Raw genomic sequence first — 144,179 nt, 5'->3', positions numbered from 1 at the left:
CCAGCCTGCACCTGCTGTTATAGACTGCTCTTCCATCTGCATCTGGACTTCAGTTCACAGGCTCTCATACCACTCCGCACTCCCGTGCTTCCTGTTTACCTTACCAGGGGCCGCGAGTCGGACGCGTAAGGGAGCCTACCCACTGCCCAAGCGGACTCACCGGTTTGGTAAGTAGGAGTCTGATAACATCACAGTGTCCACTGGTCAGGCCCAATTTAAGGACCTGAACTTCTGCTTCAGTCAAAACATGGGAGGATAGATTGATAATAAAAAATTCTTGGTTACTTGATGCAAAATCTGAAGTATTTTTAAATGATTCTACATTGGGACTGTCTCTTGTTCCTTCCCTAAAAAAACCTTACCCACCTTTTGGAGAGGGTCATCTCCTTGCATCGCTACATAGATGATGTTTTAATTTTTTTGGTCTGGCTCAGAATCAGAACTGATCGATTTTCTGAGATTGATCTCCAATAACAATTTCAATCTCAGATTTACCATGGAGTTTAGTCAGACCAGGATCAATTTTCTTCATTTGATGATCTCGATTGATGTCAACGGTAAGCTGGATTCCTCACTTTATAGAAAGCCCTCTACAGACAATACTATTCTCCATGCCAGTAGCTCGCCCCCAGACTCATTACTAAAGAGCATCCCTTACAGCCAATATTTGCGACTTAAACGCAGCTGCAGCAAGGATCTGGATTTTCAGTTAGCCGCAAAAGATCTATATGAAATATTGCTCGCTCGAGGCTACAGTCATGCCTGCCTCAAGAGGGCTTACAATCGTGTCAATGCTCAAAAGAGAGATTCTTTGATTTTTTCCTCTAAGCCCCCCAAAAAAGTGGATACAGTAAGAATGATCACCCGTTATTCTAACCAACATAATGAGATTAGGAGAATCTTAAATAGATTCTGGCCTCTTGTCAGCTGACCCAGTGGCCAGGAAATATATAAAAGAATTTCCAGAGATAACCTTTAGACGAGTTCCTTCTTTGAAGGACCGTCTAGTCCACAGCCACTTTAGCGAAGTCTCTTCCCATAATAATCCAACAAATATAGGTACCTCTCCATGTGGACACTGTGATGTCTGCAATTTCGTGGATAATAAATCCCAATTTCTACTTCCCAATGGGAAATGGCACTCTACCAAATTCAAAGTTACTTGCCAAACACCAGGCGTCATCTATCTAGCTAAATGTCTCTGTGGCGGTTTCTATATTGGTAAAACAAAGCGACAATTTCTCAAACGTATAAGGGACCATATGAAACCTATTTTTAAAAAGAAAATGGATACCGCCATAGGCAGACATGTTGGCACTCATCATGACTTCAATCCTCACACCATCAAATTTCTGGCATTAGAGCATATCCCGCTGGACGAAAGAGGGGGCAGCGTTGATCGAACGCTGCTCCAGCTTGAAGCCCGCTGAATATATGACCTTAGAGCAACTACCTTCCCAGGTTTCAATGAAAGTTTGAGCTTCAGGCCCTTTCTGTGAATCCTGTATAGGGACTTTCCCATCCTTCCATCTTCCCTCTGTCTGCCCCCCCCCCCCCTCTTCCTTTTACTTTTCCCCCTTTTTTATTGTTCTTGCTCTAGTTTTTGTTTTTTTTCCCCCTTTTTTTTATTCCTTTATGTGTACACATAACGTTTACATTATTCAATATCTCTTTATTGCTATATCCATATACCTTTTGTCTCTTTCAAAAGTTTGTGTCTTTTTATGTATACAATAGAATAGAAATGTTTATAAGCGCAGTGTCCGTTCGACATACTGTTGGGATTGGTCTGTGAGTGGTCCTTAACTGATCCCATCATCTGCCCCTTCAGTTTTCTCTCCTCTCTAGGTGTGTCTCAGCTCCTCCCCCTCACGCTCCCTGATCCGGTCCATTGCAGTCACACGGACGCTCGGGGCACATCCTTTGGTATGTGCCCTATTCACGCCGCGCCACCAGGTGGACTGGGGTGCGATCTTGGCTGCGCCTACGGCGTCCCTCCACCATCTCTACAGCCTGGGTGTTTACTGTGGCCTGTGTGGGCGTTGCTCATGCAGCCCCAGGCTGCATATCGGCCGCAGATCTCTTGCGGCAGCAATGCACCCTGGGGCTTGTAGTAGATTGGATCCCCGGCTCCCTGGGCATGCGCTCAGGCGTCCTCACTGTGTTGGTGACGTCACACGCCAACACGATGGGTGATAGTTAAAAGCTGGCATATCTGTCAGTATCAGCTGCCAGAGCCGGAGGATGGAACTCAACGCGTGCAGTGTCCGTGACTGGTAAGCCTTACCACACACTGCTCTCTTTGATTTGATTCTATTTACTATTCCCAGCCAATTTTTCTATTACCCCTTGACACATTGGTTTCATTGCCTGCTTTCATTTATTTATTTTTTTCCGTTTTATCCCTGTATTAATTTGATGAGACTAAGTCCTTGGTATTATCTACTTTATTAGATAATTCTCTCTTACTTATTTTGTATTCAGGCCATATTCACTAAAGAGCTTCATTTTTTAGCTTTGCATTATCTGGTTAATTAACTCCCTTATACCTATACTTATTATCTATTCCCTATCCTCATACATATATACACATTTCTTGTATTTACTAGCTACCAGAATAATTCCCTGCAATTACCATCAGCAGGTGTTCTTGAAGTGCCCTTCACACCATTATGCTCTGTTAACTAAACAACCTAAAGTAAGTATTAACTAACTTTCTGGGCTACTGTTTTTCCCTGACTGATTTAGTATTCAACTTTTTCAGCTTCCCCTTACTAAATAGCTATACACATTAATTCCACACATAGGTGTAATCCCTCATATACATATGTGTATTTTGCCTCATTTACAGTTTTACCTTTCTGTCCCCTGTCACTGCACCGATATGGCCAAGTCAGGTTTTCAGTGTTAGTGGATGGCTGTGCGGAGACTGACCTAGGCTGGGGTCACTCTGGGGTAAGCACCTTTTGTGCTATGTCCAGTGGACACTGTGCTTGTCTATGTATAACTTTGTTTCTTTTGTTCATTGAAAATATAATTACCGTATATTTCTATGTTTGTCGCTCATATTGTTGTTTTCCATTTTTAGAACTGTAATAGTGTTGGATGATATTAATCTTCGACCTGCATATCCCTTGAGAAAGCAATTCAGCGAAACATGTCGGGCTAGATGACTTAGTTGTTAGGCTTTTTAATGTTTGGATATGTTCATTGCTGAGGGTTGTTCATCAACTCATGGGTAGCTGGCCCATACATAAAATGGCGTGTATGGCTTCAGACATTCAGTCGCCCTGTAGGACGTCCGTATGATAGGGTGGGGTCAGGACGCTGACACCAACACGCTGTCCAGGATTGTACTCGCAGCTCACATACGAACCTCTGCGGCTGGAGACAATTTGGATACATTACTATGCCAAAAATCCATAGTGTCGGACATTTGAAAAATGTGAGTGTAACTTTTAATGTTTTAAATCTTTTTTTAAATGGTATCAAACTATTGGAGCTTCCTTCTTCCTTCCCTTATACATATGGATATCATGGCATGATTTACTGGGGAGGAACTGGTGCACTTGCTAACAAATACCTCTGATTTAAGCATCCTTCCCAAAGGAAGTCAAGAGAGTGACGAAACCGCTAGGAGGAGCTTGATCAGCTGACGAGAGTTACCAGGAAGTGCAGGAGAGCTGACAGGGGGACAGGGGGAACGCCGTGAAAACTGGGGGTTGCAGAGCCACATCACAGGTGACTCTATCACCCCTCAGCACTATAGCACTTTAAAAGGCATTTTTATTTATTTTAAATGTAAGTTGTATGTATGTGGAGTTTTATATGCAATTAAAAAAATTTGTAAACAGTATCACGCTATTGCATGCCTCTGTCCTTTTCCACATGTGATGTATGAGGAGATTTTCTGAAACACCCCAGGGAAAAATAGAGACCTCTGAGCTGGGTTATCATCGGAAGGAGCAGGTGTCCTGTGTTCCGTATTAGTGTTCCACAAACCCGCATAGGATAAAGGAAGCAAAGGAGGATCTCTGCAGGCTACTGCTATCTAATACAGGCTTATTATTTTAGCCCTTAAGGTGAGGGAACACCTGATGGGGGTTGTGTGTGCACAACGCATGAAGTCACCTATTATCACATGATTGATGTTACTATGGACTTTGCTGTTTGGTTTAAATACTTCATCAAGGATTAATTGATATTCACGGAGCACGAGCACTTTATTTTTTATATGGACTATTGTCGTTTATTTTTATATTATCCTCATTGAGGACTGAGTGCACTATCACGAGCACTTTTGATTTATATATTCCTTTTAATGCATAGGTGTTATGTGTATAGATATCTTTGCTATATATAGTTTATTGGATATATATTTACATTATTAGCGCTGCACAGATAGATAATAAATATATATCGGTCATTAAGGGGCCAAATCTTCCGCGGCTTAAGTGGTTCAAGTCTTAAAATCAGCAGAATGTTCTTTCCTCCCGGGGATGGGAGGAGTAGTATGAATGTACTCAGACCCTGCTGTGTGTGAGCTGCACTGTGCAGGACCTGCAGTGACTTTCTGGTTGATCTGATCCTCTGCAGCACACCTCCCAACATTTTGAGATGGGAATGAGGGACACCTACTAGCAAATGTATGCAGGCATAGGAGATACACCCCCTGCCACCCCCCCCCCCCCCCCAAGGAGAATTAACAAAAAAAATAAAAGTTAAATAAATCCACAAGGGCTTTTTTTTATAACTATTATTCCTTTATATTGGCTTTTGAAGTGCACAAATGCAGCAATTTAGAAATTGCATGATAGGTTTAGCACTGGGAAACAGTTTTTGAAAGACAAAAGGTGAATTTTATATACATATATATATATATATATATATATAAAAATGAGGGACAAATGAGGAGGAAAGAGGGACAGAGGGACCAGGGGCGGATCCAGAGCCTAGTCTCGGGAGGGGCACTGCCATAAAATTTTGTGAGCAGTTTGTCGGGGCAATGGCTGGTGTTGGCGCTTCAATCATCACAGAACCATGGTTGATGTGTTGTCAGGATGATTGAAGCGCATTATTTATATTATTACATTGTAATGTAAAATGAAATCGTTCAACTCACCATAATGCAGAATCATTGGGAGCCCTGAGCGTGTCACTTGCCACTGTTGGCTGCTACCAGATGTGGATTGTCACTTGCCAATGTCGCCTGCCACAACATGCGGATTGTCACTTGCCAATGTCACCTGCCACAAGATGCGGATTGTCACTTGCCAGTGGATGTGTCCCAAAGTGAGGGCGGGCAGTGAGAGATAATGTAACTCATTACCTCATGTAACTCATCAGAATATGCATGCAAAAACATGTTGCATTGTGGCCATCTTGGTACACCCTCACTTGTCAGCAGTAAGACTAGAGTTAGAAGTCGGCAAGCAGACATCTTTATACACCCACCAGAGTTTGGTTTTTCACAGTTATTTTTAACAGTAAACTCAGCTTATTTAGTGAAATATAAGTTGAGTTTACTGTTAAAAATTACTGTGATAAGCAAAACTCTGGTGGGTGTATAAAGATGTCCGCTTGCCGACTTACAAACACTAGGCTTACTGTGGACGAGTGCGGGAGTACCAAGATGGCCGCGACGCCCCTTCAGTCACATATTCAGAAGGGGAGCGGCTTCAACACCTGCCTGCTCGCTGCCTCGCTCAGCCTCAGTCACACGCCAGCCGCCCGCCCCGGGCCGGCGGCATGATTACTCGCTCACCCGCCAGCTCACCTGCCGGCTGCTCGTATGTTCTCGGGGGGTGCAATTACCCCATTGCCCCCCCTGGATCCACCCCTGAGAGGGACATTGGTCCAAATAAGGGACAATCTCTCGAAATCAGGGACAGTTGGGAGCTATGCTCTGCATCAGTGACTGTATAACAGCTGCTATTGAGTGCCGGTCTAGATTTGGGTCATTCCAATCCTGATAACCGTTTTTTATTATTTTCAGGTAAAAGAAGAGTATAAGAAAAGGACTGGGACGAATCCCCAGAAATTTCTGGCAGTCCTCATCCGTACTCAGGTTGTTAATGGCATAAATTACCTTTTCAAGGTAAGGCTTTGGGTTTTGAGCAATATTGTCAGCTTGGCACTGTGAAAGAAGGGGGAAGTGTAACAAGAAGGGGGTAGTATGACGGGGAGCAGTGTGACAGGATGGGGGCAGTATGACAGGGGTCTTAGTGTGACGGGGAAGCAGTATGATGGGGGGGTATTGTGACAGGAAGGGGGCAGTGTGATGGGGAAGTATACCAGGGAATGTGACAGGATGGGGCAGTGTGAGAGGAATTGACCACTAAAAAGGAGGGGGCAGTGTGATGGGGGGCAGTGCGACAAGAAGGGGCAGTGTGATGGGGGGCAGTGTGACAGTATGATGGGGGGGGCAGTGTGACAAGAAGGGGCAGTATGATGGGGCAGTGTGGGGCAGCTAACAGCTGATTGTAAAAAAAAAAAAAAAAAAGTCGACGATTAAAAAGTATGAGAAAAAAAAAAAAAAAAAAGGGTGAGGACCCCCCCAGTCTATACCAGGCCCTTCGGGTCTGGTGTGGATTTTAAGGGGAACCTCACGCTGAAATAAAATAAAAAAATATGACGTGGGGCCCCCTTAAAAATCTATACCAGACCCTTATCCGAGCATGCAACCCTACAGGCCCAGAAAGGGGGGATGAGCAAATGCCCCCCCAAACCGTACCAGGCCACATGCCTGTTTGGGGGGATTGATGGGAACAAGGGCCTCATCTCCACAACCTTGGCCTGGTGGTTGTGTGGGTCTGCAGGCAGGGCGCTTATTGGAATCTGGTAGCCCCCAGATCCCACCCCCCTGCTATGTGAATAAGTATGGGGTACCCACACCTATTTACCCAAAAAAGTGTCAAAAATTAAGAAAAAACTGAGACCGTTTTTGACAAATCCTTTATTAAAAAAAAAAAAGTGTCCCTCGATGTAAATCCATCAATCACCACGCCCACCGGACCAGAAAAATAAAAAAAGCTCAGTTCCCGAAAACTGCTGGCTGCCGAATGCCTCCTTCGCCGTTTAGGTATAGATAAGAGCGGGGCCATCTGGTGATGTCATCTGGTGGCTCTGCCCCCTTGTGATGTCACAGACCAGTGCATGCTGGGTTGGTGACATCACAAGGGGGCAGACATCGTGATTGATGATGGTTTTACATCAGGGGACACTTTTTTTTAATAAAGGATTTGTCAAAAACTGTTTCTGGGTTTTTCTTACTTTTTTGGTAAATGGGTCGGAGTACTATGTATCCCCTACTCATTCACATGGGGGTGGGGGCAGGATCTTGGGGCTCCCTTGTGAAATAGTTTGTCTGGTATGGATTTTGGGGGGGGGGGGCACTCCATTTTTTTTATTTGGCATGGGGTTCCCCTTTAAATCCATACCAGACCCGAATAGATTTTTTTTTTTTTTTTTTTATACAATCAGCTGTCAGCGGGGAAGCCCACTGATAGCTGATGAGTCATCAGTAGTTAAGGACATGGCGGCCGGCTTTCTGGCTCACTGCTTAGCAACCCAACTTTTTGTCAAAGAACAACCTGGGGATCAGGGGCAAGTCCCAGTCCACTCCTTAGCAACCAGCTCAATGTGGTAAATTAACACATTAAATATTATTTGCGATTATTTAACTCTTAGTGAATTAACCCCAATGTCCTGTATTTCCACTAGTGATGAGAGTTGTAGTAAAAGTAGAAATAATAGTAGCACTGCGCCTGAATAGCCACTGCAGGTCCGTTACTTTGACACTCTCCAGTAGGGTTTTTTTCAACCCTGTTGGGGGGCTTTGGTGAGATATCAGGGGGTCCCCTTTGAGACATGAAATGGGGCTAAGGACTAAGGACACAGATTCCTCAGTCCCTTTCTCAGCAGCCTCAGCTGCACTGAAGATGAATAGACAGGAGACAGCGACTCCTCTCCATTCATAAACTGAGACAGTGTAAACACAGTTTACAATGCTCAGTGACAGTTATGAATGAACAGCAGGGGCGGACTGACCAGTCGGTCCATTCGGACATGGACTGAGGGCCCGGCCGCTAAAGGGGGCCCGCCAGTGCCATCTGCTGGACCCTTTAGGACTGGTGATCACTTTCCAGTTAATTTATGCATAAAAAAAACGAGAGATTTAAAAACCATACCCCCGCTACTAAGAGGGGTTGTAATGACATTTTCCTGGGCCCCATCATGTCTACAGAGGGGCCCAGGAGGTGAGTGCAGCAGTCGGACTATTTCTCCTTTTTCGGGCGCATGTAGAAAAAGCCGCACCGCACATTGCTCTGCTAGTTAATTAGTTCCGGCTGCCGCTGCCTTCCCTGGCGGAGTGATACGACGAGGCTCCGCCTCCCGTTTTCAGGTGCCGACTGCCAAGACTGAGGTGAGGCGACAGGCGGCTCAGTGGATGAGAGAGAGCAAGAACCTGGGGGACAGCGTGGCTGCACCTACACTGCAGAGTGAGTGGAGAACAGAGGATAGAATCCTCACTGTCTCACTTGGGCTTACACACAGCATAGCAGCAGATCATGATTATCAGCATTATGATACTCGGGCAGGCAGCACAGTCAGCATGTGTTCTGTCACGGATCTGTCACAGTGTGTCATATTGTTGTTTGGTGCTGACTTTGTTATGCCTGTACTGGGTTAAAGTTTGTAATATACAGTACAGGCATAAATTAACAAAGTCAGCACCCAAAAGCCATGCGACACTGTGACAGATCCATGACAGAGCACATGCTGACTGTGCTGCCTGCGCAATTTTCATAATGCTGTTAATCATAAGCATTGTGATGTTACTTTACACTTGCTTTTGGGGGGGGCAGTAAACATGTGCCCCCCAACCACCCTCCTTAACCACTTCCTGTCCAGCAACATACTGGTACATTGCTTGATTGGAAGGGTGATATCATGTTCATTGCTGCAGCAATGATCAAGATATCATTTTTTTAGCCCCAACAAGTCTGCACAAAGTAAAAGTAATCCTAGTTGCTAAGAAACCCCTGGATTACTTTTACAGGCAGTGGAAGGGGGTTCCACCACCGTCCCGCCATCACCTTTTTACTGGGCTCTCCCGTGCCATCAGGGGTCCCATTAAGGATGTGAGCAGCAACATCCAGTTCCTGGGACACAGTATGCGTGCATATGTAAACATGGACAAATCTAAAGGGGTTGGATCAGGGGAGGAGCCTAGGATGGGGTCAAGGGCGAGGTTAAAAGGGGCCCTGTCAGGTAAGCTGTATGGGGCCCCATGATTTCTAACAGTGGCCCTGTGCTTACCGCTGTCACCCGATGTCCCGCCTCCTTTGATAGATGTCTCACTGGTCCAATGCCAGGAAATGTAATGTCTAACAAAGGAAGCGGGACATCCGATGACAGCGGTCACCAGGTTTCACAGCGGGAGTTACCCACTCTGTGTGATCCGGCGGCTATCTCCCATGCACTGATCAGGCTGCATGGAGGGGGCACTCTGGTGAGGCTGCATGGAGGGGGCACTCTGGTGAGGCTGCATGGAGGGGGCACTCTGGTGAGGCTGCATGGAGGGGGCACTCTGGTGAGGCTGCATGGAGGGGGCACTCTGGTGAGGCTGCATGGAGGGGGCACTCTGGTGAGGCTGCATGGAGGGGGCACTCTGGTGAGGCTGCATGGAGGGGGCACTCTGGTAAGGCTGCATGGAGGGGGCACTCTAGGTGAGGCTGCATGGAGGGGGCACTCTGGTGTGGCTGCATGGAGGGGGCACTCTGGTGTGGCTGCATGGAGGGGGCACTCTAGGTGAGGCTGCATGGAGGGGGCACTCTAGGTGAGGCTGCATGGAGGGGGCACTCTGGTGTGACTGCATGGAGGGGGCACTCTGGTGAGGCTGCAAGGAGGGGGCACTCTGGTGAGGCTGCAAGGAGGGGGCACTCTGGTGAGGCTGCAAGGAGGTGGCACTCTGGTGAGGCTGCAAGGAGGGGGCACTCTGGTGAGGCTGCAAGGAGGGGGCACTCTGGTGAGGCTGCATGGAGGGGGCACTCTGGTGAGGCTGCATGGAGGGGGCACTCTGGTGAGGCTGCATGGAGGGGGCACTCTGGTGAGGCTGCATGGAGGGGGCACTCTGGTGAGGCTGCATGGAGGGGGCACTCTGGTGAGGCTGCATGGAGGGGGCACTCTGGTGAGGCTGCATGGAGGGGGCACTCTGGTGAGGCTGCATGGAGGGGGCACTCTGGTGAGGCTGCATGGAGGGGGCACTCTGGTGAGGCTGCATGGAGGGGGCACTCTGGTGAGGCTGCATGGAGGGGGCACTCTGGTAAGGCTGCATGGAGGGGGCACTCTGGTGAGGCTGCATTGAGGGACACACTGGTAAAGCTGTATTGAGGGGCACTGTTGAGGCTGCATTGAGGGGCACTGTTGAGGCTGCATTGAGGGGCACTGGTGAGGCTGCATTGAGGGGCACTGGTGAGGCTGCATTAAGGGGCACTGGTGAGGCTGCATTCATGGGCACTGATCAGGCTGCATTCATGGGCACTGGTGAAGCTGCATTCATGGGCACTGCTGAGTCTGCGCTGATTGGCACTGCTGAGGCTGCATTGAGAGGCACTGGAGAGGCTGCATTGATGGGTACTGATGAGGGCTTTTTCTAACATAGACTCTCAAAATGGGCACAGAGAGGACCCGCACACGCAGGCAGCGTCATTATGTGTTGCGCCACATGTCTCCGTGCACAGGGCCTGCTGCAAACCCTCTAGATTTACCGTCCCGGATAGGGAAAAGATCACCACTTCCCTCCAAGCACCTCCCTCACCTCAGAAAACAGTGCCCAAAATGGTGGAAGAGGAGAGGACACACCAGCCAGGGTGCCAGCCAGCCACCCACAGCAGCGCCAGGGTGCATGCCACCCAACCACCCACGGTGACCCACCCACAGCAAGGCCAGGGTGCCAGCCACCCACTCACGGTGACCCACCCAAACCAGGGAGCCAGACAACCACAGAGGACGTGGGAACCAGCTAGCCACAGAGGATGCGGGAATCAGCCACAGCTACAGTACCCATAGTTAAGGTAAGAGGAATGGCACAGTGCCAATTTTATTTCTACTTTGTGAGAGGTTGAGGCAGGGGTGAGAGTCATAGCAAAAAGAGGGGGTCCTGTGAGGACCAGAGTGAATGAAGGTGTTCACTGTACACTCTGGTAGAAAGAGGCCCCCTCCAGGTCCTATTATACTCCTTTGTAGTCTCTAATAGGTCCTGGAGGGGGGTCTCTCTCTCTAACAGAGACTCTCTAATGGACACTGTTAGTGAGAGACCCCCCTCCAGGTCCCATTAAAAAAAATGGCAGAAGTTGTACTTTGTGCAAAATGTAGGGGCGAGTTTAGGGGTGGGCCATGGGAGGGGTTAGGGGTGGGTCATGGGTGGGGCCTGACAGGGGGCCCTTGCTTTATTTGGTCCGGGGACCCTGAGTGTTGTCAGTCCGCCCCTGATGAACAGTCAGTGATCACTGACTCTGTCCATTCAAAAAATTAAATGTTTACCGGCTCCTTCCTCCACTCTCCATCCTGAAAGATCTGCGACATGGGGGGAATCGGAGAAGGACAGAGGGGAGGAGCATGGAGGGGGACCAGAGGAGGAGCATGGGGGGACCTGAGGAGGAGAACAGAGGGGGACTGGAGCAGCACAGGGAGGACACAGAGGAGGACCAGAGCAAAGAGGGAAACTGGAGCAGCACGGAGTAGGAGCACAGAGGGGGACCGAGGGCTACACAGAGGGGGACCAGAGCAGCTTGGAGGAGGACACAGGGGACAGTCGGAAGTGATTGGTATGGCGGTGGGGGGGGGAGTTACAATCACCGATCTCTCTATATAGATTTCAATAAAGCAGCTGACAGCTGCAGGGGGTGGGGAGAGGAGAAGCGGCTGTCAGCTGCTTTATTGAAATCTATACAGGGAGGGGAGATTGGTGATTGTAGCTCCCCCCCACCGCCCTGATGCAAATATTCAGTATCGGGCACCAAGACCAATATTAGTATCGGTATCGGTGCAACCCTGCTCTCCAGTAGGGATGAGCTTCAAGTTCGAGTCGAACTCATGTTCAACTCGAACATTGGCTGTTCGCAAGTTCACTGAACAGCGAACAATTTGGGGTCTTCGCGGCAAATTTGAATGCCGCGGAACACCCTTTTAAAAGTCTATTGGAGAAATCAAAAGTGCTAATTTTAAAGGCTTATATGCAAGTTATTGTCATAAAAAGTGTTTGGGGACCTGGGTCCTGCCCCAGGGGACATGGATCAATGCAAAAAAAAGTTTTAAAAACGGCAGTTTTTTCAGGAGCAGTGATTTTAATAATGCTTAAAGTCAAACAATAAAAGTGTAATATCCCTTTAAATTTCGTAGCTGGGGGGTGTCTATAATATGCCTGTAAAGGGGCGCGTGTTTCCCGTGTTTAGAACAGTCTGACAGCAAAATGACATTTCGAAGGAAAAAACGGCATGGGAATTCCCCACAGGGGAACCCCAGCCAAAATTTAAAAAAAAAATGACGTGGGGTTCCCCCTAAATTCCATACCAGACCCTTCAGGTCTGGTATGCATTTTAAGGGGAACCCCACGCCAAAAAAAAAAAAACGGCGTGGGGTCCCCCAAAAATCCATACCAGACCCTTATCCGAGCACGCAACCTAGCAGGCTGCAGGAAAAGAGGGGGGGACTAGAGTGCGGCCCCCCCTCCTGAACCGTACCAGGCCACATGCCCTCAACATTGGGAGTGTGCTTTGGGGTAGCCCCCCAAAACACCTTGTCCCCATGTTGATGAAGCCCCCTTTAACAAGGGCACCTCCAGATCCCGCCCCCCCCTGTGTGAAATGGTAAGGGGGTACTTACCCCTACCATTTCACTAAAAAACTGTCAAAAATGTTAAAAATGACAAGAGACAGTTTTTGACAATTCCTTTATTTAAATTCTTCTTCTTTCTTCTATAATCTTCTTCTGGTTCTTCCTCCGGCGTTCTCGTCCAGCATCTCCTCCGTGGCGTCTTCTATCTTCTTCTCCTCGGGCCGCTCTGCACCCATGGCATGGGGGGAGGCTCCCACTCTTCTCTTCATCTTCTTCTTCATCTTCTTCTCTTCTTCCTTCTTCTCTTCTTCTCTTCTGCATTTTCTTCTCCGGGCCGCTCCGCATCCATGCTGGCATGGAGGGAGGCTCCCGCCGTGTGACGGCGTCTCCTCGTCTGACGATTCTTAAATAATAGGGGGCGGGGCCACCCAGTGACCCCGCCCCCCTCTGACGCACGGTACATGACGGGACTTCCCTGTGGCATTCCCTGTGACGTCACAGGGAAGTCCCGTCAAGTCACCGTGCGTCAGAGGGGGCGGGGTCACCGGGTGGCCCCGCCCCCCGTTATTTAAGAACTGTCAGACGAGGAGACGCCGTCACACAGCGGGAGCCTCCCTCCATGCCAGCATGGGTGCGGAGCGGCCCGGAGAAGAAAATGAAGAAGAGAAGAAGAAGATGAAGAAGATGAAGAGAAGAGCGGGAGCCTCCCCCCATGCCATGGGTGCGGAGCGGCCCGAGGAGAAGAAGATAGAAGACGCTGTGGAGGAGATGCTGGACGAGAACACCGGAGGAAGAACCAGAAGAAGAAGATGAAGGAAGATAGAAGAAAGAAGAAGCATTTAAATAAAGGAATTGTCAAAAACTGTCTTGTAATTTTTAACATTTTTGACAGTTTTTTAGTGAAATGGTAGGGGTAAGTACCCCTTTACCATTTCACACAGGGGGGGCAGGATCTGGGGGTCCCCTTGTTAAAGGGGGCTTCCAGATTCCGATAAGCCCCCCGCCCGCAGACCCCCACAACCACCGGCCAGGGTTGTGGGGATGAGGCCCTTGTCCCCATCAACATGGGGACAAGGTGTTTTGGGGGGCTACCCCAAAGCACCCTCCCAATGTTGAGGGCATGTGGCCTGGTACGGTTCAGGAGGGGGGCCGCACTCTCGTCCCCCCCTCTTTTCCTGCGGCCTGCCAGGTTGCGTGCTCGGATAAGGGTCTGGTATGGATTTTTGGGGGGACCCCACGCCGGTTTTTTTTTTGTTTTTTTTTGGCGCGGGGTTCCCCTTAAAACCCATACCAGACCTGAAGGGTCTGTTATGGAATATAGGGGGAAACCCCACGTCATTTTTTTTAATTTTGGCCGGGGTTCCCCTTATTATCCATACCAGACCTGAAGAGCCTAGTATGGAATTTAGGGGGACTCCCACGTCATTTTTTTTAAATTTTGGTGGGGAATTCCCATGCCGTTTTTATCAATGAACTTCTATGTGTATTGTCGGCAATGCAATAGCCGCAAGTAGTTTTAAATGGGTTTTTTCCTTCTAAATGTCATTTTGCTGTCAGACTGTTCTAAACACGGGAAACATGCGCCCCTTTACAGGCATACTATAGACACCCCCCCAGCTACGAAATTTAAAGGGATATTACACTTTTATTGTTTGACTTTAAGCATTATTAAAATCACTGCTCCTGAAAAAACGGCCGTTTTTAAAACTTTTTTTTGCATTGATCCATGTCCCCTGGGGCAGGAACCAGGTCCCCAAACACTTTTTATGACAATAACTTGCATATAAGCCTTTAAAATTAGCACTTTTGATTATTCATGTTCGTGTCCCATAGACTTTAACGGTGTTCGCGTGTTCGAACAAACTTTTTTCCTGTTTGCATGTTCTGGTGCGAACCGAACAGGGGGGTGTTCGGCTCATCCCTACTCTCCAGTATCCATCTGTTGAGCTGTGGATAAAACATCTGCTATGCACGCACACTTGACTGGCCCTTCTGTCAGGAGGGAATAATTCTCTTCAGGGGCCAACACACCCTCTACTACTGGATGTTTTGCACTCCCTCCATTTAGCACAGCAGCTGTCATGTCCATCCCATTGTTACACAAGGACACCTTATCCAGTATTGTGAGTTGCTTCTTGCACAAGCCACCCAGCCCATTGACCTCCAATGGCAGGCACTCTGCAACACCACATTGGCTGCCCAGGGAAACACCAATGGAGTTTGGGACTCAGCAGCTGGTACACTACACAAATTGGCACTGCACACCCTAATCACCCTGTGCAGTGCCAATTTCCCATTCTTCCTGGCTCACCCTGTCTACCCCCTGCAGTGCTGCCAGCTTCCCTCCTCCTCTTCGTCTCTCCCCAGCTGAGGATGTGTAAGGATTAAGAGTAGGGGGAAGGGACCGGTAAATATTTCATTAACGGACCCCTCGCTTTTCTGAATGAACACAGTGAGTGATCTGTACCAGTTGCTCCTGTCTTCATTCTTAACTGAAGCATAGTAAACTGTGAATGAACATAAAGCCGCTCAGCACAGAGCATTTCATTCACGGTCCATGAAGCTGAGGCTGCAGAGAAAGGGACTGGGAAGCTCCTTCCTCAGTTCCTTTCTCTGTCTCAAAAGTGAGAAATCAGGGGTCTGTCTAGATCTTTGATATTTCACCAAAGTCCCCCAACAGGGCTCCTAAAAAGTTGTAAAAAAATAATATTGTAAATTATTGAAAAAATAAAAATTATTGACACCAATCTCTGCTCTAATGACACCATCCACTGCTCTGCTGATACAGGTATGTGTGTTTGTGCTCTGGGTTGCACACCATAATGCAATTGTCTGTGCACGCCAATGTTTGTCATCGTTTTCCACAACACCCTGTGCCAACAGATTTTCAACCATGGCAGGCTGCAACACTCCACTTTTTTCAGCTTGCTCTGGTGGCACTTCAGACACATCTATCTTTGTACCTTCAGCTTTGGCAGGCAGAATTAACCCCTTTTCAACAGGTTTACACATAGGGGTTGATTTACTAAAGGCAACTCCAAGTGCACTTGGAAGTGCAGTCACTGTAGATCTGAGGGGGATATGCAAGGAAAATAAAAAACGGCATTTTTGCTTGCACATGATTGGATGATAAAATCAGCAGATCTTCCCCTAATTTCAGATCTTCCCCTCAGATCTACAGCGACAGCACTTACAAGTGCACTTGCAGTACACTTGTAGTGCAAAGTGGATTTGCCTTTAGTGAATCAACCCCATAGTGTCATTGGTCTCCACCCGCACACCCTCACTGTATGGTGCAAGCCCACTCAGTTCCTCCAGAGTAGTATTGGTTGTTCTGGACAACCTGCGGCTCAAACACACACTATGTAACACCTCACCACTTCAACATTTACCAACAGTTATAATTTTATCAATATTATCAACATTCCCGGGTTCCTTAGGTTCCTGACACCCAAACTATGATTTACTGTTCCACACCCCACCATCTATTTAATGTTATGGTCCCCTCTCCTCATTCCACCATCCAACACTGTGGTCCCCTGCTCCTCACTCCACCATTCAACACTGTGGTCCCTTGCTCCTCATTCCATCATCCAACACTGTGGTTCCCTACTCCTCACCTACCTATCCAACACTGTGGTCCTTTGCTCCTCACTCCACCATCCAACACTGTGGTCCTTTGCTCCTCACTCCACCATCCAACACTGTGGTCCTTTGCTCCTCACTCCACCATCCAACACTGTGGTCCTTTGCTCCTCACTCCACCATCCAACACTGTGGTCCCTTGCTCCACACTCCACCATCCAACACTGTTGTCTCTTGCTCCTCACTCCACCACACAACACTGTGGTCCATTTCTTTTCATTCCACCATCCAACACTGTGGTCCATTGCTCTTCATTCCACCATCCAACACTGTGGTCCATTGCTCTTCATTCCACCATCCAACACTGTGGTCCCTTGCTCCTCATTTACCTATCCAACACTGCGGTCCCCTTTATACCCCCATCCAATGCTGTGGTTTCTTGCTATGTACCCCTGTTCATCATCCCCATCCTATGCTGATGGCCATCACCCCACACCCCCACACACTGCTATCTCCAACTCCTTACCCCCTAATCTTATACTTCTACCCCCCCCCCCATTCTCCCCATCCCACAGCACTTCCTTCACTCCCACCTCTCCCCCATTTTCTCTGCCACCCACCACACCCACATCACAACATCTAGACCCAACCCCCCCCGCCGCCTCCACCTCCCCTTCATATAGCTCTGATATTCCACCATGATTTACAGATGACACTATGGTCTCATGCACACTGGGTGTAAAAAAAAAAAGCTGCTTATACAGGCAACTCCTTGTTAGCCTATGTGTCCATGCACTTTTGGGCATTTTCCAGGTATGTTTGAAGAGGAGCGTTTACAGGCTAAAAAATATAATCATAAGAGGAGATTTCTGGTGGAAAAACCACTTGATGTGCAGCATTTAGGTGCATTCAGCGTTTTCAAGTGTAAACTGATTTTAGTGATAAATGAGCAGAGGAGAATGTTTTGGAAAAAAAACAAACGCGCATAAACTTGTGTGCAATATAAGCCATTATAAGTGTTTGCTTTTTTCTGCCAGAGGTTCTGACATATTTTTAGGCGCCTAGTGTGCATGGACCCTCATGGGGGAGTACAACTGGGGGAATCCGTAGTGGAGAAGGATCTGGGGGTTTTGGTAGATCATAAGCTCACTAATAACATGCAATGCCAAGCTGTGGTTTCCAAGGAGAAAAAGAGAGAGAAAGAGAGAGATCATTTTGCCCCCCCCTGTACAAATCATTAGTAAGACCTCATCTGAAATATGCAGTTCAGTTTTGGGCACCAGTTCTCAAAAAGGTATCAGGGAACTGGAGAAAGTGCAGAGAAGGGCAACCAAACTGATAAGAGGCATGGAGGAGCTCAGCTATGAGGAAAGATTAGAGGAACTGAATTTATTCTCTCCTGAGAAGAGGAGATTAAGGGGGGATATGATCAACATGTACAAATGAATAAGTGGTCCATATAGTGAACTTGGTGTTGAGTTATTCACTTTGAGGTCATCACTGAGGACAAGGGGGCACTCTTTACTTCTGGAGGAAAAGAGATTTTATCTCCAAATACAAAAAGGTTTCTTCACATAAGAGCTGTGAAAATGTGGAATAGACTCCCTCCGTCGGTGGTTCTGGCAGCTCAGTAGATTGCTTTAAGAAAGGCCTGGATACTTTCCTAAATGTACATAATTTAACTGGGTACTGACATTTATAGGTAAAGTTGATCCAGGGAAAATCCGATTGCCTCTCTGGGATCAGGAAGGAATTTTTTTTCCCCTGCTGTAGCAAATTGGATCATGCTCTGCTGGGGGTTTTCGCCTTCCTCTAGATCAACTGTGGGTATCGGATTGAGTTATGGGATGGTATGTTCTTATTTTTTATTTATTTTTATGATTGAACTAGATGAACTTGTGTCTTTTTTTTTTTTTTTCACCCTGATTATGTATGTAACCCCCCCCTCCCCCCTGTGCAATCCCCCTAATGTAACCCTCCCCTCCCTACATTTACAGAGCTCAGATTAGCGTGGCTCTGTCCACACAAATGTTTCTCCATCTAGGCTCTATCCGCTCTGAGGAGTGTAATTGTGATAGGCACCTCTCCCCGCCTGCCTGTCACAATAGATGAGCAATGTCCCGGAGGACATGCTGCGGGCGCCGGGCACTGGGCTATGGGACTCCAGAGCTGTCTGCCTCTGCCTCACCATTCTTTCTCCTCCTCCCTCCCCAAACATCGCGGGGAGCTAAGGAGACACAACAGAGTTACCGGAGTGCGCAGGGGGAAGGGGAAAAGGAGGGAGCCGTGACACCTCTCTCAATCCAGGGCCGGGTGTCACCCGGGTGCGGCCCGCACCCCCCTAGCGACGCTCCTGTGGGGTGTGGACTTAGCCCCTGAGCTATGATTGATCATGGTTCTCACTGCATATCACACTGTGATTGGCCAAAGCATACAGGTCAGGTGCATGCTTTGGCCAATCGGCAGCCATCAATGCACTGCGATCTTGCAGTGCATCATTGGGTGCTCGCTGGTGGGCAAACTTCCCACGAGAGCCCCATTAGTTTGTTTAACGAACAAACGAACACCTGATGTTTCCAGTGCACTTCGTCTCGAAGATCGGGCCCATCCCTACTCACCAGACAAGCGTGTGTTCTAAAATCTTTGGGTCCATCCTTGCTCCTCAGGAGCTTGTAATCTAAAGTGGCCCTCAGTATCTCAGCTGTTATTCCTGATAGAACACCTAACAATATGATTACTAGAATATCAGTGAAAATATACGATTAAATGTGGAATTGTTTTCTGAACTTTCTTGATCTTTTCAGGTTGACACCGGAGAGGACACGTATAGCCATCTGCTTGTCTTCGTACCTCTGCTTTGTAGACATGAGGAACCGTACTTGGTGGATTTCCAACTGAATAAGACAAAGGATGATAAGCTGGAGGTTTTCCCATGAGGGAGATAAGAATGATAACAGAGAATGAAGATGAAGAATCCTCATAGGACAAATATTCCCCAATTCACTTTTTAGTTAGTTTTCACAAAATTCTTAACGAAATTATATGCCATGGAGAATAAAGTATACAGCACATCTCCACAATACATGTATTCCATATGTTTATCTCTATAACCTCTTCCCACTGGTATAATCCACATATGTGACCACACAGGAGACGGGTCCTAACACTCGTTGTATAAATGTGTCAGTGGGCTCCAAAGTTCTACGCAGAGAGCGTCTCTCAGCGGCAACCAAAATGTCACCAACAGCAGCCAGCAACAAGGGTTTAAAGCGATATTAAACCCAAAGCCAAAAATATAATATTTTCCAGCTTACCAATCATTAGATATAAAATAGAAGGTGTAGCACTTAAAAAGATGAAATAACAGTAATGTTCATCTATAATAAAAAAAAAAAAAAAAAAAAAAGACGATCGAACTAAAGATCTTCATCAAGAGCCAGTCAATCATTAGATGTGGTGGCTGAATTTGTTTTCTTTTTCTTAGGCTTTTTTCATCTGGTGATCTGGCCACTAACACACCTCCTGTATTAGTGAGACATAACTCTGGATGAATGAGCACAGGAGGCACAGCAGCCTTGTCAGTCTGGGTGGAGGGGAGTGTTACTCTAACAAAATGAAGCCAAACTCCAGCTCACACGGCAGTTACACAAACAGTTGCAACATTTTTTTTTTCTTTCGGGATAAAGGTTTTACATGAATAAATAAAAGCTGATCATTGTAAGCACCCCTGCCAGTGGTAAATGGTTTATCTCCACATTCAAACTGATACATTTACAAGACAACTTGTTCTGTTGAAATACAACAGACGTACTGGCCAGATCACCAGATGAAAGAAAAAAGCCTAAAAAAGGAAAGGAATGCAGCCATCACATCTAATAACTGGTAAGCTGCAATATAATGTTTGCTTTTCGGTTTAATATCGCTCTAAAGGACATGAAAGTAGACAAAAATCTGATCTGCCAGAAATGCGGTTGGCTGACAATGTGAGGCGATTTTGTGTACTGAGGTCTCCTGACTTTAAACCTGAACACTACATTGATAATTGTCCTATTTGTAAAATCCCGTTCAATGTTCTATCTTCATCATTGTAATAAAAACTCTGAGAAATACAATAAAATATAAAAAAAAAGGTTTGTGTTTCCTACAACTGCCAATGCATGTAAAGCCGCACTGTGCATCAATGTCTCTCTAAAAGTGCAAATCCTAACCCTAAATAGTCTGATATTTATCCTGGTCCCCCCCCCCTTACAAAACTGAAAAAATGTTCCCCCTTTTTAGAAATATTTGTTACCTTTTTAGAGCTGTGGGGCAGATCTTCTGCTTTTCTTACCTAGACCCCCCTCCCCCCACTACCGCCTGGGAAGTCCACATCCAGGAGGTCATGTTTTGCTGAGGGACACATACACTCCAGATCCCACAGATGTGCCTAGGTGGGACCCATCGTACATCCACAGCTGATAAGGCAGTAGAACTGGCCCTTCTGTACCAGGCCCCAGCAGTTCAACAGGGGGGCCCACTGTACTAGGGTCAATTTTAGACAGGATGCGATTAACCTACCACATACAATAATTAATGTTGACAGTATGGCCCCCTACCTTGGTGGGTTTACTGGTACCACATCCGTTTATAGTACATTAGAATATAGAAAAAAATAAAACATGGCTAAGTAGGACTTTACCGTTACCACACCATAGGTAAGTTAAATAACTGGTGTTTTTATTATTACAACATACAAAAACTAATTCAAATCCCACAGAAAGAATAAATTGCACATTTGACATGGACATCATCCTCACACGTTACTAACTCCAATTAGAAAGTTACATAGTGATATCACTCCATGGTAGTAAATTAACAGTATATCATCTTGACCATTTCTTCGACGTGTTTCACAGAACAAGGCCTGCTTCTTCAGGACAAAGTTTTCTAAATGTCTGAAAGCATGGAAATAACATTAACGTGCTTTAAACACAATTGCACAATGTACATATAGATATTCCATTTATTGTATAATACTACCTGTTATGGTAGTATTAAGCTCCATGGAGGAATGGACTTCAGCACCCACTGCATCCCATCATTAGACAATACCATACAGTCATCCAGCTTTCTAAAAAGTAAAATAGTCAAGATGGCACCCCTGGGTACATCTGTGCCCACATAAAAAAAGATAACATAGTAAAACAATAGTATTTTTGATAGTAGTATCATAGTAATAGTAGTATCCAATAGGAATGAGCTTCGAGTTTGAGTCAAACATAAGTTTGACTCGAACATCGGGCGTTCACCAAACAGCAAATTTTATGGGGCGTTCATGGCAAACTTGAGCACTTCGAAATGCCCCATAATGCACTGTGGGACCGCAGTGCATTGCTGTATGATGATTGGCCAAAGCATACACTCGACCTGCATGATTTGGCCAATCACAGTGCGCTCCTCTGTGAGAGCCATAATTGGCCAAAATGGCTCAGGGGGACTAAGTCCACCCCCCACTCTATATAAGGCTGCTTACACAGTGCCGTATAGTGTGTTATAGTGGACGTAGATAGAGAGATTGACTAGATTAGGCAGGCAGGTTAGTTAGTGGCAGTGTATTTGAGAGATTATATCTATACATATATATATATATATATATATATATATATATATATTCTGCATTCAGCGTAGCATATATATATATATATATATATATACATATACACAGCGTAAACTCTATATTCATTTAGTACAGGCAGTGTATTTGAGATATATATATATTAGTCAGACTAGTATGTACCATGTTCTGCCAACACCTAAGGCCCAATTTTTCAGCACAGTATATAGTGCAGTCTGTATAGTATATATACTGCAGTTCAGAGTATATAGTGTAGTCAGTGTAGTACATATAATACAGTGCAGGGTATATAGTGCAGTGTACAATATATAATATAGTGTATTGAAGTGGTTAAGGGGAGCCCTATGACAGAAGTAACAAAAAAAAAACAGCATGGGTCCCCCCCCCCCCCCCATACCATGCCCTTTGTCAGGGATCAGCGGCTAAGGAGACCAGACACCTAGCTACATGAGGAAACTGAGACCAAACAATGTATTTATCATTAAAGTGATATTTATTTACAGTGAAGCACAGCAAACCATAAACACAGAAAACGCAGCAAACAAATCACACAGTAAACATGAACATAAACAAACCCCAAAAGACAAAATAACAAATGAACCTAACTACTATCTATATACAAAACTATCTAAGGGACAAGGGTACAGGGAATACAAGGTTGTAAGGAAGGGAGATCTCAACAGGGCACTCGAAAAGAAGCAAAGCAGAGGGAGGCAGGAACAAGGCAGAGGAGTACAGGCTGGATCAGGCTAGGCATCAGGAACAGGCAGCAAGGAAGGGACCAGAATCGTGATGCACCGGGGGAAGAGAGGTGAAACCTTAAGTAGCCCCCGGCTGCTGAACACTAATTTGCCTGATTACCCCAGCCTACTGGCTCCTGGGAGACACCTGCTGGTGGACACTGGAGATGCAGCAAAAAGCCCAGAACAGGATAGTGCCACCAGCAGGTGAACTTACAGATTCCCCCCTTAAGGAGTGACCTCTGGGTGCTCCATAGGGCCCCACCACCAGGGTCTGCAAGCCGACTGAGCACTCTGTCCATGTCTGAAGGCCTGATGAGAACCCTGCCCTCGGGGTCCCAAAACTGGCTGGGCTCTCTGCTGGTCAGATCCCTAAAGAGGCGCAACGCTAAAGGCTTATTCTCAAAAGCAGCCTGTGTCCCAATGCTGGGACATCAAAGGACACACGACCGCCCAATGCCAGAGTCCCTGGTCCGTGCAAGTTCCCTGACGCCAGGGCATTCCTTTACGACTGTACCCTCTCTCCCTCTGTTGCTAGAGGCCGCTCTGCACTTTTTCCTGTCCCTCGAGTCTACCCAGAGCATAGGTTACCCCACTCAGGTCCCCAGATGCACCAGGGATCACAGAGATGTCAGGAAAAAGTTCAAATGGAACACTATCCTTTCCCATTGGACCTCTACTACCGCGGCTGTAACAGCAGATGTGGCTCTCAAGTTCAAAGTGGAGATCTGGACCTCCTGGCCTCAGCATAACAGGATCCACTGGCTGCAAAAAGAACTCAGGATGAGCAAAAGTAGGGATCTTAACCTACCCAGACAACCCCTTTAGGCCACATAACACTGGAATTTTAGAAGCCTCAGACACATCATTAGGTGGGAGTTTAACCCGGGCAACAGAGTGCAGCTTGAGAGATAACCTGAAATATTAGCTCAGAACAGACCTAAACCAAAGGTTGTACTTCACTAAGTGAAAATCTCCCCTCAACAGCAAAAGCATGTGCAGTCAGAATGCTTCCCAACAGATCCTCCTCAGTGAGCTCCTGCCAAAGTGAACGACACAAGAAAATGTATGTAGGCATTGGACACGCCCCCTGCCACACCCCCTTAAAGGAGAATTAACAAAAAAAAGTAAATTAAATCCACAAGGGCTTTTTTTTTACCACTACTATTCCTTTATATTGGCTTTTAATGCCGCGTACACACGACCGGACTTTACGACATACTTTGCCCGGCGGACTTTTCAACGGACTTTACGACGGACTTTCCAAATGAACGAACTTGCCTACACACGATCAACAAGTCCGACGGATTCGTACATGATGACGTACGACCGGACTAAAACAAGGAAGTTCATAGCCAGTAGCCAATAGCTGCCCTAGCATCGGTTTTTGTCCGTCAGACTAGCATACAGACGAGCGGACTTTTCGACCGGACTCGAGTCCGTCGGATAGATTTGAAACATGTTTCAAATCTAAGTCTGTCAAACCTTTGATAAAACAAAGTCCGCTGGAGCTCACACACGATCGAATTGTCCGATGAAATCCGGTACGCCGGACCAAGTATGCCGTAAAGTCCGATCGTGTGTACGCGGTATTACATTTACAATTTAGAATTTGGATAAAAGGTTTATCACTGGGAAACACTTTTTGAAAGATAAAAAGTGCATTTTATATACAACTATATAGATCAGACCAAAATGAGGGACAAATGAGGGGGAAAGAGTGACAGAGGAACATTGCTCCAAATCAGGGACAGTCCCTCGAAATCAGGGACAGTTGGGAGCTATGTGGGTAGCCGGCACCAGTTCTGCAGACCGGGCAGCAGGCACTGGATCGATGGGCACAGGATCAGCAGGCAACATGGATAGTGGCAGAGTTTTAAGAGCAGGAGAAACGTTTTGTTTCTTTTTATTCTTGGGTACTGGAGTCCTGCACATAGTTGCCTTGTGCTGACCAGAGTGTACTGCCGATGGGAAGAATAGAGGGAAGAGTAGCAGAAATACAGGGAGAGGCCTAAGATGTTGCTATGGATAACGGCACTGCAGGGGGAGTTTGATGGATTGCATAATGAGAAAGTGTGCTTATTGTGTCGGGTAGGGATGAGCCGAACACCCCCCTGTTCGGTTCGCACCAGAACATGCAAACAGGAAAAAAGTTTGTTCTAACATGCGAACACCATTAAAGTCTATGAGACACGAACATGAATAATCAAAAGTGCTAATTTTAAAGGCTAATATGCAAGTTATTGTCATAAAAAGTGTTTGGGGACCTGGGTCCTGCCCCAGGGGACATGGATCAATGCAAAAAATTTTTTTAAAAACGGCCGTTTTTTCAGGAGCAGTGATTTTAATAATGCTTAAAGTCAAACAATAAAAGTGTAATATCCCCTTAAATTTCGTAGCTGGGGGATGTCTATAGTATGCCTGTAAAGGGGCGCATGTTTCCTGTGTTTAGAACAGTCTGACAGCAAAATGACATTTTGAAGGAAAAAAGCCATTTAAAACTACCCGCGGCTATTGCATTGCCGACAATACACATAGAAGTTCATTGATAAAAACGGCATGGGAATTCCCCAAAGGGGAACCCCGAACCAAAATTAAAAAAAAAAAGTGACGTGGGGTTCCCCCTAAATTCCATACCAGACCCTTCAGGTCTGGTATGGATTTTAAGGGGAACCCCGCGCCAAAAAAAAAAAAAAAAAAACGGCGTGGGGTCCCCCCAAAAATCCATACCAGACCCTTATCCGAGCACGCAACCTGGCAGGCCGCAGGAAAAGAGGGGGGGACGAGAGTGCGGCCCCCCCCTCCTGAACTGTACCAGGCCACATGCCCTCAACATTGGGAGGGTGCTTTGGGGTAGCCCCCCATAACACCTTGTCCCCATGTTGATGAGGACAAGGGCCTCATCCCCACAACCCTGGCCGGTGGTTGTGGGGGTCTGCGGGCGGGGGGCTTATCGGAATCTGGAAGCCCCCTTTAACAAGGGGACCCCCAGATCCCGGCCCCCCCCTGTGTGAAATGGTAAGGGGGTACAAAAGTACCCCTACCATTTCACTAAAAAACTGTCAAAAATGTTAAAAATGACAAGAGACAGTTTTTGACAATTCCTTTATTTAAATACTTCTTCTTTCTTCTATCTTCCTTCATCTTCTGGTTCTTCTGGTTCTTCTGGCTCTTCTGGTTCTTCCTCCGGCGTTCTCGTCCAGCATCTCCTCCGCGGCGTCTTCTATCTTCTTCTCCTCGGGCCGCTCCGCACCCATGGCATGGGGGGAGGCTCCCGCTCTTCTCTTCATCTTCTTCATCTTCTTCTCTTCTTCTTTTCTTCTCTTCTTCTCTTCTTCTCTTCTTCATTTTCTTCTCCGGGCCGCTCCGCACCATGCTGGCATGGAGGGAGGCTCCCGCTGTGTGACGGTGTCTTGTCGAATACAGTCCCCTATCCAGAAGTGTCCGCCCTGTACTGCGCAGGCGCAGTACGGAGGACAAACGAGACGCCGAAAGTCTCCGAAGTTCAACAGCTGATCGTCAGCTGTACACGGCGCCTGCGCATTTATTCTTACCCTATGTCCAGGATCATTCCCTACTATCCAAGTGGACATAGAGTTAGAATAAATAGTTGCCGAGCGCAGCGAGGCCGTGCCCGAAGCGTGGCGAGCGAAGCGAGCCCGCGAGGGGCCCTCTTACACAGCCATCGCTAACAGGTGCCCGAGCGCCGTGTACAGCTGATGGTCAGCTGATCAACTTCGGACATTTTCGGCATCTCCTGCTGCTCCGTACTGCGCAGGCGCTGCGCCTGCGCAGGACGGGACGGACACTATCTGATAGGAGGACACTATATGTCAGAACAATGGTGCTCCTTGTCTGACAGTTCTTAAATAACGGGGGGCGGGGCCACCCGGTGACCCCGCCCCCCTCTGACGCACAGGACATGATGGGACTTCCCTGTGGCATTCCCCGTGACGTCACAGGGAAGTCCCGTCAAGTCACCGTGCGTCAGAGGGGGGCGGGGTCACCGTGTGGCCCCGCCCCCCGTTATTTAAGAACTGTCAGACGAGGAGCTCCGTCACACAGCGGGAGCCTCCCTCCATGCCAGCATGGTGCGGAGCGGCCCGGAGAAGAAAATGAAGAAGAGAAGAAGAGAAGAAGAGAAGAAAAGAAGAAAAGAAGAAGAGAAGAAGATGAAGAAGATGAAGAGAAGAGCGGGAGCCTCCCCCCATGCCATGGGTGCTGAGCGGCCCGAGGAGAAGAAGATAGAAGACGCCGCGGAGGAGATGCTGGACGAGAACGCCGGAGGAAGAACCAGAAGAGCCAGAAGAACCAGAAGATGAAGGAAGATAGAAGAAAGAAGAAGTATTTAAATAAAGGAATTGTCAAAAACTGTCTCTTGTCATTTTTAACATTTTTGACAGTTTTTTAGTGAAATAGTAGTTACCATTTCACACAGGGGGGGGGGGCCGGGATCTGGGGGTCCCCTTGTTAAAGGGGGCTTCCAGATTCCGATAAGCCCCCCGCCCACAGACCCCCACAACCACCGGCCAGGGTTGTGGGGATGAGGCCCTTGTCCTCATCAACATGGGGACAAGGTGTTTTGGGGGGCTACCCCAAAGCACCCTCCCAATGTTGAGGGCATGTGGCCTGGTACGGTTCAGGAGGGGGGGGGGGGCGCACTCTCGTCCCCCCCTCTTTTCCTGCGGCCTGCCAGGTTGCGTGCTCGGATAAGGGTCTGGTATGGATTTTTGGGGGGACCCCACGCAGTTTTTTTTTTTTTTTTTTTTGGCGCGGGGTTCCCCTTAAAATCCATATCAGACCTGAAGGGCCTGGTATGGAATTTAGGGGGACTCCCACGTCATTTTTTTTTTTTAATTTTGGTTCGGGGTTCCCCTTTGGGGAATTCCCATGCCGTTTTTATCAATGAACTTCTATGTGTATTGTCGGCAATGCAATAGCCGCGGGTAGTTTTAAATGAGTTTTTTCCTTCAAAATGTAATTTTGCTGTCAGACTGTTCTAAACACAGGAAACATGCGCCCCTTTACAGGCATACTATAGACGACCCCCAGGTACGAAATTTAAAGGGATATTACACTTTTATTGTTTGACTTTAAGCATTATTAAAATCACTGCTCCTGAAAAAACGGCCGTTTTTAAAACTTTTTTTTGCATTGATCCATGTCCCCTGGGGCAGGACCCGGGTCCCCAAACACTTTTTATGACAATAACTTGCATATTAGCCTTTAAAATTAGCACTTTTGATTTCTCCCATAGACTTTTAAAGGGTGTTCCGCGGCATTCGAATTTGCCGCGAACACCCCAAATTGTTCGCTGTTCAGCGAACTTGCGAACAGCCAATGTTCGAGTCAAACATGAGTTCGACACGAACTCGAAGCTCATCCCTAGTGTCAGGGTACTGATCTACAGTAGGTAACAAACACTCAGTAGCAGCTGTGGTTGCTAAGGGTAACAGAGAAACAGATTCTTGATCTTTAGCTGCAGATCTGATTTTATGTTACTCATCTTGCACTGGGGACATGATCTCTGACCAAGCTTGTAGCAGAAGGTGAACTAAAGTCAGTTTGTTTCTCCCTTGCTCACATTGCTCAATTAAACTGCACAGCATACAATACAATACAACGCCACCTGTTGTGAATAGGCTGAATACTGCTGGAAAAAAGAATCTGCACAATGTTTCAGCAACCATCCCAAAAATCCAGCCCGGTACATAGTAAATGGGGGAGTGAAAACATCAACCTGAGAGATAACCTGAAATATTAGCTCAGAACAGACCTGAACCAAAGGTTGTACTTCACTAAGTGAAAATCTCGCCTCAACAGCTAAAGCATGTGCAGTCAGAATGCTTCCCAACAGATTCTCCTCAGTGAGCTCCGGCGAAAGTGAACGACACAAATCCTTAAGCCTCGTACACATGGTACGAAAATCAGAAGGGGATTGTCGTTTGTCTGAAATTCTTACCATTAGTACGCTCCTTTAGACAATTGTTTTCCAATTTTCGGTCAACAAATGTTGGGTGACAGGCTATAAAATTTTTGTCTGATGTGAACTCAACGTCTGATTTTCAGATGGTCAGTACAGAAATCTGTCACACAAAAGTCAAAAGTACAAACACGCATGATCGGAATCAAGGAACGACTGGGAAGAGTTTGGTCTTGTAAACTTTAGTTCGTAATCTATAACATTTGCAGGGGCGTAACTACCACCATAGCGACCCATGTGGGCGCTATGGGGCCCACAGCCGAGTGGGGCCCAGTGAGGATAAGAGCACCGCTGGCACAGTCTTCCAGCCAGGGGAAGAGAGAGGAAATAAAGAGGTGAGCTGTCCGTATCAGCAGAGAGCTGAATTGCCAGATGTAAGAGCTTTCATTAGAACTTCCAGTGTTCCCGGGGCTCACGTCACATAGCTCCACCTTTTGGCCCGGTGCCTTTGATAGACAGAATGCCAATGCAATGCGGGACATGTGACTTCATCAAAGGCGTTGGGCCATTAGGTGGGGCTATGTGACGATGAGCCCCGGGAAGACAGGAAATTCAAATGAAAGCTATTACAGCGGGCAATCCCGATCTCTGCTGATCTGGGTGGCTTGCCTCTTCCTCTGCATAGGTGAGGCTGTATGGGGCACAGGCAGACCAGGCTGTATTGGGCACAGGTCACGCTGTATGGGGCACAGGTCACGCTGTATGGGGCACAGGTCACGCTGTATTGGGCACACGTCACGCTGCATTGGGCACAGGTCACGCTGTATGTGGCACAGGCCACGCTGTATGTAGCACAGGTCACGCTGCATTGACACTAGGGCAGCTGGGGGGGGGGGGCTATTTGCAATACAACATTTTGCTATGGGGCCCTGCTATTTCTAGTTACGCCCCTGAACATCCGTGATGTGGCAATTGATGAAATGTCAAAATTCTCATCTTCTTTAATGGGATAATAATGAAGCTGCTTTGCATGTAGTTATGCCTAAACGTATTTTAAAAGGCATTTATTTTGTACGATCTGAAAATCGCGAATCAACGATCACCATACTTCTACTAACTCCAAATTAGCAGAAGGGGCCCAAAGGGTGGCTCTTGAGAAATTAACTTCCTCTTTATACTCTCATACAACGTCACTACGTTCGTGTTTGTCATAAGACAATTTGCGTACCATTAGTATGCTAGACAAAGTCCTGCACACGCCATTTTGACAAAAATCAGACGCTCGGTCGTCCAAAATCAGATCGTGTGTACGAGGCTTAAGCATCTTGACAAAGGAAAAGCAAAAATCCAAAGCAACTGGCTCCCAGTTACCAAGTGTAGCTGATCTGGTCGTTGGTGGGCATCACGATTATGTCAGGGATCAGAGGCTTGGGAGACTAGACATGTGCATTCGTTTTCGTCCGAATGCATTTTCGTCCGAATTTCGGGTATTTTTGTTATCGTTACACAAACGATAACGAACGTGCAGCATCCGAAAAACGAAAGATCCAACATAAACAAATGCTTTATTTTCGTTTTCGCTATGACAACAGTTCGATATAGATAGGAGATTCCACATGATGCTGACAATAGCGATCTGTGTCCATCGAACCTGTGGTCGAATGTGCCTAACCTTAGCTCTAATAATCTATCCAAGATTATTCTACATAGAGAGAAAAGATTCTATATAGAGAGAAAAGATTTGACTTGAAGATTTAACAAAGCAGTCACCGCGAGCGGACATTTATGGTCAAATGCTCTGCCCATAGGCTATAGAAGAATTCTAATGTTGGTTGACTAGTAATAATAATTAATAAATATAATTATTACTAGTGTCATACAACATTAGAATTCTACTACAGCTTGTACAGTAGGCAGAACATCGACCGGAAATGTAGAATTGCGACGTCGTACAGTTTAGCTGCTCCATCGAATCTTCTTAGAACATTCGACAGACACCATAAGCCTTCAATGACAGATTCAACCTTAATTATTTCGGATTTTCGGACGAATGCATTTTTTAACGAAACAAAATAAATAAAAACGAATTTCGGGAGTAACTAAATAAATGTATTTTTCGGACGAAAATGAGATTACGAAACAAAATATTTCAGTTCGCACATGTCTAAAGGAGACCAGACACGTAGCTACACGAGGAAACTGAGACCAAACAATGTATTTATCATTAAAGTGATATTTATTTACAGTGAATCACAGCAAACCATAAACACAGAAAATGCAGCAGACAAAGCACACAGCAAGCATGAACATAAACAAACCCCAAAAGACAAAATAACAAATGAACCTAACTACTATCTATATACAAAAAAAATCTAAGGGACAAGGGTACAGGGAATGCAAGGTTGCAAGGCAGGGAGTTCTTAACAGAGTACTCGAAAAGAAGCAAGGCAGAGAGAGGCAAGAACAAGGCAGAGGGTTACAGGCTGGATCAGGCTAGGCATCAGGAACAGGCAGTAAGGAAGGGACCAGAATCGTGACGCGCCGGGAAAGGGAGGGGAAGCCTTAAGTAGCCCCCCGGCAACTGAACACTAATTTGCCTGATTACCCCAGCCTGCTGGCTCCTGGGAGACACCTGCTGGTGGACACTGGACCTGCAGCAAACAGCCCAGAACAGGATAGTGCCACCAGGAGGTGAACTTAATCCTAACACCCTTTGGGTCTGGTATGGATTTTGGGGGGCCCCCACACCATTTAAAAAAAAAAATTGGCATGGAGTTCCCCTTAATATCCATACCAGACTCAAAGGGCCTGGTATGGACAGGGGGGGACCCACACTGTTTTTTTCAATTATTTTTTATGTATATTGCCAGGATCTGGCAATACATTACAGCCGTGAGCAATTTTGAATTACATTTTTTCCTTTAGAAATGCCTTTTTGCTGCAGGACTGTTTTAAACTTGGGGAAAATGCGCTACTTTACAGGCAGACTAAGGGGACCCCCAGGCACGATATTTAACCACTTCAATACCAGCGTATAGTCATATAATGTCCACAGATGGGATCTCCCATCCTGGGTGGACGTCATATGACGTCCTGGGATTCCCGGCCACCTAGGATGTCCGCCAGGCACCCGGGATTGCCAGTTAACCGGGGCGGACCGTGGATCTGTGTGTGTAAACACACAGATCCACAGCCTGTCAGCTCTGAGGAGAGCGATCTGTGTTCCCAGAACGGAGGAACACTGATCGGTCTCCTCCCCTTGTACGTCTCCTCCATCTACAGTTAGAAGCATTCCCTAGGAAACATATTAACCCCTCCCCGCCCCATAGTGGTTAACCCCTTCACTGCCTGTCACATTTACACAGTAATCAATGCAATTTTATAGCATTGATCGCTGTATAAATGTGAATGGTCCCAAAAATGTGTCAAAAGTGTCCGATGTGTCCGCCATAATGTCGCAGCCAGGAAAAAAAATCGCGATCGCCGCTAAAAAAATAAATAAATATATATTTTTTTAAAACGCCATAAATCTATCCCGTATTTTGTAGACGCTATAACTTTTGAGCAAACCAATCAATATACGCTTATTGCGATTTTTTTACCAAAAATATGTAGAAGAATACGTATCGGGCCAAAACTGAGGAAAAAATTAGTTTTTTTTAAAAAAAATTGGGATATTTATTATAGCAAAAAGTAAAATATATTGTGTTTTTTTCAAAATTGTCGCTCTTCTTTTGTTTATAGCGCAAAAAATAAAAACCGCAGAGGCGATCAAATACCACCAAAAGAAAGCTCTATTTGTGGGGAAAAAAGGACATCAATTTTTTTTGGGTACAACGTTGCACTACCGCGCAATTGTCGTTTAAAGTGAAAACTAAAAATTGGCCTGGGAAGGAAGGGGGTGAAATTGCCCTGTATTGAACTAGAAGAAGAATATTTAATTTTTATTGTTTCACTTTAAAGTGGAGTTCCACCCAAATTTGAGAGGTGGTCTTAAACTAAAGACCACCTCTCCACCACTCATTTTTGGATATTTAAAAAAAAAATTTCTTTCTCTAGTACCTTTTTTGGAAGTACTAAGAGTACTTCCGATCCAGCCGGCCACGGCCCAGGACGTCACATCCTCTTCTGTGTCTTCTGAGATCTGTGTGTGTCCCAGCAGACGAGCAGGCCATTCACAAAGCGCCGCGATACTCGCGCTTGCGCAGTCGGAAACTGGCAGTGAAGCCACAAGGCTCCACTGCCAGTTTCCCTTAGTTGGAATGGCGGTGCCTGCACCCAATCCGATGGACGGATCGGCCTTGGGTGGTCCACATCGCGGGCTCCCTGGACAGGTATGTGTCCTTATTAAAAGTCAGCAGCTACAGTGTTTTTAGCTGCTGACTTAAAAAAAAAATTGTGTCTGGAACACCGCTTTAAGCATTCTTAAAATCACTTCTGAAAAAACGTCCGTACGTGTTTTTATGACCAGTATTTTTATACGTACGTCCGTACGTATTTTTATGACAATACCATGCATATAAGCCTTTAAAAAATTGGTGTCCCATAGACTTTAACGGTGTTCGCACAAATTGTTTGTCTGTTCGCAAGATCTGGTGCGAACCGAACCGGGGGGTGTTTGGCTCATCCCTAGTATCCAACTATTTGCAATCTATAAAGGCAGAAATGGAAAACCACAAAAAGGACAGAGTGTATTAAGTTGGTATAGACCTGTTAAAAGCATGCAAGTATATAACAAGCCCCCCCTTATACCATCCACACCCCTACTCTCCATAATATGTGCATACATCAAAGGAGGGAGCTTATTAATCAAAAGGCATAAATATAGCATACTGCAAGTCAAAACTATTGCGCTGTCATATTGCCATAACCAAATATAAATGTATAAGCAAAGTGCTTGTTATGTAAACACAATTAAATGAACAAACACCACTTATTATGTGAGTACAATAAATAAATGAAATAAACAAACAAACACAAGTGCATCAATAAATAATCCATAAGTATACAGTAGAACCTCGGATTGCGAGTAACGCGGTTAATGAGCATTTTGCAATACGAGCTATTATTTTTTTTAAATCCAGACTCGGTTTGCGAGTGTTGTCTCGCAAAATGAGCAGGATTCAAGCCTCTGCGGTGTGCAGTACTGCATTTGGCCAGAGGTGTGGGGGCGCCAGTGACACTCGGAGTCTTTCGGAGCCACTCGAAAATACTCGAAAATACTCGGAAATACTCAGTTCCTGAATGTTTCCAAACCTTTCCGAGTGCATCCGAGCGGTCTCCGAGTATTTCCGAGTCTCTCCGGTTCCCTCCCACTTCTGGCCAAATGCGGTATTGCATGCAATAGAAGTCAATGTGGAACTAATTATCTTCGTTTCCATTGACTTCTATGGGGAAACTTGCTTTGATATGCGAGTGCTTTGGATTACAAGCATTCTCCTGTAACAGATTATGCTTGTAATCCAAGGCTCCACTGTATAGGCAAACAGTGTCCACAAATGTGTAAATAAAAAAGTGTGCTGCCCCTTTAAGTTAAAATCAATTTGAAAACCAATATATAGGATTAAAGCGTTACACATCAGTGCACATGATTATAAAATATATGCATGTAGAAATTCAATGAAAACTTAATACATTCATGTCTTTATATAAATCACTGATTAATAAAATAAGTGCGTGAGAGAATCACATATTCAGAAGTTCCTAACCAATTGATTCATAATTCAACATAAAGAGTCCATGTGCCTTCAGAGTGCTCTGTACTCCAAAAATATAGAGGTTCTCCAGTGCAAAGATGGTGCTCCTCAGAAAATCAAAGCCTCTTACCAGACAGGGGTGATCTCCGATTATAGAGATCATATGGCTTTATCTCTCCAGGATGACCGACAGTCTCACCATCAAGCATCCAGGAAGCTCAGTGTCCCCTGTCTATAAGATACAACAGTGGCATCTCCACAACAAGGATACACGCCTTGATCTTTACTTCACCCAAGATTCTACAGCAACCATATACATTAGGCACAAAAACAGAGAAGCCACATAGCGTATTAATGCAAATAAGATTCTTTCAATAAAAAATATATTGCGCTTACGTGTAAAGAGAAAAGACATGTGGTATACAAAAGCACGGCCGTGGGACGTTACATTCTGGCTCCGCCCAAGGCGTTTCTCCATAACAGTCCTCTTTGGGATTGGAGGCTAGCGTGGGACGTCAGAGTACATGTTTTAAAGGCGAGATGACACAGGAGGAGCTAAAGAATGCATGTGAACCTGCTGGGGGGGCTATGAATTAAAAAATAAAAACTATAAAAATTATCTTTAAAAACATATCAGGAATCTGGCCAATATTATTCCTTATAAAAAGGAAAAGGAAGATAACTTAAATAAAACAAAAAAAACTTAAATTTTAATAATTATGTAAATGACCTGACGGCCAGTGATTGGAAACCAAAGATTCCTGAAAAAAAAGCAACATCACAATGGTTCGATAGATATTCAGCAAAAGTTATTAAAAATTAAAATAACATATATATCAAAAGCAAAAGAAAAAAATTATATTCTTTAAAACATACCAGTAGCATAAGACAATAAAAAAAAATACCATGTTTCACGGCAAAAAAATTTGTCTCTTTAAATTGCTACCCCTCCGAAGTGGAGTATGTTTTTCAATCCCTATAACCTGCAAAGAGGAGGGGTCTTTAGGAAAAGTGTTGTGAAAGACTATGGCGCCTCAATAACCCTTCCTAATATTATTCAAGTGTTCTCCAATACAGGCATTGAGTGAACAAGTGGTCCTCCCCACGTACTGGAGACAACAGGAACACCGGAGTAGATACACCACCCCCCTTAGTGCAACACGGTATGAAATCCTGGATAAGGAAATCTCTTAGATGTAACATTGGAAATAAAAGAAGAGGTGCGGATAGTTTGAGAATTCCTACACAAATTGCATTTTTTACATGGATAAAATCCATGAATCCAAGTGAGATAGGAGTCAATGATGTGGACACTCCCTATTATTCTTTTCTTTTCTATTCTATTCTAATCTTTTCTACTCAAATTCATTCTATTTAAAATTTGAATTTCTGAAGATGGTTAGGTTATATTCTATTTTATTCTATTCTTTTCTATTCTATTTTATTCTATTCTATTGTTTTTCTACTCTATTGTTTTCTATTATATTATTTTCTATTATATTCTTTTCTATTATTTTGCATTCTATTCTGCACTGTGACAGATGTTGATGGGACAATGGTACACTGTGGCAGATGTTGATGAGGCACTGGTGGTACCCTGTGACAGATGTTGAAGGAACAATGGTACACTGTGGCAGATGTTGATGGTGTACTGGTACACTGTAAAAGGTGTAGACGGGGCACTGGTGGTACACTGTGACAGATGTACATGGGGCACTGGTACACTGTGACAGATGTTGATGGGGCACTGGTGCACTGTATTAGATGTGCATGGGGCATAACTGTTATATTCTTTCTATTTCATACTATTGCTTTTCTGATCTATTATTTTCTGTTCTATTCTTTTATACTATTTTATATCTATTTTTTTTATGCTATTCTAATCTTTTCTATTCAAATGTATTCTATTCGAAGTTAGAATTTTGGAAGATAGTTATAATATAACCATCTTAAGAAATTCAAATTTTAAATAGAATGAATTTTAATTTGAATAGAAAAGATTAGAATAGCAGAGAATAGAAAATAAAAGAATAGAAAATAAGAGAATAGAAAGTAATAGAATAGAAAAGAATAGAATAGAAAAACAATAGAACAGAATAGCATACAATGGAAAAAATATAAAACCATCTTCCGAAATTCAAATTTTGAATAGAATAAATGAGAATTTGATTAGATACGATTAGAATAGAATAGAAAAGAATAGAATAGAATAGAATAGAATAGAAAATAGGAGAATAGAATAGAAAATAAATAAAATAGAATATAATGGTTATATTCTATCTATTTTATTCTATTATATATTAATTGTTTTTCAATTATTTTCTATTCTATTATCTTATTTTCTATTATATTCTTTTTTATTATTTTCCATTCTAATCATTTCTATTCAAATTCATTATATTTCTGAAAATGGTTATATTCTTTATATTTTATTCTATTCTGTTGTATTTCTATTTTGGATTCCATTGTTTTGGATTCTATTCTAATTTATTATATTTAAATTTGAAATTAGAAGACGGTCATATTCTATTTTATTTTATTCTATTCTAATAAATTATATTTTACTCTTTACTAATCTTTTTTTAAAATCACTTTGTTTTTATTATTTCTTTTCCATACAAACAACGACAAAAACAACAAATAACATACAACGCCGGCGCGTATCAAGAAGGGGGAGAAAATAAAAATGAAAAAATAAAAAAAGACCCCCCTTAGCGCCCGTACTCCTTCCACTCCCCCCCATTCTCCCCTCCAATTATACATCCAAAATGTCAGACCATCTTCTCCATATCTTTTCAAAATTCCCTGGGCATCCTCTATGTAGAAAAATATATTTTTCCTTAACTAGGGTTTCCCTTATTTGGATCTTCCATTCTGCCACTGTAGGTGGAAATGATGATGTCCACTTTTGTGCTATAAGCTTACAAGCTTGAAATAGGCTTCTGGTTATTGATATCCTGTGTTCCCCCTGGGATTCCCCTTTCATCCAGGATACCCAAAAGGCACTAATCTTTAATTTTTATTCGATTGCTTTATTATTTTATATTCAATTTTATTGTATTCTTTTTTAGAAAATCGATTTCTAATTTGTTTGAATTTGAATTTTGATTTAAATTTGTTTTCAAATTCGATTCAAATTTGTTTTCGAATCTAAATTCTAATCGGACTTCGTCCAAATTCTGGTTCGTTATTTTGGATTACTTTAAATTCATTACTATTGTAATTCAGTAATTTGGAAACATTAGAATTATCGAATAATGAAAAATATGTCTGAATTTCGATTCGGAACGAAACAGACTGCACATGTCTACCTTAAAATGATACTAAACACACACTGTTTAATTTAAATTGTCCCTTCTATTTCTCTATGTGGATGATCCTGCTGTACATTTATTATTTTAATAAAAAAATTGAATAAAAACATTGAAGTACCTTTTTCCTATGTGATGTACAGCTGTCACATGACCCAGCTCTCTCCCAGCCTGTCTGCAGGGAAACATAAGGAGGAGGAGGAGCTTCTAGTTTTTGGAATACAGTTTTGGAATACTGAGTAAAAATAAATAAATACAGTAACATCAATAAACTGTTTTACATTGTCATACAAATATATATTTGAATTCAAAATAATTTTTGGCAGTAACATGGTGAGGGTGCATTTCTGCCAGATACAGGCTGTGTCACACCCCTCCAGCCTGTGTCTTAGAATAACAGCGAGGTGAAGCCTCCATCAATCCACATGTAATCTCCTGCCCCATTGACTTGGACAGGAGGGGGAGATAACGCTAAAAAAAGTGCCCGTAAAGCGCCTGAAACAAACCTCATCTGCAACTCCAGTGTGAAAGCCAGAGTGCTTTCACAGTGGGGCGCTGCACTGGCAGGATGTCAAAAAACGTCCTGCAAGCAGCTTCTTTGAGGAGCTTTAGAAGTGGTGTATACACTGCTCCTAAAACGCCCCTGCCCATTGAAATCAATGGGCAGCACTGCTGAAGCGCCTGCAAAGCATCTCGGCAGCGGCACTTTGCGGGCGCTTTTAACCCTTTTTTCGGCCGCTAGTGAGGTTTAAAAGCTCCCCGCTAGCGACTGAAAAAAACTACGATAAAGTGCTGCTAAAACTAGCAGCGCTTTACCGCCGATGCCCGGGCACCGGCAGTGTGAAAGGACTCTGAGGGATAGGGATGAGCCCGATGTTTGAGTTGTAACGTAAGTTCAACTTGAACATCGGGTGCTCACCCGTTCGTCAAACAGCAAACATTATGGGGCTTTCGCAGCAAATTCAAGCCTACGGAATGCCCCATAATGCACTGCGAGGGGGCATCCCCAAAATCCATACCAGACCCTTATCCGAGCAAGCAGCCTTGGCAGGCCAGGAAAGGGGCGGTGAGCTAATGGCCCCCCTCCTGAACCATACAAGGCCGCTTGCCCTCAACATGGGGAGGGTGCTCTGGGGTCCCTCCAAACATGGGGACAAGGGCCTCATCCCCACAACCCTGGCAGGTGGTTGTGGGGGTCTGCAGCAGGGGGCTTATCGGAATCTGGAACCCCTTTAAAAAGGGGGCCCCCAGATCCCAGCCCCCCCTATGTGAATGGGTATCAGGTACATTGTACCCCTACCTATTCACCTAAAAAAGTGTCAAAAATAAAAAAAACAGTACACAGGTTTTAGACAAAGTAGTTTATTAAAGCAGCTCCAGAGTCTCTTCCAATTTCTTCTCCTCTCAGGCTGCATGAAAAAAAGTACATTACACATTTCAATGTATGTCCAACAAGGACCAGCAACGTACTGGTATGTTGTTGGACTTTGAGTGGTTATACCAGAATGATGCCTGCAGGTTTAGGTATCATCTTGATATCATTCTTTTCAGCCAGTGGTCGGCTTTCATGTAAAAGCAATCCTAGTGGCTAATTAGCCTCTAGACTGCTTTTACAACCAGTGGGAGGGAACACCCCCCTCCCACCATCTTCCATGGTTTTCTCGGGCTCTCCTGTCCCAACAGGAAACCTGAGAATGCACCCGGTGGTTCCGCCAGCTGACCATAGAGCTGATCAGAGACCAGAATGGCTCCAATCATCCCAATGGCCTAATAAACAGGAAGCTATGAGCATTTCATGACTTAGGTTTCGCTGAATATAAACAGCGCCATTGGGAAATTGGCAAAGCATTTTATTACATCGATCTTGGTATGGGGTTTGAGGGCAGAGGAGAGATCTAGGCTCTAATAGACCCAAATTTTTTTTCAAAAAAGAGTACCTGTCACCTATGCTATCATAGGGGATATGTACATTCCCTGAGATAACAATAAAATGATAAAAATAAAAAAATGAAAGGAACAGTTTAAAAATATATTAAAAAAGCAAAATAAATAATAATAAAAAAAAGCACCCCTCAAAGGCACAAGCGTCGGTCTGGTGTCATATGTAAACAGCAATTGCAGCATGCATTGGAGGTATCACCACAAAGGTCAGATCGAGGGCAGTAATTTTAGTAGTAGACCTCCTCTGTAAATTTAAAATGGTAACCTGTAAACTCTTCCAAAGGCTTTTAAAAATGTATGTAGTTTGTCGCCGCTTCACATTTGTGAGCAATTTTAAAGGATGTCGTGTTTGGTATCCATGTACTCGGCATAAGATCATCTTTTTTATTTCATCAAACATTTGGGCAATATAGTGTGTTTTAGTGCATTAAAATTAAAAAAAGTGTGTTTTTTCCAAAATTAATGTGTTTAAAAAATTGCTGCGCAAATACTGTGTTAAAAAAAATGCAACACCCACCATTTTAATCTGTAGGGCCTTTGCTTTATAAAAATATATATTGTTTGGGGGTTAAAAGTAATTTTCTTGCAAAAAAAATTATATTTTTTCATTTAAACAAAAAGTGTCAGAAAAGACTTTGTCTTCAAGTGGTTAGAAGAGTGGGTGATGTGTGACATAAGCTTCTAAATATTGTGCATAAAATGCCAAGACAGTTCAAAACTCCCCCAAATGACCCCTTTTTGGAAAGTAGGCACCCCAAGCTATTTGCTGATAAGCATGTTGAGTCCATAGAATATTTTATATTTTGCCACAGGTTGCGGGAAAATGTATTTATTTATTTATTTTTTGCACAAAGTTGTCACTAAATTATATATTGTTCAAACATGGCATGGTTATATGTGGAATTACACTCCAAAAATACATTCTGCTGCTTCTCCTGAGTACGGGGATACCTAATTTGTGAGATTTTTTGGAAGCCTAGCCGCGTACAGGACCCCCAAAACCAATCACCGCCTTCAGGATTTCTAAGGGTGTAAATTTTTTATTTCACTCCTCACTACCTACCACAGTTTTGAAGGCCATAAAATGCCAAGATAGCACAACCCCCCTCAAATGACCCCATTTTGGAAAGTAGACACCCCAATCTATTTGATGAGAGACATGTTGAGTCCATGGAATATTTTATATTTTGCCACAAGTTTCAGGAAAATTACAATTTTTTTTTTTTTTACACAAAGTTGTCACTAAATTATATATTGTTCAAACATGCCATGGTTATATGTGGAATTACACAACAAAATACATTCTGCTGCTTCTCCTGAGTACGGGAATACCACATGTGTGGGACTTTTTGGCAGTCTAACAGCATACGGGGCCCCAAAAACCAAGCACCGCCTTCAGGCTTTCTAAGGGCGTACATTTTAGCACCTCAAGAAATGAGGCCGTCATAAACTAAAAGCTGCATAAATTCCAGAAAATGTACCCTAGTTTGTAGACGTTATAACTTTTGTGCAAACCAATAAATATACGCTTATTGACATTTTTCTTAACAAAGACATGTGGCTGAATACATTTTGGCCTAAATGTATGACTAAAATTGATTTATTAAAAAAAAAAATGATAACAAAAAGTAGAAAATATCATTTTTTTAAAAAAAAATCTGTCTCTTTCCGTTTATATCGCAAAAATAAAAATCGCAAAGGCAATCAAATACCATCAAAAGAAAGCTCTATTTGTGGGAAAAAAAGGACACAAATTTTGTTTGGGTAGAACATTGCATGATAGCGCAATTACCAGTTAAAGCAGCGCAGTGCCAAATTGTAAAAAGTGCTCTGGTCATTGAGCAGCCAAATCTTCCGGGGCTGAAGTGGATAGGGGAACATGGTGGACCCTGATGTAAAGGGGAATTAAGGGGATAATAGGTGAATGTACATGTGTTGCAGAGATACCTATGCTGAATAGGTTTTTTTCTATATTTTGTCCAGACATGCACTTGTACCCCAACATTTGCCCACCTAAGTTCACCCATTATGTTCCACTGCAGCTCTCCTATAAACAGTAAAGTATTGCTGAAATGATGTATACTTGCTGTTAACATAACTAATTCTATGTTCACTTGTATTATACACTCAGATACAGTAAGTGATAACCAGAAATTCATACTGAGAAATTGCATATGCTTATTTAATAACACAATATCTAATTCGTGAATGTTTCCCCACAGTCACAAGATTTTCAGCACTCGCTGACTCAGCAGCGCTCCCCAGTGGAAGTGAAGCTGTGTCGGAGAGGAGACACAGAGGACAGATCACTCCGCAGTGACAGGGCTGCAGCCGGGACTAGAGGAGCAGTATTGGCAAATGTGGTGGACTGCTCCTTCCATGGCTGGCCCTGCCCAACTCTCTCAGTGTCTTTTGGCGGATGTTCCTTCTTATTGGCAGAAAACGTCTGTTACAGACATTAAAGGACAGTTGTAAAAAACACAGATTTTTACAAACTGTCCATAAATTTACTGGTGGTTGGCAACACCCGGTGGAGGTAATCAACTTCATGGGAAATGATGAAGTCTGTTTGCACAGTATGAGATGTGTGGATGATTGTAGTTATATGGAAGAAGTTTTATTGACTCATAATTGGTTTATGGTGTCTTTATTGGTAGAGTTCCAGGAAGATTTAATATATGGTGTCTTTGGACTGCACTGTGGATCATTTATAAAGAAAGTTGTTTATTTTAGTCCCTATACTTGATTATTTTTCTGAAATATTCACATATAACACTTTCTTTGTTTATGTATTGATTATTATATATGTAGCACTACCCCAGTGGAAGCTACTGGTCAGGATGGGTCCTCTGTTCCGACATAAACTTAAAAAAAGCAAACACTGGGCATAAGATGACATTTTACACCAGATCAACATAAACAGTAACAAGGTCACAGAAGAGAAGCAATGGACAGTAATGAGCTTAATTAACTGTATTCAGAAGACTATACTGCCAAGGCACTGGTGACTATGCTAGGAACAGGCGTGCGTACAGGGTTTGCTAGGTGTGCCTGTGCACACCCTAATCACCCTGTGCGGTGCCAATTCCCTCTGATTCTTGGCGTCCCTTGTCTCCCCCCTGCAGTGCTGCCAGATACCCCCCTCTCTTCTCAAATTGGCTGCTGCTGGGGATGTTTCAGGATGGAGAGAGGGGGAACGGGCTGATAAATAAAATATTTATTTTTTGAAATAACACAGTGAGTGATCTCTACCGATCGCTCCTGTGTTCATTCTTAACTGAAGCATAGTAAACTGTGTTTACTATGCTTCAGTTTGTGAATGAACAGGAAGCCACTCAGCACAGAGCACTTCCCATTCATTCGCTGTCCAGTGCAGCTGAGGTTGCAGAGAAAGGGACTGGGGAATCTCTGTTCTCATACCTTTCCCTGCCCCAAAAGCCAGGAGTCTGTTTAGACCCTTGACATTTCACCCACACCCACCAACGGGGCTCCTAAAAAACTGTGAACAAAGAATAAAAAAATGATATTGTAAAAAAATATTTAAAAAATAAAATGGCAAAAAATAATACAAAAATAATAAAGATCTACACACATGTGTTTGTGCTCTGGGGTGCACACCCTAATGCAATAACCTGCACACACCTATGATGCTAGGGCTAGACTCACTGGGTGGATGTACCTGTTATATGAGTAATGAGTAAGGACCAGTGGCGGCTGGTGCTCAAATTTTTTTTGGGGGGGGCACAAACAAACTGAAAAATTCTGAAAAATGACATCAATTGCAGCAACTGTGCCCATAAAATGCAGCCACTGTGCCCATAAAATGCAGCCACTGTGCCCATCAATTGCAGCCACTGTGCCCATAAAATGCAGCCACTGTACCCATAAAATGCAGCCACTGTGCCTATAAAATGCAACCACTGTGCCCCTTAACATGAAGCCACTGTGCCCCATAAAATTAAGCCACTGTGCCATCAAATGAAGCCACTGTGCCATCAAATGCAGCCACTGTGCCCCATAAAATGAAGCCACTGTGCCATCAAATGCAGTCACTGTGCCATCAATTGCAGCCACTGTGCCCATAAAATGCAGCCACTGTGCCCATAAAATGAAGCCACTGTGCCCAAAATATGAAGCCACTGTGCCATCAAATGCAGCCACTGTGCCCATCAAATGCATCCATTGTACCCCATAAATGCAGCTACTGTGCCCATCAAATACAGTGCCTGTGTGCCCATCATATGTAGCCTGTGGGCCCATCATATGCAGCCTGTGTGCCCATCATATGCAGCCTGTGTGCCCATCATATGTAGCCTGTGTGCCCATCAGATATACAACATATAGTGCCTGTGCCCATCATATGTAGCCTCTGTTACCCCCCACTCGCTGTCTGAATGGCACACACTCACCCCATCCTGGTGGCGGGTAACGGAGGCTAGGTCGGCGACATACAGCAGTTGATGGCGGCAAGCTCCTGTGTCTTCCGTGGCTCTCTGTCCTCTCCCATTCCGTTCCTCAGCTCTCTTCTGTTAGGTGTCCAATCAGGATGCTTGTACCTTCAGCCAATCAGGTGATGGGTTTTAGATCTGCGCCTCCTGATTGGCTAAGAGGTGGCTCAGTGTTAGCAAAGCAAATATTCATTTGCTAACCCAGCTGAGTGAACTGCGAGAGCAATGCTTTGCGCTCGCAGTTCACCTTTTTTGAAGCCTATTAGAGCCTATGGCTCTAATCAGGTGCATCAAAAACACCCCCTGCCGCTATAATTCAAGCGCCCGGCACCCAAAAAGGATCCTGTTGCCTGAATAGGGGGTGTCTACACCGGCCATGGATAGATTCATGCAATAGGTTTTTTTTATTTTGCTATATAATAAAAAAAATGCAAAAAATAAAAAAAAACAAAAACACATTTTCTTAGTTTCTGTTATAAACAATCTATCTTCATAAATTTAGACCAAAATATATTCTGCTACATTTCTTTGGTAAAAATAACCCAAATCAGTGTATATTATTTAGTCTGTGTGAAAGTTATAAAGTCTACAAACTATGGGATATACTTGAAAATTGATCAGTCCTGATGTACTGACGGCTGTTGGACAGAGAGCTCCACCTACCTGCTCTATAAACTTCAGATACCATATTTCTTTGATCTTAAATTTATTAGAACGACCCAGGTGAAATTTTTAAGCTCCCTGAGGGGTGATGGCGAGAGATGGAGAAACAGCCTTACTGCCTTGCTGAAGATACTTAAAATGGTGGCTGACTCACTTCCGCCAAAGAAATCTCCCAGAATGCACTAGTTCCTAACAACTTAATTAATACATTTTAACAGGGCCAATCCTGGGCAGGTGCGTGGGTGCAGCGCACCCGGGTGCCACAGATATGCCCAGAGTGCTGCCCTCCCTCCTCCTCTCCTTGTCTGTGTCCAGAGGCGGCTCTCTCTGTCGGCAAATGACAGGAGCGAATCGGAGGAGGAGAGACTGTGCCGCCACTGTGTTTCCTGCCCAAGCCCATCTCTCCTCCTGTCAGAGGAGGAGAGTGAAGCAGTCGGAGATTGGAGCGGCTGTCTCTGTGTGGAGAGAGACCAGCCGCTCAGTGACGTGGAAGGGCCGAACATGTGTTCCAGTTCTCCTCCTCCTCTCTGTGCCTCTCTCCCGCCTGCTGCCCAAGCCTGTCACAATCTGCTCTCTACCTGGGCGGTGCGGCTGCACACTGTCCTCTCCTCTCCAGCTGCCACCTGGGTGTTTTTATGTACCAGAGCCACCCGAGCTGGTGCGGTAAGGAGCGAGGCTTGCTGATGAGGTTGGGTTTTGCTGGGGGGTGGTTTGTCCTGAGGAGGGTCTGTACTAATGGAGGGGGGGTGGTTTGTCCTGGGGGGTCTATACTGATGGAGGGGGGTCTGTACTGAGGGGGGTCTGTACTGAGGGAGGAGGGTCTATACTTAGTGGAGGGGGCTCTGTACTGAGGGGCGACTATAGTTGGTGGAGGAGAGGGTGACTCCATGTTTTACCGCGCTGGGTGACACCAATCCTAGTGATGCCACTGCAGCCGCGGGCTTTTCTCCCCCCTCCCCTCCTCGTGCACACTGCTGTACTAGTGAGTGGCGCTTGCCAGCACAGCCGCCCACTATGTTTATTCCCCCACCTTCATATTGGCCAGGGATGAAATAGAATAAAAAAAGGAGCAGAGAAGAGGATTGTGGGACATGTAGTCCCAAGGACTGGTAGCCCCACTGTAACACGGAAACTGCAGCTCACACAGCATGCCCAGCTGAATGGGAGTCTCCTGTACTATGTCTGCAGTCTCTGACCGTCTCTTGTATCATGTCTGCATTTTCTGATCGTCTCTTGTATCATTTCTGCAGTCTCTGATCGTCTCTTGTATCATTTCTGCAGTCTCTGACCATCTCTTGTATCATGTCTGCAGTCTCTGACCATCTCTTGTATCATGTCTGCAGTCTCTGACCATCTCTTGTATCATGTCTGCAGTCTCTGACCATCTCCTGTACTATGCCTGCAGTCTCTGACCATCTTCTGTATCATGTGTGCCATCTCTGACCATCTTCTGTATCATGTGTGCCATCTCTGACCAGCTCCTGTACTATGTCTGCAGTCTCTGACCATCTCTTGTACCATGTCTGCAGTCTCTGACCATCTCTTGTATCATGTCTGCAGTCTCTGACCGTCTCCTGTACTATGTCTGCAGTCTCTGACCATCTTCTGTATTATGTCTGCCATCTCTGACCATCTTCTGTATCATGTCTGCAGTCTCTGACCATCTCCTGTACTGTGTCTGGGGGCTCTTTCTAACAGACTCTCTAACAGAAGCCCTCTCTGTGTGCATCAGAGAGATTCCCCTACAGATCTCATTAGTGTACACTCTTCCTGTATTTTCTTTATTGTTAAAAGATCATGGGAGGATCCTAGGGTAACGAAGACTTCTTAGGGGAGCATCTCTGTGTTTGAGTTGTTGCCATAGAAACATTTGGGGAGGAGTTGGCAAGATGACCACGCCCATTTGAGGCACCAAAAATATTTCTGCACTCAGGCGTCTGTGACCCTAGGATCGGCCCTGCATTCTAAGAAATTACAATAGAAATTACAATATGTAACTGTCAGGGCTGGGCTCAGCTTCTCCTTCTCAAAGCTGGGCGCTCAGCTGTTGGCTAATTGTCAGCTCTTTTCTCTCCACAGTGACTCACCTGTTGATGATATCCTGCTCATCAGTCCTGCCTACTTAAGCCGTCCCGCCCAGATGATCTCTGCCTTCGCCTTGGTCACATCTCTATGGACGCTCTCCCGTGTTCCTGTTAAAGACTTGCTTGGCTGACATTCCTTCTGGCTCCAGATTCTGCTTGCTGTTCTACTACGCTCATCTCTGGCTCCCTGACGTTTTGGCTTGTCTGACTATCTCTTCCGGTATTTGAATAGGGATGGGCGAACGGTTTGGCCCGAGCATAAGTTTAGGCCGAACGTTAGTTGTTCGGATGTTCTGCGAACACCAAACAATATGCAGTGTTCGGGGCAAATTCGAAAGCCGCCAGAACACCGTTAAAGTCTATGGGACACTAACATGAAAAATCGAAAGTGCTCATTTTAAAGGCTTTTATGCAAGTTATTATCATACAAAGTGTTTGGGGACCCAGGTCCTGCCACAGGGGACATGTATCAATGCAAAACATTTTTTTTAAAACGGACGTTTTTTCGGGAGCAGTGATTTTTTTAATGCTTAAAGTGAAACAATAAAAATGAAATAATCATTTAAATATCATGCCTGGGGGTGTCTATAGTACGCCTGTAAAGTGCCACATTTTCCCATATTTAGAACAGTACAGCAGCAAAATGACATTTCTAAAAGAAAAATTGTCATTTAAAATTAATCGTGGCTGTAATGAATTGTCGGGTATCGGCAATATAGATAAAACTCATTGAAAAAAGTGACATGGGGTCCCCCCAGTCCATTACTAGGCCCTTTGGGTCTGGTATAAATATTAAGGGGAACCCCAAACCAAAAATTAAAAAAAATTGCGTGGGGGTCCCTCCAAAATCCATACCAGGCCCTTCAGGTCTGGTATGAATATTAAGGGAAACCCTGTGCCAAATTTTTAAAAAAATGGCGTAGGGGTCCCCCCCAAAATCCATATCAGACAAAGGGTCTGGTATGGATTTTAAGGGGAACCCTGCGTCAAAATAAAAAAATGGGGTAGGGGTCCCCCCAAAATCCATACCAGACCCTTATTCAAGCACGCAACCTGGCAGGCCACAGGAAAAGAGGGGGGACGAGAGAGCACCCCCCTCCTGAACTGTACCAGGCCACAACATAGGGAGGGTGCTTTGGGGTCTGATCGACCCAGATAAGGGTCTGGTATGGATTTTGGGGGGGACCTCTACACCATCTTTTTTTAAAATTTGGCGCAGGGTTTCCCTAAATTTTCATACCAGACCTGAAGGGCCTGGTAGGGATTTTGGGGGGACCCCCACGCAATTTTTTAAAAAATTTTAGGTTCGAGATTCCCCTTTATATTCATGCCAGACCCAAAGGGCCTGGTAATGGGCTGGGGGGACCCCATGCTGTTTTTTTCAATGAGTTTTAAACCCCTTTCACACTGAGCCACCCCGGGCATCAGCGGTAAATTTTTAGCTCCGCTTTATCGTCATTTTAGCAGCGCTATTCGGCTGCTAGCGGGGCGGTTTTACACTGAAGTGAATGGAGCCGCTGTTTCAGGGTGCTTTGCAGGCGCTATTTTTAACGCTATAGCGCCTGCAAAGCGCCTCAGTGTGAAAGGGACTTATCTATATTGCCGAGACCCGACAATTCATTACAGCCGTGATCAGTTTTAAATGACCATTTACCTTTAGAAATTTAATATTGCTGTGGTACTGTTCTAAACACCGTAAAATTGCGCCACTTTACAGGCATAGTATAGACACCCCTCAGGCATGATATTTAAAGGAATATTTAATTTTTATTGCTTCACTTTAAGCATTAAAAAAAATCACTGCTCACAAAGACATCAGTTTAAAAAAAAAAATTGCATTGATCCATGTCCCCTGGGGCAGGACCCGGGTCCCCAAACACTTATTATGACAATAACTTGCATATAAGCCTTTATAATGAGCACTTTAGATTTTTCATGTTCGTGTCTAGGGATGAGCTTCGTGTTCGAGTCGAACCCATGTTCGACTCGAACATCGGCTGTTCGATCGTTCGCCGAATTGCGAACGTTATGGGCCGTTCGCGCTAAATTCGTGTGGCGCGTCACGGCCCATAATTCACTGCGGCATCGCAGTGCATTGCTGGCTGATGATTGGCCAAGCATGCACTATGACCCGCATGCTTGGCCAATCACAGCGCTGTCAGTAGAGAGAGCTGTAATTGGCCAAAGCCAGGGTGGCTTTGGCCAATTATGGCTCAGGGGATTTAGTACACACCCCACACTATATAAGGCCGCCTGCACGGCGGCCCTGTGTAGTGTGTGTTCCGGTGTGCTGAGAGATAGAGAGAGAGAGAGACAGTGTCATTTGATTTGAGTTAGATAGATTAGGCAGAACAGTCAGTCAGTTAGCTGCACTTACAGTGTATTGTGTATATATATGCATCCCAGGTGTTGCATATATATATATACACTGTATTCAGTTTAGCTAGATCCGTTCCTGTTATCTTCTATCTAGACTATTTACATTTAATGCAGTGCGTCCTGCTCACAGTGTTCAGCTAGATCCGTTCCTGCTATTTACATTTAGTGCAGTGCGTCCTGCTCACAGTGTTCAGCTAGATCCGTTCCTGTTATCTTCTAGACTATTTACATTTAGTGCAGTGCGTCCTGCTCACAGTGTTCAGCTAGATCCGTTCCTGCAATTTACATTTAGTGCAGTGCGTCCTGCTCACAGTGTTCAGCTAGATCCGTTCCTGCTATTTACATTTAGTGCAGTGCGTCCTGCTCACAGTGTTCAGCTAGATCCGTTCCTGCTATTTACATTTAGTGCAGTGCGTCCTGCTCACAGTGTTCAGCTAGATCCGTTCCTGCTATTTACATTTAGTGCAGTGCGTCCTGCTCACAGTGTTCAGCTAGATCCGTTCCTGTTATCTTCTAGACTATTTACATTTAGTGCAGTGCGTCCTGCTCACAGTGTTCAGCTAGATCCGTTCCTGCAATTTACATTTAGTGCAGTGCGTCCTGCTCACAGTGTTCAGCTAGATCCGTTCCTGCTATTTACATTTAGTGCAGTGCGTCCTGCTCACAGTGTTCAGCTAGATCCGTTCCTGCTATTTACATTTAGTGCAGTGCGTCCTGCTCACAGTGTTCAGCTAGATCCGTTCCTGCTATTTACATTTAGTGCAGTGCGTCCTGCTCACAGTGTTCAGCTAGATCCGTTCCTGCTATTTACATTTAGTGCAGTGCGTCCTGCGCACAGTGTTCAGCTAGAGCCGTTCCTGCTATTTACATTTAGTGCAGTGCGTCCTGCTCACAGTGTTCAGCTAGATCCGTTCCTGTTATCTTCTAGACTATTTACATTTAGTGCAGTGCGTCCTGCTCACAGTGTTCAGCTAGATCCGTTCCTGTTATCTTCTAGACTATTTACATTTAGTGCAGTGCGTCCTGCTCACAGTGTTCAGCTAGATCCGTTCCTGCTATTTACATTTAGTGCAGTGCGTCCTGCTCACAGTGTTCAGCTAGATCCGTTCCTGTTAAATTCCTACTGACCGGCAGGCTTGTCTGGTTACAGTATATAAAGCTACCTGAAGAAAATTACAGGTGTTCTATTTGATCCTATTAGTACCACGGTCAGGCAGCTAGACTATTTACATTTAGTACAGTGCGTCCTGCTCACAGTGTTCAGCTAGATCCGTTCCTGTTATCTTCCTACTGACAGGCAGGCTTGTCTGGTTACAGTATATAAAGCTACCTGAAGAAAATTACAGGTGTTCTATTTGATCCTATTAGTACCACGGTCAGGCAGCTAGACTATTTACATTTAGTACAGTGCGTCCTGCTCACAGTGTACAGCTAGATCCGTTCCTGTTATCTTCCTACTGACAGGCAGGCTTGTCTGGTTACAGTATATAAAGCTACCTGAAGAAAATTACAGGTGTTCTATTTGATCCTATTAGTACCACGGTCAGGCAGCTAGACTATTTACATTTAGTACAGTGCGTCCTGCTCACAGTGTACAGCTAGATCCGTTCCTGTTATCTTCCTACTGACAGGCAGGCTTGTCTGGTTACAGTATATAAAGCTACCTGAAGAAAATTACAGGTGTTCTATTTGATCCTATTAGTACCACGGTCAGGCAGCTAGACTATTTACATTTAGTACAGTGCGTCCTGCTCACAGTGTACAGCTAGATCCGTTCCTGTTATCTTCCTACTGACAGGCAGGCTTGTCTGGTTACAGTATATAAAGCTACCTGAAGAAAATTACAGGTGTTCTATTTGATCCTATTAGTACCACGGTCAGGCAGCTAGACTATTTACATTTAGTACAGTGCGTCCTGCTCACAGTGTTCAGCTAGATCCGTTCCTGTTATCTTCCTACTGACAGGCAGGCTTGTCTGGTTACAGTATATAAAGCTACTTGAAGAAAATTACAGGTGTTCTATCCCAGCTTAGTGCAGCTACAGGCCATTAGTATGTCTGGAAGGCCAAGAAGGAGAGGCAGACAGTCACAAGCCAATAAGAGAGGGCAAGCAGGCTCTGTGTCTAGTGCTGGTCGTGGAGACGGTGCATCCTCATCAGCACGTGGCCATGGGACACGCTTGGCCTTTTTTTCGGCAGCTGGCCATGTTGAGCCGCAACATGCGGAAGACTTGGTCGAGTGGATGACCAAGCCGTCCTCATCCTCCTCATCCTCTCTCACCCATGCCCAGGGTGCTTTGTCTGGCAAAGCAGCGGCCTCTTCCCTCAGCTCAATGTCATCAGTGACTCCTTCCCTAGCTCCACCATGTCCTCATGAGGATTCCCTCGAACTGTTTGACCACAGTGTTGGGTACATGCTCCAGGAGGATGCCCAGCGTTTGGAAGGCTCTGATGACGATACTGAGCTCGATGAAGGCAGTAACATGAGCGCGGACAGAGGGGGTGCCCAAGAAGGACAGCAATCTGGCAGTCATGCTCCCCCTGCTGCAGCATACTGCCAGGTTTGCTCCAGTGATGAGGAGGGAGGGGATGATGAGGTCACTGACTCAACGTGGGTGCCTGATAGGAGAGAGGAGGAGGAGGAGGAGGAGGAGGAGGAGGCGGCAGCACATCACCAACGAGGCAGGATGCCCTCCAGGGGCCAGCCTAAGGGCAGCACATTGACTGCATCACACCCCAAAGCTCCACATGTGCAGGGCGCTGCAGTCTCTGCGCGTTATTCAAAAAGTTCTTTGGTGTGGGCCTTTTTTGAGACGAGTGCATCAGATCGCACCGCTGCTATTTGCAACATATGTCTCAAGCGTATCTCGCGTGGCCAAAATATCTCCCGCTTGGGTACCACATGCTTGACCAGACATATGTTGACCTGCCATGCAGTTCGTTGGCAAGCGTATCTAAAAGACCCACACCAAAGAACAAAGAGGATCTCTCCTTGCTCCTCATCAGCTGAGATTTCCAACCCCACTAGACCTTCAGTCCTCTCTGAGACCTGCAGTGAGAGGAATGAAGGTGTAGAATTAGGTGTGTCACAACCAAGTACTTGTGGGCAATCTGCTTTTGGTACACCGACGTCAGATTGTACCAGGCAAATTTCCCTGCCCCAGCTGCTGCACCGCCGAAAGAAGTTTGCTCCCAGCCATCCACATGCCCAGCGGTTGAATGCTAGCTTGGCAAAATTGCTAGCACTTCAACTGCTGCCTTTTCAGTTGGTAGACTCTGCCCCCTTCCGTGAGTTTGTGGAATGTGCGGTTCCTCAGTGGCAGGTACCCAAACGCCACTTTTTCTCACGGAAGGCGATTCCGGCTCTCTACCGGCATGTGGAAGGCAATGTCCATGCCTCGCTGGACAGGGCGGTCAGCGGTAAGGTGCATATTACCGCTGACTCATGGTCCAGCAGGCATGGACAGGGACGTTACCTAAGTTTCACGGCGCATTGGGTGACTCTGCTGGCAGCTGGGAAGGATGCAGGACAAGGTGCAGTAGTGTTGGAGGTTGTTCCGCCACCACGCCTCCAAAATGCTGATTGTGACACACCTCTCTCCTCCACCCCCTCCTCTTCTTCTTCCTCCATGGCCTCTTCCTCGGAACCAGCGGTGCTCCGTAGGCGTTCAAGGGGCTACGCAAGTACACAGGCCAAAAGATGCCATGCGGTGCTTGAGCTGGTGTGCTTGGGGGACAGGAGCCACACTGGGGCAGAGGTTCTGTCAGCTCTGCAGGGGCAGGTTCAGAGGTGGTTGACGCCACGCCAACTTAAGGCAGGAATGGTGGTTTGCGACAATGGCACCAACCTCCTCTCTGCCCTCCGACAGGGACAAATGACCCATGTGCCCTGTTTGGCTCACGTCCTTAACTTGGTGGTGCAGCGGTTCTTGGGCAGGTACCCAGGCTTACAGGATGTCCTGAGGCAGGCCAGGAAAGTCTGTGTGCATTTCCGCCGGTCATATAATGCCAGTGCTCGGCTGACGGACCTCCAAAAGGAGTTTAACCTGCCCAAGAACCGCCTAATCTGTGACATGCCCACCAGGTGGAACTCAACGTTGGCCATGCTGCAGCGGCTGCACACGCAGCAGAGGGCCATCAATGAGTACCTGTGCGACTATGGCACCAGGACAGGGTCAGGGGAGCTTGGTTTTTTTTCCCCACGCCAGTGGGCCATGATCAGGGATGCATGCACTGTCCTGTCACCATTCGAGGAGGCCACGAGGATGGTGAGCAGTGACAGTGCATGCATCAGTGACACTGTCCCCCTTGTCCACCTGTTGGAGCACACGCTGCGTGGAATAATGGACAGGGCACTTGAGGCAGAACAGAGGCAGGAAGAGGAGGACTTCCTTAGCTCTCAAGGCCCCCTTTATCCAGACAGTGTTCCTGCGTGCCCGCCGATCACACAGGAAGAGGAGGAGGAGGAAGAGGAGGAGGAGGAAGATTGTGTCAGTATGGAGGTGGAGCCTGGCACTCAGCATCAGCAGCAGTCTTTAAGGGATCAGTCCCAAGAAACACATGGACTTGTACGTGGCTGGGAGGAGGTGGCTGCGGACCATGTCGTTCTTAGTGACCCAGAGGACTCCGGACCGAATGCCTCAGCAAACCTACGCTGCATGGCCTCCCTGATCCTGCAAAGCCTGCGTAAGGATCCTCGTATTCGTGGTATCAAGGAGAAGGACCAATACTGGCTGGCAACCCTCCTTGATCCACGTTACAAGGGTAAGGTTGCGGACCTTATCTTGCCATCGCAGAGGGAGCAGAGGATGAAACATCTTCGGGAGGCCTTGCAGAAAGGTCTGTGCAACGCGTTCCCAGAGACTGGGAGGTTACAAACTCCTGTTTCTGGACAACGTGTTGCTGAGGCTTCGGTCAGTCAAAGAAGGAGCGGTGGAGAAGGTGGCCGTCTGACCGATGCGTTCAGACAATTTTTTGGTCCGCAGCCCCAAGGTATGATCGGTTCCAGCAACCATCGCCAGCGTCTGTTTTACATGGTGCAGGAATACCTAGGGGCAAGATCAGACTTGGACACCTTTCCCACCGAAAATCCTCTGGGTTACTGGGTCTTGAGGATGGATCACTGGCCAGAGCTTGCACAGTATGCAATTGAGCTACTGGCCTGTCCTGCATCCAGCGTTCTTTCGGAACGCACATTCAGTGCTGCTGGAGGCGTGGTAACCGATCACAGGGTGCGTCTGTCCACCGACTCGGTCGATCGGCTGACCTTCATAAAAATGAATGAGTCTTGGATCACCACCAGCTACCAAGCACCTGATGCTGATGTAACCGAATAATTTTTTTTGAAATCTCAGATCCCTTCAAAGACTGCCTATGCTGATGCTGAGTGACTATCCCTGAGTAATTATCCTCTTCCTCCTCAATCATCACGCTGATAGCTTGTAAGAACATTTTTGGTTCTGGGCGCCACCACCAGTGCCTAAGGCACAATTTTTCAGCCCCTGTTTAACAGGGGCGTGTAATTACAATTTTTGATGTAATACTTTGCAGCAGGGCTCGTTCCTGCATTCCAACTAGAGTGTCTGTGAGGGGTTGCAGTGTTGTGGCACCAGCACCAGTGCCTAGGGCCCAATTTTTCTGCCCCTGTCTAACAGGGGCGTGTAATTACAATTTTTGATGCAATACTTTGCAGCAGGGCTCGTTCCTGCGTTCCAACTAGAGTGTCTGTGAGGGGTTGCAGTGTTGTGGCACCAGCACCAGTGCCTAAGGCCCAATTTTTCTGCCCCTGTCTAACAGGGGCGTGTAATTACAATTTTTGAAGCAATAATTTGCAGCAGGGCTCGTTCCTGCGTTCCAACTAGAGTGTCTGTGAGGGGTTGCAGTGTTGTGGCACCAGCACCAGTGCCTAAGGCCTAATTTTTCAGCTCCTGTTCAACAGGGGCATGTAATTACAATTCTTGATCTAATATTTCACAGCAGGGCCCTGTGAGGGCTTACAGTGTTGTGGCCACAGCAACACCTAAGGCCCAAATTTCTGCTGAGTATATAGGGCAGGACCCTACTTTCAAACATCTAACTTACAAACGACTCCTACTTGTAAACGGAAGGAGACAACAGGAAGTGAAATGAAATCTACCCCTAGGAAGGGAAATTCTCTCCTGTAAGAGTTAATATGGGAAAACAAGTTCTCCTTTCCACTGATGCTTTCCAATCCTTGTTCCACAAAAAAACCCAAATTTTCAAAAAACATTTTTCATTGGGACAAAAAAGTGAGGTGAAATCTTCTGAAGAGGAGGAAAGACAGCAAAACAAATGTCACAGGGGTGATAACCCTTCCCTATGTTTTCCAAAAAGCTTAGAAAAGATTTTTTGGCTGGAGCTAAACACGTTAAAAATGTTCAAAATTACAAACAGATTCTACTTAACAACAAACCTACAGTCCCTGTCTTGTTTGCACCGCCTGTATACTGCTGTTCAGAGTATATAGGGCCTGGTGGCCCCACACCTTTCCTTATTTTAATTTGGGTGCGGGGTTCCCCTTAATATCCATACAAGACCCAAAGGGACTGGTAATGGACTGGGGGGTACCCATGCCGTTTGTCTCACTGATTTTCATCCATATTGCCATGACCCGACATGACATTAAACCCGCAAGCAGTTTTAAATGAGATTTTTTCCTTTAAAAATGACATTTGGTGCAGGGACTGTTCTAAACATGGGAAACACGCGTCACTTTACAGGCATACTATAGACACCCCCCAGGTACGATATTTAAAGGAATATTTCACTTTTTTTTTTTTACTTTAAGCATCATTAAAATCACTGCTCCCGAAAAAACGGCCGTTTTTAAAAGTTTTTTTTGCATTGATACATGTCCCCTGGGGTAGGACCCGGGTCCCCAAACCCTTTTTAGGACAATACCATGCAAATTAGCCTTTAAAATGAGCACTTTTGATTTCGAACGTTCGAGTCCCATAGACGTCAATGGGGTTCTAACGTTCGTGCGAACTTTCGGTCCGTTCGCGGGTTCTGGTGCGAACCGAACCGGGGGGTGTTCGGCTCATCCCTATTCGTGTCCCATAGACTTTAACGGTGTTTGTGTGTTCTGCCAAATTTTTTGCCTGTTTGGATGTTCTGGTGCGATCCGAACTGGGGGGTGTTCAGCTCATCCTTATTCCTGAACTCTGGCTATGTGTTGACTATGTTTACTCTGTTTACCTTTTTATTATTATTATTATTAAACAAGTGAGATTTAACTGTACTTCTGTCTCAGTCTGATTCATGGTTTCTGACAGTAGGCGAAGGCCATGAATTCAGAAGATGCAGTCAATCCACTTGTTGGTAATATTTTTTCCAGATTGGATGAGTCGCACGGCTCACCTGGAATCTCCCACTGTGGCTGCTCCATTACAACCTATGTTGCAGGCCATCCCTGCTGCTGCTCCAGTCTCTGTGCAAGCACCCACCTCGAGTATTACCTCTATAAGAGGTATGTCTGGTTCCGCTCCGCTTACCCAGCGATTTGGGGGCGATCCAGTCCAATGCAGAGGGTTTCTCAACCAGGTTGAGATAAACTTTGAGATGCTGCCCCAGGCGTTTCCCACAGACAGAAGCAAAGTAGGTTTTGTGATATCTTGCTTTCTGAGAGAGCCTTAGCCTGGGCAAACCCTCTATGGGAGACGCAAAAACGGAAAATTGTATACTCACCTTTCAGTAATTTTCCTTTCCTGTCGCATCTCATGGCAGCATACACCTATGGGTTGTGGCTCCGCCTCCGCAACCGTAGCTATTAAACTCTAAGAGGGCACCCGCTCCGGTATTCTCCGTATATATATATACCTCACCTCAGATGGGTGGGCATCTGTATGCTGCCATGAGATGCGACAGGAAAATTACGGAAAGGTGAGTATACAATTTTCCGTTTTCCTGTCGCATCATGGCAGCATACACCTATGGGGAATAACTCGCAAACTGGGTGGGTATGAGCAGAAGATAAGTTTATTTAGAATGAATTGAGGAGTTAAACTGTATAATTGCTCTCCCGAATTCAACCGTGGACAATGTAGCGGAGTCCACTTTATAATGGGAAATAAAGGTGTTCTTTGAAGACCAAGTGGCTGCTTTGCAGATGGTTTCGGAAGATACCCTGCAGTAGGCCACCCAGGACGTCGCCATTGCCCTTGTGGAGTGTGCCCTTAAGCCCTCAGGTACTTGTTTGTTGTTAGATGCGTAAGCTCTTCACCAACCATGCTGCGATGGTGCGAGAGGCTGCTGCTTCTCCTCTTCTAAAGCCATGTGGAATGACTAGGAGATTCTCTGTCTTTCTCAGGTTATTGGTTGCTGAGACGTAGGCTTGGATATGGGTCTTTACATCGAGTGGGTGTGGATCACCCTGTTCTGTGAAGAGGGTGAGGAGGCATAACTCCTGATTAAAGTGGAAGGAAGACGACACCTTCGGGATGAAGCGATCCAATGGTTTTAAGACGACCTTGTCTGGGTAGAAAGTTAGGTATGGTTCCTTTGCCAGCAAGGCCTGCATTTCCGAGACCCTTTTAGCCGATGTAATTGCTATCAGGAAGGTGACTTTGAGAGTTAGGTCCCACAGAGAGATGCCTTCCAACGGAAAAAATGGCTCATGGGATAAGGCCCCCAGCACTACTGAAAGGTCCCATGTCGGGAAGGAAGGTTTTATGGGTGGTCTCAACTTTAGGCAAGCTTTTTGGAATTGGATGACAAGGGGTTCCTGTGCCCACTTCACTCCTGTCATAGCAGACAGGGCTGACACATGTACCTTCAGGGTACTAGACCTAAGTCCTTTATCTAATCCTAGCTCGAGAAACTCAAGGATCTGAGCAACTGATGGAGATGACGAGTTCCAGGATTCCTGTTGTGCGACTGAGAGAAAACTCTCCCAGATCTTTCTATAGGTATTGTTGGTTGTGCATTTTCTGGCTTGAAGGAGAGTGTCTACCACTTTCTGGGAGCAGCCTTGGATTAAGAACCTAGCCCTTTCAATCTCCAGGCTGTTAGATGCAGCCTCTCGGAAATGGGTGAAGGAGCTGTCCCTGCGACAGTATATCCGCTGTCATTGGGAACGGCAATGGCTTTGCTGTGTTCAGTTGAAGGAGCGTCATGAAACATGGTCGTCTCGGACAAAATGGGAGGACTGCTATCACTGTGGACTTTGACCTCTTGAGTCTGAGTAGGAATCTTGGAATGAGGGGCGTCGGTGGAAAGATGTACCCCAGACGGAAGTTCCAGTTGTGCTGTAGACAGTCTGTGCCATCCTCCGATGGGAAAGGAATTCTCGCTAGATACCTCTGGCATTTTGTGTTGGTCGGTGTCGCTGCCAGGTCTATATCCGGTATCCCCCAAGTTTTGGTTATGAGGGCAAAAGCTTGGTGGCTTAAAGCCCACTCGTTGTTGGATACAAAAGTCCGACTTACAGAGTCGGCCAGTTGGTTTTGAACTCCTGGGACGTACATTGCCGCTAGCCCCGACAAGTTCAGCTGTGCCCACTCGAGAACTGGGCAGACTTTCTGCATCATGGAGCGACTCCTGGTGCCTCCTTGCCTGTTGATATAGGCAACTTCCAATTTTACCAGGACTTCTTTCCCCCTGAAGAGGGGGCTGAAGGCTAGCAGAGCTTGGAATGCTGTTTTCATCTCCAAGATATTTGAGACCACGTTCTGTGTCTTGAATGTCCAAAGGCCTTGGACTGCGTGGTGACAGTAATGTGCCCCCCAGCCTTTCAGGCTGGCGTCCGAAGTGATTACCTCTTGGAGAAGGGGGACTATATGCCTGCATCTCTTCAGATTGTTCAATCTGGTCCACCACCAGAGTGATTGTTTCACTTCTTTCTGGATTGTGATTGGCTGAGACAACGACACCCCGTTCCACTGTATTAAAAGTGATGTTTGCAGGGGCCTTGTGTTCCATTGAGCCCATTGTACCATCGGAATGGTTTCTGAGAATGATCAAAATACTACTCTCTGGCTGGCAGTGTGGTAGATGAGAGTAGCTTCTTTGCCTTCTGAATTAGACTGGGAATTTTTTGTGTTGTGTTGAGGTGGGTATCTAGTTTCGCCCCCAGGAATATCATTCTCTGGGTGGGCTGTAAGTTGCTTTTCCCCAGTTTATAATCCAGCCGAAGTTTTGTAGGGTGGTGGTCAGAATGGATCGATGCAGTAGAAGGGAATCCCGATTGTCTGCTAGCAGGAGGATGTTATCCAGGTAATGATGGACTCTTAAGACTTGTTCCCTCAGTAAGGCTATTACTAGCAGTAAGACTTTGGTGAACGTTCTTGGAGCGGTGGAGATCCCGAATGGGAGACTTCGAAATTGGAAATGGTGATGACCTACCGCAAAGCGGAGAAACTTTTGAAATTAAATGTGAATGGGAATGTGCAGATAAGCGTCCTGTAAATAGACGGAAAGCATCCAATCCCCGATATTCATGGCCTGAAGAATTGACTGCAGGCTTTCCATTTTGAATGTCTCGACTAAGATTGAGCGATTGAGATTCTTTAAGTCCAGAACGGGACGCAGGTCCCCTGTTTTTTTCTTCACCAAGAATAACGGGGAGTAAAAGCCTGTTCCCCTTTGGGATAGTGGAACTTCCACTATGGCTCCTTTCTGGAACAAATCTTGGACGTATTTTGTTAGTAGTGTCCTTTTCTCTCGAGATGCCGGTAGTCTGGTTATACAGAATTTATCTCTTGGCGACCGTGTCTTGAATCTCCATTTGTGCCTGAACTGGGCAGTATCCGCCGTCCATGGGTCCTTTATTGTTTCCGCCCAAACCTGCTTGTATCTCATGAGCCTGGCCCCTACTATAGCTGGTTGGGCGGACACACCTTCAAAAAGACTTTTGATCCCCAAGGTAAGGGTCTTAGATTTTTGGAGCTTGAGAAATGATGACTGGGAGTTCTTCCAGTTCCTCCTATACTCTTTTCCAGGCCTGTAAGATTTTGCCTCCCTGTATTATTCTGGGAGATTCCTTCTAGAGGCAGGGGGTCTCTGTTGTCTGGGCCTTCTGTCTGAAGGGATAAGTCCCAATTTTCCGCCAGTGACTTTAGAAATGGCCGAGTCCAGCTTTTCTCCAAAAAGATTTGTGCCATCGAAAGGTATTTTACACAAGTTGGACTTTGAGGAGGGATCTGCCGACCAGGGTTTTAGCCAAAGCAACCTTCTGGCCATCACTGAACTTAACATTGCTCTTGAAGTGGTTTTAATTATATCCACGGAGGCTTCTGCGACAAAGTCGCCTGCAAGACTAAGCTCTTGGAGGGCTGAAATTACTTTTTCCTGTTCCAGCCCTTCTGTCACTAGTTTTTCGGCGTTAGTGGACCAGCTTGAGATAGCCCTACTGACAGCTGCCAGTGCTATTGCTGGCCTGCAAGTGCCACCTGCCGACAGGTAGGCTCTTTTAAGATCCAGGTCGATCTTTCTATCCAGAACATCTTTAAATGTGACTGCGTTCTCTATTGAAAGTGTTACATGCCTAGCGAGGTGCATCAGAGAGGAGTCGACCACTGGCGAAAATATTAGTGGGTTGACGTTAGGCTCTTTAAGCGGATAGAGCTTTGCTAATCTGTTACTGAGGCTGGTCTTTTTCTTGGGCTTCTGCCACTCATCCTTGATTAGATCTTCAAGTTCGTCAATGAACGGGAAGGTCTCCGGGTCTTTTTTAAGGTTTGGAAAGTTTTTCCTCAATTTTTGAGGAGTTTCTTTTTCCTCCACCCAATCGATTGCTTCCTTCACTGATTTCACAAATGGATCGATTTGTGAAAAATCAAAGCCGATGGATGTCTCTAGATCATCATTGTCAGAAAGAGCATCCGACTTCTTTGATGATGATGGAGTAGCGGATGAAGTGCCTTGTATAGGTCTGTTGACCTCGGGCCCTGCGATTTGAGGGGATGACTCTCTATTTGACTCCCTTGTATCTGTTTCTCTGTCTCTAGTTGCCTCGTTGAAGCATGTGCGACAGGCTGCCTTGTCTGACAGTGCTGTGGCGCTGCAAATCCAGCAGGAGTTCCCGGATGGACGGGAAGGCTGGGTGGCAGGAGATTTCCTGCATGTAGGGGATTTCTTGTGATGGGAGTGACTATGCAGTGATTTTGATTGGCTTCTCCTGCGACTCGATCTGCTTCTCTTGTGGCTTGAGTGGCTTCTCCTGCCGTGATCTGAGCGGCTTTGCCGGTGGCTTGAGCAGCTCCTTCTTGAAGGCTCCCCTCATCTTGAATGTAACGATCTGGAAGACCTGGTAGAGCTGTTCAGTTTAAACAGCATTAGTAAAGGTTCTCTTTTTCCTTTTTTCTTCATACTTACCAACCATCCCCTCTTACCTAATAGGCTGGCGATGGTCTACCGGGGCAGCGGCCTCCATGAAAGGTGAATGAACCAGACCTATAACATATAGGTAAATCAGCATGCATGAAGTATATACAACCCCTGGCAAAAAATATGGAATCACCAGTCCCTGAGGATGTTCCTTCAGTTGTTTATTGTTGTAAAAAAAAAGGAGATCACAGACATGGCCAAAAACTAAAGGCATTTCAAATGGCAACTTTCTGGCTTTAAGAAACACTAAAAAAAATCAAGAAAAATAATTGTGGTGGCCAGTAACAGTTAGATTTATAGAACAAGCACAGGGAATAAATTATGGAATCACTCAACTCTGAGGAAAAAATTATGGAATCATGAAAAACAAACAAACAAAATAACACTCCAACACATCACTAGTACTTTGTGGCACCACCTCTGGCTTTTATAACTGCTTGCAGTCTCTGAGGCATTGACTTAATGAGTGATAAACAGAACTCTTCATCAATCTGGCTCCTTCTCTGATTGCTGTTGCCAAATCATCTTTGCAGGTTGGAGCCTTGTCATGGACCATTTTCTTTAACTTCCACCACAGATTTTCAATTGGATTGAGATCCGGACTGTTTGCAGGCCATGACATTGACCTTAAGTGCCTTTCTTCAAGGAATTTTTTCACAGTTTTTGCTCTATGGCAAGATGCATTATCATCTTGATAAATGATTTCATCATCCCCAAACATCCTTTCAATAGATTGGATAAGAAAAGTGTACAAAATTTCAGTGTAAACCTGTGCATTTATTGAAGATTTAATGACAGCCATGTCCCCAGTGCCTTTACCTGACATGCAGCCCCATATCATAATTGACTGTGGAAATTTGTTTTCTTCAGACAGTCGTCTGCATAAATCTCATTGGAACTGCACCAAACAAAAGTTCCAGCATCATCACCTTGCCCAATGCAGATTCGAGATTCATCACTGAATATGACTTTCATCCAATCATCCACAGTCCACGATTGCCTTTCCTTAGCCCATTGTAACCTTGTTTTTTTGTGTTTAGGTGTTAGAGATGGCTTTCTTTTAGCTTTTCTGTATGTAAATCCCACTTCCTTTAGGCGGTTTCTTACAGTTCGGTCACAGATGTTGACTTCAGTTTCCTCCCATTTGTTCCTCATTTGTTTTGTTGTACATTTTCTGTTTTCAAGGCATATTGCTTTAAGTTTTCTGTCTTGACGCTTTGATGTCTTCCTTGGTCTACCAGTATGCTTGCCTTTAACCACCTTCCCATGTTGTTTGTATTTGGTCCATGTTTTAGACACAGCCGACTGTGAACAACCAACATCTTGTGCAACACTGCGTGATGATTTACCCTCTTTACCTACATACTAACAAGCAGATTTAATCTGATGCAGGTGTTAGTGTTTGTAATGAAAATTTACAGGGTGATTCCATAATTTTTTCCTCAGAATTGAGTGATTCCATAATTTATTCCCTGTGGTTGTTCTATAAATCTAACTGTTACTGGCCACCACAATTATTTTTCTTGATTTCTTTTAGTGTTTCATAAAGCCAGAAAGTTGCCATTTGAAATGCCTTTAGTTTTTGGCCATGTCTGTGATCTGCTTTTTTTCTACAACAATAAACAACTGAAGGAACATCCTCAGGGACTGGTGATTCCATAATTTTTGCCAGGGGTTGTAGCAGGCATAGTGAGCGTGAGAGAGAGAAGCCATAGAGCTTACCTGGTAAGTGGAGAGAGGGAGAGAGAGACAGGGCAGTGCAGGTGGATGTACAGCAAAAAAATCTGGTCATTTCCTCCTTTGCAGAGCTCAGGGGAGAAATAAATCCAGAAAACAGTATTTTTAAACTTGCCGTCGTCGCGGCAGTGATGACGTCACGCTCGCGCATGCGCAGAAGTGCTCCGAAGTATCCGGTGCCATCTTGGAAGCTGGAAGAGAGAATTAATGGACAAGATACCACTGTCTGCACATGCGCAAAAGAGCTGAGACGCTTGGCGCTATACAGACAGAGCGGAGAGGAACTACAGCGCTCAGAGACGCTGATGGAGGCAGAAAAAAAGGGAAAGTTTTCCCCCGAGTGCTCAGAAACAGAAGCTGGAGGCCGCTGCAGGCAGTAAACCTATTTAAGGTTTGTAATGCATTAACAACATACCCCTGAGACCATCAGAGTGGGGTTCTTTCCGTTTAGCTCATTTAGAGGCTGTACAGGTAAGGACTTCCACCCAGGAGAGGCTAGAACCTGGCTGGGGTGAGAGCGGTAAGGAATGCATGTTCGGTCCTTGACAGGTGAGGAAAAAAAGGAGAATACTGGGGCGGGTGCCCTCTCAGAGTTTAATAGCTACGCGGTCCTACCCATAGGTGTATGCTGCTATGATGTGACAGGAAAACCTGTTGTATTGAGTTACCCAGAGTTTGTGGCTTCTTTTAAAAGGGTTTTTGACATTCCTGCATGCTCCGCTTCTGCTGCCAAGTGCCTCATGTCCATTAAACAGAGTACAAGAACTGTTGCCCACTGAGCTTGAGAGGTTGATCACGTTTGACATCCTCATTGAATCCAGACTCAGAGAAAGACTCCCTTTTAAGGAGCGCTTGTGGAAGCTTCCTTTACAATTGTCTCCGAACTCTGCAGTGAAGAAGAAAAGTGGTGAACTGAGACCTTGTATTGATTATAGGGGTCTCAATTATTTCATGATTAAGAATGCCTATCCGATTCCGTTGATTACAGAGTTATTTTACCGCCTCAAGGGGGCAACGGTTTTCACGAAGCTTGCTTTGAGAGAGGCATACAATCTCGTGAGGATTAAGGAGGGAGACGAGTGGAAAACTGCATTATAATGGCCTGTTCTGGTACCTCGTTATGCCTTTTGGCCTTTGTAATGCCCCGGCAGTTTTCCAGGAATTTATTAACGATGTCCTCTGAGATTTATTGCAGTTATGTGTGGTGGTTTATCTCGATAAAATCCTCATATTTTCCAAGTCCTTGGAGAATAGGGATGGGCTTTATGTTGAGGTCGAACATGAGTTTGACTCGAACATTGGCTGTTCGCCAGTTCGGCGAACAGTGAACAATTTGGGGTATTCGCGGCAAATTCGAAAGCCGCGGAACACCCTTTAAAAATCTATGGGAGAAATCAAAAGTGCTAATTTTAAAGGCTTATATGCATGGTATTGTCACAAAAAGTGTTTGGGGACCTGGATCCTGCCCCAGGGGACATGTGCTAATGCAAAAAGAAGTTTTAAAAACTGACTTTTTTCAGGAGCAGTGATTTTAATAATGCTTTAAGTGAAACAACAAAAGTGTAATATTCCTTTAAATTTTGTACCTGGGGGGTGTCTATAGTATGCCTGTAAAGGGGTGCATGGTTCCTGTGTTTAGAACAGTCTGACAGCAAAATGACATTTCAAAGGAAAAAAAGTCATTTAAAAGCTATTAATGAATTGTCGGTCCGACAATACACATAAAAGTTCATTGATAAAAACAGCATGGGATTTCCCCACAGGGGAACCCCGAACCAAAAAAAAAAAAAAAAATGCGTGGGGGTCCCCTAAATTCCATACCAGGACCTTCAGGTCTGGTATGGATATTAAGGGGAACCCCACGCCAAAATTTTTTTAAAAAATGGCGTGGGGGTCCCCCTCAAAATCCATACCAGACCCTTCAGGTCTGGTATGGATTTTAGGGGAAACTCCGCGCCAAAATTTAAAAATAAAATGGCGTGGGGTCCCCACAAAAATCCATACCAGACCCTTATCTGAGCACAGAATCTGGCAGGCCGCAGGAAAAGAGGGGGGATGAGAGAGCTCCCCCCCCCCGAACCGTACCAGGCCACGTTCCCTCAACATTGGGAGGGTGCTTTGAGGTAGCCCCCCAAAGCACCTTGTCCCCATGTTGATGGGGAGAAGGGCCTCATCCCCACAACCCTTGGCCAGTGGTTGTGGGGGTCTGCAATCAGCGCAGACCTCCCTGTCAGGAGAGCCACCGATCGGCTCTCCTCTACTCGCGTCTGTCAGATGCGAATGAGGAAAAGCCAATCAATGGCTCTTCCTGTTTACATTGTGATCAACCATGATTGGACATGGCTGATCACGTGGTAAAGAGCCTCCGTCAGAGGCTCTTTACTAAGATCAGTGTAGCGGTGTGTAAGGCTGACACACCGCGCCACCGATCGCCATGATGTGCGCTCCCACGGGCGTGTGGCGGTTGTTATCCTGCAGGACGTCATGTGACACCCAGTCAGGATAACTGAACCACCGCCCGGCCATCATTCTGCTATAGGCCGGGCGGGAAGTGGTGGGGCCCGGTACAGGAGGGCCAGTTCTACTGCCTTATCAGCAATTGTGGATGTACCACAGGTCCCAGCCAGGAACATCTGCATGTTGGTGGGATCTCAAGTGTATGCGTCCCTCAGCAAAACATGACCTCCTGGATGTGGACTTCCCAGGCGGTAGTGGGGGGGTCTAGGCAAGAAAAGCAGAAGATCTGCCCCGCAGTTCTAAAAAGGCAACAAATATTTTTAAAAGGGGGGAATATTTTTCAGTTATGTAAGGGGGAGAAACCAGGATAAATAAGTTGGGGCTCAGATAATTTAGGGTTAGGATTTGCACTTTTAGAGGGACATTGATGCACAGTGCGGCTTTACATGCATTTTTTAGATGTAGGGAACAAAAAAATTTTTTGAAATATTTTCTTGTATTTCTCAGAGTTTTTATTACAATGAGAAAGATATAACTGTCACAGGGACCCTACTTCCCCTGATTGCCCTACTGTTCCCCAGCACCAGCCCTACAAGTGTTTGCACCAAGTGTCACTGTGACGGGAGTCACTTTGGGTATGGTTGTATTACATTGTTCTGTTGTGTCTGTCGGCCTTGGGAGAAAAGTATATTATGGGCTGTATGTCTAGGTGGATGGCGGGCAGGGGCGGACTGACAACTCATGGGGCCCCCGGGCAATAGGAGATTATGGGGCCCCCAGGCAATCAGAGATTATGGGGCCACACAGTATACAATCCCACAGTATACACATACATGTACACACAGTATACACAATTATGTTTCTATTGGCTGAGAAGGTACTGGAGAGGTGGCGCAGCTATAATCTTGGGATTTTTAGACCAAAAGGATGTCGGTAAGGGACATTTCAAAAACAGATGTAAAAAACAAAACAGATTTTTACATACTGTCCCTGGTTTTACTGAGGCTGGCAACCCTGATGGGGCCCCTAGTGGCCCAGGGCCCTCGGGCAGTGCCGAGTGGCTCAATGGTCAGTCCGTCCCTGATGGGGGGGATTCCTCCAGTTTGAATACACCTGACCTGTGTGTTTATTGTTATTGGACAGTTAACCCTGCCCTGAATCCAAGGGAGGGAGGGAGTGTTCCTGAGTTGTATATTTGTTGTTACTCGTGTTTTAATAAAGAGTTTGATGTTTTTCACCCTATACTGAGTTACGGCTAGTGACTAGGTGGGCTAAAGGTTCTTGGATCGTGTGGTACTGGACAGAGGAAGCATTTAAGTTACAATAACATTGGACAGGATTTTACAAATAGGCACAATTTAGACATGTGCAATTAGTTTTGTTCCGAATTAGTTTTTCAACAGATTTCGACAAATTCGTTATTTCGGAAATATCCGAATTAACGAAAACCGGTTTAGCGAAGTTTTCCAAATTTTCGTAAATTCGTAAACTCAAAAATTCGTAAATTCGAAAATTCGGGAAATTCATCAATTCGAAATTTCGGAAAGTCAAAATTCGAAAATCCGGAAATTCATAAATTCAAAAATTCGTAGATTCGGGAGATTGGAAATTCGAAAATTTGAAAATTCAGAAATAAGAACGAGAATTCAAAAGAACGAAAATCCAAAAATTCGAAAACCCAAAAATCTGAAATAACTTAATAATAATAACTTAAAGCGTTTGTAAAGGTGTTTTTTTTTTTTTTTAAAAATAACAAACATGTTATACTTACCTTCACTGTGCAGCTCGTTCTGCACAGAGTGGCCCCGAACCTCGTCTTCTGGGGTCCCTCGGCGGCTGTTTCAGCTCCTCCCCGCAAGCATTCACCACCTTAATGCGAGCTCCCTCGCACGGTGGTGAGTGCTTGCGGGCGCGCTCCTGTGATACAGCCGGCGGCTATAGCCGCTCGCTGTATCACTCGGCCCCGCCCCCCGGCGCGCCGCGTCATCGGATGTGATTGACAGCAGCGCGAGCCAATGGCTGCGCTGCTTTCAATCCATCCACTGCAGCCAATCAGCGGCCAGGGTGAGCGGAGGAACAGATGTCGGGAACGCGAAGCTGACTTTCGAGGCGTCAGGTAAGTAAAACGGGGGGCCTGGGGGCGGCGGTTCTGTCAGAAGTTTTTTCACCTTAATGCATAGAATGCATTAAGGTGAAAAAATTTTTACCTTTACAACCCCTTTAACTATTACTAACTATTAAATTATAGGTATTGGAATTTCCTTTCAAATTTGGCTGTTAAAGACAAATTATCCGAAATAACGAATGCCGTATCTAAATAAATGGAACGTAAAAAAAATTAATAATAAATAATAGTTAAAAAAAAAAGTTCAATTATTTATTATTAACTTGTTCCATTCCATTTGTTTAGATGCGGCATTTTGTTATTTAGAATATTTCGTAACTTCGGATAAATTCGTATTCGTTACGTTCACTAAAAGCCAAAATTGAAAGGAAATCCCAATACCTATAATTTAATAGTTATTATTAGTTAATTAGCCATTATTTCAAATTTTCTGAATTTCTTATTTTTGGATTTTCGAATTTACGAATTTCGATCATAACGAATGATCCGAAAAACAAAAAAACAAAAAAAAACAAAAACGAGTGAAATGAAATCAAATTTTTCGGCGGTGCACATGTCTAGCACATTTATCAATGTAGTGTCCAGGTTTAAAGTCAGGAGACCTCAGTACACAAAATCGCTGTACATTGACAGCCAAGCTCATATCTGGCAGATCAGATTTTTAGCAACTTTCAGGACCTTTGAAGCGGTATTAAAACAAAAGCAAACATTGCAGCTTACTAATTCCTAGTCATGATGGCTGCATTTGTTTTCTTTTTTAGGCTTTCTTTCCTTTATTTTTATCTGGTGATCTGGCCAGTAAGTCACTTGTTTTTCAGCAGAACAAGTTGTTCTGCAGATGTATTGGTTTGAGTATTGAGACAAACCATTTACCACTGACAGGGGTGTTTACGATGATCAGCTTTTATTTATTCATGTAAAACCATTATCCCAAAAGGAAAAGGGATTTTAAAAGGCACAAGAAAGCCCACAAACTGCTTGCTGAAGACAAGCAGACTAAGGACATGGATTACTGGAACCATGTCCTGTGGTCTGATGATCTATTTGGTTCAGATGGTGTCAAGCGTGTGTGTGGTGGCAACCAGGTGAGGAGTACAAAGACAAGTGTGTCTTGTCTACAGTCAAGCTTGGTGGTGGCAGTGTCATGGTCTGGGGCTGCATGAGTGCTGCTGGAACTGGGGAGCTACAGTTCATTGAGGGAACCATGAATGCCAACATGTACTGTGATATACTGAAGCAGAGCATGATCCCCTCCCTTCAGAGACTGGGCCGCAGGGCAGTATTCCAACATGATAACGACCCCAAACACACCTCCAAGAAGAACACTGCCTTGCTAAAGAAGCTGAGGGTAAAGGTGATGGACTGGCCAAGCATGTCTTCAGACCTAAACCCTATTGATCATCTGTGGGACATCCTCAAATGGAAGATGGAGGAGCGCAAGGTCTATAACATCCACCAGCTCTGTGATGTCATCATGGAGGAGTAGAAGAGGAATCCGGTGGCAACCTGTGAAGCTCTGCTGAACTCCATGCCCAAGAGGGTTAAGGCAGTGCTGGAAAATAATGGTGGCCACACAAAATATTGACACTTTGGGCCCAATTTGGACATTTTCACTTAGGGGTGTACTCACTTTTGTTGCCAGCGGTTTAGACATTATTGGCTGTGTGTTGAGTTATTTTGAGGGGACAGCAAATTTACACTGTTATACAAGCTGTACACTCACTACTTTACATTGTAGCAAAGTGTCATTTCTTCAGTCTTGTCACATAAAAAGATATAAAATATTTACAAAAATAGTGAGCGGTGTACTCACTATACACTATACCAGCAGGAAGAGGTTAAAGAGATAAACATATGGAATACATGTATTGTAGAGATTTGATGTATACTTTATTCTCCATGACATGAAATAATTAGGAATTTTTTGATGACTAAAAAGTGAATTGGGGAATATTTGTCCTATGAGGATTCTTCATCTTCATTCTCTGTTATCATTCTCATCTCCATCTTAGAAATCCTCCAGCTTATCATTCCGCATCTTATCCGGCAGAATAGCCACCAAATGTTCAGGCTGAGGTACGAAGACTAAAAGGCGCTTATAAGCGTTCTCTCCAACGTCAACCTGAAAAGATCAAGAAAGTTCAGAAAACAATTCCACCATTAATGTATATTTTTACTGATATTCTAGTTATATTGGTAAGCATTCTATCAGGAATAACAGTTCTGAGATACTTTGGGGGCTACTTTAGATTGCAAGCTCTTGTGGAGCAAGGATTGACACAAGGACATTTGAGTGCAAACTTCCCTGGTGAGGCTGCTGCAATGTTATCTGTACAGTCCTGTGTAAGCTATATACAGTGACTTGAAAAAGTATTCATACCCCTTGAAAATTCACATTTTGTCATGTTACAACCAAAAACGTAAATTTATTTTATTGGGATTTTATGTGATAGACCAACACAAAGTGGCACATAATTGTAAAGTGGAAGGAAAATGATAAATGGTTTTCAATTTAAAAAAAAAAAAAATATGTGAAAAGTGTGGGGTGCATTTGTATGGCTTTGTAGAAGCACCTTTCACTGCAATTACAGCTGCAAGTCTTTTTGGGGATGTCTCTACCAGCTTTGCACATCTAGAGACTAGAGAGTGAGATTTTTGCCCAAATATGCAAAATATCTCAAGCTCTGTCAGATTGGATGGAGAGCGTCTGTGAACAGCAATTTTCAAGTCTTGCCACATATTCTCAATTGAATTTAGGTCTGGACTTTGACTGGGCCATTCTAACACATGAATATGCTTTGATCTAAACCATTCCATTGTAGCTCTGGTTGCATGTTTAGGTTTGTTGTCCTGCTGGAAGGTGAACCTTTTAAGTCTTTTTCGGACTCTAAAGCCACGTACACACGAGCGGAATGTCCGACAGAAAAAGTCAGACGGAAGCTTTTCATCGTATATACCGATCGTGTGTAGACCTCATCAGACTTTTTTTTTTTAAATCTGACGGACCTAGAAATGGAACATGTTCTAAATACTTCAGACGGACCCAATTCTTATCGGGAAAACCGATCGTCTGTATGCTGGTCCGACGGACCAAAAACGATGCATGCCCTGAAGCAAGTACGAGACGGAAGCTATTGGCTACTGGCTATTCAATTTCCTTTTTCTAGCCCCATTGTAAGTGTTGTACGTCACCGCATTCTGGACGGACAGACTTTGGTCGGACTTTGGGTTGACCGTGTGTAGGCAAGACCGCTTGAATGGAATTCCGTTGGAGAAACCGTCGCAGTTTATTCCGACAGCTAAACTGGTCGTGTGTACGCGGCATAACAGGTTTTCTTCTAAGATTGCCCTGTATTTGCATCCATCTTCCTATCAATTCTGACCAGCTTCCCTGTCCCTGCTGAAAAAAAATCATCACTACACCATGATGCTGCCACCACCATGTTTCACGGTGTGTTCAGGGTGATGTGTAGTGTTAGTTTTCCGCCACACATAGCATTTTGCTTTCAGGTCAAAAAGTACAATTTTGGTCTCATCTGACCAGAGCACCTTCTTCCACATGTTTGCTGTGTCCCCCACATGGCTTCTTGCAAACTGTAAACAAGACTCCTTATGGCTTTCTTTCAACAATGGCTTTCTTCTTGCCACTCTTCCATAAAGGTCAGATTTGTGGAGTGCACGACTAATAGTTGTTCTGTGGACAGATTCTCCCGATGGAAAATGTGTGATAGGACCTTGTTGTCGGAAATTCCGACCGTGTGTAGGCTCCATCACACATTTTCCATCGGAGAGCAGGATATAAAATTTTCCAACAACAAAATCTGTTGTCGGAAATTCCGATCGTGTGTACACAAATCCGACGGAGAAAGTGCCACACATGCTCAGAATAAATAAAGAGATGAAAGCTATTGGCCACTGCCCCGTTTATAGTCCCGACATACGTGTTTTACGTCACCGTGTTCAGAACGATCGGATTGTGTATGCAAGACAAGTTTGAGCCAACATCCGTCGGAAAAAATCCTAGGATTTTGTTGTCGGAATGTCCGAACAAAGTCCGACCGTGTGTATGGGGCATAAGAGTTAAATAACGGCAAATAATATTTAATGCGTTAATTTACCACATTGAGCTGGTTGCTAAGGAGTGGACTGGGACTTGCCCCTGAACCCCAGGTTGCTCTTTGACAAATAGCTGGCTGCTAAGCAGCGAGCCAGGAACCCGGCCGCACGCGTCCTTAACAATCAATGACTCATCAGCTATCAGCGGGCTTCCCCGCTGACACCTGATTGTAAAAAAAAAAGCAGACAATTAAAAAGTGTGAAAAAATAAACCCATCTATTTGGGTCTGGTATGGATTTAAAGGGGAACCCCATGCCGAGTAAAAAAAAAAAAAAATGGCGTGGTGTTCCACCCAAAATTCATACCAGACAAACCTTTTCACAAGGGGGCCCCGAGATCCTGCCCCCTCCCCCCCTATGTGAATGAGTAGGGGATACATAGTACCCCTACCCATTCACCAAAAAAGTAAGAAAAACCCAGAGACAGTTTTTGACAAATCCTTTTTAAAAAAAAAAAACTGTGTCCCTCGATGTAAATCCCTCATCAATCACCAAACAAACAAAAGAGCTCAGTTTCCGAGAACAGCTGGCCGCCGAATGCCTCCTTCACCGTTTAGGTATAGGTAAGGGCAGGGCCATCTGGTGATGTCATCTGGTGGCTCCGCCACTCATAATGTCAAGGATCAGTGCATGCCACCAATGATTGATGATGTTTTTACATCGGGGGACAGTTTTTTTTTATAATAAAGGATTTGTCAAAAACGGTCTCTGTTTTTTCTTACTTTTTGACACTTTTTTGGTAAATAGGTGTGGGTAGCCCATACTTAATCACATAGGATTGGGTGGGATCTGGGATCTTGTTAAAGGGGCCTACCAGATTCCAATAAGCACCCTGTCTGCAGATCCACACAACCACCAGGCCACGGTTGTGGAGATGAGGCCCTTTTTCCCATCAGCCCCCCCAACCAGGCATGTGGCTCGCTCATCCCCCCCTTTCATGACCTGTAGGGTTGCATGCTCGGATAAGGGTCTGGTATAGATTTTGAGGGGGCCCCACGCCGTTTTTTATAAATTTTATTTCGGCGTAGGGTTCCCCTTAAAATCCACTACAGACCTGAAGGGCCTGGTATAGACTGGGGGGAGCTCACACTTTTTTTCTCATACTTTTCAATTGTCGGCTTTTTTTTTTACAATCAGCTGTTAGCAGGGAAGCCCGCTGACAGCTGATGAGTAATTAGTTGTTAAGGACCCGGCGGCCGGCTTCCCAGCCCGCTGCTTGGCAACTAGCTATTTGTCACCCCCCCAGGCTATTTTTTTGACAAATACCGCATGTGATACCGCCAGCTAAACCCTGGTGGTAATTATAGCATGCTTTTTACTCTCTGGTCTGTTTGTGAATCGGTCTTAAGAGCTTTTTACCGTTACTTTTTTTTGGTAAATACCGCATAATTTTTTTTGGCTTAATTTACCACATGCAAAATGACTAAAATGATACTCTTATTGCATGCAGTAAAGCTTAGTGCATTTACGCCATTGCATTCTTCAGCTGTGCAAAGCAGCTTGCAACCTGTTACAGAGCAGCCAGAATCTTAGCAGTCCTCAATTTAGTACAAAGTTCTGCAGCTTCTACAGTTCGGGGTATCCCAAGTACAACCTTCCCGAAAGAAAAGCACCAAAAACAAAACCCCTAGACTGTTTATTGAGTGCAGAAAATACTGTGTGCCTGGCTGTGGGTGCTGTAAGGGGGAAACAGGTTCAATTACCAGCGGCTCCTTTGGGGGCAATGCTATAGTATAATAATAATAGTGTGGGGGGAGCCTGGAGGACCGTGCTGCACATAACAAGAACAGTAGGAGCCCTCTCTCAGGGCAGGACCTGACAGAACCTAGCTGCCCCACAGTTCCTGGGTATTCCTGCCTGGCCGGAGGAAACAAAAACTGACTGTGGGAAAGAAGCCTCCAACCTGTGGGCGGAGGAAATGAAATATAGTTCATGTTGATTGAGAGAGTGAGGTTCTGCTTTAAGGAAGGATAGTATGTGACTGGTAAGCTCCTCTGGTGCAGAGACTGATTTGAATTGCTCAATGCTCTCTGTACAGCACTGCGGTATATGTCAGAGCTATACAAAAAGGAACAATAACCCCAATTCCCGCTCCCCTACAATTGATCTGTACCATGGTTATCACGCCTTAGGTACCTCCACCGTGTAGCTACCAGTGGCAGAACTACCTCAGTAATCACACTTGCGAACGGGCCCTAGAATCCTGCCACTTTGGGGGGCACCAAGACTTGGCATCTCTCCCTGTACCTTAGTTAGCTTAGCTGGGAGCTACAGACGGATGGGAGGGGGCGAACGGCAGCTCTGTGATGTCTGCGGGATGTTCTTCTGGCTAGCAGTTCCCATCCCGAGTCTATACAGTGGAGAGGGGAGGGGCCTTTGATCAGGGCCGGCACCAGTTTCAGTGCACAAGTGAGTCGCTCTGCTTGTACATGCTTGCAGATACATGCACCGGTCAGAGGCCCCTCCCCTCTCCACTGTATATACTCAGGAAGTGAACTGTTAACCGGAGGAACATCCATAAGGTAAGTCTGGAACCTGAGCATACTGTGTGTCCTACTGTAACAATGCCCCCTCTTATCCCACTGCCCCCCACCTGTCTTACTGCCCCCCATCTTATCACACTGCCCACATTATACTGTCCCTCATCATACTGCCCCCATCTGTCACACTGTGCCCCTGTCATACTGCCCCCCCTCCCCGTCACACTGCCCCTCCATCATTCTGCCCCCTCATCACACTGCCCTTCCATTATTCTGCCCCCTCGTCAAACTGCCCCACCATCATTCTGCCCCCTCATCACACTGACCATGTCCTTCTGCTCCCCTGTTGTTACACTGCCCCCTTCTTTCACACTATCCCCCTCCTGTCACAGTTCCTAGAACCCTTCTCCTGTCACACTGCCCCCCTCTTATCATATTACCCCCTCCTGTCACACTGCCCCCATCATACTGCCCCTCCTGTCACACTGCCCCTCCATCATACTACCCCTTCTTGTCACACTGCCCCCTCCTTTTTAGTGTCCAACTCCTTTTACACTTCCCAGATACCCTTTTCCTGTCACACTGCCCCCCACTACATGTCAAACTGTCCCTCTCCTGTCACACTGACTCATCATACTGCCCTGGCATACTGCCCTATCACACTGCCCCCTTCTGTCATACTTGCCCCCTCCTGTCACACTAGCCCTGTCATACTGCTCTTGATACTGCCCCCTCACATCACACTGCTCCCCTTCTTTCACAGTGTCCCCCTCCTTTCACAGTTCCCAGGTACCCTTCTCCTGTCACACTGCCCCCCTCTTATATTATCCCCTCCTGTCACACTGCCCCCATCATACTGCCCCTTCCTTTCACGCTTCCCAGGTACCTTTCTCATGTCCCACTTCCTCCCTCCTGTCACACTGCCCCCCCTTTTCACACTGCCCCCCTCCTGTCACAATACCCCCTCCTGTCATACTGCACCCCATCATACTGCCCCCTCTTGTCACACTGCCCCCCTCCTGTCACAATACCCCCTCAAGTCATACTGCGCCCCTCATCATACTGCCCTCCTGTCACACTGCCCCCTCTTATCACATTGACCCCAATCATACTCCACTCCTGTCACACTGCCCCTATAATGCAGCCCTTTCTTGTCACACTGCCCCCTCCTTTCACACTTACCAGGTACCCTTCTCCTGTCACACTGCCCCCTCTAATCACAGTGCCCCATCATACTACCCCCTATAATACTGCGCCCTCCGGTTACACTGCCCCCCTCCTGTCACCCTGCCCCCCATCATACTGCCCCTTCTTGTCACGCCGCCCCTTCTTTCTTTCACACTTCCCAGATACCTTTTTCCTTTGACACTGCCCCCCTACATGTCACACTGCCCCCCTCCTGTCACTTCCCCGGCATACTGCCCCATCACACTGCCCCCTTGTCACACTGCCCCCCTCTTGTCTCAATACCCCCCTATCATACTGCTTTCCCATCACACTAACACCCCTGTCATACTGCCCCCATCCTGTCATACTCTCTAGCTCCTTCCTTTTCTGAATGGACACAGTGAATGATTGTTACCACACTCACTGTGTTCATTCATAACTAAATCATAGTAACTGTGTTTACAATCCTTCAGTATATGAATGAACGGGAAGCTCTGTACAGAGCTATCCATTAATTTTGTGCAGCTGGGCCTGCAGAGATGGAGATTGAGGGCCCCCGGACTATTAGAAAAGGGCCCCTGCCAGGGTCAGGGGGTCTCTTCATGGTTTCTTGCACCGGGGCCCTGAAGGTTCTAGTTACGCCTCTGCCAACCTGACAATATTGCTCAAAACCCAAAGCCTTACCTCGAAAAGGTAATTTGTGCCACCAGCAACCTGAGTACGGACGCGGCAAGCCACAAACTGCAGGTCGGTCATCCCGGTCATTTCCTTATATTGTTCTTTTACCTGGAAATAAAAAAAAACAGTTATCAGGATTGGAATAACTCAAATATAGACCTGCACTCAATAGCAGCTGTAATACAGTTACTGATGTAGAGGATCAGATCAACCAGAAAGTCACTGCAGGTCCTGCACAGTGCAGCTCATAGCAGGGTCTGAGTACATTCATACTACTCCTCCCATCCCCCAGGAGGAAAAAAACATTCTGCTTACTCCTGGAAGTGTCGAATCTCCTGGTCCCTAGCTGGCTCTATGGATCCTTCTGCTGACCCCGACATCACTACTGTGCCCCCAGGTATGTCTTCACTTCTTTAAGTGTAACAGAGGATTTAACAAGTAAGATTTTAAGACTTGAACCACTTAAGCCCTGGAAGATTTGGCCCCTTAATGACCAGGCCATTTTTTGCGATACGCACTGCAAGCTTTTTTTCCCCCACAAATAGAGCTTTCTTTTGGTGGTATTTGATCACCTCTGCTTTTTTTTTTTTGTGCTATAAACAAAAAAAAGCGACAATTTTGCAAAAAAAATATAATTTTCACTTTTTGCTATAATAAATATCCCCCCCCAAAAAAATTTAAAACAAATTTCTTTCTCAGTTTAGACCGATATGTATTCTACAGATTTTTGGTAATAAAAAAAAACAAAAAAAACCCTGCAATAAGCGTATATTGATTGGTTTGCGCAAAAGCTATAGTGTCTACAAAATAGGGGATGGATTTATGGAATTTTTATTATTTATTTATTTTTTACTTGTAATGCTGGTGATCTGTGATTCTACCAGGACTGCAACAGTGCGGCAGGCAGATCGGGCACTTTTGACACTTATTTGGGACCAGAGACATTTATGCAGTGATCAGGGCTAAAAATAGCCACTAATTGCTGTATAAATGGGTTAACACTAGGGGACAATCAAGGGGTTAAGTGTGTGTCCTAGGGAGTGTTTCTAACTGTGGGAGGGATAGGATAAGACTGCCTCGGGGAGGAGACCGATTGTTGTTCCTAAGAATTAGGAACAACTGATTAGTCTCCTCACCCCTGACATAACGGATATCTGTCTATTTACATTGAAACAACTCCATTCTGTCTCTGTGTGGAGCGATCGTGGGAGCCTGGCGAAACGGTGACCGCCGGGCACGCGCATCGGCTCAGTCTTTGCATGGGTACCCCCCAGTGGTCTTAAAGCGGCCGACATACAGCAATGACGGCTCGCCCAGGGGAGCCAACCTGCCACAGTATAACTGCAGCGGCTGGTCGGGAAGCAATTAACATAAATTAGACCTAAAATGTAACGCCTAAATAAACAGATGAAATACATATATGGGAGCAGTTTAACTCACTGGATGATTTGTATTTTTTTAAATTTATGAAGAAAGATTTATTGTTTGCAAGATTTTATAACAGAAACAAAGAAAACATGGGTTTTTCAAAATGTTCGGTATTTTAAAATGTTAGGTATTTCATCATTTATAAAGCAAAAAAATATTAAAAAAAACTGTGGTGATTAAATACCACCAAATAAAGCTCTGTCTAAAAAAATTGTAAAAATGCAGCAGTGACCGGTAACATTAATGCTACTAGGAGTAATGTAGTAACACCTGGACCTCCACTGGTCTACTGCCTTACCCAAATTTATCCAGTTAGGGATGGGCTGAACAGACCCCTGTCCGGTTCGCACCACAACTTCCAAACACCGCGAAAATTCGGACCCAAATAACGAACCCCATTAAAGTCAATGGAACCCGAACGTCAACAATCAAAAGTGCCCATTTTGAAGGCTTATATGCAAGTAATTGGGCATACAATGGTTATAGGGGTCCAAGTCCTGCCCTGGGGGACATGTATCAATAAAAAAAAAGTTTGTAAAAAACGTCATTTTTAAATGAGCAGTGCATTTTTGATTTTTAAAGTGAAAGCATAGAAATAAAAAAAATCCCTCCAATATAGTGCCTGGGGGGTACCCTTAGTATACCTGTAAAGTTGCAGATCTGTACCATGTCTAGAATCTGCTTCAGCAATAAAATTGCATTTATAAAGCCAAAAAAATGACATTCTCCCTGCAAGCTGCCTTTATTTTGCTCAGCAACAGCTGGGGAACCAGTGTGTATGATGAGGCCACAATGTAGTGCACTGGGAACAAAATTAGAGATTTTTTGGATACATTCTGGTGTCACTTTGACTTTGGATAGAAGTAACGGGTACATAAAAATTGGTCTTTGGGTGTCGGTGGAGCCTTCCCACCTTAACCCTATAGAAGTAATCTGGTTGAAAGCAAGAATTGGCCTTGCTGTAAAAATTGCAATGATATGCACCTGTCAAACAGGCGCAGAAAAATTGGTCTTTGGGTGTTAATTGTGCCCATGAAACCTATACCAAAAACATTCTTCCAGATGAAATGATTGAACACCCTCAAAGCTAGGCAGCCTCAAAGTCCTGCAGAGATTCCACATCCCAAAAAGACTTAATCAGTGACATCGGCATCAGGGGCTTCATAGCTGGTAATCCAGGACTGAGTCATTTTTATAAAAGTCAAACGGTCCACGGAGTCTGTGGACAGACGCGTTCTATGATCAGTAACTAAACCTCCTGCAGCACTGAATGCCTGTTCTGAAAACATGCTGGATGCAGGGCAGCCCAACAACTCAATAGCATACTGGGCAAGTTCTGGCCTGTGGTCTATTCTCATGACCCAGTAAGTCAGTGGATCATCAGCTGGAAAGCTCTCCATCTCTGTTTTGGCTCCGAGGTAATCATCCACCATGTGATGCAGACGCTGCCGATGGGATGTGGAAGCTGACAGCCCTGGGCAGTGAGGACTAAAAAAAATCCTGAAATGCCTCCTTCTCCTTTATGCCATGTATTCTTGGGTCCTTTCGTAGGCTTTGAAGCATGAGGTCGCCCATGCACCTCAAATTTGCCGAGGCTTGAGAAGCAGAATCCTCTGGGTCACTCAGGATGACAGCATCTGGAGCTTCCTCCTCCCAGCCACGTACTACTCCCACGGGTCCTGGGGTTGGAAAGCCATCGCTTATAAATTGACGCATGTCTTCCTCTTCTTCGAAGCCTGTGAAAGTACCAGAATCCTCCTCCTCATCCTCCTTCCCTCTCTCCTCCTGTGTGTTCTGTGACATAGGAATGATGGTGTCTGGATAAAGTGGGCTTTGAAAGGAAAGGAGGTCCTCCTCTTCCTCCTGCTGCTCTGCCTCCAGTGCCCTGTCCATAATGCCACACAGAGTCTGCTCCAGCAAGAACACAACAGAGATTGTGTCACTGATGCATTTATTGCTCACCATCCTTGTGGCTTCCTCAAACAGTGACAATACAGTGCATGCATCCTTAATGATCAGCCATTGGCGTGGGAAAAAAAGCTGAGGCAGCCTGAGACTGTCGTTGCACTGTACTGGCACGGGTACTCGTTAATGGCCCTCTGCTGCAAGTATAGCCGCTGCAGCATTGGCAAAGTCGAGTTCCACCTGGTGGTCATGTCACAAATCAGGCGGTTTACAGGCAGGTGGAATTCCCGCTGAATTTCAGCCAAACGAACACTGGCTATGTATGACCGCCTGAAATGACTACAGACTCTTCTGGCCTGTTTTAGTACACCTTGCAACCCTGGGTACGTACTTAGGAAACGCTGCACAACCAAATTGAGGACATGTGCCAGGCATGGCACATGTGTCAACTTTCCCTGTCTAAGGGCTGACAGGAGGTTTGAGCCATTATCAGACACCAACATTCCTGGCTCCAGCTGATGTGGTGTGAACCACCTCTGGGCCTGTACCTGCAGAGCTGCAACAATCTCTTCTTCTGTGTGGTTCCTGTCCCCTAAACCCACCAGCTGAATATCGGCATGGCACCTTTTAGCCTGACTCATGAAATAGCCCTTTGAACACTTAGGAGGCACCTGATGTTCATAGGACAATTATTCAGAGGAGGACATGGAGGTGGCGGAGGAGGAGGGGGTAGAGCTTACAGGTCTGGCATCATCACCACCAGCTGTATGGAGACATGGGGGCACAACAAGCTGCAGCACCGAGCCTGGTCCTGCATTCTTTCGAATTGCAAGCAGCATTACCCAGTGTGCTGTGAACGAATTATATCATCCCTGCCCATGCTTGCTGGACCACGTGTCAGCAGTAACGTGGATTTTACGGATGAGTCCCTTGCCCAACAATGCCAGAACATTCCTTTCCACATAATGGTAGAGAGATGGAATTGCTTTACGTGAAAAGTAGTAGTGATGAGGAACCTGCCATTGTGGTACAGCACATGTGCGAATTCACGGAAGGGGGGAGAATCCACCAGGCTGAAAGGCACGAGTTGGAGAGCCAACAGCTTTGGCAAGCTAGCATTTAGACGCTGGACATGTGGGTGGCAGAAACTGTATTTTTTTTTTCTGCTGCAGCAGATGGGGCAGAGAAATTTGCCGGCTACAGTCTACAGCTGGTGGTGTGCTGCTGGCAGATGTGCTGCTAGGACCTGGGACACCCTGTGCTATACCATAATCCCTGTCAGTGGAGGCTGCTGAGAAGTAATGACTCAGTATAGCAAGGGCAGACTGAAGTGGGTAAGGAGGAAGAGGAGGAGGGACAGATTTGTGCCCCTTTTGTGTGGCTTTTAGGTGCTCTTGCCAATGTGCTGAGTGGTTGGATGTTAAATGCCTTGTTAGGCATGTGGTACCCAAATGGTTGGCGTATTTGCCAAGTTTGATGTGCCTGTGACACAGTTTGCAGATAACAGTGCGATCTGCTGTAGATGTGTTGAAAAAGGCCCAGACAGCTGAGCTTTGGGAGTGGGCCGGGAGATAACAGTTGCAGAATGTGATGGAATAGGGTGGCAGCTCTCTGCTCTTTCTTGATGTCAGCCTCCTTGGGGTTGTGCCGCCTCACCTTCAGTTTTCTCCTCTGCTCTATTTGGCACCCAAGTCGCATCAGTGACCTCATCATCATCATCATCTCCAGCTCCTCTATCTTCACCATTACCACTGGAGGCAACTTGGCAATACGCTGCGGCTTGGGAACATGAATGCCAATTTGTCTACCATTGTTCATCCCTCTCTCTAGGCTCATGTTCCTGTCATCCTCAACCTCAGAACCAACATCTGAATCCAGTAATGGCTGGGCATCATCAAGGGGCAAGTGGCAGACACTGTGGTCAAAATACTCAGCTGACTCCTCAAAGGCTGATGTTGGGGCTATGGCTGGAATAGATGTGGACAAGGAGGCAGGTTTATCCACTCTGGCAACTGCAGGGGACTGCACATTTGTCTCTGCTTGTGTGACAGAGAATGAGGACGAGGAAGGTTTAGTAAGCCATTCCACCACCTCCTCTGCATGCTGTGGCTGGATAGCACGGGCAAACTCACTAAACAGAGGAAATGATGCCCTGCCTGAGGAGTGACCACCACGTCCACCTTTGCCTGTGGACACATTTGTTGCTGGCCTCCTTAAAGGGCCAAGGGAACATCTGTCTTTCCTTGTTGTCCTCCCAGACATTATTGGGATGGAGGGGGCGGTGCTTATAAGCAAATATAAAGAAGGAGTTGAAATCTGTACGTAGATGCACTTTAATCAATGTAAAGAGGTGTTTGGTGCACTTTAATTTGAGTACTCAAGCTACACAGACACACTCCACGGATACACTCTAATTTACTGCAATATAATGCACCAAACATACAGTGACTCAGAGAACTATATGGCATTAAACTGGCAGTAACGCACGCAAAACGATATGGCGTTAAACTGGCAGTAACTCACACAGAAGTAAATGGCGTTAAACTGGCAGTAACACAATCAAATAGACGTGTTCAACTTCACTGACGCTATCTGAACTGTCCCTACTCTAGCTATACACTAATGTCAAGATTACTGACACAATCTCACTACACTACACTGAAACTATATGAGCTGTCTCTACTCTAGCTGCACACTATGCAAAGCTCAATGATGGTCCTCCTTACTACAATCACACTATCCCTAGACTGACACTGACAATTGAAGCACTGACAATCCCTAATATTCTACACTGACAATTGAAGCAAAATAGCACAGTATAGCACACTAACTAACTGATAGCACTGAACAGAGCCCTGTTCTATCTCTCTCCATGCCAAAATCACACTGAAAATGGCTGCCATTGAAAGAATACTTTTATACTGTGGGACGGGAATGAGCCATGATTGGACAAAGTCATGATGACAGTGTCCAATCATGAATCTGACAGTGCTCTGTGCTCTGATTGGCTGAAGCTTTTAACTGCTTCAGCCAATCAGGACTTGCAATGCACTGTTCAGCACAGCAATGCATTGTGGTCGGTTCGGGGGGCCGAACAAACGGTCAAACTACACGTTTGTTTGGCTGTTCGTCGAACGTCTGAACAGTTAAAGTTCAGCCCGAACCGTTCGCCCATCCCTAGATCCAGTGAAGAAAAGAAAGTGCAATATAGTGCCAAAGACACCTAAATTTGGAAACTATAATGATTGATGGCCTGTGGTTCGCAGCTGCTCGAATTAATGGCAGGACCAAAAAACTAGTAAAAAGATATTGATAAAGCAGCACAGATCAGACTACAAAATGACCTAAATATATCCTATAGTGAGAAAATGTATACACACATATTTGATCTATAACCAATTGATCATACAACTTCGAGTGACATAATTCATATTTATGCAAAACATTAAAGTGCTTGTGAATAAACCACATATAAATTAAAAAAAAAAAATGTGTGAACAATGAAGTCCATAAAAGATGTGTTACAAAATTTTATATATATATATATATATGCGTGAGCGAAAAAGATGTCAGACAATGTAAAAATAAAAATTGTATACAAAGATGATTCTTCAAATATCAAACCGACACTATGGATTTTTTGTATAGTAATGTATCCAAATCGTCTCCAGCCGCTGAGGTTCGTATGCGAACTGCAAGTACAATCCTGGACAGCTTGTTGGCGTAAGCATCCTGACCCCTCCCTATATGTTTCGTCATACAACGTCCTACCGGGGCGGCAGAACGTCTGAAGCCATACACACCATTTTATGTATGGGCCAGCAATGAACATATACAAACATTAAAAGCCTAACAACTAAGTCATCTGTTATACATTATTATAGAACCTAACCATTAGCATAACACAGTGTTATCCTTATTTTTATTCCTACACCATGCCGTGACCGACTATTGTAAAGTAATATCACGCGCGCACTGGGAATGTTTTTAAAGGGCCATGCGTCAACTATAAAAGGGTAACTCTAAACTACCACCAGGAAATGATATAAATATTTCTATTGATGAAGGAGGAGACCACTCTCTGTCTACTTTAAACTACTAAGAGGTTAAAAATGATCTATAATTAAAAATTTGTGAAAAAGCTATTTAAATTCTATCGATCCCATAGAATATAAGCCTAGGGTCGCCATTATGTTTCAATTTGAAGTGTTGTGACTTCAAATTTCAAATCCTTTCCCTATATTGCTGACACGTTCATTGATTCTTGTCTTTAGTTTTCTGGTGGTCCTACCCACGTACTGTTTCCGGCATGGACACTCCAGTACGTATACCACATGGGTGGAGTCACACGTGATCAAAGATTTCATTTTATGATGTTTACCATCAGCAAATGAGGTAAAATCTAGTGTTTTTCTTCTACCCTCCTTTTTTGTGTCTACACGCCTTGCATTTATTGCATCTGAAGAAACCTTCCAAATCTCCAAACATCTTTTTTTGGCAGATCTATGATATTCTTTACAAGTTTTCCACGTATAGCATGGTTTTTCCTATAGATAAAATTTGGATGAGACGGCAAAATTTTGTTGAAAACATCATCCTTCAGAAGAATAGGCCAATGTTTGCGTAATACTCTTTATATCTCCTTTGATTGTTTGTTACAGCCTGTGATAAAACAAAGGGCAGGACCATGTTTTTTTTCTTATTTGTATATAAAAGTTTGTGTCTATCTTTGACAAAGATCCTGTCCCCTTCAGCTAGCAAATATGTTTGTTTGAAACCCTTTTCAAGGAATCTCTCTATTAGTTAGGAATGAGCCAAACACCCTCCCTGGTTCGGTACGCACCAGAACATCCGAACATACAAAAAAGTTTGTTCAAACACGCGAACACCGTTATGCCGCGTGCACACGATCGGACATTCTGACAATGAAATCCTGGATTTATTTCCGACGGATGTTGGCTCAAACTTGTCTTGCATACACACGGTCACACAAGTGTTGTTGGAAATTCTGTTTGTCAAGAATGCGCTGACGTACAACAGGTATGACAGCACTATAAAGAGGAAGTTCAATAGCCAGTACGCCACCCTTTGGGCTCCTTCTGCTAATCTCGTGTTTATCTCGTGTTAGTAGAACTTTGGTGAGAGACGATTTGCACTTTTCAGCCTCGTGCTTTTCAGATCGTTACTACTCTTCTGTTTGTGCTTGTGTGTTCGTATCTGGTTTTTAGTGCATGTAGTCAGTTCGCATCTGGGTTTCAGTGCGTATTTTTATATTACGTATTTGATCCTCAGTTGTCTTGTCTGCTCGTTTCTGATTTTCAGCTCGCTCTTCTCAGGCCTTTCTCAGACCATTTTGAAACCATGTTGTGGGTACGTACTCATCGTAGAGTTCCTGCTGTACAGGGGCTTGGTGTTGGGGTTCTTACTTTGACCCAAGCCCAGTCCATGAACAGGGCAGGGAGGAGTTCATGGATGAAGAATTGGTTACTCCAACGTGACCAATTCTCTCACATGCCTTTGTTGCGGGAGATCAATGAGAATAATCCTGATGATTTCAGGAATTATCTCCAGATGATGGACCCCGTTTTTCACCATTTATTGGCTTTGCTTTCCCCTTACATTACGAAGCAGGACACCAGCATGCGGCAAGCCATCACTCCCGAGCATTGGCTCGTCGCCACGTTGCGGAACTTGGCGACAGGGAGAAGCCTGCAGGACATCAAGTTCTCAACAGGCATCTCCCCCCAGGCTCTGGGGATCATTATTCCAGGGACCTGTTCTGCCATTATACAGGTCCTGCAGAAGGGCTATATTAAGGCAAGATTTCTCCTTTAACATCACATTCTATGTATTTAATGTTTGCTAATGTATTGTATTTCTTTCATCATTCCCTTAATATGATTGTAATATGCTGTGAATGTCCCTTTTGTCCTCATGCATGCTGGAAGTTTTTCAACTTCCTTTTTTGTCCTTCATGCATATTTGCCTTCACTAACCTCCCCAGCATGCTATCCTGGGCCCATACACACCTAACCTAGTCACTTAACAATGTATTTTGTCAGCTCCATTGTAGTGCTTTACCCCAAACACCCCCTAAAATGTGTCCAAATGTTATTTGTGTGCTTAAATTCAGGCAGAGTGCCATAGGCTTTTTTTGGGGTCCCAAACCTATTTGGAACCCTCCCTTCCCCCCAACCGCTAAGTCAACTGATACCAATCCTCTATCTGCTCACTTTGCCAAACCCATGCATACTATACCTACCTCTTTTGTGGTCATATTTATGGATGAATTCACCAAAGCATGTAGTGAAAGGGCCTGCCTGAATACTTTCAAATGGTACTGTTTAAAGTTTTGTCCTCCTATTATCTTGATAGGTAATTGCAGAATGTAAAAATGTGCTTCAATTTGTACAGTGTGTATTTATATTTTTATATTATGACACTTCTTACCTGTCCAGTGGGCTGCCAATAGTGTAAAGCAAAGAGGGACTGGCCAAAGTAATACACATTATTTATGCATTCAGCTCTCAATGAAGTGGAAGGTTACCTGTCCAAAACATCTCCTCCCCCCTAAAAGTTTTACAATGGGCCATCAGAGGGGGTGAGGAATCTGATAAGTGGACCTTACATTTTTTTTTTTAAATACTCCTTCAAATAAATGTTATACTGATGTTGGCCAAGAATGTTTGTGTTTATTCTGCTTGCAATGTTGTGTGCAGAAGTACTACATTTTTTTTTCTTGTTTCAATCCACAGTTTCCTTCAATGCTAAAGGAATGGCAGACTGTGGCTTCCTAATTTGTCCCAAACTGCGGAGGGGCAATAGATAGGAAACACATCCACATAGTCCCACCCCCCAACTCGGGGTCATACTATTACAACTATAAGGGGTTTAATAGTATTGTGATGTTGGCAGTGGTGTCAGCGATATACGAGTTTCTCTATGTGGACGTGGGGAAGAACGGCCAGATGTTGGAGTCATCACCCAAACCGAGTTCTATGGATGGCTCCAGAGTGGTGACTTGGGATTGCCACCTCCGGAAGACAATGTGGCTGGTCTCCCGTTCGTCTTTGTCACTGATGAAGCGTTTGGGCTGGGTGATCACCTGATGTGGCCGTTCCCCATGAGGACCCTCACCCTGGACCAGATAGTTTTTAACTACCAGCTGGCCAGAAGAGTGGTGGAGAATGCTTTCAGGATATTAGCCAGCTGGTTCCGCCTATTCCTTACGCCAATCAACATGGCGGAATATAAACTTAACCATATTACCCTTTCATGCTGCATTCTCCACAACTTTTTAAGGAGAAATTCGATGAACTATGTGGCCTCATTTGGGCCTGAGTCCAGATTTCAAGACCAAACCCTGACGGCTAATGAAGCTGGCCGTCCTGACTTGCCCCCCTAAAGCACCCATGAGGTCCGTCTAAAATATATGGAGTACTTTGCGGGTAGGGGGGTCATTGATATGCCAGAAAATGTTTAACAAATATTTTTTAAATAAATTTGTATTTTAAACTGAAAAATATTTCCTTTGATTTACTGCTTGTGTTTCTTTTAGCTTTCTCCTAGGTTATCCACTGGGCTTTTCTTTTTGACCATTTTCTTCAATAGTGCAAATGTAATTTATTTGATACATAAGGTGACAATCTCTTCTTCAGCTAACTGTTATGTTGTGGGTCTGCTACACACACACACCTTGTTTTTGTTGTTAAAGTATGTAATGCATTGCTGATAAAAAATATTCATCATTTTCAGCACCATGAATTAATTTTTTGGAGTGACGAAAATGGCCTGATTGTTGCAAATTATAAAGCACTGTGGGTGTTATTTACTAAAGGAAAATCCACTTTCCACTACAAGTGCACTGCACTTGTAGTACAAAGTGAATTTCCTTTAGTAAATAACCCCCATTGCCACTGTAAACACCAATTTACTCAAAAAGCTGCTATTGAGCATTGAAAGAAGAAGCCACACATTGTTGAGTATAAAACATTTTTACTCTGTGCACATTCACATGTGCGTTTAGAAAAGGGTTTGTGAACAAACCAACATATTTTTATAATACATTTTTTTTAGACATTAGAAATATCCTTATTTGTGGTAAACAGGCATGTTTTTAAAAACATAAAACAATACGCAACTCAGGAACTTACAAAGTTCAACTTTGATAAATTGAAGGCAATATCAGACATTAGTATGTCCAAACTGTGTTGATATTGCCTTCATCAGATGGAGTGATGTCACCCCTGTGAAAGCCAAATTTGAAGATGCACACAAATTGAGAGTCAAAATGGGGATTTCCCTCCTGATCCCATTGCTAAGGTCAACATGTGCTATCTCCCATCATGGGGGATCAATGGACGTTTTTTGGGGTTAAAACCCCTTCCTCTCAGCTACTTGAGTTGCCAGGAAGGGGTTGCACCCACAAAACATGTACATCGATATCCCGTGATGGCAAATAGCACATGTTGACACACTGTACATCTTCAAAATTTGGCTTTCAAAGTTTTTGAAAAATTTTTGAACAATAAAAACAATTAGTAAAATTTTGGTGTGTTTTAGATTCTGCCTAAAACATCAATGATGTTTTTGAGTGTTTTTTCCACATCATTGATGTTTTACTTGATCTTCTGTAAGTCCCGATTGTGCACCATGACCTCCCCGATGAGGATCTGGGCACTTGCACTTGTGAAATGTATTTCTTCTTCCACAACATCCACATCACCTAAAATAAAAAAACACACCATGTATTATAAATATGCAGGCATACATCTATTACCTGAAGCTGTGGTCTCAGACACTCACCTGATATGGTCACTATTTCGCCCAATTCATAAACTGCTCCTTCCTCCACATCCTCAGGTTGTGGTGAGGGGATTTCTCCTTCTTTAGGAGGTTGTAGTTCCCTGGTGTCCTCTGATGTCCCGAGTCTTTTCTCCCCTATGTGAATAAAAAAAAGGTATACTTAGCACACAGATATTTGAGGGCAGAAATAGGAGTATGAAACATTGCTTGGAAGTGTCGTGTACAATTGTCTGTTTTGGCAAAGTTCCAAGATGTGTTACAAGATGTGTAAACAAATAGGCCTGAACAAATGTAGTTAACCTGTATCTGCCAAAAACATCATATTAGTGGGCGAACAAACAATGTTTACCACGAACGAATATACTGTGCCCATGAACCTGAAAGTTGCCATTTTAAACTGTACAACAGTAAAGAAAAGCACTTGGAGCAGCATGCAAATAATAATAATAATAATAATAATAATAATAATAATAATAATAATAATAATAATAGGAACACACGACAACTACATACTTTTTTGCAGAACTCTCTTGATCCTCCTGTACTGATCATGCTCCCTCAATTTCAGGTCTGACCAACATTTCCTCAGTTGATCCTTGGATCGTCGTACCCCTAAATTCCTGTGCAGACTTTTCACAACTTAAGTCATGATCTTGGCCTTTCTCACATTTGGGTTTGGGTAAGGTCCATGCTTCCAATCATAGTCTGCCCTCTTCAAGATGTCCACCATCTCCACCATTTCTACAAAGGACATATTTGAGGCCTTAAATCATCTCCGGTATCAGGACTTTTGTGACTCCGGGCTTTCGTCGTTGCTGCTGCTGCTGTCTGCATGCACTTGTTCTTTCTCCGCCATGTGCTCTCCCACTGCGTTGAAAGAGAAGGGGCGGGGAAGATACTAGATAGAAGGTCAAGGGTGAGTGGAGTTTCACATATGCGCGGTGTATATAAAGCGTAACACGCGTGCGTCGTACGTACAATCTGTGGGCAGAGGAAGGAGTAGAGGAAGCACCGGTCCTAATAACTAAGGTAAAATTTTAACTTGGGCCTATACTGCTTTTAGATTAAGGCCTATATTGGGACAAGATTAGTTTAGCCTGACATTGGGGTTTTTGTCTTGTGTTGTGTCTTGCAGAGAAAATGGATCTATTGAATGATCAGGACTTTATCCCCATATTCATTGACATGTACAGGGAGCTGCCCTGTCTGTGGCAGGTAAACCACCCCTTTATACCAATAAAAGAAAGAGACAGACAGCACTGGATCAATTGCTGGAATTTCTGAAGCCGCAGATCCCCACGGTAGACAGAGGGAACCCAGGCCAGCACTCTCCAGTCTTCCTTCAACGCTTTTTTCCACCCCAGCTGAGGCTTCCGATGTCCAACCTGGGCCTTCAAGCCAGGAAGATGTGGAGGAGCCCAGCTAGAACCAGTTATAGCATTGTTTAACATATTTCTTGTCAAAAAATTAATTATGTTAACTAGATGTTGTTATTATTGATTGCTAATTTCTGATTTAACGAAGTGTTTTACATATCAATAGACAGTAGTCGCCACAAATGATTGGGACAAGAATGAAAAATGCCGGGGTCAGAATGATAGTCTTTTTTATTTATTAACATTCAATTCGCAACAGTCATGAGCTGAAAATTGTGTGTGATTGATGAACCAAAAACTAAAACTGTGTCCCTTTTTCATACACAGGAAAGCCTCAGCCAGGAGGAGGCTGTGGAAAGTGGGAGCCAGGAGGTGGTGGGGGTAAGTGGCAGCCAAGAGTTGGCTGGGCCCAGTAGCCTGCCCGAATTCTAGGTTCCTCCCCTCCACCTTCAAAAAAAAAGGCCCAGGAAAGGGAGTAACCTGGAGGAGGCAGCACTTGGACTATTTTGGCAGGCTACTGTGGCCCTCAGAACCCCCCCCCCAGTCTTCAAGAGGACTATGCCTGTATGGCAGCCTGCAAAATGCAGGAAATGGAGGAGGGCCAACACCTCTTATGTGAGGAAGTTATCTTACAAGCCCTAAATAAGGGGTTGAGGGGCAAACTCACAAGCCAAAGCCAGGTTTGTGAGTTCGACCATCGTCTTCCTCCTTCTCCTCCTCCACTCCACCTCCTGCCACAACTCCAACACCAGAGCCACAGCCTGGAAGAAAACCTGCAAGCAAGCGTGGAAGGAAGCGTGGAAGGAAGACAAGAAAGTGATGGCCTGGGTTCGGTCTGGTCTGACAAAAGATGCAGGCTGTGGTAAGACCATGTCATCTGCTGCTGTTCCTGATCCCTCGGAGTCCTGGACCAGATTGTGCTCACTCTTATATGGACTGCTCATGCTAACAATTTTGGCTGTAAAATAGTTTATGTGTGCCCTGTGTTACCTTCCCCTTTATTTGGTTATGACCCATAATAAATGGCTATTTTTTCACAAATTCTTGCCTATGTGGTTTACTTCAAAAAGGACAGTTTTGTTTGTGAGTAGGCAGGTACATTTCAAAAATACAATGTCAAATTAACAAGGGACACCAACACAAAACAACCTCCCTGAGGTTAAAAAATACATGTTAATTATGGTGTTGTGGTAACTTGACACACAAAACGACAAAAAATATTATGGAGATCAGTAGAAAAAATATTTAAAAAAAAAAACAGGAGATCTTGATAAAAAAAACAAAAATAAAAAAGTAGATCACTATAAAAAAACAAAAAACAAACAGGAGATCTTCATAAAAAAAAATAAAAAAAGACTACTATAAAAATAAATTCTAAACATTATTATGGAGATCTGACGAAAAAAATAACAATTATTCAGGAGATTACGAGAAATAAAAAATCAGTTTATGAGAACTGTGTGAATATCAGCAGTAAAACAACTTCATTATTCTAGCATTATAAAGAAAAAGAGAATGTGCTGCATTAAAAGATTTAAAAATTTGCAGCATGATGAATGTGCTATCTCCATTACGAACGCTAGTTTTACCAGACCGAGAGCTTCTGTCTCGTACTTGATTTAGAGCATGTGTGGAATTTTGTGCGACGGAATTGTCTACACACGCTCAGAATTTACGACAACGGATTTTTTTGTCGGAAAATTTGAGAACCAGCTCTCAAATTTTTTGTTGTCGGAGATTCTGACAAAAAATGTCTGATGGAGCCTACACACGGTTGGAATTCAAGACAACAAGCTCCTATCGAACATTTGTTCTCGGAAATTTTGATCGTGTGTACGCGGCATTAAAGTCTATGGGACACGAACGTGAAAAATCAAAAGTGCTCATTTTAAAGGCTTATATACAAGTTTTTGCCCTAAAAAGTGTTTGGGGACCTGGGTCCTGCCCCAGGGAACATGTCTCAATGCAAAAAAGATTTAAAAACGGACTTTTTTTGGGAGCAGCGATTTTAAGAAAGCTTAAAGTGAAACAATAAAAATGAAAATATATTTTTAAATATCGTGCCTGGGGGTGTCTAAAGTATGCCTGTAAAGTGGTGCCGTTTTCCCATGTTTAGAACAATACCACAGCAAAATGACATTTCTAAAGAAAAAAGTAATGTAAAACTGCTTGCGGCTGTAATGTATTGTCAGGTCCCGGCAATATACATGAAAATCATTGAGAAAAACGGCATGGGTCCCCCCCAGCCCATTACAGGGATCTTTGGATCTGGTATGGATATTAAGGGGAACCCCGGTCCCAAATGTAAAAATGGGGCCCCCAGGCACTATATACTCTGAACAGAAGTATATATATATATTATACGGTCTGCCCTAAATACTCTGCAGAAAATTGGGCCTTAGGTGTTGGTGGTACCAGAACACTGTAACCCCTTGCAGTTATGCTTGTTGGGCGCAGGAACAGGCCCTGGTATGAAATATTATAGAAATATTATATCAAGAATTGTAATTACATGCCTCGTTAAACAGCGGCAGAAAAATTGGGCCTCAGGCAGTGGTGGTGTTGGTGGTGCCAGAACACTATAACCCTTCACAGTTACGCTTTTTGCCTGAGTGTTGCATAGGCCCTTGACTGCTTACGGAGCACCGCAGGTTCAGAGGAGAAATCAGAAGAAGAGGCCATAGAGGAAGAAGAAGAGGAGGGGGTGGAGGAGAGAGCTGTGGCATTATGACCACTAGCATTTTGGAGGCGTGGTGGCGGAACAAGCTCCAACAATACTGAACCCTGTCCTGCATCCTTCTCAGCTGCCAGAAGAGTTAGCCAGTGCACCGTGAAGGAAAGGTAACATCCCTGCCCATGCCTGCTGGACCATAAGTCAGCGGTAATATGCACTTTACTGCTGACCGCCCTGTCCAACGAGGCCAAAACATTGCCTTCCACATGCCGGTAGAGAGCCGGTATGGCCTTCCATGAAAAGAAATGGCGTTTTGGAACTTGCCACTGAGGTAGAGCACATTCCACAAATTCACAGAAGGGGTCAGAGTCTACCAGCTGCAAAGGCAGCAGTTGCAGTGCTAGCAATTTGGCCAAGCTACCATTGAAACGCTGAGCATGTGGATGGCTGGGACCGAATTTCTTTTTCCGGTTTAGCAACTGGGGTAGGGAAATTTGCCTGCTAAAATCAGATGGAGGTGTACTGATAGCAGATTAGCTGCAAGTACTTGGGACACCCATTGCTATACCTTCATTACTCTCAGTGCAGCTTTTTGAGAGGACTGGAGGTATAGTGGGGTTGGAGATCCCAGATGAGGAGCAAGGAGACGTCTGCCTTTTTCTTTGATTTCTTTCAAGTGCTGTTGCCAACGGACTGCATGTGAGGTCGTCATATGTCTGGTCAAGCATGTGGTGCCCAAGCAGCTGCTGTTCTTGCCATGCTTGATCCGCTTCAGACATAAGTTGCAAACAGCAACGTTGCAATCTGCTGAACACGTGTCAAAAAAGGCCCACACCAAGGAACTTTTCAAAATCAGCTCGGAGTCAGCAGCGCCCTGCACCTGCGGAGCTTTGCGGTGTGATACATAGGATGGCTGCCTTAACCTGCCCGCTAGAGTACATCCTGCCTCGTTGGAGTTGTGCCTCCTCTCTTCTATCAGGCACCCAAGTAGAGTCAGTGACCTCATCATACCCTCCCTCCTCATCACTGGAGCAAACTGGGCAGTATGCTGTGGCTGGGGGAACCTGACTGCCAGTTTCTATTCCTTCTTGGGCACCCCCTCTCTTTAGGCTCATGTTACTCCCTTCCTAAACCTGTGAACCAACATCGGAGCCATCTAATCGCTGCGCATCCTCCATCAGCATGTACCCGACACTGTGGTCAAATAGTTCGGGGAACTCCTCCGTGCATGATGGTGGGTCTACGGAAGTAGTGACTGGACAAGGAGCCAGTGGAACAGGTCACTTTGGCAGCTGCATTGGAAGGCAAACTACTCTGAGCCTGGGTGACAGAGGATGAGGAGGAAGAGGACGGCTTTGTTATCCACTCCACCAACTCTTCTGCATGTTCTGGCTCAAAAACACGGCCAGCAGCAGAAAAAAAGGACAAGCGTGCCCCACGGCCACCTGCAGAGGATGCACCATGTCCGCGACCAGCACTGTTGACTGTAGACACAGAGCCTACTTGTCCTCTTTTAGTGGCCTGTGAGCGTCTGCCTCTCCTTGGTGGCCTTCCGGACATGATGTATATTTTGTTTGGCAACACCACACTGCACTGTTTTGTGTGCTGTGTACCCCACCAGAAAAGTAGTAAAAACAGTACATCACGGAATGCACTGTAGATATACGCTACACTGGATGATTATATATATATATATATATATATATATATATATATATATATATATATATATATATATATATATATATTCTCAAATACACCACCTGATGTAGATTAGAAATAGTTGTACCCCATGGAATGCACTGTAGAATGTAGATCTCTAGACTACACTGACTAGATGCTGCAGAGTAATATATATATATATATATATATATATATATATATATATATATATATATATATATATATATATATATATATATATATATACATATACATATACATACACACACACACTAGACTGAATGAATGAATGAATATATATTAAATACACTGCCACTAACTGAATAACCTGCCTGCTTAATCTAAATCAAGCTATGTCTCCGTCCGCGCCAACAATAGTTGGAAGCCTTATATAATGTGGGGCGTGGACTTAGTCCCCCTGAGCCATGATTGGCTAAAGGCACCCTGCCTTTGGCCAATTATGGCTCTCTTAGCAGAGGGCACTGGGATTGGCCAAAGCATTCAGGTCAGGTGCATGCTTTGGCCAATCATCATACAGCAATGCACTGCGATCTCGCAGTGCATTATGGGGCGTTCTGCGGGCGCTCGAATTTCCCACGAATGCCCCATAATGTTCGATATTCGGCGAACGGGCGAACACCCGATGTTCGAGTCGAACTCATGTTCGACCAGAACACCAAGCTCATCCCTACTATTAGTCTATTGGTCTGGTGAATATAATCTGATTCCAGTACACAATTCCTACGTATTCTAGTAAATTGACTGCTGGGAGTATTGTATATCCATTTTTTATGGTGACAGCCCGTTGTAGGTATATAACTATTTCAGTATGTCTCTTTGAAATACATTTTTGTGAGTATCTTTCCTTCTTTTTTGAATATTATTAAATCTAGAAAGTTCACTTGATCTAAGCTTGATTCTCCAGTGAAACTTTGGCCATAAAAATTACGGTGCAAACGTTCTAAAAAACTCTTCAAGTTTGCTGATGGACCTTCCCATATATAATATAATATAATATTGTCTATGTAGCGTTTATATAGCGCCACCTCTGGCCATCTATGATATATATTTTCTGCTTCCCATTTGGCCAACACCAAATTGGCCACACTGGGAGCATACTTGGCTCCCATGGCAACTCCCTTCAATTGCTGAAAGAAGTCACCACTGTACCAGAATTAATTGTTTGTCATTGCAAACCCAAGAAGTTCAAGAATGAATGTTCTTTGTTTGCTTTTAATCTTAGTTTTTTCTTTTAAGGCCCATTTCACAGAAGACAGCACATCTTTTTGGTTGATACTGGTGTAAAGCGGGTTTTCATCCACCGTAACCAGATGGCAATCATCTTTATATGTGTTGGAATTTAGAATTTTGATTAGTTCACCACTATCTTTAAGATATGAATTTATTGGCTATAACGATCTCCTAAAGAAAATAATCAATGTACTCTCCTATCCTTGAAAATAACGGGGGGCATGGCTTGGCGCACGGTGTAGATGGCAGCACTGCACTAGAGCTCCGGACATCTGCGAGGCCTGGGATCGTAAACAGACCGCTGTAAAGGTGATTATGTCCACACAAATTAGACGTGGGACACATAATCACTCCCTGAGATCGCTGACAACCCCCAAAAGGAGAATATCTACAGCCAAACTCCACAAATACAGATACAGCAGCGGAGGGGAACATTCCAATAGGGCGCCGCCGCACAGAACAAACAGGGAAACAGACATGGAGGATGATGAAATCTCCTTGCCGGCATTGGAGGACTCCACAGCAGGTAATAACAACAAAGATCTGCCTTTAACGTATGCCACTATGACAGACATAGCAGCAGATATAAAAAGATCTTTCTCAGCAGCCATCACTGACATTAAAACCGAACTGCTTAGATTATCAGAACAAATGGCTGTCAGTGAACATGCAGGGAAGAGGAGAGACAGAGCATTGCTCAGACTTGATGACATTACAACCACACACTCTCAACACCTGATTGAAATGAACAGGCAAGTCGAGGATTTAGACAATCATCGAAGAAGACATAATATCAGAATCAGAGGCATACCAGAATCTGTATCCACGGACAATATCAGACCTGCCTTATCCACCATTTTCAACAACCTTATTGACAGACCAAAGCAATCTCCAATTGATTATGATAGAGCTCATAGAGCACTCATACCCAGAGCTCCTGATGGCAACCCCCCCAGAGACATCATCTGCTGTCTCCTGAACTTTGGTCTGAAAGAGCATTCTTCAAAAAGCGAGAACCCAGGAAAGAATCGCATACGAAGGCACAACAATCCAACTCTTCCAGGATCTCTCTCCCATCACGTTAAAAAACACGAGAGCTCTGAAACCCCTGCTAGAAGTGTTAAAAGAAAAGGAGATAAACTATCACTGGAAATTTCCCTTTGCTCTTCAAGCTTCATTCCTAGGAAAACAGCACATGCTCAGAATTCCAGACGATCTACTAAACTTTTGCGAATCTCTCCAGATTGCTCCAGTGGACCTCCCAGACTGGTATGCAGAATTTCGCATACCCTCTTCAATCAACGATCCACAGTTTGTTCCAGGACCCTCTCCTGTCCAATCTCCCTTCCATTTGGGGAAACAGCACAAAACCCCCAAACAGAAACAACTATAACTCACCGAGTTCCTCCAAAACCAACAAGAGTCCTAGATATAAAGAGGCCAGACATTATTGAGTACTGCAACTCACAATAATACATGAGAAGAAAGGTGAAATGAAAATCTCTCCACACCAGCCTTTTATTTTTCTTTCCTTTTTTTCTTTCTCTTTTTATTTCGTTCATATGTTGACTACCAAAATACAACAGACTTCTCCTGCATCCAGAACATTCCAAGCATTTCATCAACTAAATACGAACCTCACCGCAACAATGAACCTTTCCAAACTCAAATAACATATCTCTTTGCAATAATTGAATTTGCTGAAAGGGGATGCACTTTCATCCTTTCTCCGCTAGATGTCTCTATATATCCAAAATGAATCCCTCAAAACAACTTTAATACCATACCTTGTTGGCAATGCAGCTATAACCTCAGACATAGCTGGCTTTACACATTCCCTCTTATAACATACACTCTTTTCTCATCTAATTCTGAGATGAAATTGATCATAAAAGTTAATAACCATTTTACTCCCTCAGAGTTAGGCTTTGCAAAAAGCAAAACATCACTGTTTGTATGTTTGGACTTGTCACCGCCTCACAATTATTAACATTCTGTGTTTAAAAATACTTAAGGACATCAAATCAGAATCAATTATACTGATTTTGACTCCTCTTATATTTTACATGTAGTTATGCTGGTTTTGTTTGCTAACCTCTTTATTTCTCCAACCAAAGAGACTGTCGTTATTTTATACGCAAACAGAGAACTGACACCTGGAGCTTGTCTCTTACCTGGGCCCTAGAAGGCTACACTACTCACCTCAAAAAATCCTTCTACAATCCAGCTCAACAGTGAGTAACCTAAAGGAATTACACAATGCTCTCAAGGAAGTTTTCTTGGTTACACAGGAGAAAATAAATCTAATACTATATCAGACTATATAACATACACTGAGCTATATGCATCACATTTGTCTCTGCCAGATGGTATAAGTATACAGTTTTTTCTTGTTAGGGGATTTTGTTTAGATGTCGGGTAAAAGATTTACAGAACGAATTCCTATTCATAGAAGCTCTAAACAATATAATATTGAATACCTGTTCCCACCAGGTTCCATGGGCAGTTACAATACACGATGATCCCCATCTTACGATCGTTGTAGCATCTAACACAAAACCCCTTTCAACGTTAGGCTATTTGCCTCCTTTGTTTGTTTGACAATTTATATAAGTTTTCTAGTTTAATATAATGCGTTTTTTTTTTAAATAAATTGTAATCTTTTTAAGAACTTCCCTAGGTATACACGGTATATGCTATGAACAATTATATTAGGTGAATTTATATGCAATACATGATGGGTAAGTTTATACATAACACTATAACAGTCCCTTACATTGCGGGTCCCAGAGAACTACCTTCCAATTTTTATAATTGTCCCCCAGGCCTTTTGGTTCCAATAGAGAACTACTCTATACGAATAACAACAATTTATTGTTTCTTTTAAGATTGCACTACACTAACGCGCCTCCTACTACCCCCCCAGAGTTCTAATTAGTGCCAAAACTAGACACTAACTAGCTCTCCACCAAAACACTTAATACACCCCTCCACTCACTTTAAATCCCTTACCTACTCCTTTCAATTCTATCCACCCCCCATCCTAAATCTTCCACTACCACACCCTACTTCCCCAATCCACATTCCCCACTCTACGCAGACTTTAAACACACATTTTCAGCCGGAGCCTCAAGATTCAGTATTCCCATCTGAATACAAACCGCCGAAACATGGCATATGCATTCTTAGGCAAAACGCCAACCATTATCTCTCATAACATAAATGGCCTGAACATTCCCAAAAAAGGTCGAAACTGCTGAAAGAATTAAAAAAGGTCAGACCACTCATCGTACTCCTACAGGAAACACACTTTAAAAGCAAACAAATCCCTAGAATTACAGATAACATCTTCACAAAGGCATTTCATGCCACCAATTCTCTAGCCAAAACAAAGGGAGTATCCATCTTAATCAATAAAGATACCCCTTTTGAACTAAAACAACAACTCATAGACACTGAAGGGCGCTACATCTTCTTAAAGGGTACATAGGAAGGATCACCAATTACATTAGCCAATGTCTATTTTCCAAGCACTGCACATGTCCCATTTTGTCGCAAAATAATTGACGAACTTAAATGGTTCGCAGAAGGATGCACTATCCTAGGAGGAGATTTCAACATCCCTCTCTCTCCACTTAAAGACCCCTCCACAGGACAGACTTCAATAGCCTACAAGACCCTCAAAAGAATCAAAGATCTCTTACATTCTCTTTCTCTCGTAGATACCTGGCGTTCTACACATCCTAAAGAGAAAGATTTTTCCTTCTTTTCTCCCCCACATAAGCGATATTCAAGAATAGACCTGATTTTCGTCACCCACAGAGACTTAAACAACCTGTGCTCAGCTGAAATAGGTATTATCTCTCTCTCTGATCATGCCCATACAGCTATCACACTATCTTTCAACCCACCTAATCGATCCTCCTTTAATTGGAGACTCAATGCCTCACTCCTGACTGACCAAAACATAAAAGATGAAATATACTCCACGAAAATGACTATTTCCAACACAATATTGACACAGACACAAACCCATTAAACAATTGGGAAGCACATAAGTCTGTTGTGAGAGGGGAACTCATAAAATGGGGTGCAAGGAAAAAAAAAAAAAAAGGAGAGAGAGGAAGAAATCCAAAGACTATCCAATCGAATTGCTAAATTAGAACTACAACGTAAACAATCCCTCTCGATTAAACTAGAAAAGGAATTAACACTGTAGAAACTCCTTGAAAGAAATACTAGACTTAAAAATTAAAAAAGCCCTATTTTTCAAAAAAAGTATTTTCTATGAATATGGAGATAAAAGTGGTAAACAATTAGCTAGAGCGATTAAAGATGCAACACAAGCAGGTCATATACATTCCATAAAAGACAAAAAAGGAATCCCCAAACATGACCCCATAGACATTGCCAAGCTTTTCTACGAATTCTACTCCAAATTATATAATCTTCCAGAACAACACTAACCTCCCCTCCTATCACTCACAAAACAAGAAGCGATCCAAGAATTCCTTAGAAATAGCAAAATTCCTTTGCTCACAAGAGAAGATTCCAAAAAATTAGAAGAACCCATAAAACTGAATGAAATACAAGAAGCCATCAAAAATCTAAAATCAGGAAAGAGCCCAGGCTTCACATCTCAGTACTATAAAACATACACCCACCTACTAATTAAACCTCTCCTATCCGCTTTTAACTATTTAGCAACTAATACCTACAACTCTAAATCCTTTCTCATGGCACATATAGCAGTAGTACCTAAACTAGACAAGGACCATACAGAATGTGCAAACTACAGACCCATCTCCCTCCTGAACATTGATCTAAAGTTACAAGCGAAAATCCTAGCCAATAGATTAAAGCCCGTTTTAGCGCACATCATCGGTCCGGAACAGGTAGGATTCATGCCAGGGCGTGAAGCCAGAGACAATATCACAAAAGCACTGAATCTCATTCATGTTGCCCAGATCTCCAAAACTAAAGGTCTTCTGTTATCCACTAATGCCGAAAAGGCCTTTGATAGAGTCTCCTGGGATTACATGTTAACCACTTGCTCCCACATAGGCCTAAATGTGAACATGCTCTCTTGGATCACAGCACTCTATCGAAGTCCACAGGCAAAAATCAAGGTCAGTAATGTTCTTTCTGACCCCATTGATATATATAACGGCACACGCCAGGGCTGCCCCCTCTCCCCAATCCTTTTCATTATCTCCCTAGAACCATTAATAAGATCAATTAATCTGAACAATGATATCCGGGGTTTCACAGTAGGTAAGGTTGAGTACAAAACTGCTGCTTATGCAGATGATCTACTGTTCTTTATTACACAACCCCATACATCTGTCCCCAATCTTAAAATATTATTTGAAATCTTTGGATATATCTCAAACTTCAAGGTAAACTAATCGAAATCGGAAGCCCTTAATATCAACCTTCCCCCATACCAATTAAAATTAATGAAGGATAACTACTCTTACAAATGGGAAAAATCATCTCTCAAATACCTGGGGATAAACCTAACTAACAACATAGAATCACTCTACCATGCCAATTATAAACCCCTCCTCACCAATATAACTAAAGATCTAAATTGTGGATCCCGGCCAGCCGCTGGTGTTGTCATCCGACCCGCTCCACACAACCGGGACCCGCAGCCATCTTGCGGCCTACGAGACTGCCTCCATCCTCCATGCTCGAGTGCCTCAGCAGCCCCATCTCCATACACACAGGGCGACTTCTTTAGAGGGGGTAGTCCAGAAGTGTGCCATTGGGGGGCTGCCTGAGTATCCTTGAGGATAGACTCCCCTTACCTGCAGCCCATCTTGGGGCCTAAAAAACCAGCAGCATCCTCCCAGGTTGGGCACTGTGATAGGCCATACTCTCCTCCCTCCCTCCTGCCTGACTGCTTGGGGGAAAAAGACTAACTCATACTGTGGCTGGAGGGGTAGATGATCTGTGAGGGGGGTGGATGCATCCCGCTGGAGCTTTACCCCCCGTCGGCACCTTTGCATCCTCCATCCTACTCTGAGGACCCTGATACCTACCCGCAGGCCCCCCAAAAAACCTCCTTCATCGTGGGTCGGACCTCGGATGTGTCACCCTAGAACCCGCTACTCAAAACCTGGTCCGAAGGCCTCTCGAACGCCCCCACCCGCGACCGCCTCGTCTACAAGGTGGCCCCCTACCGTGATGGCGGCGAATACACAGGCGGTCGTGGAGCCGGTGGCGGTGGTGGCTCCCACGGGAGCGCAGATCCTGGCAGCCATTACAGCGTGCAAGGAAACTCTGACAACCAAGATCGACTTCCTGACCATAGATGTCGATCTCATTTGTCAGGACATGGACAAATTCAGGTCCCGCATTGCGAAGGTGGTGGACAGAGTCTCCGCAGTGGAGGATACAGTCCGGGCAGATTCCAGGGAGGGTGAGGGCCCTGCAGCTCCAGGTGAAAGCACTCCAGGAGCATGCTATAGACACCGAGAACCGCCTCAGGCGGAATAACATTCGCATACTTGGATTACCTGAGAGAGCTAAGGGACCCAGACCAGCTGAGTTTACTGAACAATTACTGTCCACCCTGTTCAGCCTGGGTGATATACCTCCCACCTTCATAGTGGAAAGAGCCCACAGGGTCCCGCCACCAGGGGCCCCTCCTCGCCCCTTCCTGCTGCGGCCGTTAAATTATCGCGATCGGGATCGCATCCTGGCAGTGGCACATACCATGCCTGAAATCAAATACGAAAATACCAAACTGCTCTTTTTCTCGGATTTCTCTCAGGAAGTACAGCAACACCGCAAGTCCTTTACTGATGTGAGACGCCGGCTCCGGGAGAAGGGAATATGCTTTGGTCTATTATATCCCAGCAGGTTGCGGATCACCGATGGTGACAACACTCATTTCTTCGACACCGCGGAGGCTGCTGTGGCATGGCTGGATACCCACTAACAACATACAACCAGGGAACCATGGTTGACTGCAACATGCTGGGACCAGCTAAGTATCACACCTCCCCCGAACAGGACTACCTCCTGTCCCATGTTGACTCGCAGTATTACTCACTATCCAACCCTAGGTCTTTCCTCTCTGCTCTAATCCACCATTACCCCAAATGGCTGTTCAATGTCCTTCGTTGTATAGACTACCGCCCACTTCTCCTGTCTGCGGAGCTCCAGCAGCAACCACAGATTTTTTTTTTTACCCCCCCTTTCTTTTTCTTGTATTGAATGTGCTACTGTCTGGAACCTGCTTCCCCTACCAATGATCTTCCACTAGTGTTGAAATACAACACTGAACTGTTGCTAATTAAAGTTTAAAGGTTTACTGTTTTTGAGTTTTGGGTATAGGCCCCATCTGATCACCCCCCAGGTTTTAGGGATGTCATCAGATGAGGGCAGGTTTGACACCTCGGTGTCATCATGGGTATTGTTTATTAGTTATGTATACATTCATGTTCATTTGTCTATTTGGTCTTTCATGAGTCATAAATCCACCTGGTACAGGCTCCCTGGGTCCTTGCTGCTCCTGAGCTGTGCACGCGCACCTGCTTCATTCCTCCTTTCTTTCCCCATCAGACCTCCGCACAATGACAGGACGTGATGCCCCCACATTCAGTGCACTGTCCTGGAATGTCAATTCTAAATTTAAGAGAGCGGTGTTCCTTAAATACCTCAAATTACATTACCCACATATGGTAATTCTACAGGAAACACATCTTATGGGCAGCAAACTACTGGCGCTGAAAAAGCCATGGATCCAGAGAGCCTTCCATGCCTCCTTTTCCACATATGCCAGAGGGGTCACAATCCTGATCAGTAAATCCTTCCCATGTGTGATAGAACATGTTCACACTGACCCCCAGGGTAAATATGTACTTATAGTGTTCACTGTCTGGGGTGTCCGATATATTGTGGTAGGCGTTTACATCCCCCCTCCTTTTACCTCCTCCACCTTATACACCATACTAGAGAAAATCACTCCATACTGCCCTGCCAGACTGTTACTCATGGGCGATTTCAACGCCATTCTGGCCCCAGACCTGGACAGACCTACCCCCCCAAACAATTCTCTACTGACTTGCTCTCATGGGCAGAGGTGCTAGGTGTAAATGAGGTGTGGAGATGGAAACACCCCACGTCCAGAGCATACTCCTGTTTCTCCAATACGCATAAAACTTCCTCCCTCATCGATCTTGCCTTTGCCAACCCGACTATGCTGACAGATGTGTTAGACGCCTAATACTTTCCCAGCGGACTCTCAGATCACTGCCCCCTACTCCTTACGGTTCGCTCCCCGTCCTCTCATTCCTCACCCCTTTGGCGCCTAGGGATCCATTGGATCTCCCATGCCGACCTGGCAGATACTATTCCACCACGCCTAGAGAAATACTGGGATCTTAATACGGGGTCCTCCTCCACAGCGGTGACCTGGGATGCCTTTATGGCCTTTACCAGAGGGCAATATATCTCTTCTATTGCTGGGATCCGGAGGGAGCAGACAGCTACCACTATTGCCCTACAGACAGCTCCACAACTCCAATCAGACATCTATGCAGCTGACCAACTGACACACACTTTGACTCCCTCAATGTGGCAAAACGTGACTTTCACCTCCACCTCACCGAGGTTACTAGACTTGACCTTTACTGAAACAAACAACGGTTCTTTGAACAAGGAGACCGCAATGGTTGCCTCCTAGCGATGCTGGCACAACATGACAAACCCCTGACGGTGATCACTAGTGTGGTGTCCCCTTCGGGAGAATCGGCCTCTTCCTTGCCGGACATACTAGAGGCCTTCCGCCAGTACTACAGTTCTCTCTATATCTCAGTGCTACCCTCGGACTTCCGGCCACAAGACCTCGCACCCTGGCTGGACCCTTTGGCTCTTGGCTGGCTGTCTGATGGGGAGAGAGAGTCCCTGGTGGGGCCGATTACCCCGGAGGAGGTACTGAATGCGATTAGGTTCTTCCCCGTGGGAAAGTCTCCAGGCCCAAATGGACTTCCCATTGAGTTCTACAAGACTCATGGGGAGCTACTGGCCCCCAAATTGGCACAGCTTTATTCCCAATGTTTGGCTGATGGTGCCCTCCCGGCTTCCATGGGTCATGCCCATGTCATTCTTATCCATAAAGCGTCTAAAGACCCCACGTCCTGCGCCTCCTACAGGCCAATCGCCCTACTTAACACGGACTTTAAGATCCTCACCAAATTACTAACCACGAGACTACAGCCCCTACTACCATCTATCATTGAGACTGACCAGACTGGTTTAATGGCCAAGAGAGCGACAGATGTAAACTTGAGGTGCCTGTTCACCAACATACACACGCAACATCTCAATGAGGGATCTAGGGTGGTGGCCTCCCTAGACATTGAAAAGACTTTCCACACGGTCGAGTGGCCTTTTCTCTGGGAGGTCCTCCGCAGGATGAGGTCCCCCCTGCTCTTCATTGAATGGATGAAGGTCCTTTACCGTGACCCCACCTCGGCCATTAAGCTGGGAGGGGGCCTGTCACGGTCCTTCCGTCTGTCCAGGGGCATGCGGCAGGGCTGCCCTCTCTCCAGCATTATTTGCCATCGCGATGGAGCCACTTGCAGAGGCCCTTCGCACCTCTCCTCACGTTAGGGGGCTGCGGGTTGGCTGGCTGGAGGAGAGGGTTGCCCTGTACGCAGACGACCTCCTACTCTTCCTCAATGACACGAGTCCATCACTCGAGGGAGCCCTGCAGGTCCTCAACTCCTTTTCCTCTGTCACGGGCCTCAGTTAACTGGACAAAATCTTTCCTGTTCCCCATCGACCCTGTGGCCCGTGACACAGCTCCCACTGACATCCCTCTTCAATGGGTCGAGAATTTTAAATACCTAGGGGTGGTGGTCTCCAGGCGGGCTTCTGACTACTTACCCCTAAATTTGTCCCCGGTAGTTCAGGAGACTCAGAAACAGCTGAAGTCATGGGAGTCGTTGCCTCTTTCAATATTGGGACGCATACATTTGTTTAAAATGAAAATACTCCCCAAATTCACATACTTATTTCGCCACTCTCCACAGTGGATCCCTAAATCTTTTTTCATACGTCTACATCGCCTCCTCGCCTCTTTCATATGGGGATCCCAATCCTCCAGATACAGCTGGACCACACTGATACGCCCGACCTCCCAGGGTGGCTTGGCATATCCAGATGTTCACAAGTACCATCTAGCCGCCCAGCTAGTAACAGCTGCTTGGTGGCTCAATCCAGACATCTCCAACCCAGCTACCCAGGTCAAGGCGGCAGTGTTGGGATCCCTAGAGGCGCTCAAATGTTTGCTCTTTCGAAGCCCTTGGGCCCCCTATCCTATCAGATTCCTTCAACTCTCCCATGCCTTCGGCCGCCAATTCTCCAGCTCCCCTCCTCAACTAGTCCAATCTTCACTGGAAGACCTTCTTAGGTCGGATTGTACAAAAAAACACTTCTCAATTATATTCACACCTGACTATCACCTCCTTCCCGACACTGGAAAAGCTAAGATCTAAATGGTCCTATGAGGTCCCCGATTTTGACAGTGATGACTGGGATGACGTATGGGATTTCCCATTTAGCTCCCTGGTCTCTCTGAGAGATCGCCTGATCCAATTTAAAATAGTCCATCAGGCATATTTCACTCCTCATAGACTACACAAAATGAACCCCGACTCCCCTCCCGAATGTTGGAGATGTGGTGGGACTCCTGGGGACTTCACCCACATCTTCTGGACCTGTCCGGCAATTGTCGGCTACTGGCGGGAGATATTAGACTTTATCATACAAATCACCTCTCTGCCACTACAGCCATCAATGTCAATCTGCATACTAGGCCTGACTGAACAACTAATTCCTACGGTGGCAGGACGCACACTGGTGGGACTGCTCCTGTTCTATGCCCGTAAAGCCATCGCTCTTAGTTGGTGCAAATCAACCCCCCTCCTCTCTCTGGAAACAATTAATTAACAATAGCTTACCTCTGTATAAAGACACATATGACAACAGAGGCTGCCCCAACAAATACAGCAAAGTCTGGTCTAAATGGCTGGCAGATCCCTCCACTGCTTCAGAGACCTCTCAGTAGATCCCAATCACGAAATTACCCCCAAGCGGGTGCCGGGTGTACACAATGAATCTATAATATGTTACCATGCCATGTACAAATATGCATCGCATCATCTAGCGACCCAGCGAACTGTGCCGGTATCACCGCTATCATAATATGTATTTCATAACAGATATTTACGTATGATACGGTGATAGCGTGACTCCTACATATAAGACCAATGTATGTTTGAGTGTTTGTTCTCTCTTTGTTTTTTCTCTTTGAAAATCAATAAGACTTTAAAAAAAAAAAAGATCTCAATAGATGGACGTCAAAGTCATTTTCATGGTTTGGCAGAACAGAACCTCAATCTTGAAGATGACGGTCCTACCCAGATTACTCTATCTTTTTAATGCACTCCCCATTAAAATACCTAATATCTTTTTCAGTAATCTCCTTAAACTGCAGAGACGCTTTTTATGGGCTGAGAGAAAACCTAGAATTAATTTCAGAACATTAACACTACCTAAAGACAGAGGAGGTATAGGTCTACCAGACTTCAAGAAAATCCTCTACCCCTCAAGTTTCCCCAACTTTTTTTTTTTTTCTTTTAAATTCCTTACTTCTTTATTATAAATATTTCAACATTACAAACCAGAATATATTATTGGATATAGTACTTATCACTTATACAGTTTGTACATAAATTCCTTATTTCGAATACTATACATATGGTCTATCCACAGCAAATTCTGAAATGTTTCTATCTTTTTCTTATGTATATTCTTCAATCAACATAACAAGTATTTAACCACAAATAATAACAACATACAACAAAAAACACAAAAAAAAAACAACAAATTTCCCCAGCACAAGCAACTTGGATGACTGTTCCATTTCCTGCCCACTATAGTATTCTATGCATCTGAACCTATGTGAAAAGTTATCTCTGCTGGTTGCTTAAGTCAGTAGATTCCTCTCTCCCCACTGATTTTGCCCTCTACCTCCATTTTCTGTCTGGTACCAAATTCTCTATCCATAATTATACTTGCCCACCCTACTAAAGATCCGCAAAAGCCAGTGAGGATGGGGCTAACCGTGGAACCGAGATCCATGGCTTCCACAGTTTGTACAGGTAATTGGGTATGCCTCTGTTACAATAGATCTGTTGTTCCTTCAGAATATTGTCGTTTACATGAAGGCGCCATTCCTCAAAGGAAGGTGTACTCGGAAATATCCACCTTAGGGCAATTAGCTTTCGTGCCAAAAACAGTAGTCTGTAAACTGGTATCAGAATCTCATGGGGCATAAGTTCTTCATCAAGGTAGCCCAGCAGGCAAGTTTTAGGGTCTTTATGGATATATGTATTAAATGTATCATTAATTGTATTCACCACCTCTCGCCAATATTTAGCCAGTTTAGGACAATTACACAACATATGTAGTAAATCAGCAGGTGATTTTTGGCACCGTGGACAGTCCGGGGAATCATGCCTGCCCCACTTAAATAGTTTGACCGGTGTTCTATATACCCTGTAAATTATAAATAATTGGGTCAGACATTGTGCTGGTGATAATGAAACTAGGGGTACCCTTTCTAATATTATTTGCCAAGTTTCATCTGAAATATCCCCTATATCTAGCTCCCACCCTCTTCTGCCCGGGCTAGCACCCTCATCTCGATATGACCTCGTAAGTTGACCATATAGAGATGAGATCAAGCCTTTTTTTCTGTCATCAATGCTAATAAAGTTATAAGTGGCATTGGTTTTATCACTTTCTTTTCCCCTTTAAACTGAGATTGGACCACATGTCGTAGTTGTAAGTATTTAAAATAATTATGATGGGGTAAGTGAAAAGATTCTTGCAGATCCTGAAAGGAGCATAGAATATTGTGTGAGTACAACTGTGTTATATATTTGAGGCCCTTAAAGCGCCAGCTTTCAAATCCCTTCAGTTTACCTAGTTCTTTATATTGCCTATTCCCCCAGAGTGGTGAATACTCCGAAGCACCTGCATATTTCATTATGCTCCTCATTTCCTTCCAAACTCTATTCATGAGTATCATTGTTGGGCTCTTACAGGTATAAGCAAAGGCCCCAGATTCCAGCTGGGCCAAGAGGTTATAATGAGAACTGTTACTTAGCAGTAGGGTCTGAATAGAGTCCTCCCAGTTCACCACTCCCCAGCCAGCAAAATGGTGAAGCTGGGCACCTATGAAGTAAAGTCTGGGGTGGGGTATCGCCAATCCACCCCCATCCCTTTCTCTCTGGAGAATTGATAACCTAATCCTGGGATTTTTTCCTTTCCATAATAACCTTCAAAAAATTGATTCTATCTTTTTGAACCATTTGAGAGGTATCCATATCGGTGAGTTATGAAACATATATAATAATTGAGGGGCCCAGATAATTTTTATAAGGTTTGTTCGACCCACCATCGATAATGGCAACTTAGTCCATGCCGTACTCTTATGTTGGAATTTAGTAAGAATAGGAGATAAATTATCTGTCAAATAATTTTCTACCTTGGAATGTATCATTATTCCCAAGTATTTAAATGAAGAAACAGTTTTAACCTGAGGAGCCTCTCTTAGCATAGACAAGCTAGGGTTGTCTAAAGGGAGCAAAACAGATTTATCCCAGTTAATGATATATCCCGAAAGCATGACAAAATTTTGTATAAGTGCCAATAAAGATCTTAAAGATTTATCCGTATCCCCAAGAAAGAGCAGAGCGTCATCTGAATATAGAGAGATTTTTTCATTCCTCGTTCCTCTAATAAATCCGCAGATTGATTCTGATTGATGGATGGCTTCAGCCAGGGGTTCGATGGCCATTGCAAATAGCAGAGGAGACAGGTGACATCCTTGTCTTGTTCCTCTGTATAATGAAAACGATTCAGATACCATACCATTTATTTCATTAAATCAGCCTGGAGAGGCAGAGCAGCAGCACCATAAGCATTTGAGTCTGTACTCCCCTCCTTTTCCCCTCCTGTCTCCACGGTCTGCTCAATTTGTATATCCCCCTCCATCTCCGTCTCCTCACATCGCACAGAACTCACAGCACTCACAGCACTCACAGACTTTCCAAGTCTCCTCATCTCCTCCAACACTTATACTGCTTTATCGGCTGGGGCTTCAGTAAACATTTCAGACATGCTAGAAATGCTAGATGCTGTAGACATACCAGGTTTATTTGGTGTCCCGTTTAAGTCCCGAACCGGGTTCCAGGCAAATCCTCACTGCTGCCTCCCTTCCCTTGTCTTTTTTGGGGCTTAGTGACATTCTCCTGTGTGCTCCTCTCACCTGTCTCCCCAGCAGTTCCGTTTACTTCAGCTCCCTTGAGACGCTTCCCCATCGCTCTCGTTACTGTATGGGACTGCAGGGTGCACTCTTGGAAATGTAGTAGATCGCAGAAGGCAGAAGGCAGATAACACAAAGCCTTATCTGCTCAAACAGCTGGGTACGGAAGAAACTTCTTACCGGCACAACGGCAAACAGTCAATCAGTTTTCAGTGGGGAAGTGGAGAAAGTGGAGAAGCCTCCAGCAAAGCGATCCGCAAGAGAAGGAAAAAGAAAAAGTGCCTGGTATTCTCCTCTCCTTTCCTCCTAGCTAGTAATTAAATGGGGTTGTAAAGGTAAACGTTTTTTCACCTTAATGCATTCTATGCATTAAGGTGAAAAAACTTCCCACAATACCGCCGCCCCCAGCCCCCCCCCCCCCCGTTTTACTTACCTGACCCCTCGAAAGTCCCGTGCTGGCTCCCGACATCCTCTCCACTGCTCAGCCTGGCCGCTGATTGGCTACAGTGGATGGATTGAAAGCAGCGCAGCCATTGGCTCGCTCTGCTGTGAATCGCATCCAATGATGCAGTGTGCCGGGGGCGGGGCTGAGTGATACAGTGAGAGGCTATAGCCGCTGGCTGTATCACGGGAGCGCGCCTGCAAGCACTCCACACCATGCGAGGGAGCTCACATTAAGGTGGTGAGTCCTTGCGGGGAGGAGCTGAAACAGCCACTGAGGGACCCCAGAAGAGCAGGTTCCGGGCCACTCTGTGCAAAACGAGCTGCACAGTGAAGGTAAGTATAACATGTTTGTTATTTAAAAAAAAAAAAAAATACCTTTACAACCCCTTTAAGCTAGTCGTCGGCGGGAGCTCGGTGTTACACGTCCACCTCTCACATGCTCACACACCTGTCTCCCCTCCAACTTCAGTTTTGTTTCCCCTCCTAACACAATTCCCCTCCCCCCTCTACCACATGACCACTTCTAGTACACATATGTCTATTTAATACAGTATCAGAAATATGGAACAGCAAACACAGAGGTATTGAAATTACATACAAAATGAAACCATATGCACAATACATAGGGGGGGGATTTATCAAAACTGGAGCAGTTGTGCATGACAGCCAATCAGCTTCTCACATTAATTGTTAAAACTCAACTGAACAAGCTTAAGACAGAAGCTGATTGGTGGTAATGACCTCTTAGGATTGGATCCCCAACTACTTACCTTGTTAAGGATATCCTGATCCTCTTCAGTAGGTTCCCTGGGATCACTCCATCTCCCGCATTTCACACGCTCACCAACGTCACTCATTTTTCCAAAGTTCTCAGCAGGCTGAGTAGATCAGCCAATACCTGGACTTATATATCTAAGGACTGTACCATTCCACAGGGAGGGGTGGGGGGTTGCAAGTGATGTGCCATTCTCAGGAGAAAACTGATACTGGACTTTGGACATGACACAGCACAAATCCTATGATTGCTGCAACAAAGTCTGTTCTGAGAATATTATTCCCCCCCAAATCAGTGGAAATGGTACAAGCAGCCTGTGGAACCCCAGAGGTAAATTTGATGGTGGCCCACAGGTCTCTGGTTTTACCACCCCCCCTTACCCCAACCGCCCAGCTAAAGAAAAATGCTGCAGAAAAAAACAAAACCTCCTGTCACATTGAGCAGACAGCGACCATTCAGGTGAATCCACATCCACCCTACCACCTTGTACATTGGTTTGGCCTTTTCAGGGTTAAAACAAACAATGAAGAAATGACATAAAAACTGATATATATTTTTTTAAATACAAGCAGTGTAATTGACAAAATGTGACTTGGTATCTTCCTCCTGTAAACCCGGTACAACAGAGGTCAGACTGAGATAGGGAGAAGTGGCACATGGAACCAATCACTTGTGCTGCAGTTCTCATGAAGTAACATGGGGTATGCCCAAAGAAGGAGAGAGCAGAGTGACAGGGAGGTGAGCTGCTTAGTCTTCTGCTACTCCTTTCACTGTCCAATCATCAGCTGGGGGAAGGACAAAACCTTTTTAGGGTCCATGAACTCTGGGCATAAAAAATGCTTCTTGTACGGGCTTTTGCCATTCCTTTCTTCAGCCTGTATAAGCGGCTCTATGTTAGTCTATATTCCTATGCACTTTAGGGAGTTTACTGGCATAACTGCAGAGAAGCGTTTTCAGGCAGAAAAAAAAATAAACTCAAAATCACATTTTTGAGGGAAGTTTCTGAGCATAATAATGCTTGATGCGCAAAAAAAACGGCATTTAGGAGCGTTCAATGTGTACATTGATTATAGTGTAAATGACACTGACTTAGCCAGGCCTCAGTGAACTGCCTTTTCCGGGCAGGGACCTCAGGCCCTTGTGGTGTAGAAATAGTTCAGGTACTAACTGTCCTCTGCTCAGCTACCAATCCCAGATAGCTCTCTTCAGGCCCTATCAGCCAGCCTGGCTGCAATGACATCTTTCCACTGCCTCTCCCACAGTCCTCTCTTCTGGTTCTGCACCCATCTCAAACTGCAATCTCCCAGTTCTCTCAGGCGTGCCTCCCCAATCCTCCCGACTGTGCTTCATTTACAAGCCCTCCAGGCTGCGACCAGTTGTCCTCTCTGGAGTCTCTTAGCAGTTCTCTCCCGCCATCCTCACCTTGTTCTCTCATGTGCCTCTTCTTCCAGGATCTCTTCTCTCCTCCTGGATGAACCCTCCCCCCGTCCCAGGGTCACCCCCTCCCCCCGAGCTGAGGAGCTCCCCGTGGGCCCCAACAGCCTCCACACTCCCTCATTCAAGCTCTTCCACCCAACAACTCCTCCCCAGCTAGGCTGATCCAAGGTATTTAAGGAGGCCTGCCCCCTGCCAATCCAAGTTGGGGGTTGGTCAAGAATACCCCAGGCAGCTCCAACCTCACCTCTCCTCCTTTCCTTCTAGCACTTTCTAGGAAAATGAGAGGGAGGTGACAGTGATGCTACCTGTGAGTCACCCAGCCCTGCCCTGAGCCACTCCCAGCTCAGAATGAAAACAAAAAGGCCTAACCACCAATGTAAGGAACAGTCCTCCCATTGACCACCAATGTAAGGGATATTCTTCTCACTGATCACCAGTGTAAGGAACATTCTTCCCACTGATCATCAATGTAAGGATAATTCTTCCCACTGATCCCCAATGTAAGGAACATTCTTCCCACTGATCACCAATGTAAGGAGCATTCTTCTCACTGATCACCAATGTAAGGGACATTCTTCCCACTGACCACTAATGTAAGGGACATTCTTCCCACTGACCACCAATGTAAGGAACATTCTTCTCACTGATCACCAATGTAAGGAGCATTCTTCCCACTGATCACCAATGTAAGGAACATTCTTCTCACTGATCACCAATGTAAGGAGCATTCTTCCCACTGATCACCAATGTAAGGAACATTCTTCCCACTGATCACCAATGTAAGGAACATTCTTCCCACTGATCACCAATGTAAGGAACATTCTTCCCACTGATCACCAACGTAAGGAACATGCTTCACACTGATCACCAACGTAAGGAACATTCTTCCCACTGATCACCAATGTAAGGAGCATTCTTCCCACTGATCACCAATGTAAGGAACATTCTTCCCACTGATCACCAACGTAAGGAACATGCTTCCCACTGATCACCAACGTAAGGAACATTCTTCCCACTGATCACCAATGTAAGGAGCATTCTTCCCACTGACCACCAATGTAGGGAACATTCTTCCCACTGATCACTAATGTAAGGAATATTCTCCCCACTGATCACCAATGTAAGGAACATTCTTCCCACTGATCACCAATGTAAGGAATATTCTCCCCACTGATCACCAATGTAAGGAACATTCTTCTCACTGATCACCAATGTAAGGAACATTCTTCTCACTGATCACCAATGTAAGGAGCATTCTCACCGCTGACCACCAATGTAAGGAACAGACTTCCCACTGACCACCAACGTAAGGAACATTCTTCTCACGGATCACCAATGTAAGGAGTATTCTTCCCCCTGATCACCAATATAAGGAGCATTCTTCCCAATTTTTCTTTATTAAAAATATTGCAATCAATCATAAAACTGAATTTACAGCAAAGGCAAAACTCCTATAAATAATGTCATTGCTGGGGAAGATAAATCTTACTACAACTCACATCACTACACCAAACATCAAACCTGTGAGGTCAAGAAACAAACCCGCATCCATTATGCATGCAGCCCTTCTTCAAAAAGAAGTTACTAACCAGCAAAAGCTAAAGGAGTGAAAAGAATAGTAAAGGAGAGAGCTCCTCACCCAGAGATGGATAGTTCACCAAAGGCAAGTATGATATTCCTCCATACCCTTATCCAGACCACCTAAAGCTCCCTGCCCTTCTCAAGACCCCAAATCTTCCCAACCTTACCAGAATATTGTGCACCACCACCTCAACAGGGAGGACTTTCTTCCACAGGGTAATCTGGCACCGTGCATTTCACGTGAAGTAAAGGACAACTATACTAACTAAAAAAAGTGTATCCAAATCAAAATCCCTGTGAGTCAGGAATGACCCGTACATCCACTCCAAATAACTCATGCGATAGAGAAAGGGGATGACTAGAGCCCTCCCCACCCTTTTACACACCTTTATGTCAAAGTGACACTGGAGCAAAAAATGGTCCATAGACTCCACTTTACCAACACACCCTGCTCTAGGACAATCCAGATCATCCACAGGGCGATGCTTCAAGTTTCCTCTCACATAGAGCCTTCCATGGAAAGTGAGCCAGGCTTGATCCCTAAACTTCAAAGGGATTCTTTCTAAATTGATTAAACACAACCCCTCCCTCATTACGGAGCCTTGGCAATCCCTTAAGGCCAGTGACACACTGAAAGCAGAGGCCAAAATCCTCTTCTCCAGAAGCTTCCTGGGGAGGGACTTGATATCCTCCACTGTCATATTCTGCCTCTCCAATCTAAGCATTGAAAGTGTGAGCTCCGTAACTTACAGTTAGTTGTGTTGAGATGTCGATAACCCCAATCTTATTTGGATAAACAGACAGTGATTCGATCCAGACAACACCTTGTTGATCTTGTGAAGTTTAATCCATAAGCTGTGAGGATCTTACAACAATGAACATCGTATAGGTCAAAAGATCATAATCTGATCCAGTCAAGACATGTGCTGAAATGCATTTCTGGGAAATGAACAAAGGGTGGAGCTAACTATACAGGATAAGCTGTGATACAGGAAGGGGAGGAACCAGAGACAGAATAATACATATAACATTTAAAGGCATATCACAAAGCATGTGAAACATGACAGTCCCCTGCCACTGCTGAAGTATTTTCAGACACGGGCAACATAAGCCGGGAGCTTGCCATGTCGGACTCTCAGACTTTTCACTGGCCCGCCATCTTCCCAACATTGCATAAAAGGCCTAAACCAAGATTGAAAAATACCCACCCATCCTGACGGGGTCTCTGCTAGCATGTTACCAAGATTGTACTTTAAAAAGAAGAAAAGAAAACTATCGGGTTGACCATTCCTAGGCCACCCTCCTGCCTGGACAGGTAAGTTACATTGTGTTTGATCAGGTTCAGCCTATTTACCCATAACAGTTGTAAAAAACATACACTATACACCTTTGCATAGAGAGATGCTGGCAAGATACAGACTAAGCTGACATATAAAAAGATTGGGATCAAGTACATTTTGATCAAGTCAACCCTCTCCCTCAAGGAAAGTTTTCATTTCTTTCAGCTTGCTACTTTGGCATTGGCACCCACCAACCTGCTTTCCCAATTTTGGTGACCATAGTCACCAGGACTAAATTTGATGCCCAGCACTTTAATTTCCTGATAAATAGACAAACAGGAAAAAGAACCTGCTCCAGGTGTCTGGGCCACAATAATCTCCTCCTCCTCAGATATAGGTGCTGGCTCAGTATGCAAAGTAGCATATACAGAGAAATTCAGTCCAGAATGGCCACACTCCAACAATAATTTTTTTATTGGTTAAAAACCATACAGCAAGAGATGGAATCAACAGCTAACATGTTTCACACCGTAACTACTGGTGCTTACTCATAGCTGACCTGAGTAAGCACCTGTAGTTACAGTGTGAAACATGTTAGCTGTTGATTCCATCTCTTGCTGTATGGTTTTAAACCAATAAAGAAATTATTGTTGGAGTGCGGTCATCCATATTGAATTTCTCTCTACGCTTTAATTTCCTGCTGGGGCTCTGGGAAGGCATCCGGAAGTTCGAAGCTTTCACCATCCTCACTCATCCAGAACACATCACTCTTTTCATGGTTGACTTTTGAACCAGAAGCCTCCGTGTACTGCTCTATCACAGAGATCACCTCCTGCGCCTCCTCCATCCCAGATATAATAACAGACACATTATTGGGATAGGCCACAACCTTCAAAGGTGGCACATCAGCAATGCCCAAAGGCACCCCGCACAACGATTCACCCTCTAGCCTTCTTATGAAAGGGACGATTGCAAATGCATATAGCAGGGGGCTCAGAGGACATCCCTGGTGCACACCAACCTCAAAAGGCTGTCCACTTCCAGTTCCGGCGCCGTATGTAGCGGACAAGGAGACCAGTGGCTCCGCTCAGCCTGCAGGTAAAAACCTGATATAAACCTCCGGGGCAGCTCCTCTACCGCCAGAGAGCCTCCCAAGCCTGCCCTGCATTACAGTGTATGGAGCGGTATCTCTCCCAGCTGTGCTGCAGCTCTGGATCCCGCTCGAGGCATACCTCCCTCACACAGGCAACCCAACAAACTAATATGGCCATCGTAGCCAGGGCAGGACTTAGGGTGGTGGGGACCCCTGGGCTTGAGTCACTTTCTGGCCCTACCCTTCTATACGTGTGCAAAAAAACAGAAATAGAAAAGGACAAGGTGCGCCAGACTGCAGTATTAAAGAACTTCTGTTTAATTGGACAAGACAAAACAGCCAAATGGCTACTCACAAAAGTAGATAATATATAAGCGTATAAGTGGGGTATACTGTACTGGTATCGTCCTGGGTCCACAATTAATAAAATCAATAAAAATGGATAGAATGATAATTACCGTATTTATCGGCGTATTTATCGGCGTATAACACGTGCCTTCCTATAACACGCGCCCCAAGTTTAGGAGGGAATTTTAAGGAAAACAACTTTTAGGAGGGAAGTTTAAGGAAAAAAAACTTACATTTAAATGCCCATCAATGCAGCCTTATCAGTGTCCATCTGCAGCCTTCTCAGTGTCATTGCAGCCTTACCCAGTGTCATTTGCAGACTTGTCAGTGTAGCCTTGATCCAGTGTCATTGCTGCCTTGTCATTGCAGCCTTTCAGTTTAAAAATGGTGCCACCGAGATACAGAGCCGGCTTTCGGCCACTCTCCGCGGCTCTCGTGGCTTTCAGGCCGCTGTCGGCGGCTTTCGGCAGCTTTCGGCCGCTCTCGGCTTTCGGAACGGACGGGGCCGGTGCGGCCCCCTATTGGCCGGGGCCCATGGGCTTGAGCCACGTCAAGCCCAATGGATAGTCCGGCCCTGGTCGCAGCTCATCCCTCATCTCCCCCCAGGGAGAAAAAAGTCCACAAGAGACAGCCAGATCCTCTGCCTGCGGGGGCAACATAGAAATTATGGAAGCCAGTGAGATGGGAGGACCGGAGCCACCAGGCTCCCATGAAAAGATTGGACAAGCCGTAGCAGCGCTCCTGTCTCCTACCATCACAGCAGCAGTAGAAAGAGCAGTGGCTGCGGGCATTACACAGTTAAGGAGAGAATTGGGGGAGCATTCACAAAGACTCACAGAGGCCGAACAGTGCATTTACTCCATAAAAGATGATCAATGCCACATGAGTGCAACTATGGAGAAATACACACAAGCCCAGCAGCAACCAGCAGTTATTAAGGTTGAACTGGATGGACTTGTGTAATTTTTCAACCTAACTAACTATGTAACTATGTAATTACATGAAAAAATGGAGGACCTCGAAAATTGTTCCAGGAGGAACAATTTAAGGAGAATTGGCCTCCCTGAAACTTACAAGCCTGGGTCACTAATGGATGTTTGCACCCCACTTCTCCCAGAGGCTCTAGGCATTCATCATAGATTCGTAGCTGAGAGAGCCAGAAACCCATTGCCCCAAATGACTCAACTGAGTTCCGTTGAGCAACCCATATCTCGACTTCTAAGAAACCTCCAGCATAAGGGTGATTAACCCTCTCTCCACAAGGAGACTTCAGGCTTTTTCCTTTTTCCCATCCTATGGTCATATTGGACACAAACCCGCTGTTGGCCGACAACTCGGAGGGGCTGCACCTGAGCCTACTTTACCACCACCTGTATGCGGGCTAGCGGGTCAAATGGTAGTGGAGAGGCATACGGAAAAAAGTGAAGTCAGCCAGTTATATGTTATTTTGTTTTAGCTTAATTTTCTCTCTTCTTACTGTCCTCTCTTCCCTTCCGGTTCCTAACGAGGGTTTATTCAGTTAGTCACAAATTCAAAAGTCCCATTATGTAATCAAAAAGCAACCCTTTAGACTTCCTACTTATAGGATGAATTCAAACATCTACAGGCCCATTCTATACATATTTCTCCATGCATGCCATGAGAATAATTTCATGGGACGTTAAGGCGCTGTGGTCCCTGATGAAATGGATCAAGATCTGTAGACATCTAAAGAGACTAAAAGCAGATATAGCCCTGCAACAGGAGACCCATCTCTCTAAAGGTGACTTCTCCCATATGAAAAAAGCTGTGGGTAGGCAAGGTAATAGGCTCATCGGCAAAGGGACATAAAGCAGGGGTACTTATCCTCTTCCACAAGAACCTCGCATACAATTTAATCTCTACGACCAAAGACGAGGAAGAGAGACTAATCTCAGCATGCCTGAAATTCCCAACGAAGGAAATACTAATCACTAATATTCAGTATATGCCCCAAACTTACCTGATAAAAAGTACTTTAACAAGTTATCCATACAGCTCCTAAATGCGCCTCAAATTCCACACTTGATAGGGGGTGAGTTAAACATAACAATGTGCAATCAAGAAGATAGGTCCAACTCACATAGTAGATCAAGAGCCTCTCCATCCGAAAAATACACACAGCTATACCTAATGACGAATGCCTTACAACTCATAGACCCTTGGCGGATATTACACCCAGTAGATAAAAAATATACTTTCTTCTCCCATGCCCACAACTCATTTTCTAGGCTTGATTAATTTCTCTGTACCCCTTACCTCCTTCCGAATGTACGAGAATCTGACATACACAATCTGGTTATATCAGACCATAGCCCCATCTCAGTAACACTAGACAACCTCAAAACAATATAAAAGTGTAGCGCTATAATCCACAAACGTGTGCATCAAAAATCCAAAGATACATATAAGGTGAATAATATCAAAACATATCTGACCATGAATATGGATAACAATAATTTCTGTTGTGTGAATCATAAAGACAATAAAGTAAACAATAATTGTACCTTAGTTAGAACAGATATTAAGAAACCCGTGATGGTTCCATAAACCCAAACACCTTAAAATAATATAAAAAATATAGAAATCATAAAACAAAACAATCAATGTTGAATATATAAAAATTTGTGGGAAAACGTCACCAAAAGTCTATGGGGGTAGCACATGAACAATGTTGGAAATATAACTCCCAAGTTCCAAAGATGGATAGTTTCACCCAATCTGGCAGGTGAGTAGACAGATGAGAGAACCACAAGTACACTAAGATTTACATCAGTGCCAGAGCCATCACCGGGAATTAAAGAGGCTTACCGGAACTTAATGACCTGAAATGACATACGCCATACAAGTCAGAAAGGCTTAGTGACCAACGGCTCTTGGGAATATGTCTTGTCAGATGTCGTCAGCATATGGTGGAGAAAGGGGTAACAGCTCGGCTTCCTCACCCATGAGCAATCCAGCATAAGCCAAATGTGTGATTCCTGCAAAGTTTTCAGGTAGGTCCGGTTTTCAAAAGGCGTTCAGCAAGTGTAGCCTAAACGCAGTGTGGCCGCACAACTAAGTTTGGTCCACATTAGCTGTTGAACCACTGCTGAGCTCTGAGTTAAGTTGTCAGCAGAATCCCACGGTTACATCCACAGAGGATATCCTCACTTGTGAGCTGCAAGGTGTCCGGGTATCACAGCGCTGTCCTCCGCTCCACACTGGGCGCTCTGTGTCAGCAGACCGGCTGTGATAAAAACGGAGCCGACAATCACACGGGTGTCTGCCTCTCCCAGTGCTGCTTCGGTGCCGGTTCAGCAGTGGTCCGCTCAGGTTGTGATTCAGGTGCACGCCGCCTGTATGCCGGAGCTCGGTGCTGTGTATGTCGCTCTCAAACGAATACAAGCATCCTCTATGTGCGTGCACACTCCCATGCGCTTGCCCGCAGCTCCCCTGCCTACACTGCGCACGTCCAGTCCTTCACTTCGCACGTTCCTGATGCACATGGGAGCGAAGGAAAATTAGACACCTTGCTGCAAAATGATTGGGATATCTAAATATTCAAAAAAAGGTGGAGCTCCTTCATCAAAAAATGTCTAACGGCTTCTGAACAATCCTCCCTACAAGCCCCCTCATCCTTCATCAGCAGTGGCTATATGTCATGCCCTATGGGCTCTCCTGGATAGACCCTACGAACTCCCCACTTCTACAAGGTCTCTGGACCAAACATTGTCTTGGACTCTGTTACTACAGGTTGTTAAAAAGAAAACTTTAGTTAGGTTATAGTGATGCCATAACATATCCGATGATTATTGATTTTTTCTTTTTTTTTTTTTGTTCTTGTTAAACACCCCTGCACCCCCAGGGTAAAACAGGAGGGGATGGACTCTGACATCCCTCCCTGGTTTGCTTCAGCCTCTCCCTGCTTTTTTCATACACCTTCTCTTTCTTTTCTTTCTCTTTCTTATCTTTACTATCTAAAAAAAAAAAAAGGTTCTAAAAGTTGACCACCATTATACAACTAATCAGCTTGTTTACCTACTGTTTAACCTGTTAAAACCCAATAAACTATATTGAAAAAAAATAAAAATAAATAAAAAAGGCCGTCCAACCCAGCCATTAACTAGTGGGAAGCTCTCAGCCCTTCTATATAATGTTTTCAGCCAATCTATAAACCTCCCCTGCAAGCCGTATCTACCAAGTAGCAAATAAAGGTACTCATGATTGACTCGATCAAAAGCCTTCACCTGATCCAATTCCATCTGGGCCAGGCAATTTTTTGGTAACCAGCTTCTCTATAGCTTGAACTACCTCAACCACTGAAATTGGTTCTGTCAAATCCATCAAAGGCAATGTACAATTTCTCAATCCTGGAGTAGAATCCAGAAAGCTTTCCATCCTGTCCTGACAAAGGTCCTTCCCAGAAGGTCTGCGTAATATGACCTGAAAATCTCCAGGATCCCTGAGCTGGACTTCACCAGGGAACCCGTACTATTCCTCAGGCCAATGACTGTCTTAACTGCTATGCCCTGCTTATAGTTCTGGTAAGGATCAGGTGAGTGATATTTCCCATAATCCCTCTCCAGAACCAAGGAGGCATGCCGGTCATATTGACACTTCCTAAGAAGAAGCTTACCCTCAGAGATCTCCCCTGGATCTCTTCCATACGAGAGAAGACGATCAAGCTTCCTCCGCAAATGCTGGCAGGCAATGTACATACCAAGCTGCTTCTTCTTACTTATGGCCTTGAAAAGTCCAATTGTCCTTTGTTTCACAAGCTCCCACCACTCTGACTTACTGCTGCAAAAGTCCAGAATAGAAACCTGTGCCTGAAAAAAATCCTCAAAGGATTGTCTTACCTCTACATCTTCCAGGAAAGCCAAATTCAGTTTCCAGGTACCCCTTCCCCTGGGTGGAGTGTCTGAGGCATTCAGAGTCACTGACAGCATACAGTGGTCAGAGAACTCCACCGACCTCACTTCAGGTCCCAAAAAAGCAGAGTTCTCCTATAAAAAAAATAACCTATCTATCCTACTCTGACTATTCCCTCTCTGAAATGTGAATCCCATGCTGCCAGGGCAGTGCTTAATATGCATATCTACCAGGCCTGCTTGTCTCACCATATCTCTAAGAAAAACTCTATCATAACCCAGCCTGTCTATGGAGCCTCTCCTGTCTTCAGGCCTAATTATGGTGTTAAAGTCACCTCCAACGAAAACCTGCTGGGACGTAAAAAGGAAGGACATGATCTTTGTGAGGAGGCATTGCCTTTCCCATTTTGACTGCGGTCCATAGATATTGATCAGGTGCAGGTCCTGCCCCCTAACAGAGACATCTAAGACCATGCATCTCCCCATTTTTACCTCAACTACCTGCCGACACGTTACAATAAAAAGGACCGCAACTCCGCTGCAGGGCTCAGCCACAAGAGACCAAAAGGAGGGACCGCATCTCTACTCCCTTTTTGCTAGATGGACATTGGCCAAACACAAGAGACGAAAATGAGGAACTGCATCTCCACTCCCTTTTTGCTAGATGGACATCGGCCAAACACAAGAGACCAAAAGGAGAGACCGCTTCTCCACTCCCTTTTTGCTAGATGGACATCGGCCAAAGTATTGAGCCAGGTCTCTTTCAAAAATAAAATCTCAGCATTAAACACGCTGAGCAAAAATAAGGCAATACTGCGAGCTCTTGCATATTTAATGCTGGCGTCATTAATGGTCGTCCCCTTTATCGGAGCGGGAACTGCCATCAGGAGCACTTCTTGTGGGTGCGGGATGATGCAAAGTGGCCTTTCTCTCCACATTTATTACAAACCTCAGGCTGTCCCTGGTAGAAAATGGTCAGCCTATCCCTTCCCAGAAAAGCTGAGGAGGGCAGGTGCTGAACTACATTGCCCAACGCCCCCAATTTTAATGACACTATCCAGGCCCCTGTCCATATCCCATGCTCATCAAGGACCTTCCACAGTGGAGTGAGGACCTCGCCATTTCGGCATAGCCATACTATCAAATCCACCTCTGGTATGGATTCTTTACACACCAGGATTATCACTGATTTTTATCAAAGGCTGTCTTGAAACTACCTTTGGCACCAAACCACTCCACTGCCGAAGACCCTTGCACCTCCTATATCTTTCTTTTTTACAAACTGTACATAAATTTACTGGTGGCTGGCAACACCGGGTGCAAGTGATCACATTCATGGGAAATGATGAAGTCTGTTTGCACAGTATGAGGTGTGTGGATGATTGTAGTTACATGGAAGAAGTTTTATTGAATCATAATTGGTTTATGGTGTCTTTATTGGAAGAGTACCAGGAAGATTACATATATGTTGCCTTTGGACTGCACTGTGGATTATTTATAAAGAATGTTGTATATTTGAGTCCCTATATTTCATTATTTTGCAGAAATATTTACATTATTATTTATATCACCTATTACCCACTTCAGCTTTGGAAGATTTACCCCCCTTCATGACCAGGCCATATTTCGCGATACGGCACTGCGTTACTTTAACTGAAAATTGTGCGGTCGTGCAATGCTGTACCCAAATAAAATTGATGCCCTTTTTTTCCCCACAAATAGAGCTTTCTTTTGGTGGTATTTGATCACCTCTAAAGTTTTAATTTTTTGCACTATAAAGAAAAAAAGGGTGAGAATTTTGAAAAAAGAAAACATTTTTTTACTTTCTGCTATAAAACATATCCAATAAAAAAAAATCTAATTTATTCATCAATTTGGGTCAATAAATATGTATCCTGCTACATGTTTTTGGTAAAAACAAAATCCCAATAAGCGTATATTGATTGGTTTGCTCAAAAGTTTGGGATAGATTAATGCAATTTTTATTTACGTTTAGTTTTTTTTACTAGTAATGGCCGTGATCAGCGACTTATAGCGGGACTGCGACATTGCAGGTGAGGTATCACTGCAACCTCCTCTGTAACTCAAAACATGCAACCTGTAGAATTTTTTAAACAACGCATATGGAGATTTTTTAAGGAAAAAAGTTTGTCACCATTCCACGAGCGGGTGCAATTTTGAAGCATGACATGTTGGGTATCAATTTACTCGGCATAACATCATCTTTCACAATATAAAAAAAAATTGGGCTAACTTTACTGTTGTCTTATTTTTTAAAGTGTATTTTTTCCAAAAAAAGTGCGCTTGTAAGACCGCTGCGGAAATACGGTGTGACAGAAAGTATTGCAACGACTCCATTTTATTCTCTAGGGTGTTAGAAAAAATATAAAACTAGAAAGAATTACTGTGCCATCCCAAAGGTACAATGAATAACGTGAAGAAAACAGCTGCAACCATAAATGTGAGACACAACGACTTGGCAAACTACATAACAAAAAAAATAGCTGCGCTGTAATTAGTGAAATGATATCAAAGAATATTGATGAGATCAATTAAGAAAAATATAAAAAAGAACATCCCCATGTGATAGGCTCGCAATGATAAAACAAAACAAAAAAGTCCTCATGATTCAGATAAAACTAATTATACAGAACCAATGAACAAACTTAGTCCAATTGCAATGTGCATAAAGTGAAAAGTTCATGTGGGTAAATTATCCTTTATCCTGCAAAGGAGAGAGTGACAGTCATCCAAAACGTGAGTGACATGCAACTTTATCGTCCGGGAAATGGTGATGACAGAAAGTTTCCTCCACCTATAAATATACTGCCCCTTACCGACTTTGATCTCTTATCAGGAGATCATGCGGGCGGATGGCTGTCTACCCCAGCCTCAAGTAAGTACTGCAAACGGATCCCAAATGGGCCTCCCCGACAGGAATCTTCTATATGGTGGATGGATACTCGTTCCCCATGGAATTATAGATAAAGAAAGCTCCCATAGCGTAACAAGTTTAAGAAAATTTATTAAAAAAACTGAAATACACTTACAATGTTAAAACGGAATTTTCGTTTGGAATCAAATGCCGGACGGCTGCAATCTGCTGCCCGTTGCTTCCGGGATCAGTGAGGTCAGTGGGGACGTGAGCACGCCGCTCCTCCCTACGCCGTTTCGTCACAACTGACGTCTTCCAGGGGGAAATAAAGAACTCCCTGAAGACTCCTCTTTTGAGGAATGGAATTTTTTGTAATTTCCTGTTTTTCACATGTAACATGTATATTCTGTGTGCATGATCTTTTATATTTATATTAATTTTAACTGTATGTACAAATAAACTTTTCTACATTTGATACAATCTTGTGTCTACATTGGTGCCTTCAAAGTCCCTCCCAATGCTGCTCTTTTCGTTTTACTGTAAACAATAGTCATTATATTCTTTTTTCCCCATTTCAGGGCTGATGATTTCTGCAGCTTTATTCAGCCACTGCAGAGCCGCTGTGAACCGACTTCCCGATAGTGACAACGGAGGACAATGTCTACCCAATATGTGTGGACATTTCTGTGTGGAGCTTCCTGTAGACTCAACCTAGGGGTGCATGTGACAGGGTGGCAACACAGGAGCACAACTGGGAGAAAGTTGTTACTCCATAACAGGAAGGACCTGAACAAAAGCTGAAAAGACGGGGAAAGTGCAAGAACCCCCCATGCACCTAGGGCCCCTGGGCAGTGCCTATGCCCGCTCATTAAGTCAGCCCTGTCCACCCCTCGGGGATGCTCAGTGTGAGTCAGTCCCCAAAGTGAGAGCCTGATAAGCTGCTGTGGAAGGGGTGGATCTCTGTCTGTGGTGATGTGCTTCTCCTTATCTAGCCTTTGACAGCTGAGCTCCTCACTGAGTACCCCAATGTCACAGTCTGCTGCCGGGCACCTGCCTCCCTGTGTCAGTGATTGGCCCCCAGACAAGGTCCTGTCGGCACACCTTTACAAAACCTGTGACAGTCATCTAATGTGAAAGGGAGGCGGCAGGGCCCCCCTGAAGCATAGGCGGGGTCTTATTTGTGACCCCCTGCGACCCCTGACGCTACACCAAAGGCCTGAACAAAGATCTTAATGGCGGGATCACCATCTAAATGAAAGATGCAGGTTTAAAAATATTAAAACAACTTTTGGAATGATATAAACATGTTAACTTTACTTTACTGTGGTGCCATTACTCTAAGCACATACCTAAATATCATTGATTATTTAAGTCTGTGAACCTCACCCCAATGTTCATCCTGACACAGAGTTAAATAACTATGGACCAGCTTCTGAGGAAATTCAGAATTACACATTAATGCGTTCCTTTAACCCACGTTCACATTTCACAAACTCACTTTGCCGCCCCAGTCTGAGCTGTAAGTTCACATTCCTATGGTTGCCATAAAGTTTTTATTATATTCATCTGTTCCCCTTGAAATCTGATCATTGTTGCAATATAGGAGTGCCAGTTTCTGCAGGATTTAGGTTTTCATCGCCCATAAAGTAGATGTGTAGCACTACCCCCGCAGGAGCCGCTTAGTATGATGGGCCTTCTGCTCTCTGCCCCACAACTCTTTAACCCACTCGGTCCCCACCGACACACCTGGTTCCTCCAACCTGTGTAGCTTAAGCATTAATATTCTATCACTCTATGCTAGTGCACAAGGATTGACCACAAGAAACTTAAGAAGTAATAAATGAATGGATTATTGAAGAGTAAGCAAATACAATACATAGAACAAATAAACAGGAGGAAGGCTTACCCACCGTGGTCATATGACATCCTGGGCTTTAAGTGGTGATATCTGAATGATGCCACCCCCATCTATGAATAATGGTTAGATTCATGCATTACATGAATCTAACCGTGGCCGCCGCTGCCATCCCCTTATTTAGGCGTCCGCCCCCTTTTCGGATACCGGGTGCCTGAATTACAGCAGCGGCTGTTCAGTCACTTGATTGCTTTTACAGGCGGCGGGAGGGGATGCCCCCCTGCTGCCCTCCGGTGTTTCTCTGGTCTCTGAAGTGCGATCGGGGAGCCGCCGGTGGTTTACCATAAAGCTTATTGAGGACCAGATGGTCCCCGACCATCTCTATGAACCTCGGAGTCTGGAAGCGACATCATAATGTCACTTCCGGCGCCGGCATATGTAAACAATTTTTTTTTGTTGGAAAGGCTGAGATCGATTTTTTTTTTCAATCTCAGGCTTTCCAGCATAGAGGAGAGATGTGGGGACTTATGTGCCCAAGATCTCTCTGTAAGGACAACCTGTCATGCCCTATTCCTATTACAAGTGATGTTTACATTCCTTGTAATAGGAATGAAAGTGATAAAAAAAATGTAAAGGAAAGTGTAAAAAAAATAAATAAATAAATAAACAAACAAACAAAAAAAATTAAAGTGCCCCCATCTCCTTGTGCTTGTACGCAGAAGCGAAAGCATACATAGGTCACGCCCGCATATGTAAACAGTGTTTAAAACACATATGTGAGGTATTGCCAGAAACGTTAGAACAAGAGCAATATTTCTAGCCAAAGACCTCCTCTGTAATGCTAAACTGGTAACCTGTAAAAAAAAATTAATTGTTGCCTATGGAGATTTTTAAGTACCGTAGATTGTCGCCATTTGACAAGCATGTGCAATTTTAAAGCGTGACATGTTAGGTATCTATTTACTCGGCGTAACATCATCTTTTAAGTTATACAAAAATTGGGCTGTTTTTTTTTTCTATTCATGAAAGTGTTTTTCTTTTCTTTTTAAAACGTGTTTGAAAATTTCTGCACAAATACCATGTGACATAAAAAATTGCAAGGACTGCCATTTTATTCCCTAGGGTCTTTGCTAAAAATATGTATATAATGTTTGGGGGTTCTAAGCAATTTTCTAGCAAAAAAATGGACTTATTTTTACATGTAGGAGAGGAATGTCATAGTTGGCCTGGTTGGCAAGTGGTTAACTGATGGGCAGGTTAGCCTCACCTCTGACTATTAACCTACACTGCAATAAGGCTAAGCCCCATTACAGTATTCTACACAACATCTGTAAGAACAACATCAACCATGAATGCATAAATGGCAGGAAAAACCTCACTTTAACCACTTCAGCCCCCAAAGGACTTCCTGACCAGGCCATTTTTTGCGATACGGCACTGCGTCACTTTAACTGACAATTGCACGGTCATGCAACGCTTTCCCTAAACAAAATTGATGTCCTTTTTTCCACAAATAGAGCTTTCTTTTGGTGGTATTTGATCACCTCTGCATTTTTTTTTGCGCTATAAACAAAAAAAGAGCGACAATTTTGCAAAAAACACATTATTTCGTAGTTTTTGCTATAATAAATACCCCAATTTAAAAAAAAAAAAAAAAACTTCCTCAGTTTAGACCGATATGTATTCTTCTACATATTTTTGGTAAAAAAAAATCGCAATAAGCGTATATTAAATGGTTTGCGCAAAAGTTATAGCGTATATAAAATAGGGGAAAAATTTATGTCATTTTTATTATTATTATTTTTTTTTACTAGTAATGGCGGCAAGCTGCAATTTTTATCAGGACTGCAACATTGCCGCAGACAGATCAGACACTTTTGACACTATTTTGGGACCATTGACATTTATACAGCGATCAGAGCTAAAAATAGCCATTGATTACTGTATAAATGACACTGGCAGGGAAGGTGTTAACACTAGGGGGAGATCAAGGGGTTAACTGTGTTCCCTGAGTGTGTTCTAACTGTAGGGGGGATGGGACTGACTAGGGGAGGAGAGAGATCGGTGTTCATACTTAGTATGAACACACAATCTCTCTCCTCTCCCCTGAGAGAACCGGGATCTGTGTGTTTACACACACAGATCCCGGTTCTCGCTCTGTCACAAGAGATTGCAGGTGCCCGGTGGTCATCTTGCATCGGCTTCGGGCACACGCGGTGGGCGCGCGCCTGCTGTGTCCTCTTAAAGGAGCGACATACAGCTTCGCAATTTGCCCAGCCGAGCCAACCTGCCGCAGTGTAACTGTGACAGCTGGTCAGCTAGTGGTTCACTTTCAGCAATAGCTACCCAAGAAGTGCCACCAGGTGCACTATGCAGTGCATCCGGAAATTATTCACAGTGCTTCACTTTTTCCACATTTTGTTATGTTACAGCCTTGTTCCAAAATAGATTACAATCATTATTTTCCTCAAAATTCTACAAACAATTGCCCATAATGACGTGAAAGACGTTTGTTTGAAATCTTTGCAAATTTATTAAAAATAAAAAATGAAAAAAATCCCAAGTACATAAGTAGTCACACCCTTTGCCATGACACTCAGAATTAAGCTCACGTGCATCCTGTTTCCACTGATCATCCTTGAGATGTTTCTACAACTTGATTGGAGTCCACCTGTTTTAAATTCAGTTAATTGGACATGATTTGGAAAGTCACACACCTGTCTTTAACAGTGCATGTCAGAGCACAAACCAAGCCATGAAGTCCAAGATAATTGTCTGTAGACCTCAGAGACAGGATTGTTTTGAGGTACAGATCTGGAGAAGCGTACAGAAAAGTTTCTTCAGCATTGAAGGTCCCAATGCACACAGTGGCCTCTATCATCTGTAAGATGGAAGAAGTTTGGAACCACCAGGACTCTTCCCGGAGTGGGCCGCCCGGCCAAACTGAACGATCGGGAGAGAAGGGCCTTAGTTAGGGAGGTGACCAAGAGCCCGATGGTCACTCTGACAGAGCTCCAGAGTTTCTCTTTTGAGAGAGGAGAACCTTCCATCTCTGCAGTACTCCACCAATTAGACCTCTATGGTAGAGTGGCCAGATGGAAGCAAATCCTTAGTAAATGGCACATGATAGCCCACCTGGATTTTGCCAAAAGGCACCTGAAGGACTCTCAGGCCATGAGAAACAAAATTCTCTGGTCTTATGAAACAAAGATTGAACTCTGTGGCCTGAGTGGCAAGCGTCATGTCTGGAGGAAACCAGGCACCGCTCACCATCTGGCCAATACCATCAGTAAAGCATGGTGGTGGCAGCATCATGCTGTGGGGATGTTTTTCAGTGGAAGGAACTGGGATACTAGTCAGGATTAAGAGAAAGATGAATGCAGTAATGTACAGAGACATCCTTGATGAAAATCTGCTCCAGAGCGCTCTGGACCTCAGACTGAGGCGAAGCTACCAACAGGACAATGACCCTAAGCACACAGCCAAGATAACAAAAAAGTCTTACAACTCTGTGAATGTCCTTAAGTGGCCCAGCCAGAGCCCAGACGTAAACCCAATTGAACATCTCTGGAGAGATCTGAAAATGGCAGTGTACCGACACTCCCCATCCAACCTGATGGATCTTGAGAGGTCCTGCAAAGAAGAATGGAAGAAACTGCCCAAAAATAGGTGTGCCAAGTTTGTAGCATCATACTCAAAAAGACTTGAGGCTGTAATTGGTGCCGAAGGTAGAAACATAGAAAAGTGACAGCAGAAAAAGACTGAGTAGTCCATCAAGTCTGCTCATTTTTTTTGTTTGTTTTTGTTTTTTCGTTAATTATTTTGTCTATTATTTTGAGTATAGATCTATGTTTGTCCCAACCATGTTGAAGCCATTTACTGTTGCCTGTCCCACTACCTCTGCTGGTAGTTTATTACAAGCATCAACTACCCTTTCAGTAAAATAATGGTTTCTAAGATTCTTTTTGACCTTCCCTCCAGTTAGTTTGTGGTCATGTTCTTGAACTTCTGAACCTTATTCACGACATTGATGTATTTAAAGGTTTTAATTATGTCTCCCCTTTCCCTTCTTTCCTCCAGCCTGTACATATTACCGTATATACTCGAGTATAAGTCGAATTTTTCAGCACATTTTTTTGTGCTGAAAGTGCCCCCCTCGACTTATACTGGAGTCAAGCACTTTTCTGCAGCAAAAAATTTCATTTTCCGAACCGACTTTGGGGCCCCGTATCTCAGGGCCACTTGGTGCTAGAAACCCCAAATTTGGTATGCAAACCCAGTGGACCTAGTACTACAACATATCCAAAGCGGAAGTTCCTAGCACTAAGTGGCCCCGAGATACGGGGCCCCAAAATCGGTTCGGAAAATGTCATTCTCTGCTGCAGAAAAGTGCTTGACATTTTCTGAACCGATTTGGGGCCCCATATCTCAGGGCCACTTGATACTAGGAACCCCAAATTTGGTGTGCAAACCCAGAGGAACTGGTACCATAACATATCCAAAGCTGGGGTTCCTAGCACCAAGTGGCCCTGAGATACGGAGCCCCAAAACTGGTTTGGAAAATGTCATTTTCTGCTGCAGAAAAGTGCTTGACATTTTCTGAACTGATATTTGGGGCCCTGTATCTCGGGACCACTTAGTGCTAGAAACCCCAGCTTTGGAAATTTTATGGTGCTAGTTCCACTGGGTTTGCACACCAAATTTGGGGTTCTTAGTACTAAGTGGCCCCGAGATACAGGGCCCCAAAGTTGGTAAACTGTGTCTATCTGCAGCAATGTCATTTCGGGACCCTTTGGGTTCAGAGACCCCAAATTTTGGCTGCAGCTAGGGGGCATCTAGGAACCCTTAACTACCGAGTTTGAAGTTCAGGGGACCTATGGCTGCAAATTGGCACAGTGAGGCATGCAAATGGGCACAGTGATGCTGCAAATGGGCATTGTTGACCCTCTTTTCCACTTACAGTAGCTGTGCATTTCTCACCCTCATCTTATACTCGAGTCAATAAGTTTTTCCCATTTTTTTGTGGTAAATTAGGGCCTCGACTTATACTCGGAACGACTTATACTCGAGTATATACGGTAAGTTCCTGAAGTCGCTCTCAATATGTTTTTTCCCCCAGATCTTTCACCATTTTTGTTGCACGTCTCTGGACTAGTTCTATTTTATCAAAATCTTTCTGTCAGTGAGGTCTCCAGAACTGGACACAGTATTCTAAATGAGGTCTCACTAACGATCTATATAGAGGAATCAGGACCTCCTTCCTCCTGTTGGTGATCCCTCTAGTGATATAAAGATTTATATAGAGCAATCCGGACCTCCTTTCTGCTGTTTGTGATCCCTCTAGTGATATAAAAATCTATAAAGATCACCTTTATTTTAAGGTGATCACTAATGCTTCTTTTCAGGAGTGATTCCATTAACTTGACTACAACTGATGCTAAACTCACTGGCCTGTAATTGCCAGCTTCTAACTTGCTGCCCTTCTTGTGGATAGATACAATATTAGCTGTCCGCCAATCATGGGGAACTTCTCCTGTTAGAAGAGATTGATTAAAATTATCCGTTAATGTTCCAACAACTATATCTTGAACGCTGAGATGAATACCATCAGGACCCATTGCTTTATTAAGTTTTAACCGAGCCAGTTACTCTGCTACCTCTGTCTCCAGAAATCCTAAAAATGAACTGTCATTACTAGAAACAATATGATTTCCCAACTTTTTACTGTTAGTTCACTAGAACCCAAATTCCCTCCCACCTCAACATCAGACAGTCTATTCCCATTTGTCAGTACTAGGTCTAGAATATGATCACCTCGGGTTGGGCTTTTTACTAACTGTTTTCACGTTGTCATTATGGGTATTGTTTGTAGAATTTTGAAGAACATAATGAATTTAATCCATTTTGGAATAAGGCTGTAACATAACAAAATGTGGAAAATGAGAATACTTTCCAGATGCACTGTATACATACAGCCCCAGTAGCGGGTGGGTTGTATAGTATGTGTTACTAGCAAAGGGGTTCCCCTGGAGGTGACTGTAAAGTACCTGGTGCCTAATCATCAATGCTGACCAGCTTTCTTTGGGGCCCTTCTGTCGGTAGTGCACATGTAACTGTTTCTTTAAGACGCAAAGGATGGCTGATGGGCTGTTAAATAGACTCAGTCTCAGTAAGCAGTAACTGTGGGCAGCAAGGGATTAAACTCTGTAGCTCTGCTCACCAATCCTGGCATGCAACGGGTCCAGTTCCATACGCTTGACAGTCAATTCCCCCAGCAGTCTCAGTCGTCATGATCAGCTTCTTGCAATCAGGTCCTCCCTGGGTGTGGACTAGGATTGCCACCTTGTCCATTTAAAATTGAACACATATTAATTACACAGGTTCTGTGGCTGATTAAGGAGCTAATTAAACTCACTTAGTGACTTATCTGCATTAAATTAGCCTCAGAACCTGTGTAATTCATATATGTTCAGGTTTAAACGGATGAGGTGGCAACCCTACTGTGGACCCACATGGAAACATATCTCCCAGCTCTAGTCCCAGGACACAATGACCCCTTATGATTCAGTCTCTCAGGCTCAGACCCTCAGCACACACAAAGCACAGACCCCTGCCACAGGTCTGCACTTTTCCCTTCCCAGCTATGGTCTCCCCACTTTTGCGGATTTTGCCCAGGAAAAGTTCTGGTCTCTCGTCCCCTATATACAGAGAATTATGGGAAGAGAAGTCCACAGCTAATCCAACATCCATTGACTTGTACTAAGCAGTGTAGCCTTAAGGACTACATTTCCCAGAATCCTAAGCCTTTTCCCCGTCTCTGGTTACTTGAAGATCCACTACTCCCTGGAAAGGTTCTTCACTGCCACTAGAAGAGAGGGGGAAAGCAGGGGTGAGCAGCTAACACACAGCTTGCAGCACAGCCAATCGTGAAAGAGAGGGGAAAACCGGCGGCATTCCTCTCCCTCGGTTACTGTACAGCGGGGGGGGCAAGTGGGGGATTTACTCACATGATGGTGGACCCTCGACTACAGATGTAAACCCTTACTGGATGATAATCAGGGGTTTGGTTACTAAAAAATCTGAAAATTCATCATATTTTGTGTAATGTATGTTTTGTATATGATTGCCAGCTCCATGCAAGTACAACCATAGTTGGAATTCAAACTGAGGACCCCAGTCCTGCTAGGCAGAAGTGCTGATCACTTAGCCACTGTGCTGAATTGTACATGTAAGTAACATAAAATACATTAAATGTGTGCATATTCTCATGAGAAGGAGGCTGTTGAAATGAGTGATCTGGCAACTTCTTTAACAACTTCCTGACTGCCTCACGCAGATATAATGTGGCAGAAGGGCACGTACAGGCAGATTAATGTACCTGTATGTGGCCCTTTAAGAGGCGGCTTGCGGGCGGATTACTAGTAACACTAGTAATCAGAGGGTACAATGCTTCTTACATTGTGTCAGAACCCATGAATCAAACTGAGACAGAAGTACAGTTAAATCACACTTGTTTAATAATAATAAAAAAAAGGTAAACAGAGTAAACGTAGTCAAAACATAGCCAGAGTTCAGGAACCGGAACGGATAGTCAGACAAGCCAAGACGTCAGGGAGCCAGAGATGAGTGTAGTAGAACAGCAAGCAGGATCTGGAGCCAGAAGGAATGTCAGCCAAGCAATTCTTTAACAGGAACAGAGGATAGCATCTCTAGAGATGTGACCAAGGCGAAGGCAAAGATCATCTGGACTGGACGGCTTAAGTAGGCAGGACTGACGATCAGGATATCATCAACAGGTGAGTCACTGTGGAGAGATAGGAGCTGGTAATTAGCCAACAGCTGAGCAGCCAGCTTTGAGAAGGAAGGGCTGAGCCCAAAAGGGCATAACCTGGTTCTAGATGCATTGGTAGACTTATCCTGTACTTTCCCACCAGTTAATGTAAAAATATAACCCATATCCACTAGCTATTCTCACAGGATAGATAATGATAGTGAACACCCTAGTGACAATGCAAGTGCTACTTTAGCCAGACTGACTGAAATGTTAGCACATGGTTTATGGGCATCCTACAGGTTTAGTGCATTATATTGCTTGTGGAGGGCAATTTTTCATAATCCATTCCCCCCAAAAGATGGCTACACTCCCTTATGTTGGTGGTCAGTAGAAGAAAGAATTCTCCTTAATTTTGGTGTTCAGTAGAAGAAGAATGCTTCCTTACATTGGTGGTCAGAAGGAGGCTGCATTCTCTCTTATGTTGGTGGTCAGAAGAAAGAAGAATGCTCCCTTACATTGGGTGGTCAGTAGATGTAAGAATGCTGCCTTACATCGGTGGTCAGTAAGAGGACGAAGTTCTAAGATGTGCAGCATTCTCTATGTTGCCAGGTGCTGGGCTACAACAGCATGGAGAAGGAGACATTGCCCTTTCCTATTTCACCCTCTATTGATGCTGGATGTTGTGCTGCACTATCCCCTCCAACCAGCAGGGGGAGAGAGCTATAACCAGGAAGCCTATGGATTACCATCAGGGTGCTGAGAATCATGGGAGTTGTAGTTGGAGGCATTAGCTATAGAATAGGGCAAATGGACCCTCTACACTACAGTTCCCAGAGGTTGCTCATCTACCTGCATGCTGACAGGATTTCTGGGAGGCCAGACCAGCGAGGGCGGAGCTTGAGGCCCAGCACCAGAGACCCCTGGAACAGAGCCACACGGACCACAGCATCGCATCTGCACCATTACTACAAGGAGACCAGGGTGTCCTTTCGTCCTCTTCTTCTCACCACTGATCAAAAGAGGCACTCGTGAGTGGCCAGAGCATCAAGTGATTGTGAACCAATCATAGCAATCACATGATTACAAAGTAAACAAAACAGTGATGAATGGCTTCTATTCATGACTGCTTGCTTACTATTGTAATGCTGTGATTGTCTCTCAGCTATCACATGATACCTGGCACCCTGTACCATGTAATTAGCTGTAGCTATTGACAGATCACAAAAATAGTAAGCAAGCAGTAATGAATGAAAGCCATTAATGACAGCTAAAACGATTGCTTCTACCAGTGATCATCACTGTTATAAGAAATAATAGTGTAAAAAAAAAACACATCCCTGATCCCCCCCCAGAGTAGTATAGTGTCACTATAGTGACACTGAACTACTCTGATGAGAAGATGTAAAAAAAATCTTAAAAAAAAGAAAAGAAAATCTTTAAAAAGAAAATAAGTTTTATACCTTTTTACATACTATCACTAGGGATGGGCTTTATGTTCGAGTCGAACATGAGTTTGACTCGAACATTGGCTGTTCGCCGAACAGCGAACAATTTGGGGTGTTTGCGGCAAATTCGAAAGCCGCGGAACACCCTTTAAAAGTCTATGGGAGAAATCAAAAGTGCTAATTTTAAAGGCTTATATGCATGGTATTGTCATAAAAAGTGTTTGGGGACCTGGGTCCTGCCACAGGGGACATGTATCAATGCAAAAAAAGTTTTAAAAACGTCTGTTTTTTTGGGAGCAGTGATTTTAATAATGCTTAAAGTGAAACAATAAAAGTGTAATATTCCTTTAAATTTCGTACCAGGAGGGTGTCTATAGTATGCCTGTAAAGGGGCGCATGTTTCCTGTGTTTAGAACAGTCTGACAGCAAAATTACATTTCTAAAGGCAAAAAAGTCATGTAAAACTACTATCGCTAGCGCCAGCTATAATGAATTGTCGGCCCGGCAATACACATAAAAGTTCATTGATAAAAACGGCATGGAATTTCCCCGCAGGGGAACCCCGAACCAAAGTAAAAAAAAAAAAATGAATGGGGGTCCCCCTAAATTCCATATCAGGCCCTTCAGTTCTGGTATCGATATTTAGGGGAACCCCGCACCAAAATAAAAAAAAAAAAATGGAGTGGGGGTCCCCCTCAAAATCGATACCAGACCCTTTAGGTCTGGTATCGATTTTAAGGGGAACCCCGCGCCAAAATTTTTTTAAAAAATGGCGTGGGGTCCCCCCAAAAATCCATACCAGACCCTTATCCGAGCATGCAACCTGGCAAGCCGCAGGAAAAGTGGGGGATGAGAGAGCGGCCTCCCCCCTCCCGAACCGTGCCCTCAACATTGGGAGGGTGCTTTGGGGAGAAGGGCCTCATCCCCACAACCCTTGCCCGGTGGTTGTGGGGGTCTGCGGGCGGGGGGCTTATCGAATCTGGAAGATCCTGGCCCCCCCTGTGTGAATTGGTAATGGAGTACAAATGTACCCCTACAATTTCACAAAAAAAGTGTCAAAAAGGTTAAAAAACACAAGAGACGGTTTTTGACAAGTCCTTTATTAATTTCTTCTTCTTTCCGCTTCTTCCATCTTCTTTCTTCTGGTCTTCCTTCGGTGTTCTTCGTCTTCCTCCATCTTCTTCTTCTCCATCTTCTTCTTCCTCCGCTCTTCTCGTCCCGCATCTTCCTCCGGCTTCTTCTCCACTCCGTCCGCACGATCCGCCTCAGTGGGAGTCTTCCGCCGTGTGACGCTTCGGTTCTTCTGACACTTCTTATATAACGGAGGGTGGGGCCACCCTATGACACATGGGAACTTCACATGGGAACTTCATTTATCCGCGGAGGGGGCGGGTTGTGCTGTTAAGTGTCCAGTGAACCATCCGCAGGGGGGGTTGTGCTGTGAAGTGTCCCGCGATCCATGCATGGGGGGGTTGTGCTGTGAAGTGTCCGTGATCCATCCACTTGGGGGGGTTAGGTTGTGCTGTGAGCGGAGTGTCCCTGTCCCGCGATCCATCTGCTGGGGAGTTAGCTGTGCTGTGAGCGGAGTGTCCCTGTCCCACAATCTATTCGCGGGGGGTTCGTTGTGCTGTGAGCGGAGTGTCCCTGTCCTGCGATCTATCCGTGGGGGGGTTGTGCTGTGAGCAGGGTGTCCCTGTCCCGCTATCCATCCGTGGGGGGGTTGTGCTGTGAGCGGAGTGTCCCGCGATCCATCCGCGGGGGTGTTGTGCTGTGAAGTGTCCTGTGAACCATCCGCGGGGGGTTGTGCTGTGAGTGGAGTGTCCCTGTGCCGCGATCCATCCGTGGGGGGGTTGTGCTGTGAGCGGGGTGTCCCGTGATCCATCCGTGGGGGGGTTTTGCTGTGAGCGGGCTATCCAGCGATCCATCCGTGGGGGGTGGGTGGTCTATCAGCGGGGGGTCCCACGATCCATCCGTCGGGCAGGGGGGCTGTGAGCGGAGTGTTGGGGGGGTATTGTTATGCTGTAAGTGTGTCAGTGCCTGTGGTGCTGATCTGTATACCGAATCTGTGGTGCTGATCTATATACCGTATCTGTGGTGCTGATCTATATAGTGTATCTGTGATGCTGAGCTATATACCGTATCTGTGGCACTGATCTATTAAAACCGTGTCTGTGGTGCTGATCTATACACCGTATCTGTGGTGCTGATCTATATACCGTATCTGTGGTGCTGAGCTAAATAACATATCTGTAATGCTGAGCTGTATACTCTGTTCTGTGATTCTGGGGCTGTATACTCTTAACACTATGGGTAATAGTGGAAATCACTTGTTCAAGCTATCACTTGCCTAATCCACATAGCTCTTACCAAAGTGATCCACTAATGCTGTGTACACATGAGCGGAATGTCCGACAGAAAAAGTCCAACTGGAGCTTTTCATCGTATATTTCAATCGTGTGTATGCCCCATCAGACTTTTTACGTCGAAAATTCTGACGGACCTAGAAAGAGAACATGTTCTAAATTTTTCCAACGGAACCAATTCCTATCGGGAAAACAGCTGGTCTGTATGCTGTTCCGACGTACCAAAAATGCTCTAAAGCAAGTACGAGACGGAAGCTATTGGCTACTGGCTATTGAACTTCCGTTTTCTAGTCCCGTCGTACGTGTTGTACGTCACCGCGTTCTGGACGGTCAGAATCTGGTGTGACCGTGTGTATGCAAGACAGCTTGAGTGGAATTCCGTCGGAAAAACCTTAAGAGTTTATTCCGACGGGAAAACGGTCATATGTACAGGGCATAACTCATGACAACTGCAGAGGTTGGCACCGGCTTCTTCTCCGCTCCGGCCACATGATCCGCCTCAGTGGGAGTCTTCCGCCGTGTGACATTTCGGTTCTTCTGACACTTCTTATACAACGGGGGCGGGGCCACCCGATGGCACATGGGAACTTCATAGGGACTTCCCTATGGCTTTCCCTGTGTCGTCAGAGGGGAGCGGGGTCACCCGTTTACGTAACCGGGTGACCCCGCCCTCCGTTATATAAGAAGTGTCTGAAGAACCGAAGCGTCACACGGCGGAAGACTCCCACTGAGGCGGATCGTGTGGACGGAGTGGAGAAGAAGCCGGAGGAAGATGCGGGACGAGAAGAGTAGAGGAAGAAGAAGATGGAGAAGAAGAGGAACACCGAAGGAAGACCAGAAGAAAGAAGATGAAAGAAGAAGCGGAAAGAAGAGGGAATTAAGAAAGGACTTGTCAAAAACCGTCTCTTGTGTTTTTTAACCTTTTTGACACTTTTTTTGTGAAATGATAGGGGTACATTTGTACCCCATTACCAATTCACACAGATAGGGGCTGGGATCCCCTTGTTAAAGGGGGCTTCCAGAATCCGATAAGCCCCCCACCCGCAGACCCCCACAACCACTGGGCAAGGGTCGTGGGGATGAGGCCCTTCTCCCCATCAACATGGGGACAAGGTGCTTTGGGGGGCTACCCCAAAGCACCCTCCCAATGTTGAGGGCATGTGGCCTGGTACGGTTCAGGAGGGGGGGCGCTCTCTCGTCCCCCCTCTTTTCCTGCGGCCTGCCAGGTTGCGTGCTCGGATAAGGGTCTGGTATGGATTTTTGGGGGGACCCCACGCCATTTTTTAAAAAAATGTTGGCGCGGGGTTCCCCTTAATATCCATACCAGATCTGAAGGGCCTGGTATGGAATTTAGGGGGACCCCCATGCATTTTTTTTTTAAATTTTGGTTCGGGATTCTCCTGTGGGGAAATTCCATGTCATTTTTATCAATGAACTTTTATGTGTATTGCCGGACCGAGAATTCATTATAGCCGGCGCTAGCAATAGTAGTTTTACATGACTTTTTTTCCTTTAGAAATGTAATTTTGCTGTCAGACTGTTATAAACACGGGAAACATGTGCCCCTTTACAGGCATACTATAGACACCCCCCAGGTACGAAATTTAAAGGAATATTACACTTTTATTGTTTCACTTTAAGCATTATTAAAATCACTGCTTCCGAAAAAACGCCTGTTTTTAAAACTTTTTTTGCATTGATACATGTCCCCTGGGGCAGGACCCAGGTCCCCAAACACTTTTTATGACAATACCATGCATATAAGGCTTTAAAATTAGCACTTTTGATTTCTCCCATAGACTTTTAAAGGGTGTTCCGCGACTTTCAAATTTGCCGCGAACACCCCAAAATGTTCGCTGTTCAGCGAACGGGCGAACGGCCAATGTTCGAGTCGAACCCATGTTCGACCAGAACATAAAGCCCATTCCTAGTTACAGACACAAAAGTTGGCCAATTTACCATCTGACAGACTTAGCATGGATCCGCCCTTCACTAATTTTGGACTTGATGTTTTTTGTCCCTGGTCTGTCACCACACGGTACACCAAAGGGGGACATTCAAACAGTAAACGCTGGGCAGTCAGATTCACCTGCATGTCTATCTGAGCTGTCCATATTGAAGTGATTGAATCCATGGACACTTCAATTTTCATTAATACTCTTATGCCCCATACACATGATCAGAAATTCCGCCAGCAAAAGTCAGACGTGAGCTTTTGGTCAGAAATTCCGACCGTGTGTATGCTCCATCGGACTTTTGCTGGCAGAATTCCAGCCAGCAAAAGATTGAGAGCAGGTTCTCTATTTTTCGTTTGGAAAAAGTTCCTATCTGAAAATGCGTTCGTCTGCATGCAATTCGGATGCGCAAATAATCACGCATGCTCGGAAACAATTCGATGCATGCTCGGAAGCATTGAACTTCATTTTCTCGGCTCATCGTAGTGTTGTACGTCGCCGCGTTCTTGACGGTCAAAAGTTCAGAGAAATTTTGTGTGACCGTGTGTATGCAAGGCAAGCTTGAGCGGAATTCCGTCGGAAAAACCATCCAAGTTTTTTCTGATGGAATTTCTGAGCATGTGTATGGGGCATTAGATGTTTCATTGCAGTCAGAGTCCCAGTAAAACTCATTCTCTCTGACAGAGGTTCTAACTTTGTAGGAGCAGCAAAGGAACTGCAAATTCCTTCCAACTTGGACACTCTCAGTGTAGAAAGATACTTGAGTAAGCAAGGCTGCACATGGACTTTCAACCCACCTCACTCTTCTCACATGGGAGGTGTTTTGGAAAGGATGATAGGCATAGCCCGCAGAATTCTGGAACCATCTTTTTGCAAGTAGGAACTGCAAGGCTTACCCATGGTCAAGAAGCGTCACATGACGGGAGCCTTCCATTGAGGCGGATAGGTCTCGGCTTTTTTTATTCTTTTTCGGTCCGGGCAGCTTAATAGAAGAAGATGAATGGACATTGTGGGACATTTTTATTTTTTTATTTTTTTAATAAAGGACTTGTCCCTAAGCTGTGTCTTGTGCCCCATGTTGAGGGCATGTGGCCTGGTACGGTCCAGGAGGGGGGGCGCTCTCTCGTCCCCCCTCTTTTCCTGTGGCCTGCCAGGTTGTGCGCTTGGATAAGGATCTGGTATGGATTTTGAGGGGTACCCCTAGACCATTTTTTTAAATTTTGGTGCAGGGTTCCCCTTAAAATCCATACCAGACCTGAAGTATGAATTTTGGGGGGGAACCCTACGCCATTTTTTATTAAATTTGGCGCAAGGTTCCCCTTAATTTCCATATCAGACCCAAAGGACCCGGTATGGATTTTAGGGGGACCCCCACGCAATTTTTTTTAAAATCTGGTTTGTGTGCTCGGATAAGGGTCTGGTATGGATTTTGAGGGGGATCCCTGCACCATTTTTCTTTTACTTTTGGCGCAGGGTTCCCCTTAAAACCCAAACCAGACCTGAAGGGTCTGGTATGGATTTTGGGGGGAACCCTACGCCATTTTTAAAAAAAATTTGGCACAGGGTTCCCCTTAATTTCCATATCAGACCCGAAGGGCCTGTTATGGATCTTAGGGGGACCCCCACGCAATTTTTTTAAAGTTTTGGTTCAGGGTTCCCCTTAATATTCATACCAGACCCAAAGGGCCTGGTAATAGACTGGGGGGTCCCATGCTCTTTTTTTCAGTGAGTTTTATATATATTGCCAAGACCTGACAATTCATTACAGCCGCGATCAGTTTTGAATGACAATTTTTCCTTTAGAAATGTAATTTTGCTGCAGTATTGTTGTAAACACGGGAAAAATGCACCACTTTACAGGCATACTATAGACACCCCCCAGGTATGATATTTAAAGGAATATTTCATTTTTATTGTTTCACTTTAAACAGTAAAAAAATCACTGCTCCCGAAAAAAAAAATGTTTGCATTGATCCATGTCCCCTGGGGCAGGACCCAGGTCCCCAAACACTTTTTATGACAACTTGTATATAAGCCTTTAAAATGAGCACTTTTGATTATTCATGTTCGTGTCCCATAGACTTTAACGGTGTTTGTGTGTTCTTGCCGAATTTTTTGCCTGTTCGCATGTTCTGCTGTGAACGGAACAGGGGGTTGTTCGGCTCATCCCTATTGGTGAGGTGGGCCCTGGAGAGGAGTTTATCAACTTCATCGGTGGTAATTGGGCAGAAGGAGGAAAGTATTGAGTGTGGTGTTGGACCTGATGTGTTGGGTAGGGGAGGAAGTTGAATGCTGGATATCTCCTTGCGAATTGTGTCGATTTTGCTTTTGAAATGGTTTGGCAAGCTGTTGAGCGGTAAGCAAGTTGGTGGGTGGGGGCAGTGGGGGGTGAAGTAAGGAATAGTGTAGGGTAGAAAATAGTTGACGAGGTTTGGATGAGAGGGTTTTAATGAGAGTGTTGTAGTAGGTTTGTTTAGCAGTGTGGAGGCAAGAGTTGTATTTGAGAAGGACAGATTTGTAGAGGGTAAAGTCTTGGAGGGACTTGGATTTACGCCATGCTCGCTCAAGAGCACGACTGCGTCTTTTGAGACTTCTGGTGTCATCTGTTTGCCAGGGTTGTGGCAGATGGGGCTTGGTTCTGCGTGTAGAAAGAGGAGCAAGTATGTCTAGGGAGGATGACAGAGTGTTGTTGTTGTAGATGGAAGTGGTTAGGTCTGGGCAGGACAGGGGTGCGATTTTGTCGTAAAGGCCATCAGTAGCAGAATGAAGACATTAACGGACAGTTGTAAAAACCACAGATTTTTACAAACCGTCCATAAATTTACTGGCGGTTGGCAACACCTTCATGGGAAATGATAAAGTCTGTTTGCACAATATGAGATGTGTGGATGATTGTAGTTACACAGAAGAAGTTTTATTGAATTATAATTGGTTTATGGTGTCTTTATTGGAAGAGTTCCAGGAAGATTACATATATGTTGTCTTTCGACTGCACTGTGGATCATTTATAAAGAAAGTTGTTTATTTTAGTCCCTATACTTGATTATTTTGCTGAAATATTCACATATAACACTTTCTTTGTTTATGTATTGATTATTATATATATGTAGCATTACCCCTGTAGAAGCCCCTGGTCAGGATGGGTCCTCTGTTCTTTGCCTTGACCTCTTAAAGCACATGTGTCAAACACAGGGATGAATCTGGCCCTCCCAGAACATTTTATATGGCTCTCGCATCTCTCCTGCAGCTGCGACATCCCCCCACCATCTCTGCCTCCACCTTGTCTCAGCAGTCAGCAGTAGACAGGAGGACAGAACTCCTCTGCCAGATCCTGCACTTCTCCGTGCAGCCACAGAGAGGCTCATCTCTGACCCCCGTCTCAGCAGTCGCAGCAGGGAGGATGACAGAACTCCTCTTACAGATTTGCCTCCCCTGAGCTGACTCCAGCCCTCCTCTGGTCCTCCTCCAGACCCTGCACTTTCTGCTTTCCAGCTCCACCCCCAGCTTCTACCTGGCAGCAGCACAAGGTAAGGGGGGTGCACTCTTATGTAAGGGAGGGTGGGTGACTCTTGACATCTAATGTAAGAGGGTCTGGGGTGCTCAGGACATCTAGTCTTACAGATACAACCGGCCCTTTGAGGACAACCATAATGCTAATGCAGCTCCTGATTAAATGGAGTTTGATGCCCCTGCCTTAAAGTATAACTAAAGGTAAAACTTTTTTCTTTAGTTTTGGATAGAGCGATAGAGTGAAGATGGATTAGAACCCCTGTCAAGTTTTTATTGCTGTCTGTGTCCCTGAAAGTGAAAGTAAAAGAAAATTCTAAAATTTCGGGTTGTCCCTAGAAAAGTGACAGAAAGGAAATCTGCCAATTGGGGACACTAGTTCTGGTGACCTGGGGGTCCCCAAGGGACTCCCTTAATTTTCAGGGATTTCCTCTCACTTCCTGTTTTGGTTATGGGACAGGATGTGAAGATAAATCTCCCCAATGGGACATAGATGGCAAAAAAGAAAAAAAAAATCTGGCAGGGGTTATAACCCTCCCTTACTCTACCCAAAATTTAAAAAAAGTTTTGCCTATAGTTCTATTTAAACACTTTAACCCCTCTGACAGGCTAGGTTAAGTGTATGAGGATGAAATATCACAGAAAATCACGAAAGGGACACTCGTTACCCGGGAATGGCACTACGCCAAAGAAGAAGGCGCTGAGCATGTTAGTAAAGGCAAACTTGGTATATTATCACACAGTATGAATATTAGCAATAGAAAGCATAAAAA

General features: G+C 44.8%; 1 protein-coding gene and 1 long non-coding RNA gene across 2 annotated transcripts; both read right to left on the bottom strand.

The window, feature by feature from the left end:
• Positions 1–69,755: 69,755 nt before the first annotated feature.
• Positions 69,756–111,150, bottom strand: LOC141129415 (cystatin-A5-like). The gene is made up of 3 exons (XM_073617438.1): positions 111,018–111,150; positions 76,335–76,436; positions 69,756–70,009 (listed from the first exon to the last, which is right to left on the bottom strand). The coding sequence occupies exons 1-3, from the start codon at positions 111,102–111,104 to the stop codon at positions 69,896–69,898; spliced, it is 303 nt and encodes a 100-aa protein (XP_073473539.1). The 5' UTR covers positions 111,105–111,150; the 3' UTR covers positions 69,756–69,895.
• On the bottom strand, positions 88,465–109,807 carry LOC141129416 (uncharacterized). Its single transcript, XR_012241822.1, has 3 exons — positions 109,688–109,807; positions 88,980–89,333; positions 88,465–88,601 (listed from the first exon to the last, which is right to left on the bottom strand). It is a non-coding gene; the product is annotated as an uncharacterized lncRNA (long non-coding RNA).
• Positions 111,151–144,179: the final 33,029 nt, after the last annotated feature.

The sequence above is a fragment of the Aquarana catesbeiana genome, linkage group LG02, assembly GCF_042186555.1.
Source record: "Aquarana catesbeiana isolate 2022-GZ linkage group LG02, ASM4218655v1, whole genome shotgun sequence".
Lineage (NCBI taxonomy): Eukaryota > Metazoa > Chordata > Amphibia > Anura > Ranidae > Aquarana > Aquarana catesbeiana.
This window is presented reverse-complemented; position numbering and strand designations above follow the sequence as displayed.

Excerpts from the sequence above, each read along its gene's own strand:
- LOC141129415 (XM_073617438.1), bottom strand. The coding sequence starts at position 111,104 with ATGAGTGACGTTGGTGAGCGTGTGAAATGCGGGAGATGGAGTGATCCC. Across the intron at positions 76,437-111,017 it reads ATCAGGATATCCTTAACAAG|GTAAAAGAACAATATAAGGA; the intron begins GTAAGTAGTTGG and ends TTTTATTTCCAG. Across the intron at positions 70,010-76,334 it reads GCACAAATTACCTTTTCGAG|GTTGACGTTGGAGAGAACGC; the intron begins GTAAGGCTTTGG and ends TGATCTTTTCAG.